This window comes from Salmo salar, chromosome 14 (genome assembly GCF_965601325.2).
Source record: "Salmo salar chromosome 14, fSalSal1, whole genome shotgun sequence".
Classification (NCBI taxonomy): domain Eukaryota; kingdom Metazoa; phylum Chordata; class Actinopteri; order Salmoniformes; family Salmonidae; genus Salmo; species Salmo salar.
Genome location: NC_138304.1, coordinates 11,859,952 through 11,973,064, shown reverse-complemented (window position 1 = coordinate 11,973,064; position 113,113 = coordinate 11,859,952). Strand labels below are relative to the sequence as shown.

At 42.7% G+C, this 113,113-nt stretch overlaps 3 protein-coding genes and 2 long non-coding RNA genes across 6 annotated transcripts; 2 read left to right on the top strand and 3 right to left on the bottom strand.

Annotated features, from left to right (window-relative positions):
• Positions 1-12,453: 12,453 nt before the first annotated feature.
• On the top strand, positions 12,454-22,022 carry LOC106568766 (angiomotin-like 2a). Its single transcript, XM_014139405.3, has 10 exons — positions 12,454-12,685; positions 13,364-14,167; positions 15,386-15,554; positions 17,822-17,966; positions 18,131-18,220; positions 18,868-19,339; positions 19,506-19,607; positions 19,777-19,937; positions 20,203-20,343; positions 20,714-22,022. The coding sequence occupies exons 2-10, from the start codon at positions 13,428-13,430 to the stop codon at positions 20,806-20,808; spliced, it is 2,115 nt and encodes a 704-aa protein (XP_013994880.1). The 5' UTR covers positions 12,454-12,685; positions 13,364-13,427; the 3' UTR covers positions 20,809-22,022.
• A 22,430-nt stretch (positions 22,023-44,452) lies between these two features.
• On the bottom strand, positions 44,453-75,243 carry myo7bb (myosin VIIBb). Its single transcript, XM_014139404.3, has 48 exons — positions 74,989-75,243; positions 74,493-74,529; positions 73,719-73,820; positions 72,897-73,049; positions 71,957-72,141; positions 71,615-71,736; positions 71,381-71,523; positions 70,905-71,018; positions 68,140-68,293; positions 67,802-67,878; positions 67,221-67,340; positions 66,797-66,939; positions 66,444-66,654; positions 66,219-66,354; positions 65,915-66,084; positions 65,616-65,759; positions 65,189-65,347; positions 64,937-65,029; positions 64,657-64,751; positions 64,307-64,391; positions 63,851-64,069; positions 63,532-63,741; positions 63,014-63,322; positions 62,613-62,756; positions 62,351-62,419; positions 62,120-62,244; positions 61,791-61,917; positions 61,386-61,505; positions 60,614-60,787; positions 59,394-59,621; positions 58,445-58,612; positions 58,079-58,196; positions 57,796-57,922; positions 54,415-54,587; positions 53,612-53,793; positions 52,910-53,022; positions 52,522-52,676; positions 50,941-51,094; positions 50,359-50,514; positions 50,021-50,126; positions 49,811-49,924; positions 49,573-49,684; positions 49,259-49,365; positions 48,957-49,142; positions 45,997-46,113; positions 45,490-45,573; positions 45,109-45,228; positions 44,453-44,875 (listed from the first exon to the last, which is right to left on the bottom strand). Exons 2-48 carry the CDS (start codon positions 74,508-74,510, stop codon positions 44,777-44,779), a joined length of 6,540 nt encoding a protein of 2,179 aa, XP_013994879.3. The 5' UTR covers positions 74,511-74,529; positions 74,989-75,243; the 3' UTR covers positions 44,453-44,776.
• Positions 75,244-82,912: 7,669 nt separating this feature from the next.
• On the bottom strand, positions 82,913-99,435 carry dis3l2 (DIS3 like 3'-5' exoribonuclease 2). 2 transcript variants are annotated; one of them, XM_014139403.3, is made up of 21 exons: positions 99,324-99,435; positions 96,978-97,783; positions 96,705-96,835; positions 96,437-96,490; positions 96,254-96,355; positions 95,059-95,233; positions 94,859-94,899; positions 94,382-94,611; positions 93,106-93,279; positions 92,794-92,873; positions 92,527-92,639; positions 92,273-92,380; positions 90,431-90,664; positions 90,063-90,142; positions 89,276-89,459; positions 88,928-89,014; positions 88,420-88,567; positions 87,921-88,051; positions 87,310-87,414; positions 86,436-86,540; positions 82,913-85,341 (listed from the first exon to the last, which is right to left on the bottom strand). In XM_014139403.3, the coding sequence occupies exons 2-21, from the start codon at positions 97,744-97,746 to the stop codon at positions 85,243-85,245; spliced, it is 3,150 nt and encodes a 1,049-aa protein (XP_013994878.3). In that variant the 5' UTR covers positions 97,747-97,783; positions 99,324-99,435; the 3' UTR covers positions 82,913-85,242. The 2 variants fall into 2 exon arrangements, with proteins under 2 accessions (XP_013994878.3, XP_045549810.2); XM_045693854.2 differs by having other exon boundaries at positions 99,102-99,335.
• A 37-nt stretch (positions 99,436-99,472) lies between these two features.
• Positions 99,473-100,988, top strand: LOC145860326 (uncharacterized). Its single transcript, XR_014380305.1, has 2 exons — positions 99,473-99,612; positions 100,127-100,988. It is a non-coding gene; the product is annotated as an uncharacterized LOC145860326 (long non-coding RNA).
• Positions 100,989-103,297: 2,309 nt separating this feature from the next.
• On the bottom strand, positions 103,298-105,281 carry LOC145860327 (uncharacterized). Its single transcript, XR_014380306.1, has 2 exons — positions 104,101-105,281; positions 103,298-103,968 (listed from the first exon to the last, which is right to left on the bottom strand). It is a non-coding gene; the product is annotated as an uncharacterized LOC145860327 (long non-coding RNA).
• Between the last annotated feature and the right edge of the window lie 7,832 nt (positions 105,282-113,113).

Genomic DNA, 113,113 nt, shown 5'->3' with positions numbered 1-113,113 from the left:
ATTTAGCAGACGCTCCTATTCAGATTGAGTGCATACATTTTCATACTTTTTTCATACTGACCAGAGATTGCAGAACGGAGTACTCGGGTTGGGTTGTAGCGTTTCACCATAGCCTGAAGGTAGGGAGGGGGAGTTACTCTTGCTGCTCTGTAGGCTAGTACCATGGTCTTGTAGTGGATGTGAGCTTCGACTAGAAGCCAGTGGAGTGTGCGGAGGAGCGGGGTGAAATGGGAGAACTTGGGAAGGTTGAGCGCCATGCGGGCAGCAGCTTTCTGGATAAGTTGCAAAGGTTTGGTGACACAAGCGGGGAGGCCGGGCAACAGTGAGTTGCAGTAATCCAGACAAGAGATGACAAGTGCCTTTATTAGGACCAGCACTGCTAACTGTGTGAGGTAGGGTCGTACTCTACGTATGTTGTAGAGCATGAACCTGCAGGAGCGCGTCACTGCTTTGATGTTTGCAGAGAATGACAGGGTGTTGTCCAGGGTCACAAGGTCCTTTACACTCTGGGAGGGGGACACCGTGGCGATGTTAACCGTGATGGGGAGATCTTGGAGCTTGCAGGCCTTCCCCGGGAGAAAGAGTAGCTCCGTCTTGTCGAGGTTGAACTTGAGGTGGTGGGCTGATATCCAAGCTGAGATATCTGCCAGGCACGCAGAAGGTGGGAGGAGAAAAGTAATTGAGTGTCAACCAGCTACAGCTGTAACTGGGAAAATATCGTAGCCAATACGTTGGAATAGTTCACAATGGCCTTGGACTATTATCTCAAGCTGTGTTTCAGTCAGAACTGTGCTTGGCACGCATAACCTTTAACTTTCAACCTTTCATGAACAAAGGTATGACACACTAGTTTTTCTAATTCCTGCTGAATATCTGCTTCAATTGGAACAAATTAAGGGCCATGTCACAGTTTCGTCAATAACCAACGCAGTGGCCTTGTGGTTAGAGTGTCTGCCGAAAGTTTGGGAGTTTGATCCCCAGCCGAGTCATACCAAAGACTGTAAAAATGGGACCCGATACATCTAAATAACATGAACAAAGTTATGACAAAAGGTATTCGATCCCCAGCTGAATCGTACCAAAGACTTTAAAAATGGGACTGATACGTCTCTGCTTGGAGCCACTACAGCATTAAAGAGATAGATTGGGGACAAGGCACAGACTAGCATCTTGTCCAGGGGGTGTAATTGTACATAAAGCTGACTCACGCTACAAAAACAGGTTTTAGGCTCCTGCTCCTATGAGCCATTCTGGCTCACACAAGCCAAGGCTTGTGCAAGGCTACTTACTTACACAGCTTAGTATGCCATGAACTTCTGGTGACTATTGATCTGAGGCATAAGGTAAAAGTGTACTTCCTGCACCCTAAGGGACCTATAAAATCCTCATTCAAATGAATAATTATTTGGTCAGTGGAGCTAAACACAGTAACAGACAGAATATACACCCTCCAAAAGAGATGAGTACAGCATCAAAAGCCCTGGAACTACCTAGCTGATTTACTGGTGGCTACTTGCAAAATGAACTAGTGGTCTTGGACCTGACCTGACACCCTGTATTCAAGTGTATGCTTTACATCAACCAATGTTGTATATCAACCAATGGCAGGCATGTTACAAAAACGTGAGGAGATGTACATAAGAGTAACTATAACATACATTATAACATCTAGCCTATTTGGGTATTTTGTAAGACGGCTGCCACAGCCCCCAGGAGCCAAAGCTATGGTGTCTCCATTTCACAATCTTTTTAGGGTACATGAATCTACCTCTGTGCCACATTTGGTGCAGTTATCTAAAGAAAAAGGCCTTCAGAACTGCAACATTGTATTACCAAAAGTGCCCATTGTGTAAGATGCCACAGCCCCCAGGGGCCAAATCTCTGGTGTCTTTTTCAGGGTCCATAAATCTAGCTCTGTGCTAAATTTGGAGCCTTTATCTTAAAATAGTCATTTTTTGTAAAATAATGGTACTCCTGTTGGCCATTTTCAAAGATGGCTGCCACGGCCCCAGGGGCCAAATGTGGTGTGTTTACCTCAAAATAGTTCTTCTGAATTGTAAAATTGTGTTACGTCACCTGCCACGCCCCCCAGGGGTGGCTCCATATCTAAATATTTTCAGGGTCCATAAATCCAATTTACTGCTTATATCACAAAATGCCCAATTGTTTTTGCTTAGCTGCTCCACTATAAGGGTAGGCAAAAAGTATGTTTCCACTCTCTCTCTCTGTCCTGCATTTTGTTTGTATTATTTTGATACAGTACGTAAAGATAAGGAAGGAATGTAAGATGTACTTTGTAAGACAACCAACAATATCACTGCAATATCGCCACTGTGAGTAAAACTAAGTTAATGTTCATTAGTTGGGTTGACAATGTCCTCAAACATACTTCAAAAAATGCAATGACAGAGGTGGCATACAACTAATGTGACAAAACCACCTAACAGCAGGCATGACAAGTATAGCCTTCTAGTGTGACATGTAACTATGCAACATAACAGAAGAGCCCAGATGCTTGTCTAGACATCTCCTCCTAATAGTGTTTACTGCGTCTAAAAGAGACTTGGTATGAGACACACGCATAGCTGTCTGTGGTTAAGTGTTCTCGGGCGTAAGATGGTCAGATAGAGAGACGTCCATGACATCCAATAAGACAGGAGAAAATGTACTCCAACTCCAAGTACTCCAACTCTCCCCCGAGCAAGGCCAAGATAATGACATGGTTGGAGGGAAATTGTAGGATAACATCGGCCTGGAACGGTAAACACCGACCCGTAGAATCCCATTTGGGCATTCCGGAATGGCCCTGGGATTCTTGGAAGCACTCCGTGTTTGCATTCTTCCCCCATAGAAGTGGAGTGTTGGTGCTAACAGTGCTTGCCTGTGATCACTGCCTTGTATTGAGTGAGAATTATAGATGAGGTTGGAAGTGGAGGCTTGCCGATGTTGTGCGTCTCTGTGAATTTGGACTAGGACATAGCTGGGCCAGGAGTTTTCCTGACCATGGGACTTGACTGGGATTAAACTCCAGATTATCAAGTTTGAGGTTTTACTCTAACTAGGGCCCACATTTTACTGTAACTAGGGCCCACATTTTACTGTAACTAGGGCCCACATTTTACTGTAACTAGGGCCCACATTTTACTCTAACTAGGGCCCACATTTTACTCTAACTAGGGCCCACATTTTACTGTAACTAGGGCCCACGTTTTACTGTATCTAGGGCCCACATTTTACTCTAACTAGGGCCCACATTTTACTCTAACTAGGGCCCACATTTTACTGTAACTAGGGCCCACATTTTACTGTAACTAGGGCCCACGTTTTACTGTAACTAGGGCCCATGTTTTATTCATGGTCAGATCAGGTGGTCAGGAAAAACTCCTGGCCTCAGCCCCATTTAAGGGCCAAACTTCTGGCCCTAGACATTGATGCTCTATGAATGTAGATGCACAGAATTCCTAGATGAAATATAACATAGTATATTAGATTGTGGCAGCTAGTTGGAGCGAGCTCAGAGTTCCCACAGTATGAAAGATAATATGATAAAACTTGACTGGCTGTTCAATAATAGAGTGAATCCAAGTGTTTTCAGTGGACTAGGACAACTGCATCGAATTCCTTTATAATGAATAAAGGTATTCCTTTACAAGGGATCTACTGTAACATGATAATAAAATGTGATTGACAGGAATTTAAGTTTTGTAACCGGCTGCATCAGGAGTGCACTGTTCTATTTGAACACAATGCGCTGTATACAATAGAAGTATTGAGTTAAAATTTCAACTCGAGTTCAACTTTAGCCGTTGGCCCACTCCATCCATCGTGGTTAATGAACAGTAGCACTGTTCATCTCCTCATCTTCAGAACTATTCGAATGTGTTTGTTCCACTGCGCGTCATACATCATTTAGATTTCATCCATCCCAAAATAGATGTTTTCCCCAATGTCTTAAAAATAGTCTGTCTCTGTCTGAAATAGACAATGCCCCTCTTTTTGCGCACCAAACAATACACTGTGCCTCATGTGAGACCAGCTGACGTGTTGAGCTATAAGTTACCTCTATTAACATGTTTCATGGCTGAATCATGTTCACACGTAGAGAGTCATAAGTCACTTTCAATTTATAGAGACACCAACTCTCAGTATGCCTGACTTAGAGGTTGTATCCTACATCAGTCCAAGTAAACGTTTCAACCATCGATGTTTCTTAGGGGCAAAACTACATTCACTTAATTTGATATCCATTATCCAATCAAATTCTAAGCATAATAATTATCAAAGAATCCGCAAAACACGTCTAAACTCCCCTCCAGGCCATGTATGTCAATGGAAAGTCCCTCAGCGGTTCCCAGCTCCAGTCATAAAGGGCTCTCTCTTTCCACCACGCTGCCGGTGGCCAACATGACTGATCTTCCGCTATGTGCCGGGTCAGCAATGGCAGAGGCAGCAGCGGCAGCAGATAGCTATGTACTGTGGGCACACATGCCGAGCGTGGCTAAATGATTGGCATTCCTGTGATCTCCCCCCCCCCCCCGGCTGGCTGGAGGACCGTTTTAGGAACAGATGTCATAGTTGGACACAGAACTGCTGTGTCATTTGTCTCTCACTTGGATGAGTGACTGCAAAGGAAAAGCCCCATGTGCACAAAAAAAGCACTATAAAGCACCATTTAGGTATTGTGTAGTACTAGGTGTTGCAATTCTGTTGAGTTGCTTTAATCTCGAGGTCTGTCTTAAAAAGTTGTGTGAGATTTTTTTTATATCATTGAGAGTTTTGTCTGTACGCTTTGAAACCATAGAGGCGGGACTGCCTGTGGCAACTAGAGGTTTTCTTTGGTCAAAAGTAGTGTAGGGATATCAAACAAACATCCGCAGGTGCAGGGAACAAGCACTGGGGAAAAATAAAGTAGTGTAGCACTCTAAGCCAGGGATGGGTAAGGTCCCCCTTTTGTAGGTCCTCGGATCAACTCCCCCTCCCCCCATTTTTGTTGTTGTTCATCAGCTGTTTTTTATCTTGTTACAGTATGTCAGTCACTGACAGTCAGTCAGTTCATTTAGATTGGTCAACTAGTCTAGCCAGCTATCTAAACTTGTCGTAATCATGGTGCAATTACCCACCGGGCCCCCCCATTGATTTCGTTAGTCACTCTCACTCCGATATTATATTAATAACGGCAAACGGTAGAATTGCAGGAAATTTGCCGTAAAACTGCATCAACTAAAAAAATCCACTCCATGGCAAAATGTGTAGAATTGCAGTAAACGTTTTTCTCTCCCCCGTTTGTCGCTAAAATGTTTTGCTCGCGAGTTGAAACCAAATTTCACGTAGGGACCCCAAAAGGCTAGGGCTGGCTCTGACCGCATGTATGGATATGGATGTGGGTACACAGAACCGTGAGCCACTTCAGCCGCTCATGGTGAGTTCAGATTCATCAAAGTTGCCCATCCCTGCTCCAAGCAAACCCTGGTTGAAAAGTTCATGAGCATTCAAACAGCATTCTTTCTCACCAGAGTTGTCATGTCTGTCTTAATGATTTGTTTCCTCCCCTCTTTAGAACTAAGCAACACTTAAAAAAAAGTGTTATCTTAAGAACTTAGGAACTTGTCATGTTCTTTTGTGTTCTGAGCTACTTAAAAACAGTGAAGGCAGGCCACATTTATGTGTTTGTGAGTGAAAGCGATCGAGAGAGAGAGAGAGAGAGAGGGGAACAGAGAGCATCATTACGGTGACACTCAACTATTTGCGATCAGAGGCGTGTGACTAATATGTGTGAGAGCAGACACCAACTTTTTAGAGTGTTTTCTAGCAAAGAGGAACAACCATCAAGTCCCCATGGCGATGTCATGACATTCTCTGTATTTTCAATATGGAGGAGAGGAATGGTGGCATAAGAGCTTAAGTACAATGCAAGAAGAGTCAAATGCTCCGAAAGAAAAGTGGGAAATGGCCTAGGACTTTTTCGCTGCATTCATTCCCACCAGCACTGACCCTCATCCTGCGTAAGCTAATGTGTTCATGAGAAGAGTGTCTCAGATATCAAGGCACAGGGAAAAAAATGTCACCAGTCCGGTTTGACACAGAAAGTCAGGCGATAGGGGGAATGCTGCTTACCGTGTGTTCAGAAACAGTACACGCAACATATAACAATACACAATCACACATTAGCTCAATTCTTTCAACAGGTTCTTGAATTCTTTTAACAGGTTCGATATTTGCTTTAAGCCTTCAAGTTGTTTCCAAGATGTAGGCCAGCCAAGGATTGTGTTGTTTTTACACACACCTGCAACAGCTGTGTGGCCTAGTCAAAGACTTCTGGGATTCCGGTCCTACGAGTCATTGTCTGATATGTGTCTGCCAGAAAATTTGCTGGCAATTCTCTGACCTTCAACTGGAGTGGATGGAGCAAACAGGAGATTGTTCGATAACTTGCTGTAGTAATAGCAGGAATAATTCTGCGTTTCCTCATGATGGTTCATCTCAGAAGTTAATAGTGAGGAATTTGAACCAAATAAACAACACTAGCCAGTCCTGATCTGAGACCACTTCCCAGAATCATTCAAATGCACATAAACAGTCAAAGTCAGCCGTTCTGTATTGAAATATGAATACTTGGGAATATCCAATGTCATTGGCGTAGCAGAACAAAATACCATCGCAACACATTCCATCTTATCCCTATCTATTGCTCTCTGTTTGAATGTGAATGCCCAGAGAAGGAATCCATCCCATCCCAATCCAACCCCACCTTATCGTAATACTCGGTATTCCATTCAGTCCAATTATTTCCCACACTATTTAACACCACACCATCCTATCCTGTTTTATCTCAACCCTTTAGAATTCTACTCTACCCGGTTCTGTCATGTCCAGTTTCATTCCCATTCTATTGTCCACTCCACTCTGAGCCTCTAGACACAAACCCAGTCATCAGTGAGCTGGCCTCTCTTCCTACTCTCTTTTAGAGGAAGTCATTCAGTCAAGTAACGCCAACCTGCTTAGTCTATCACAGTTCGATGAAAGCTCCTTCCTTCCAAAATGTCTTGTGTCAAATCAAAATCCATTGCATTTTGTGTTGCTCTTTTTTAGAAAGTAACTTATCATAGCATGCTGAACATGGACCAAAACACAGTCCCTCTTCAGGATGTCTTCCGTCCTATAACTGGTAGTGTGAATAATGTACACTGGACAGAAATATAAACGCAACATGAAAAGTGCTGGTCCTATGTTTCATGAGCTTAAATAAAAGATCCCAGAAATGTTCCATACGCACAAAAAGCTTATTTCTCTAAAATGTTGTGCACAAATTTGTTTACATCCCTGTTAGTGAGCATTTCTCCATTGCCAAGATTATCCATCCACCTGACAGGTGTGGCATACAACACAATGCCACAGATGTCTCAAGTTTTGAGGGAGCATACAATTGGCATTTTGATTGCAGGAATGTCCACCAGAGCTGTTGCCAGAGAATTGAATGTTAATTTCTTTACCATAAGCAGCCTCCAAAATTGTTTTCGAGAATTTGGCAGGAAGTCCAACCAGACTCGTAACCACGCCAGACCAGGACCACCACATCCGGCTTCTTCACCTGCAGGCTGCTGCAGCTGCCACTGGACAGCTGATGAAACTGTGGGTTGGGGCACAACCAAAGAATTTCTGCACAAACTGTCAGAAACCATCTCAGGGAAGCTCCTCTGCATGCTCGTCGTCCTCACCAGGGTCTTGACCTGACTGAAGTTCGACGTCATAGCTGACTTCAGTGGGAAAAGCTTCAACTTTGATGGCCACTGGCACGCTGGAGAAATGTGCTCCCGGTTTCAACTGTGCAGATGGCAGACAGCATGTATTGCGTCGTGTGGGCGAGCGGTTTGCTGATGTCAATGTTGTGAACAGAGTGCCCCATGGTGGCGGTAGGGTTATGGTATGGGCCGGCATAAGCTACAGACAACAAACACAGTTGCATTTTATCGATGGCAATTTGAATGCAGAGATGAGATCCTGAGGCCTATTGTCGTGCCACTTATCTGCCGCCATCACCTCATGTTTCAGCATGACAATACGGCCCAATGTCGCAAGGATCTGTACACAATTCCTAGAAGCTGAAAACGTCCTAGTTCTTCCATGGCCTGCATACTCACCAGACATGTCACCCATTGAGCATGTTTGGGATGCTCTGTATGGACGTGTACAACAGTGTGTTCCAGTTCCTGCCAATATCCAGAAACTTCGCACAGCCATTGAAGAGGAGTGGGACAACATTCCACAGGCCACAATCAACTCTATGCGAAGGAGATGTGTTGCGATGCATGAGGCAAATTGTGGTCATACCAAATTCTGACTGGTTTTCTGATCCACGCCCCTACCTTTTTTTAAGGTATCTGTGACCAACAGATGCACAACTGTATTCCCAGTCATGTGTAATCCATAGATTAGGGCCTAATGAATTTATTTAAATTGACTGATTTCTTTATATGAACTGTAACTTGTGTTCAGTGTAATATTGTGTTCATTTTGACCAAAAACCAAAATGGAATGATGTCATATTGTGACATAAAAACAACAACAACAGCAACAAAGAAAAACGGTTTGGTTTGGTGTTACAGCAAAGTATTGTGTCTTTGTCAAAAACAAAATTCTTTCAATCCCAATACCACAGACAGAGGCAGGAGGCAAACAGTCAGTTTATGGTTCTTTAATAATTGTATTTTCTCAGTACTAAAAAGGGGGTTACAGGATAAAAGCAACACAGAACACACAGGCCCAGGCACTCACACCACATACACGTTACAGTCCATAGTCGTTTGGCATAGAGCGTTCGCCGCCTCGTCATTGGCATCATGGGGTTCCGATGAGGCAGTCGTGGGCTCTGCAGTCTCCTCATAGCAGGCCACGTCTGGGGAGGGTGGAGAAAGCTTCATTAGTAACGTCATCATACTGGAAACCATTGGTATGCACTCACACGTCATTCGGCTCTTCATCCCGAGCAGGGTCGTTCCATTCGGCTCTTCATCCCGAGCAGGGTCGTTCCGTTCGGCTCTTCCCGATTAGGGTCACACTCATCTGGTTCCCCTCTCCCCCAGACGCGGCGGCGGTAGTGGTAGAGGTGTGGCTGAGCACAGCCTGTGGCACCTGTCCTCTCCTATTGCTGGCTAGAATCTGACAAACTTCTTCTGTAGGGTTTATCGGCGGTTGGCATCCAACGGTATGGTGCATTGCCGCCACCTACTGTACTGGAGTGTGAGCCAGAGACAGGCACAAACTAAATCCCACCTGCCAGCCACGTTTCTATTAAGAAATATAAAATATTTGAGACTGTATCTAATGATGTTCTACTCAGTATGCTCTATGAACTCAATTCCTGTATCCCCTTTTCCCTCATACTGGTTATCAGTCTCTCTCTTTCCCTCTGCATGTATTGATACTGCTCACACTGTATCAATACATGCTCCACTGTCTCGGTTTCCTGGCAGTAATCACACCTCCCTGTTGGATGCTTTCCTATCACATTTAACGTCGTATTCAACCGGCTGTATTCCACCCTTAGCCTTTTGAAGATGGCCTCCTCTCTTCTGTCTCTTCCTGCCGCCCTCCCCTCCCCGACTTTACTCTACTTGGAATAGACGCCTGCCCTTAGTGTCTCTGTTCCACTGCTCCTGCCAGCTCTGCACCACCATTTTCCATATCATTCTCTTAGGCATCTGACAAACTTTGACTGAGAGCTGCCTTTGTACAGGGGGGCCAGCTCATTAACCCCGACACTCCTCGGGGGTGGGGGCTTAGCTCAGGTCTCTAATTAACACACCCATTCCCCCATTGGGGGGATTCTGGGTGAAGCCGGTGAGGGAGGCACGCCCTGCTCAAATAAACAGTAATCTGTGCCGCTTGGTCATGTTGTCAACAAGGCAGCATGGTGCATTGTTCGGAAAAATAAGTCTCTTTTCCATGAAATAGATGTTTGAATTTTCAAACTAGTTTTAATTAGGAAGGCAGATAAAGCGTTTTTTTATTTTTATCAAAGGCATTAACTTTTGCATGTGAAAACACAGAATTCTACTCATTACTCCACGTGCTTAACATAAGTCACTTTTGTTTTGAGACAACCTAGCCGTCAGCCAGATCGGGGCACACGGCTCATACCCGGGAGGCAGTCCGGTTCCAACTCTGCCTACCCGGGCGCCCGGGTTAATCAAATGCCCTCATTCACACACCAAGACAAACACTCAAAAGGGGTTAACCAATTCCAAGGAAGTCACTCAAATAAGTAAATAAGAAGTAAACCAAAACACAGCACCTGATAGGAATAAATAAATATTAAAGCACTTCTAAGCAAATGAACTTAAAATAAATCAAACATGAGGGAATAAGAAAAAAGGACTAAATAGAACCATGTGACATCTTTCTTGCAGCATTGTTCTCACATATCGTGAATTCTTCCTCAATCCTCACATAAAGTATAACCTATAACCCATGGGGCTATAACTTTGGTCAACTGAAGCCCGCCTGAGTCTGCAGACAGCAGGAATTTTTATGGCCAGCGATTTTGAATGTCCACTAACACCAGGAATGGCTCCTTTCAATGTCCATGATTTCAAAGGGCCACTCCACTCAGCATTCCTTTGGAAGTTCACAGGAAGTCTGCCACAATGGGGGCAAATGGCTAGAGGCTGCGAGTTAACCAGCGGAGATGAAGGGGGGAGAGGGTCAGTGGGGTGGGGGTGGGGGGGTGGAAGAGGAAGTAGTGGGGAGGTGTTAAATGAAAAGCCACGCTTTTAAAGGGGGCTTCCACTATCCACCATGGTCAACATTCGATGGGAAACTCAAACACGCTTTTAATACCTGGCAAATGGTCGCTTAGACATTCAGACAACTTGGCTGCGTTAAAAAAAAAGTATGTTTAAGAATACTTACCACCAGTGGAGGCTGCTGAGGGGAGGACGGCTCATAATAATGGCTGGAAACGGAGCGAATGGAATGGCATCAAACCATGTTTAATGTATGTGATACCATGTATGTGATACCATTCCATACCATTCCATTACCATGAGCCTGTCCTCCCTAATTAAGGTGAAACCAACCTCCTGTGCTTACCACCACCCAAAACATGTGTGGAATGTGTGCTGTTACTCTCAATGATCGGCTATGAAAAGCCAACTGACATTTACTCTTGAGGTGCTGACTTGTTGCACCCTCGACAACTGTGATTATTATTATTTGACCATGCTGGTCATTTATGAACATTTGAACATCTTGGCCATGTTCTGTTATAATCTCCACCCGGCACAGCCAGAAGAGGACTGGCCACCCCTCATAGCCTGGTTCCTCTCTAGGTTTCTTCCTAGGTTTTGGCCTTTCTAGGGAGTTTTTCCTAGCCACCGTGCTTTTACACCTGCATTGCTTGCTGTTTGGGGTTTTAGGTTGGGTTTCTGTACAGCACTTTGAGATATCAGCTGATGTAAGAAGGGCTATATAAATACATTTGATTTGAATTTGATTTGTTAACTTCCAGTGAAAACCCTCCAAGATGGTGTTTTTTTTGTGCTTTTTTTGCCTTCATTGTGCATTTTGAAAGGTTTAGAAGCTTTGTAGCCTCACAAAATGCCACTAAAATTGTGTTCTTAGTTCATTGGGCTACGGAGGCAAATGATGTTAATTCATGAAGCATGCTAACCTCATGTCTCATTCCACAGACCTTATGCTCCTACATATTTGAGATTTGAACCCATAGTTCAGCAGGTGCTTCTGTTTGACATTCATCGACCACTCTGCATCATGTGGTGCTTTGGGCTCAACGCCTTTCTATGTCCTGGTCACAGGGAAAACTGAATCCACAGATTCCAATGGACAGCTGCCTATATACTCTGTCCTGTCCTGCTGAGACGCTCCTCTCACATACAAGCCAATGGCTACTTTCATCACTAGATAATTATAGTTTATAGTTTAGTAGTCCTGAATCTATAGGCATTTTTTTTAGCTGAATCCTAGAGCCATATTGACTGAAAACACTGGATAGTGGCAACAAAAAAAAAATCTATGTGCAATCATTGTTTTTTCCCCCCAGTGCAAACAGAGATAGGACAAGGTCACATGCACAGTTGCCCTTGAATGAAATGTCAAAACAGATCTATAGAGTTAGTCTATAGGCTATTCCTATCCGCTCAATCAGTATCTGCAAAATGCCAGTAGCAGACAGACACTCACAGAGGTAAGGAAAATGTAAATGTGGACTATCTACATTCAGGTTATTATCATCTTTATAACATGTTATTAGCATGATGTTAGGCCTATGTAACTCCTGCCTGCTGGTTTCCCTATAATTCATTCCCATTTGTCGTTTATTACCTGGAACACTATTGCTGTCCTCATGGTTGTGAGGAGAATTGCAGCTATTCAGTTTGGCCTCCTCTCTCATATTGGAACCGTGTGGGTTACGCTTTTGATCCCCGAGGGAACTCGCGCTCTCACATTCCTGGCATTCCGACCTCAGTCCCTCCGTCCCCAGTTACTTATTATTGCTCAGCTCTCGACAACCGTTTTCAGTGTTGAGCAAGTTCTGACCAGAGTAAACCACAAACTCGCGGTGGAAGGATGATAACTGTTTAAGCGAAAACATTGTGCATTACTTTTGACCTTATTTTTAAAGTTGAACGTTTTTAAAAACGTTTTGCTGGGATGACAGCGTGAACTGGTAAGAATGGTTTGTTTTCGGCTACTTTGTAACATTCGAGGCTTGAATTGTAAACAGTCGGTTTATCGTGCGTTAACACAAAACATATTATATTGTAGTTTATAATTGATTATTTAACTTAATTGTTCCATCGTTGGTTCTTAAAACTGTTTCTAGAATTATGCGCATGGCTCCTCGGTGAGAATGGAATTTCGACGCACATTTTAACAGCAGTAGTACTACGGAGCAACCACGTTTCCCTTCTGTCGCTATGTGGCTTGTATGAATGTTACTTTTCTCGACGTACAAACATTTGATCCATAATGTTGACAATTTAACTAATGTAAAATGGAACATGTTTAAGTAAAAATCACAGTGAAATTGCGATGGCATACTTATAAAATGAAGAGGGATAATTGGAATACCATCACTCAAAAGTAGGGCATACTTGATTTTTACTTCACTCTACCTGGACTAGAAAGGCCTTGAGTAATGTATGGGATATTCAACAAATCATGAATATTATGTTTTTTTTTTTGGTTGCAGTCTTTACAGTATTCTACAGTAGTGTTTTGGAGGAGTACACAACTTTCGCATGATCTTGTAAATGTTGTACATTAGCAATGATCAACTATACTGTTTTAGGTGTAGGACAACTTGTAAGTATGCTTATTAATTCATTTTTTTCTCCTCTTCCAGGTTCACAGCCATCTATAAAAATTCTGTCTCCACTTGATCACTAGCTTCAAACAACAGAACCATCATGTCATCCACAGAAGAGCCGTCTGGCACGGTCCTGCACCGCCTCATCCAGGAACAACTACGCTACGGCAACCCCACAGACGCACGCACCCTCCTGGCCATCCAGCAGCAGGCCCTGCGCGGAGGCAGCGGAGGGTCCCCTAGTGGAGGGCCTGGGAGTGGAGCAGGAGAGGGCCCCGGTGGAAGTCCTCGCTCCTCTCTGGAGAGTCTCACCCAGGAAGACTCCTCGTTCCTCCAACTGTCAGCCCGCCAGGAGCCCCAGGGCCAGGAACACCAGGGAGACTACCAGCACTCGGAGAGTAGCTACCAGCTTTACCAGCTCCACGGCGAGGAGCTGCCCACCTACGAGCAGGCCAAAGCCAACTCTCAGTACCTGGCTCAGCATTGGGCACCCGCCACAGGCGCCCACAAGCAGCTGCGCGAACGGGACTACCGTGCGGCGGATGAGGAGCTGATTGAGTTGAAGCGAGGGCATATGCGATCGCTGAGTGAGCATCTCCTGCAGCTGTCTCTGGAGAGGAATGGTGCCATGGCGAAGTCTGAGGCAGTCAAGAGCTCTTCACATAGCTACCCGGAGCTGGGTTACTACGCCCCCCCACAAGGCCTCCAGGACAAATGTAGCCCACACCCAGAGTACTCATCTGTTCCCATCATGTCCCAAGGATATATGCCCATCCACACCCAAGAGCCCCAGTGTGTGTACAGGGACATTCCCCAGCCAATCCAGACCCAGCAGCACAGGTACTAAGGCATTACGGCAAGCACAACCGTGTGTGTGGGTGTTGGCCGTACAGTGAGATCATGTAAAGGCGTTCTCGCTGTTTATGTGTTCCCAATGTCTTTGCCATGAATCAACAACGATCACACATTAAATAGTGTGCTAATTTCTGTGGCCGTAGCCGCTCGCATAATGGATTCCAAGCCTTGTCATTATGCGTCCTGCCTTCCTTACCTCCTAGCATGCATTGTGAATCATTACATGCGTAGGTTGGAATTTCGATCGCCTTTCTGAAACACTATATGTCAACCTACCTAGGGTGGAGTTTATGTGTTCATTATAGTATAAGATAGTTGTGATATCCGTGGATGCCAGACTCAGAGTGTCGCAATGTCGTTTTTCATCACAAAAGGGGCGGCTTCTTGTAATACGCTCCGGCATTCAGCGTACTTTTTTACTACCTGAAAATGATACACGGCGCAGAAGTCACAGCAGTGGGGGCAGTGTTGTCTCTTGGTTCTTTGATCTATATTCTCTATAGGCAATTCATCAAAGTAGCCAATTATGCATTGATCACCAAATATAATCTCAGCGACTGTTCAAACAGTAAATCAAATGACAAGAATCCACCCAAAAACTAGTAATTACAGGCTATTGTAATGGGTAGAACCTGCGGTAGCCAACTGGCTAGCCATGTGCTTTTTTCTCTGTGACCAAAACATGTCATTCTATTTTTAGCCGATATGGGAATGAATACAAAAGCAGCATATCAAACTGGGATAATGTTTTATAAGAATACTTGCCAGGGCATATTTATTTATATAGAGATGTGGGAAGCTGAAAAGGCTAGCTAGCTTGCTATTTTTTTGCCAGGCTAAAGCCAGCTAGCCAGGCTGCCAGGTATCTACTACTAGCAAGGGAAGGCGACTCTTCCTTGCTTTCACAAAATGAAAAGACAAAAATAAAAAACCGTTGAATCGCCCCCTTGTGAATGGGAGTGGGACTGGCAAGAATATCATGATAACAAAAGGTGTCAGCGACTCAAAAAAAATCCCACTCCACCCACATGCGCGGACATACGTAGATCAGCGGCGGGAAGCTTGTGGTAAACTTAACGAACAAAGGTTGCTCACGTAACATCAGTTCTATGAGCGAAGGTACTATTGCTAGCTAGTCACACTCATGGGAAGACGGTAGTGGCTAGTCACACTCAGTTCAACAACACACGTCCTTCTTCACAGGTATGTGGCCCCAGTTCTGCAGCAAACGGAGACCTGCTACAGCATGTTCACCAGTCGGCCCCCTGGTGTCGTGGAGGAGCCCAAGCAGATGGAACTGCTACTGCTGGAGAACGAGAGGCTGAGGCAGGAGCTGGTGGGCCACCGAGAGAAGGCATGCCGCATCCAGAAGGTGAGAATCACACATTTTAATTGAAGAGAATTATATTGTATCTATATGGTGGGAATATTCTCCTTTCAGTCCCTCTCTAAAATGGCGACATGCCATTGGATAAGTTTGTACTGTTATATGCATGAAAGAAGGATATTACATTGGAGAAACGAATCATGTTCAACTTTGGGCAAATCTCCCATTTGAAATCAATACACGATGAATGCACAACTTTGAGTTACACACAACACGTGTACCGTAATTTCCGGACTATTGAGCGCACCTAAAATATTATTTTGAACAAAAATAAACCGCACATGTCTATAAGCTGCAGGTGCCTACCGGTACATTGAAATAAATTAACTTTACACAGGCTTTAACGAAACACGGCTTGTAACAAAAATAAATAGGCTTTAACGAAACACGGCTTGTAACAAAAATAAATAGGCTTTAACGAAACACGGCTTGTAACAAAAAAATAATAATTTGCAGTAAACAGTAGCCTACCAAGAAAGTCATTGGTCACTATCTTCCTCCTCCTGTGCACTGAAACCACTGAAGTCTTCTCCTTTCAAAAAAAATTGAAAGCGGGAGAAATCCATATATTAGCCACGTCATTGTTTAAGCCGCGAGGTTCAAAGCGTGGGAAAAAAGTTGCGGCTTATAGTCCGGAAATTACGGTAACTTCTGAAGCAGGCATGCCCACACTGAATAGCAGAGGACTGTAGTCTGCAACATGTGTCCCTTAATGAAGGGAATGGAGGGAAACTCAAATAGCAGATAGCTTGTGTAGAGCCACCTCAGGCACGCTGCCCCATCTGTACAACTGCTGCTACCATTGGCTGCAAATAGAGAACATATAGAGGCCAGAGTCTGCTACTGTGTCCACACTTCCTGCATTGTGCTGCAGCCAGGGGGTTGTGAGCATGTGCCCTTTAGCCATAGATTTTTTTGGGTCCTATCCAGGGCATGTCAGACAGCAGTCGATAGGGTTGTGACCCCTGGCACAGATGACATGCTCAAGAGTGCCCAGAGAGAGAGAGAGATATTCTGTTAGCCATGGCAGGTGGCAGGGCTACTGTGTGTTGAAACTGAACCCCCCCTTGTGTATAGGGCTGGGAATGGCCAGGAACGTCACGATATTACCATGATACACAGGTGCCGATACGATATGTATTGCGATCCTCACGATTCTGTATGTATTGCGTTTCCATACTGTGATTCTACTGCGATTCGATGTGCCAAACATATTGCTAACTATATGTCTGCTGCAAAGAGACGAAAGAACATGAGAAAATACATTTTGATGAGTCAGGGAACTAAAAGTGCTGGAAACAAATTGGCTCCCTATTTTAAAAAGATCAAGATCAAGCAATAAAGGGAAAATACTGGAGTTGTGGTGCAGATACAGCCAACTAGCGCAAAAATAATATTGCGATATGTAACTATCTATTTTCCCCCCCCACATCACTACTTGAGTATGTTATTGCCTCTTATAAATCAAGATAGTGGCAACAGCATTAGCTGACAGACTTCACATATTTATCTTGGTAGATACCATAGAGGTAGATGGAGGACTAAAATAGGTTATATCCATCTTCCTATATCTTATGGTAAATGCATACTGTAGCAAGACTTTGCTGCTATCCTGTGGAGTTACATCACCCCACTTCTTGTGCTCCCTCAGCCTTAAAGAATGATAATTACTGGGTTGGAAAATTTCCCCTGACCATCGGGCCGCAGCCCTGAGTAAACATGCCTTAGTGGCTGCTGTAATGGTGGGCGTTTCTACTTCTTCACTTCTCTGCCTGTTTCTGTTTCCACAGCACAGGCGTGTTACACCTTCCCCGCTATGACAACCCGCCCATACCTCTCTCTCTCTCTCTCTCTCTCTCTCTGTATGTCTGTGCGTGTGCTCGTGAACTACCCACACCTAGAACCATGGCTGTTAGCTCCCAGGAATGCAGATATCAACCACTCACACACGGGTAGTGGTGTTAGCTCAAATTCCTCTGGATTATAGGCATGTAGTGTATGTACCGTATAAACACAGTATGAATGTGCCCACGTACGGAATGTGCTCCCAGGTATATTTATGTATATATGCCCATATGTATGTTTTATATACATGCCCACATGTTTATGTGCTGTACTGCACATACAGATGTACTAGGTCTGAACCAACATCCCCCCCATCTCTAGCACGCATAAAGATATTAAACACACAAACAAGATGGCTGACCAAGAATGTTTTTCTTTCCCCTCCTTGCTTCTCTCTGTCCATTCAGTTGGAGCAGGAGATCCAGAGGATCTCAGAAGCCTACGAGGCTCTGATGCAGGGCAGCAGTAAGAGGGAGAGCCTGGAGCAGACTCTGAGGAGCAGACTGGTGGCCGAGATCAGGAGGCTGCAGGACTTCAACAGGGACCTTAGAGGTAAGGACTACAAATACCAGAAAACCTCAGGTTGGTTAGCGCTTTAGTCCAGAGCCATTTTTTAAGATTATAATGGTTTATAAAGAGTGGGACTGGTTGCAGGGAAACTTTTTCCCAACTCAGTTTTAGTGTATAATGCTTAACTTTCAATATTTGCGTTACAGAAAGCCTGGAAAATGCCAGAACACAGGCCGCCAAAGAAGTGGAAGCTGCTGACCACAACCAGCACATCATGACCAAACTGCTCGAGCAAAGTAAGTGTCACCCATCCCGTCTCCTTTCCCACCACTCCAAGTCTTAGACCCACTTCAGCCATGTTGCGCATTCCTCACAGGATTGGAGCATAGCACAGGGCCACTCGGTAGCTAAGATACATCCTGTATGGAAGAATTTCCATTGCATAACCTCCGCTTATTTGGTGAGAACGCCTCAACAGTAAATGCAACCCAGCTACGAAGAAGAAGGAAGGAAAGGGAGCTATAAATGAGAACTGTTGAACTAACATCAGGTTCCTGGGGTTGTTGGTTTGATTTACGCTGTCTATTTAAGCAGTGGGCCTTTCCCAGGGCCAGATGAGAGATAGGGTTGGAGGTGTACGGCCCTGATTGGAGGAATGTTCCTTTTTGGAGGTATGTTCCTTGTTAAGTGGGTCAAAGGGATAGGAGCTTCCCCTCCTCTTTCTAACCCTCGACATTCCATGAATGCTTGAGCAAATGAAGACCGTCGGCCGTGATGGCTGAATACTGGGACGTATTAGCTGGGTTAGAGCGATGGTAGTGTGATGGCTTAAGACTTCGTCCAAGCTCTCATTTTCACCTTCGAAATAGCTTCATGTGGCCTTAGACTGGTTTTCATGCCTTGTTTCCCCCCTTCTCTTCTCCTCTTTCTTTCCCCCCATCAGGCGAGGAGCAGCAGTTTGAGCGTGAGCGTGCCGAGCGCGAACTCCAGAGGCTCCGCAACTTCGCAGAGGAGCAGGACCTGAGGGCGGAGCAGCTCGAGGAGGCCCTAGAGGCCCAGCGGTGCAGGGGCCGGCAGCTGGAAGAGGAACTGCGGCGGAAGCGGGCCTACGTGGAGAAGGTGGAGCGGCTGCAGAGCGCCCTGGCTCAGCTGCAGGCCACCTGCGAGAAGCGCGAGGGCCTGGAGATGAGGTTGCGGACACGCCTCGAGCATGAGCTGAAGAGCCTGAGGGCACAGCAGAAGCAGTCTCACCCGCCGGGCGTGACGGTGGGCTCGCTGCACGAGCGTCTGAGGGAAAGAGAGGAGCGTATCCTAGCCCTGGAGGCGGACATGATGCGCTGGGAGCAGAAGTACTTGGAGGAGAGCACCATGAGGCAGTTCGCCATGGACGTGGCCGCCACCGCCGCCGCTCAGAGGTGAGGGTCAGAGGTTAAACGTTAGTGGATAGATGGTTCAAGGGTTGTGTTCTGTATGCACATACGAGGGAAAACCTTTTCAAAACATCTAGGCTAAATACGTTTATTATACTTGACATTTTTACCTGCATCCAGTTCCTAAAGGAATATATTTTCTCCCTTCCAGAGACACAACCATCATCAACCATTCCCCCTGTCACTCTTCTAACAACAGCTTCAACGAGGACCTGCCTGTATCTGACTACCGAAACCAGGAGATGGAAAACCGGTATGAATATGGAACCTTTTTCCTAGAAATGATCCATCATTTATAGTATTGTTGCTGTCATGACACTTTGTATGCATTTAATATGTCTAATCTACTTTGTTGTATCAGATAGCAATGCTCAGAGAGCCACCATTTGTCTACTCTGACTCCATTTTTCTCCTGCATGTAGGATCCGTGCTCTCTACGCCCATATTCTGGAGAAAGATGCTGTCATTAAGGTATTCCACCAGCGTTTGCACCAGGACCAGGTCGAGAAGGGTGGGTTTTGTCTGCGCGCCGCCATGTCCACTTCTTCAATTAGCACGGCTAAGTGCGCCAGCATAAGCAAAGGTAAGGACGAGTCACGATAGGGTCAGAGATTAAAAACCTTTTAACACCTTTTTAACTATTACTTGAGGGGTCCCTCAGGGCTCTATTCAGGAGCCATTGTTGTTCGCTACATACATGCAATCTAATCGGAATATGAACTAGGGAGTTATTGTCAAAGATCATTTTGATGGACATTGAAGTGGATTTAGGGTAGAATTAGAGCATCTGTTTATCAATTAAATGTGTGCCAGACAGTGGTTGATATTTCACATGCTCTGTGTCGTAGGTAAGAATCTATCAGACGACCAGACTCCTGTCTCTCCTCTCCGGTGCTCCTCCCCAGCTCACCCCAGCCAGAGCCAGAGCTGTGGATCAGAGGATGGAGCTAAGGCCAAGGAGCCAACCACTGGTTCTAAACTCAGCATTGGTGAGTAGTCTGTCACACACGCACACACACACACACACACACACACACACACCCAAACCATTCTTTGTAATTGCATCACACTCTGTGTCAGAGCAGTCATTGATTTACCAACCATACCCCCGTAGAACCAGCCAATCGGCAATGGCCTTGTAGGTTGGAGGTCGTCTGTGGGCTGCCGGAATGTGCTATGTTGTCACACTTAGCCCTGATTATTGACTGCACTGATTTATCCGAATGGCTCATCCCAATGTGGAACAATCAGCATGTTTCTTTGGTTACAGATGGTGTACTGTAACAGTGGCGTATTTTTCCACTGTTTCCACTCTTCTCACACATTCCTCTAATCATTTGACCTCTCTCTGTTTTCCAGACAACACTGCTGCGCAACAACCGAAGTCCTCCTCCTTGAACACATTGAGAGGCCTGGATGACTTGGAGGCAGAAGCAGTGGAAATCTTCATTTGAGGAAGTCAGACTTTTGATCTTCGACAATAGATTCACTCGAGGGGGTGTGAGCTCTCGGGAAGCCGCGCAGAGTACTGACTACATCAGTGGTCAGAGTTCTGAAGAAAAATGTACAAAAGACAAGAATGTTGCAGAATGTGAGAGGAACGTATGGAAAAAGGACTTGTGCTTTCACATTTAGAGGGGAACTGTGTTCTTCCTCTATCTCTTTCTCTCTTAGCCAGGCGACTGCAGGCTAGCCATCTGGGTCTATGAGACAAAATGTGAAACATTCTAGGTACTTGGACAGTATTGCTGTTTTGTAACGGGCAACATACTACTGTCCTGTCAGTGTATGCCAACGTATTTATATTTGCTGCTTTTCACATATTTACAACACCTTTCTCATGTTCTGCCGTGTACAGTGATCCATGGAGTTCGGGAACTTCATATTCTCTTTTTAATGAATCAGATCTGTTTTTTTCTCGTTTCCAAACATTAACTGAAAGCCTCACGCTTTTCCAGATAACCTTGTCTGTCGAATTTATCTTTTGTGGACTTTTAACCCCCGTTCCCTTCCTGTGCAGAAATGTTGAGTGAATCTGGCCACGTTCCTGTGCCATGGAATTCTTCAGAGTTGAGCTAAACTCCCTCATCTCCATAATTTCATAAAAATGCCAAAAACTCTTAACGTTCATATTTTCACCGCCCATATTCCCTAAGCCTCAGTAGCCGGTTCTACAGGTTTAGAAATATAAGTTGTGATGGTTTATTTTTTTTCTTCTTCAGATTTCTAAATATGAGGTCAGGGAGACCTCATATACATATTCTTTTTTGCTTTTCACCAAGTTCTCCTTTTATTATTATTTTCCAAATGTTTCTTTGTGTGTATTTTCTGTGGTGAATCCGCTGGTCAGATTCACCATAGGGATTAAGCTGTAAACTACACCATTTGGTTTTTGTTTACCGTGAGCCTTTTTCTGAACTAACAGGTTAATATATTTTATACAGATGCTTGTATAATTATTTTAGATATGTAGTGCTATGAACAGGATGCCAAAGATGTTTGTGTGTTGTAAGTTATGTGCTGACAATCATGGTTATGTCCAGCTGTCCAACAACAGACAAAGCGTTGACCTCCAGCAAATACATTCTGTGAACTCCTAACAATATGAAGGTTGTGAATTTAAATTCAAACAACATTTCATAAAGCAATAAAATATTCTAATATATAACTCCTGTTACTTTGTGTCAATTTTTTCTTGGAAAAAAAACATTATCTTTCTGAGAAGAATTTTGATGTCGACGCAAAACTATTTTGGCAAGTTTTTTACTACTTCTTTTTTCTCTTTCCCTCACTCTACCTCTCATCTTCTCTTCACACGTTCCTTCCGGAGGAAGAGAGGGAATGAGGGCTCTCGTTAGTTAATGAAAGCCAGAGAAGTATTCTTCAGGCTCAACTTTCCCAAATGGCTAGCTCTGTTGTTATTCCTGTGCACCTTTTAAGAGCATGCTGACATGGATAGCATTCTTAAAGGGACATGGAACAATATAAATAACAAAAAAGAATTGCAACTGATCCTGGTTGAAGTTGCCACGCACAACAGAATTCAGACAACACCTATAGTAACTTTGAATGCTTTCCCACCCCTGTGTGTATATTTGTCCCATTCCTCCTGACAGAGCTGGTGTAACTGAGTCAGGTTTGTAGGCCTCCTTGCTCACACAAGCTTTTTCAGTTCTGCCAACAAATTTCTATGGGATTGAGGTCAGGGCTCTGTGATGGCCACTCCAATACCTTGACTTTGTTGTCCTTACGCCATTTTGCCACATTTTTGGATGTATGCTTGGGGTCATTGTCCATTTGGAAGACCCATTTGCAACTAAGCTTTAACATCCTGACTGATGTCGTGAGATGTTGCTTCAATATATCCACATACCTTTCCTACCTCATGATGCCATCTATTTTGTGAAGTGAACCAGTCCCTCCTGCAGCACCCTCCTGCACCCCCACAACATGATGCTGCCACCTCCGTGCTTCACGGTTGGGATGGTGTTCTTCGGCTTGCAAGCCTCCCCCTTTTTCCTCCAAATGCCAAACAGTTTGATTTTTGTTTCATCAGACCAGAGGACATTTCTCCAAAAAGTACAATCTTTGCCCCCATGTGCAGTTGCAAACCGTAGTCTGGCTTTTTTATGACGGTTTTGGAGCATTGGCTTCTCCTTGCTGAGCGGCCTTTCAGGTTATGTTGATATAGGACTCGTTTTACTGTGGATATAGATACTTGTGTACCTGTTTCCTCCAGCATCTTCACAAGGTCCATTGCTGTTGTTCTGGGATTGATTTGCACTTTGCACTGAAGTACGTTCATCTCTAGGAAACAGAACGCGTCTCCTTCCTGAGCGGTATGACGGCTGCATGGTCCCATGGTGTTTATACTTGCGTACTATATTTTGTACAGACGAACGTGGTACCTTCAGGCGTTTGGAAATTGCTGCCAAGAATGTACCAGACTTGTGGAGGTCTACAATTTTTTTTCTGAGGTCTTGGCTGATTTCTTTTGATTTTCCCATGATGTCAAGCAAAGAGGCACTGAGTTTGAAGGTAGGCCTTGAAATACACCTCCAATTGATTCAAACGATGTCAATTAGCCTATCAGAAGCTTCTAAAGCCATGATATCATTTTCTGGAATTTTCCAAGCTGTTTAAAGGCACAGTCAACTTAGTGTATGTAAACTTCTGACCCACTGGAATTGAGATACAGTGAATTATACGTGAAATAATCTGTCTGTAAACAATTGTTGGAAAAAATGACTTCCTAACCGACTTGCCAAAACTATAGTTTCTTAACAAGAAATTTGTGGAGTCGTTGAAAAACGAGTTTTAATGACTCCAACCTAAGCGTATGTAAACTTCCGACTTCAACTGTAGATCTGTAACAGTTTGGGTCTAGAGTGTCTCCCCCTCTGAAGAGGGGGATGACCACGGCAGCTTTCCAATCTTTGGGGATCTCAGACGATACGAATGAGAGGTTGAACAGCTGAGTAATAGTTAGCCAGGTGGAAAGCATGGCCAGCCGTAAAAAAATGCTTATTGAAATTCTCAATTATCGTGGATTTATCGGTGGTGACAGTGTTTCCTAGCCTCAGTGCAGTGGGCAGCTGGGAGCAGGGGCTTTTATTCTCCATGGACTTTACAGTGTACAAGAACTTTTTGGAGTTTGTGCTACAGCATGCAAATCTCTGTTTGAAATATGCTGGCCCATGTTGCTGGCCCATGTTGACTCAATTCGTTGGGGCGTGGATTCTACAAGGTGTCGAAAGCGTTCTACAGGAATGCTGGCCCATGTTGACTCCAACGCTTGCCACAGTTGTGTCAAGTTGGCTGGATGTCCTTTGGGTGGTGGACCATTCTTGATACACATGGGAAATTGTTGAGTGTGAAAAACCCAGCGTTGCAAATCTTGACACAAACCAGTGTGCCTGGGACCTACTACCATACCCCATTCAGGGCCCTTAAATATTTTGTCCTGCTCATTCACCCTTTGAATGGCACACAATACACAATCCGTATCCCAATTGTTTCAAGGCTTTAAAATCGTTCTTTAACCGGTCTCCTCCCTTTCCATCTACACTGATTTAAGAGGATTTAACATCTATAAGGGATCATAGGTTTCACCTAGATTCACCTGGTCAGTCTATGTCATGGAAAGAGAAGTTGTCTTTAATGTTTTGTGTATACTGTGTATATAAACAGACCTTTTTAGATGCTTTCTGTCATTTGATAGGGTGTTGCACTGGATTCAACTCTGTTTGAAAGGGAAGATTGCTCCACATTGGCCTGGATTGGCTTTACTGGGGTTGTGTTCAGTAGGGATTGGTTTTGCTCCATCAACGTCAGCAAAACCAACGTGCTGATCGTGGACTACAGGAAACGGGGGGTGGGCAACTGTCATCGACGGCGCTGCAGTGTAGAGTGTCAAAAGCTTCAAGTTCCTTGGCGTGCACATCACAGAGGACCTGACATGGTCCAATCACACCACTGTGGTGAAGACGCAACAATGCCTATTCAACCTCAGGTGACTGAAGAAATTCAGCATGGGCCCACGGATCCTCAAGAAGTTCTTCAGCTGCACAATCAAGAGCATCTTGACCGGCTGCGTCCTCTGCGTACAGAGGGTGGTGCGGATGGCCATTACATCACTGGGGGCGACCTCCCTGCCCTCCAGGATATCTACACCAGGCGGTGTCTGAGGAAGATCCAAAAGATCGTCAAGTACTCCAGTCACCTGAGCCACGGACTGTTCACTCTTTTGCCATCTGTCAAGCAGTATTGGAGCATCAGGTCTCGGATCAATAGCCTCCGAGACAGCTTCTACCACCAGGCCATCAGACTGCTGAACAGCTAACCCTAGCTGTCCCTGCACCTCCCTGCAATTTAGAGACTATCTGCACTTGAGATTATTTGCACTGACTACTTACACATCCAACCCTTACACACACACACACACACACACACACACACACACACACACACACACACACACACACACACACACACACACACACCACACACACACACACACACACACACACACACACACACACACACACACACACACACACACACACACACACACACACACACACACACACACCACAATACTGCTGTTCTATTACACTGCATGACCAAAAGTATGTGGACACCTGCATGTCAAACATCACATTCCAAAATCATGGGCATTAATATGGAGTTGGTCTCCCCTTTACTGCTATAACAGCCTCCACTCTTCTGGGAAGGCTTTACACTATATGTTGGAACACTGCTGCAGGGACTTGCTTCCACTCAGCCACAAGAGCATTAGTGAGGTTGGGCAATTAGGCCTGGCTCGCAGTCGGCGTTCCAATTCATCCCAAAGGTGTTCGATGGGGTTGAGGTCATGGTTCTGTGCAGGCCAGTCAAGTCCTTCCAAACCGATCTCGACAAACCATTTCCTGAAACAGGAAAGGGCCTTCCCGAAACTGTTGCCAAAAAGTTGGAAGCACAGAATAGTCTAGAATGTCGTTGTATCCTGTAGCGTTAAGATTTCCCTTCACTGGAACTAAGGGGCCTAGTCTGAACCATGAAAAACAACCCCAGACCATTATTGCTCCTACACCAAACTCTACAGTTGGCACTATGAATTGGTACAAGTAGCATTCTCCTGGCATCCGCCAAACCCAGATTTGTCCGTTGGACAACCAGATGGTGAAGCGTGATTCATCACTCCAGAGAATGCGTTTCCACTGCTCCAGTCCAATGGCAAGGAGCTTTACACCACTCCAGCCAACTCTTGGCATTGTGCATGCAGGGGCGGTTCTGTGGGGGGGGGGGGGGGGGGGGGTGCCCCTGTGACAACAATTTTGGACCCCCTTGTGGCCCCCATAAATGTGGAGTATGAATTAATTGTTACATAATTAATTTTTTGCTATCGTTCTTATTTTACATCTGTTATTAGACAGTGGCAACAATGATGATTATGAACATGGTCCTTTGCCTGCTAATGCCTGCAATGCAGTGAAGAAAACGATATGACAACAATAACGTCTAATGTAACTGGCCCCTCTAACAGTACAACTGGCCCCAGCTTGGCCTCCCAGTTGAAATGTTCTAGAACCGCCACTGTGCGCATGGTGATCTTCGGCTTGTGTGTGGCTACTTGGCCATGGAAATCCATTTCATAAAGTTCCCGACGAACAGTTCTTGTGCTGACGTTGCTTCCAGAGGCAGTTTGGAACACTGTAGTGAGTGTTGCAACTGATGACAGATGATTTTTTACGCGCTATGCACTTCAGCACTCGTCGGTCCCGTTTTGTGAGCTTGTGTGGCCTACCACTTCATGGCTCAGGCGTTATTGCTCGTAGATGTTTCCACTTCACAATAACAGCACTTAGGGTTGACCAGGTCAGCTCTAGCAGGGCAGAAATTTAACAAACTAATTTGTTGGGAAGGTGCCACGTTGAAAGTAACTGAGCTCATCAGTAAGGCCACTCTACGGCCAATGTTTGTGTGCTCGATTTTATACACCTGTCTGCAACAGGTGGTGCTGAAATATCCGAATCCACTATATTTGAAGGGGTGTCCACATACTTTTGTAGTTACAGTGGGGGAAAAAAGTATTTGATCCCCTGCTGATTTTGTACGTTTTCCCACTGATAAAGAAAGGATCAGACTATAATTTTAATGGTAGGTTTATTTGAACAGTGAGAGACAGAATAACAACAAAAATATCCAGAAAAACGCATGTCAAAAATGTTATAAATTGATTTGCATTTTAATGAGGGAAATAAGTATTTGACCCCCTCTCAATCAGAAAGATTTTTGGCTCCCAGGTGTCTTTTATACAGGTAACGAGCTGAGATTAGGAGCACACTGTTAAAGGGAGTGCTCCTCACCGCAGCTTGTTACCTGTAAAAAAGACACCTGTCCACAGAAGCAATCAATCAATCAGATTCCAAACTCTCCACCATGGCCAAGACCAAAGAGCTCTCCAAGGATATCAGGGACTAGATTGTAGACCTACACAAGGCTGGAATGGGCTACAAGACCATCGCCAAGCAGCTTGGTGAGAAGGTGACAACATTTGGTGCGATTATTCGCAAATGGATGAAACACAAAAGAACTGTCAATATCCCTCGGCCTGGGGCTCCATGCAAGATCTCACCTTGTGGAGTTGCAATGATCATGAGAACGGTGAGGAATCAGCCCAGAACTACACAGGAGGATCTTGTCAATGATCTCAAGGCAGCTGGGACCATAGTCACCAAGAAAACAATTGGTAACACACTACGCCGTGAAGGACTTAAATCCTGCAGCGCCCGCAAGGTCCCCCTGCTCAAGAATACATATACATGCCCGTCTGAAGTTTGCCAATGAACATCTGAAAGATTCAGAGGACAACTAGTGAAAGTGTTGTGGTCAGATGAGACCAAAATGGAGCTCTTTGGCATCAACTCAACTTGCCGTGTTTGGAGGAGGAGATATGCTGCCTATAACCCCAACAACACCATCTCCACCGTCAAACACGGAGGTGGAAACATTATGCTTTGGGGGTGTTTTTCTGCTAAGGGGACAGGACAACTTCACCGCATCATTTGACGGGGCCATGTACTGTCAAATCTTGGGTGAGAACCTCCTTCCCTCAGCCAGGGCATTGAAAATGGGTCGTGGATGGGTATTCCAGCATGACAATGACCCAAAACACACGGCCAAGGCAACAAAGGAGTGGCTCAAGAAGAAGCACATTAAGGTCCTGGAGTGGCCTAGCCAGTCTCCAGACCTTAATCCCATAGAAAATCTGTGGAGGGAGCTGAAGGTTCGAGTTGCCAAACGTCAGCCTCGAAACCTTAATGACTTGGAGAAGATCTGCAAAAGGAGTGGGACAAAATCCCTCCTGAGATGTGTGCAAACCTGGTGGCCAACTACAAGAAACGTCTGACCTCTGTGATTGACAACAAGGGTTTTGCCACCAAGTACTAAGTCATATTTTGCAGAAGGGTCAAATACTTATTTCCCTCATTAAAATGCAAATCCTTTTATAACATTTTTGACATGCATTTTCTGGATTTTTTGTTGTTATTCTGTCTCTCACTGTTCAAATAAACCTACCATTAAAATTATAGACTGATTATTTCTTTGTAAGTGGGCAAACGTACAAAATCAGCAGGGGATCAAATACTTTTTCCCCCCACTGTATAGTGTATACACTATTTATTCCACCAAGTCATTACTCACTTTATAGTTGTAAAAACAGTCCATTACTACAATGCATACTACCTCTTCTATTACTTGTTATTTTCACTTGACTGTTATTATTGTTATTGATTAATGTACTGCATTGTTGAGGGAGCTAGCGCAAAAGCATTTCACTGCACCTTTTATACCTGCCTTAAACAGTGTATGTGACCAATAACATTTTATTTTATTTGACAATGTTCTGAACCTGAGTGAAACGGGAAGGTACTACTTGAACTTGCCAATAAGAACTACGATCTTTGTTTTCCTTTGCGAAATGTTTTTCTACAGGGTTGCCCTACAGACCATGACCCAGCTTTCATAGCTCTCATCTGTACACCACAATAAGGTGTCTGAGTACAGGAGAATGACAGAGAATGTGCTGGGGTATGGTAGTACCAGAGGTTCACTCACGTGCCTCAATGTGCCCTGTGTGTGTGTGTGTGTGTGTGTGGTGTGTGTGTGTGTGTGTGTGTGTGTGTGTGTGTGTGTGTGTGTGTGTGTGTGTGTGTGTGTGTGTGTGTGTGTGTGTGTGTGTGTGTGTGTGCGTGCGTGCGTGTGTGTGAGAGGGTGTCATTATGAGCTCCCAGATAATAATGTGGAAAACAATCCAGACCCTTCTATAGTTTTGACTAACTCTAGTGAGCAAGGATGTCAAACAGTCAGATTGTATACTAGTATCAAGACTACACCTATCAGTATGCCAGCACTGTAATGTGTGCATGACTGCTGTATTGCTTGATAGCTGTGGCCATGACTTCATGTTGACCTCTATGTATCCTGAGTTGTTCAGTCAGTTCCATCTGATCCATAACCGATCCATAGTTTCGCAACCGACCGATAGATACAGAGCTCTCGACACTAATTTCAAGTCAAGTCAGAGCCCACTGTTCAAAAACGGATTGAATTAACATTGTTTCAATGTCATTTGTCAATGTATTGTGACATGGAATCTAGGTGGAAAATACATTGGATTTGAAAAAAAACATTTGTGTTTTAGGGTGAAATTTAAACCACACGATTATGTCATCATGGTAACCAAATTTCAACAGACAAACAGACAAACCTTTTACAAAATATGTTGAATTTGTATCTTTAAACGCCCACACCAGTAAAAATACACTTTTCGAGCTGAAAGATGATGGCCAGAGCTTACCCATGATGTTGCACCAAAGCAAAAACTGTTTTTAAAAGAAATGTTAGCAAAGTTACAAAAAAACCCATCACATTTACATAAGTATTCAGACACTTTACTCGGTATTTTGTTGAAGCACCTTTGGCAGTGATTACAGCCTCAAGTCTTCTTAGGTATGACTCTACAGGCTTGGCACACATGTATTTGGGGAGTATCGCCCATTCCTCTTTGCAGATCCTCTCAAGCTCTGTCAGGATGGGAAGCGTCAATGCACAGCTATTTTCATGTCTCTTCAGAGATGTTCGACCGGGCTCTGGCTGGGACACTCAAGGGCATACAGAGACTCTTTCCGAAGCCACTCCTGCGTTGTCTTGGCTGTGTGCTTAGGGTCATTGTCCTGTTGGAAGGTGAACCTTTGCCCCAATCTGAGGTCCTAAGCGCACTGGAGCAAGTTTTCAGGGATCTCTCTGTACTTTGCTCCATTCATCTTTCCCTCAATCCTGACTAGTCTCCCAGTCCCTGCCGCTGAAAAACATCCCCACAGCATGACGCTGCCACCACCATGCTTCACCGTAGGGATGGTATTGGCCAGGTGATGAGCGGTGCCTGGGTTCCTCCAGACGTGACGCTTGGCATTCAGGCCAAAGAGTTCAATCTTGAGAATTTTGTTTCTCATGGTCTGAGAGTCCTTTAGGTGCCTTTTGACAAACTCCAAGCGGGCTGTCATGTGCATTTTGCTGAGGAGTGGCTTCCGTCTGGCCACTCTACCATCAAGGCCTGATTGGTGGAGTGCTGCAGAGATGGTTGTCCTTCTGGAAGGTTCTCCCATCTCCACAGAGGAACTCTGGAGCTCTGTCAGTGACCATCGTTTTTTAGTCACCTCTCTGACCAAGGCCCTTCTCCCCCGATTACTCAGTTTGCCTGGGCGTCCAGCTCTAGGAAAAGTCTTGATGGTTGAATGATGGAAGCCACTATGTTCTTGGGGACCTTCAATGCTGCAGAGATTTTTTGGTACCCTTCCCCAGATCTGTGCCTCAACACAATCCTGTCTCGGAGCTCTACGGACAATTCCTTCAACCTCATGGCTTGGTTTTTACTCTGATATGCACTGTCAACTGTGGGACCTTAACTAGGCAGGTGTGTGCCTTTCCAGATCATGTCCAATCAATTGAATGAACCACAGGTGGACTCCAATCAAGTTGTAGAAACATCTCAAGGATGATTCATGGGAACAGGATGCAACTGAGCTCTATTTTGAGCTTCATGGCAAAGTGTCTGAATACTTATGTAAATAAGGTATTTCTGTTTTACATTTTTTATTATTTTTTGCTTTGTCATTATGCGGTATTTTGTGTAGATTGATGAGATGAAAAAATAAATGAATCCATTTTGGAACTGTAATGTAACAAAATGTGGAAAAAGTGAAGGGGTCTGAAAACTTTCCGAATGCACTGTAAGTCATCGTTTTAGTCAAAGTGTGATATATTTGGTGACAAATCCGAACTGCCTACTTCGTGCAAATCTGTATTAATGCTGTGTCTTTTCCTGTGATATGACATACAAATTATTTTATTTGAATGTTACCACCCACCAGCATGACATTGTTTATGAATCAGAAACAGCTGAAAAGCTATCTTTCAATAGTGATCCATATTACTGGAGCTTCCTTTTATTCTTTCTAACTATTTCTATGGCAGAATCACAGCGGAAATTTCTGGAGGATGCCTAAACTTGATGACAAATTCAGCTGCAGAACCAGCCATAGAGCCAGCTGGCTAATCTTTTGAATACAGTGTAGTTTAAAAAAAACAGCAACCGCAGATAACATTAGCTAGCTAGATAAGGTTAGCAAGATAGCTAGCTAGCTAGATAAGGTAGGCATGCTATCCCTATTTGTTGATGTTTATCAACTCCATGTGGAATTTCTCACACCCAATTCGTGAATATGTATAAGTAGATTTCATCATTCTTCAGAGGTGGAACCTAAACATGCATTTCCTCTCTAGGACAAATTTGGAGAAAAAAAAAGTGAAATATTGGCAGCAACTTGCTCTGGGGGGATCCTTTAAAACTTCAATGTTATATCTACTATCATAAAATAATAGTCTAGACAGCACCTCCTCCTGGAGAGTTTATCTGCTACCCTTTGGTCACTCATCCAGGGTCTTAACCAAGCCCAGCTTAACAATGATATTTGTCACTAAATATTACCAATGTGCTATCGTGAGAACAATTGTTGAGAAATCTCTACTTAAAAACTAAATAGATTCACTGTTGCTATCGAAATCATTCTAAATGGTAGGTTTAACAAGGTTTAACAGCGCAAATTAAATGTGACCATACTTTATCACTCATATATCATCAATGATGCTATTAGATTTTGCGAAGTCATCAACAGCTTCAATTGTTTCAATTCATTCCCAGATTCAACTACAAATAAATAATAGATTGGCCTAGGGTTTCGAGATCTGGTTGATTTGAAATGTAATGATATTTAGTGATATTGAATTGTGTTTGGTTGTCAACGCATCCCAGTGACTGTATATATGAATGGACAAAGCCATCAATAATGTGACACCATTCATTCCTACTATATGTCAAGACTCAGTAGCGCATTGAAGCCAAATTAAGTTGGTTAATAAGATGGCATCTCATGGAGACATAAGTTGCGCAGTTTGAGCTACTCCAGGAAGTGGCGTTGCAGGCTAGCTCAGTGCTGCCCCCTCTCATTGATTAACTCAAGGTGAAGGTTGACCAGGGTACTGCAGGCTGCCATGCGCAACTGTGATATTTTAAAATAATCGGTTCAAGGATATACTTCTGGTGTGTTAGAAGCAATTATTTACATGAAGATTGACCACGAAGATTGCCATTTTTCCATTAACTATGATGGGGATCCTGTTTTCTGCTTACAATGCCTGGCAGTACCATGGTCAGCCTTGAACTTCCGTGGCTCTCTGTAAGCGAGGGGGCAGTTGTTCTACCCTGATGCAACCATATATCAACATTTGAAGGAGATGTATCTTCTGCTTGGGAAGTTAGATCTGCGCCACTGACTTAGTCTGGCTTTAATTCCAGTGTGTCTGCAAATTAATAATTGATATGTTGGATTCACATCTCCATCTCAACCAAAAATCTAAGTCAAAGAATATGACTACATCAAATCAAAATGTATTTAAAGTTAGATTTGATTTAGTCCTATTTTACACCCCATTGAACTTTTTTTTCACATTTTGTTGCTTTACAAAGTGGCATTGAAATAGATTTAATTGTATTTTTTTGTCATTGGTTTACTCAAAATATTCCATAATGTCAAAGTGAAAAGAAAATTCGAAAATATAGTTGCTGCACAATTATTCACCTCCTGTGTTTAGGCAATTGTAAATTAGTTCAGCAGTAAAATTTGGCTTTACAAATCACATAATAAGTTATATGGACTTTTGAATGACTACCTCTTCCTCAGTCAAGTATTGAATTTCAAGCACCGATTCAACTTCAAAGACCATGGACATTTTCCTCTCATAAAGAAGGGCAGTAATAGGTAGATGGGTAACAATAACAAATAGCCTAGTGGTTAGAGCGTTAGGCCAGTAACCGAAAAGATGCTAGATCGAATCGCTGAGCTAAAAGGTAAAAAATCTGTAATTCCGCCCCTGAACAAGGCAGTTAACCCACTGCTCCTAGGCCGTCATTGTAAATAAGAATTTGTTTTTAACTGACTTACCTAATTAAATAAAGGTAAAGTAAAAAAATCTTTAAGCATGGTAAAGTTAATAATTATGCTGTGGATGATGTATTAAACCACCCAGACAGATCAAAGATACAGTCATCCTGCTGAACTGAGCAGCAGGACAGGAAGAAAACTGCTTAGAGACGTCACCATGAGGCCATGGGTGATTTAAAACAGCTATAAAATTCAATGGCTGTGATGGGAGAAAACTGAGGGCGGATCAACGACATTGTAGTGACTCCACACAACAATGACCTAAATAACAGAGTAAAAATAAGAATACAAATATACAGAATACAAAACATGCATATGTAATGCAACAAGCCACTAAAGTAACACTGCAAAAAAAAAAAAAAAACACTGCATAGGAATACACTTTTTGGCCTAAATGCAAAGCCTTATGTTTGGTGCAAATACAACACATCACTGAGCAACTGCCTCTTTATTTTCAATCATGGTGGTGGGTGCATCATGGTATGGGTATGCTTGACATCGACAAATACTGGGGACTTTTTCAGGATGAAAAGAAATGGGATGTAGCTAAGCACAGGCAAAATCCCAGAAGAAAACCTGCTTCAGTCTGCTTTACACCAGATGCTGAGAGAAATTCACTTTTAAGCACAACTAAAACCTAGCACATCAGGCCAAATCTACACTGGAGTTTCTAACCAAGAAGACAGTGAATGTTCCTGAGTGGCAAAGTTACAGTTTTGACTTAAATCCATGACAAGACTTGAAAATGGCTGTCTAGCCTTGATCCCCAACACCTTGACAGAGCTGGAAGAATTTTGTAAAGAATAATGGGTAAATATTGAACAATACAGGTGTGCAAAGCTCTTATGAGACTTACCCAAGACTCACAGCTGTAATCGCTGCCAAATGTGTTTCTAACATGTATTAGGCTCCTCAGAGGAGGAAGGGGAAGACCATCATCATCAGGGAATTTCATAAAAATAAACATAGTAAAACATTAAAAAAGTTATCATTTTTAGATACAACTATACTAAATATATTCACGTCAATAATAGATTAAGAAACACTGTTTTGCAATGAAGGTCTACAGTAGCCTCAACAGCACTCTGTAGGGTAGCACCATGGTGTAGCCGGAGGACAGCTAGCTTCCGTCCTCTTGGTACATTGACTTCAATACAAAACCTAGGATGCTCTTGGTTCTCACCCCCTTCCATAGACTTACACAGTAATTATGACAACTTCTGGAGGACATCCTCCAACCTATTAGAGCTCTCGCAGCATGAACTGACATTTTGTCCACCCAATCAAAGGATCAGAGAATTAATCTAATACTGAAAGCATAAGCTACAGCTAGCAAGCACTGCAGTGCATAAAATGTGATGAGTAGTTGACTCAAACAGAGAGACAGACAATAGTTGAAATTACTTTCTTCAAAAATGAAGGAGAAGCATGAGTTTTTCACTTTCGGTTTCACTTATTTAGCTAGCAAATGCAGCTAACTAGTTTAGCCTACTCAAACATCCGGCTCAAACAGAAGGATGCTATGTTCGCTGGCTGGCTATGACTATCCAACACAACATTGGAACCTTTCCAAGTTAAGGTAAGCTTGTAGTTGTATTAATTCATTGCCACCTGGGCCCGCCAGTGTAACTTCTAAACTGCTAACTGACTATACATTGTAACGTTACTGCATGATTGTAGCAGGTTTACTAACACATTAGTTCTATTAGCTATGTTAACTATGACGTTAATTTAGCTAATAGGGTGACAACGATGTAGACTGTGTGTAACGGTTATGATATGGTTTGGCTTGGAAAGATTTTATCGCCTGATCACATACAGCTAATGTGTTGTGCATTGAAGTCCACAAGCGAAGGGATTATGATTACACCCTACTGTAGGTCAGCTAGATGCAGGCAAGAGTATGCAAGGCTGGTATTGAATGTGTCACTGTCTGTCACCTCAACTTTTTCTCTCGACCTGTGTGCAGCTACATTGTAAACTTTGATTCATAGGTTAGGTTGTAGCAACCTCATAGTAGGCTAAACCTATTGATGTTACATTGAACTGGGTGAATGAAATATGAATGACAGCCATCCAATGGCGGTAATAGAAATAAGGCCATGTTCATGAAAAAAATCAATCGTCCTCCCTCATCATAAACGGCACTAACCGCCACTGGTATTGACTCAGGGGGCTGAAAAATTATTTTTTTAAATTACAATTAAATCAATTTAAATTCCGCTTGGTATCATATTCAAATGTGAAGTAATCCAGAGACTTTCTATAGGCACTGTACTTTTAATGTCACATCCTGACCAGTAAAGGGGTTATTTGTTATTGTAGTTTGGTCAGGACGTGGCAGGGGGTGTTTGTTTTATGTGTTTCGCGGTTTGGGGTTAATGTTCTATGTTAGTATATTTCTATGTTCGTTCTAGTCTTTCTATTTCTATGTGTAGTTTATTGGGTTGACCTTCAATTGGAGGCAGCTGTTCCTCGTTGCCTCTAATTGAAGGTCCTATTTAGTAGGGGTGTTTTTTCATGGGTTTTTGTGGGTAGTTGTTCCATGTGTAGCTGTATGTCTCACAGGACTGCTTTTTCGTCGTCGGTTTGATTAAGTGTTTTCTTTTCAATAAACAAGAAGATAAGCATACACATTCCCGCTGCGCCTTGGTCCCATCTTTACGACGAACGTGACATTTAATGTAATCTCGGCTGCAATCCAGGTTGGTTCCGCTATTAGATGAAGCACAGTGATAATACATTCATCTTGTATAAATAAACAAAATATCTGACATTGTATTCCCATTTCAACTTTGCTGTGCTTTTAAATGGTTGAATGCGCAGTGATAGACATTTGGGTGACAACTAAACCAAAAATCAGACATTGTTTTTCCATTGGAATTTGGTTGTGCTTTTAGATGGTTGAAAGCAGAGTAATGACACTTTGGAAATTCAACCTAACTTTTGGCTGTCTTTCTGAGTGGGTGAATATAGGTCTCAACCAAATATTGGCCAATTATATACGTTTAAATAAAGTGGTGTGCCCAGATTTTCACATACAAGCATCCAAGGCAGGCAACATTCCAACAGGCAGAGGTACTGTAGGTTGGATGATAGTTAGATAGAGGTTGGCACCTCAACAAGTATGAACTTGGCAGGGCCCTCCCTTGTATAAGCCAGGGAAATTAGATGGCAAGATATGGCTGATTTAATAGGAGCGGAAAAGCTTCTATGGGAACACAGGAACTGGAGGTATGCGCACGCCGCACAGCTATCAATCTCATTTATGAACTGAGTGTGTTTTCTTCCCCCTTTCACTGACAGTAGTTTGAGGAGCTGCCAACATTCTTTCTGATTCTCTTAAAGGCGGTTGACATGTTTCAACCAAGGTTCTCTTTCCCAGACTTTAAATGATGGATAGGAATGTTGACAGGGTAACAGGTGAAATTCCGCAGTGGGGCTAGCATGTCAGGAGAGAATACATTTTATTTTGTTGCTCAACCACTTGAAAGCTCTGCCTTGTCCTCCGTCAATTGTGATTAGAGGATCAAATCAGTTGATGTGTTACACACGGAAATGATTTATGTACACTGTTTTTGTAGCATTTGTGGCTTCTTGGGCCCTTTACGTTTTACAGCGTATGCCTAATAGTCTAGAAGAGGCGTTGTAGTATGTGAGCTTAGAACACTGATGGGAAAAAGTGATATCCGAGCAGTGGGTGTTGTGGGAGGAGCTTTGGAAGTCAAGAAAACACCCTTTTCACATTACAGCCAAACCAAGCTGAGCCAAGCCAAGCTGTGCTAGGCTGGCCTGGTTAGGCATCCACCATAGTTGCTGGAACCATGCTAGAAATGACAATGTGAAAAGAAAATCCCAGAGCCAGCACAGTATGTTTCGGGTTGGCATGATCGTGTGAATCAGGCAGTGGAGATTAGAGATCAGTCTTTATATTGAGCCTATCAACACATGGTATGGGTCGTAAGATGCACTTATGCAGAGCACTCCATTTCAGACTCACTTTGGCTTTGGCAGGAAGTGCTGTAAAAGTACAATCCTTGAAAGGGGAAAGTGATTCAAGAGAAAAACACATACTTAATTATTCATTTATTTTTATTCCAAACATTAAACATCACAAAGAAATACTCAACATTTCAGTCTACTGCCTTTGTCAAGGGATGGGCTCTCTGCTCTATGCTGGTAGGAATGCTGTGAAGCAATGTAATTTCCAGTCATCTGTGTTTGATGTTTGCGCAAACCAGTTTTGATCTTCCAAACTCGGATTGTGTCTAATTAAGTCCCCATGAAGCGCCCCACTGGGGCTGAGCTCATAGTATGTTGTTGTGACGCTTTCAGTGGTGAGATTGATTCACTTTTCCAAGGGCAGACCTTTCCACTATTGATTAATGGACACATGGAATAACGTTCAGAGCCCGGGTCTGCTCCAGTTTATTGGGATCTCTAAAACACCCAAAGGGGAAATGAATTGACTTAGCCGCACGACATTTGTTTTTCTTGTCATCAAACCAAAACATATTTTGGACCTTAGGTAATGCTTTAGATCCGCAGGGAGGTAACTGGCCCCACCCATTCGCCTACTAAAGCCAAAAGCTGTTAGTGGCACCACTAGCCCTTTTTTAATTTGCCCATTTGCTCACTCCCTCATTAGGATTGAAGCTGTTTTTTATGAGCATTTAGTTCTAATGTGATCGTACCATTTATTGACTGTGAACCAATTTAGAACTTGGGTAGACCTAATTAGGGAACTAAAAACGACACGTTAATCAATGTCTATTGATGATCACTAGGGGAAATGGCCATTTGGCATATACGGTTGATGATGAATGAACAGGAATTTTACAATTGAGCTTTCATATTTGGAATCCTTCAGCAAGGACAGGGGATGGCAAAAACATAGGCCTAAATTCCTCCAGAATGAGTTTTTCTTGACTTATTTTCCCCACTATACACCCACAATGTTAACACAAGCAAAGTGTTGTTTTACTTTGGGTCCAAATTCAGTTTTTTTTTACCGCCCGTCCTTCACACTCATCTGGGACCCACCTCTCACTGACATCATTTCCCTTCTCCACACAGTGAAACATTGTCCAAACATCCCTCAGTGAAGAGCGAGTGATGCTAAAGCTTGTGGGAAAGTATGTGTCATGTCTCTAAGCATTATCGGGTATGCGGTCCAGAATCAATGACCGCCAGTCTTTACAATGTAATGTTTTCAGGGAGCATTAAAAGGAAAAAGGGAGAAATCCACATTGTGTGACTGCTCCATTGTACACCAGTGTTTTTGCCTTTGACATGCAGTTATACTAAAACCAAATACTGCCTCCTAGTGGCTCTGACCAGCTTGGTTTATCAAATTCAATATGTCAATCAAATGTATTTTGTAAAGCTCTTTTTACATCAGCAGTTGTAGCAAAGTGCTTTACAAATACTCAGCCTAAAAACCTCAGAAGCGCATTGGTTAGGAAAAACTCCAAATGTTAGTAGTCAATAATAAACTCGTTCTTGCATTTCAATACACATGTTCTGTGCGGGTCTGGCTGTGGACCAGAATGACCACCCTAACTCTGAGGAAGATGGGCAGGGCTGCGTCTCACAAATGGCGAATAGGGTGCCATTTGAGATGCAGCCCAGGTCACGTATACTTCACACATCTGACAGTCAAGAAACAACTGGCATTTTGTCCTGGTAGAGGGTCTACCCTTTAGTCATTTGACACATTTCTCTTTTGTTGGCAATGAATACATTTTTGGCAAACAATTTCAGCATAAAAAGAGAGATCAGCTGAGTGTAAGTACATGTTTATGGAGTTGTGGTCCACCTCTCTTTCTCTCTGAGTGAGCCTCCTTCCATATTTCCTCTCTGTCATTCAAAAAGTTGCTTTGCTTTCTTTAAAGCGTTGTCCACATCCTGCCTTCTTATTCCCATCTTAGATAAAATGTACTTTTGTTCTTATCTTCTGTATTGTTTCTGTTTCTGTCCAATCCTCTTTCTTTGTGGATGTTATTAGCTGGTCGCTCTTCTGGGTCACTCTTCCACAGACATGTCATTTATCCCCTGCGTGAATCCGTATATGCCCTTTTGCGGAAAATGTTTGGTTAAGTTCTCATTGTCCTTGAAACTTTTTCCATAGTCACCACAGCTAAAGGGATTTCTCCCCTGTGTGAGTCGGTATATGAGCGGTTATGTACTTACAGTTGAAGTTGGAAGTTTACATACACCTTAGCCAAATACATTTAAACTCAGTTTTTCACAATTCCTAACATTTAATCAGGTCAGTTAGGATCGCCATTTTATTTTAAGAATGTGAAGTCAGAATTATAGTAGAGAGAATTATTTATTTCAGCTTTTATTTCTTTCATCACATTCCCAATGGGTCAGAAGTTTACATACACTCAATTAGTATTTTGTGGCATTGCCTTTAAATTGTTTAACTTAGGTCAAACGTTTCAGGTAGCCGTCCACAAGCTTCCCACAATAAGTTGGGTGAATTTTGGCCCATTCCTCCTGACAGAACTGGTGTAACTGAGTCAGGTTTGTAGGCCTCCTTGCTCGCACACACTTTTTCAGTTCTGCCCACAAATCTTCTATAGGATGTCAGGGCTTTGTGATGGCCACTCCAATACCTTGACTTTGTTGTCCTTAAGCCATTTTGCCACAACTTTGAAAGTATGTTTGGGGTCATTGTCCATTTGGAATACCCATTTGTGACCAAGCTTTAACTTCCTGACTGATGTCTTGAGATGTTGCTTCAATATATCCACATAATTTTCCTGCCTCATGATGCCATCTATTTTGTGAAGTGCACCAGTACCTCCTGCAGCGAAGCACCCCCACAACATGATGCTGCCACCCCCGTGCTTCACGGTTGGGATGGTGTTCTTCCGCTTGCAAGCCTCCCCCTTTTTCCTCCAAACATAATGATGGTTATTACGGCCATACAGTTCTATTTTGTTTCATCAGACTAGAGGACATTTTTCCAAAAAGTACGATCTTTGTCTCCATGTGCAGTTGCAAACCGTAGTTTGGCTTTTTTATGGCAGTTTTGGAGCAGTGGCTTCTTCCTTGCTAAGTGGCCTTTCAGGTTATGTCGATATAGGACTCTTTTTACTGTGGATATAGATACTTTTGTACCTGTTTCCTCCAGCATCTTTCTTTAGATTTTCCCATGATTTCAAGCAAAGAGGCACTGAGTTTGAAGGTAGGCCTTGAAATACATCCACAGGTACACCTCCAACTGATTCAAATGATGTCAATTAGCCTATCAGAAGCTTCTAAAGCCATGACATCATTTTCTGGAATTTTCCAAGCTGTTTAAAGGCACAGTCAACTTAGTGTATGAAAACGTCTGACCCACTGTAATTGTGATTCAGTGAATTATAAGTGAAATAATCTGTTTGTAAACAATTGTTGGAAAAATTACTTGTGTCATGCACAAAGTAGATGTCCTAACCGACTTGCCAAAACTATAGTTTATTAGCAAGACGTTTGTGGAGTGGTTGTAAAACTAGTTTTAATGACTCCAACCTAAGTGTATGTAAACTTCCGACTTCAACTGTATATGTGTTTTCAGGTTTTCCTTCTGATTGAAGCTTTTTCCACAGTAACCACAGCTTTCTTACATTTACATTTACATTTACGTCATTTAGCAGACGCTCTTATCCAGAGCGACTTACAAATTGGTGCATTCACCTTATGATATCCAGTGGAACAACTGGGGGGGGGGGGGGGGGTTAGAAGGATTACTTTATCCTATCCCAGGTATTCCTGATGAACGCAGCAGTGCCCTTGTTTGGGTGTAGGGCCTGATCAGAGCCTGAAGGTACGGAGGTGCCGTTCCCCTCACAGCTCCGTAGGCAAGCACCATGGTCTTGTAGCAGATGCGAGCTTCAACTGGAAGCCAGTGGAGTGTGCGGAGGAGCGGGGTGACGTGAGAGAACTTGGGAAGGTTGAACACCAGACGGGCTGCGGCGTTCTGGATGAGTTGTAGGGGTTTAATGGCACAGGCAGGGAGCCCCGCCACCTGTTTAGATCACTGCCCCTAATATTGAGTTGCACCCCCTTTTGCTCTCAGAACAGCCTCAATTCGTTGGAGCTTGGACTCTACAAGGTGTCGAAAGCGTTCTACAGGGATGTTGGTCCATGTTGACTCCAATGCTTCCCACAGTTGTTTCCAGTTGGCTGAATGTCCTTTGGGTGGTGGAACATTCTTGATACACATGGGAAACTGTTGAATGTGAAAAATCCAGCAGCACTGCAGTTCTTGACACAGTCAAACTGGTGCGCCTGGTACCTACTACCATAACCCGTTCGAAGGCACGTAAATATTTTAAATCTTGCCCATTCACCCGCTGAATGGCACACATACACAGTCCATGTCTCAATTGAATCAAGGCTTAAAAATCCTTCTTTACATTTAACTAGGCAAGCCAGCTAAGAACAAATTCTTATTTACAATGACTGCCTACACCAGCCAAACCCAGACTACGCTGGACCAATTGTGCACCGCCCTATGAGACTCCAAATCACAGCCGGTTGTGATACAGCCTTGATTCGAACCAGGATGTCTGTAGTGACGCCTCTAGCACTGAGATGCAGTGCCTTAGACCGCTGCGCCACTCTGCAACCTGTCTCCTCCCCCTTCATCGACACTGATTGAAATGGATTTAACAGGTGACATCAATAATAAGGTATCATAGCTTTCACCTGGATTCACCTGGTCAGACGATGTCATGGAAAAAGCAGGTTTTCCTAATGTTTCGTGCACTTAGTGTACGTGCGTTCAGGTTTTCCTTGCGATTGAAGCTTTTTCCACAGTCACCACAGCTAAATAGGTTGTCCCTTTTCGGGTTTGAAGGTCTTGCCACAAATGGGGCAGGGGTACGATTTCCCGCTGTGACAGAGTCAGACGTGGGTCTTTGGTTTACAGGTGGGTTTACTGGGTCACTGCTTATGACTAAGCTGTGGCTGCGAGCGTTGTTTTGGTTATCTGGAGGGTCACAGGGAAGGTCGAGACTATAGATGGATATCAAAAGGTTTGAGATCAACTGGTTTTAGAGTCACTCTCTTGGTTTTCCTCAGGCTGGGTGAATGAATAACTGAATAACTCAGCCTCCAGCCCTTGCTGCTCTTCCTCCTGACTGGTCCTGAGGTCCTACTGTTCCCCTGTAATCTGTGTGGGCTCTAGGTCCTCCTGCCCCACACTGCGGCTCCAATGCTGCTCACAGTGCTGCTGTCCAGGGGAAACCTCCTCTACAGAGACGGGAAGAGAGAGCTGCAGGGTGTCTGGAAGGAAGTAGAGAGGAACAGAGGCCTATCGAGTATGTTACAGCTTCAGACATTCCCTGGCCTAGTGCCTAGTGCTATGACATGCCATTTCAAAACGCTGTTTGTGATGCAGACAATTATCGCAGATAAAAATAATATTTCCTAAACACTTTGAGTAGAAATGTAGCTAGCTGCATTAGTAGATGACATAGGTAGCTGATCATTTTCCTCCTGGTACTCCTCTACTGCTTTCTCTAGTGCCCCAAAAATCTCAATGGCAGCTGCTGATAAATGCTAATTGACAAACACACGCAACGACTGTAATTTACAGATAGTGGACTGAGAGAGGTATTCAGTTGATATTTAATCTGGGTACCAGTCTGTTTAGCTATGACTCCATTCCTTGCCACTCCTTGTCATGTTTAGCAATGACATGGAGCACAAGGAGTGTAAATGTTAGCAAATCAGCTTCTATATTTCAGGCTAGCGTAGTCCACATGGGCCTTTTCTCAATTAGATTTGATCAACTTGCATCCTCTCTCCTCCGTCCTCTGGCCTCCTTTTGAAAAAGAAAATGTGCTTCCAATCGCACATCATCAGGCAAATTACATTTGCAAATAAATGTATAAAGTGATCAAAACAAATGTAGCTATTATTATAGATAAAAGGATAAGTAGCATATTGTTTGAACATGTTTGCACGCTTTTCTCCTTCAAGATACAATAGCTGATTCAAAGGGTGTGTGGCAGATTTCAGATCTCTGTGAGGGACTCGGATAGGATACACTTGTGCTTCCTTGCCAAAAGGAGGCTATCGAGGAGGGGAGGACCGTGGTCCGTTTGCCTACTAACGAATTAACACACTCCTTGACCACTTATCGGTTTCCAGGTCACGGAGGAGAAAGGACTGAGGTCGGACTTTGCCCAAACAAAAAAATCCCAAGGAATGTTAAAAGTCCTAACAAACTCGCCTCCAATCTACTTCTGTGTTCTTCTTCTTCTGTGGATTTTATTGGCAGTTGGCAATTTCAATGGTGAATTATCTACCGCCCACTACTGGACTGGAGTGTGGACCAGTGGCAGGGAAGAAACCTTGCCAATATGGTGTTAGAACTCTGCCCCCACCAACTCCCTAAGAAAACCACATTTAAATATAGAAATCACATATCCGGTGGTTTACTAAGCATCTCTTTCATATCTGCCTCCTGAATGCTGTTAAACTCACCAGGAAACTCTCCCTTTCCCTCCCAAATTGCTGACATGTTCCATTGTCTCCACCTCCTGGCCATAATCTCACCTCCTAATTGGGTGCTGCCTATGCTATTCAATGTAGTATGCTTTCAACCAAATATGACCCAGTCTTGGCCTAGAAATGATGGTCTCCCTTCTGTCTACTCTGTGTTGTTGTATGTGTCGAACTGCTCTGCTTTATCTTGGCCAGGTCGCAATTGTAAATGAGAACTTGTTCTCAACTTGCCTACCTGGTTAAATAAAGGAGAAATAAAAAAATAAAAAATGTCTGAGTACTATCTATCCTAAATGTAATGTCTATATATAAAAAACGATATATCTTTGTTATGTAACTACTGTGTATGAAAGTACCATGTATGTAAAATGTGTGTATGTAACACAAAAGCTGTAAAAACAAAAACATAACACAAGGTAACTTTTGTCCTCTGAAGAGTTGGTGGATGGGCCAATAAAAAAAGTACAACATTTGAATTAAAAAAACGTCCAATTGATGCACATACACAACGTGAGCTGCCATCTCATAATTCAAAAATGCTTTATTAATTTTGTTCTGTGAGGCAAGTCTTGTTTGTATATACACACGATTTGTCATTTTTTTCTAGTTCCACACTGTGGATACCGGTATTCAAAATTGTTATGAGAACCCTTTTACACACAACACAATACAAGGCACAGTGCCAATTCAATATGGCAACCATTACAAAGCTATGCAAAGGGGCTTAGACCAAATGAAAAGTAATCCCTCCATCAAATCACAAGTTGTATCCATTGGGTTTCCCTTCATGCTTGGTTTACTGTTTTATAAATTAATCTGCCTTGTCCTCCCTATTTCCCAGCAGGCATTAGGTAGGGAACATGGAGTTATTTCTGGGGCGCACAGCCTGCCTCTGCATCTCGTACATGTTCACATAAGATGATAGGAGGTCATCCATTTTGTAACCCTGAAGAGGAGACAAACACAGTTGTTGGGGTATGCACATTGAGGCAAAGTTAAGTCACATTCCCCAGTGAATAAGTCACTACAATACAAGTGTTTGTGAAGATAACTTAGTACGCCCTCAACAAACACTATCAGCACTTTGGATTCACACAAAATGTACACGTACTGGTTTATAGGAGGTAACATCTCTCATTTTGCCTCTCGTTTGAGAGCGAAGACATAATGGCCACTTACCAATGAGGTCTCACAAAGGAAAGTGCTCCCTTTGACCAGGTTGCCAATGGTCATGTGGAAGTAGGTGCTCCCGCTGGACCAATTGGTGATGCGGTTGAAAGGGTGCATGACCAGCAACTCCTGAGGTTTAGGGTAAAATCAAAAGGTCATGTTTGGTTAAACAGGGAAGGCCAATACTTTATAGTGCTGAAGGTGGCAGAAGTGGGATCCTAGCTTGGTGTTGTGGTGCAGCGTAAGCCTTTCAGATTTGTGGTTTTAAGGCAAGGTCAGCATAGTTACTGCGCATGATCATCTGGCAGTAAATGCCCTCTAGATGTAAGTCAAATGATCTGATAATGGTGATAAAATAGAAATAATCAAATAAAACTATTGTGCTTTTACCTTTGTTTTGGGGTCGATAAAGCTGACTCCTTGCTTGCTGATTGCAATCCAGACAATACTCGGGTAACTTGGTTCAGAGGTTTGCTGTGAAGCAAGAGCATACAGAAAATCAACACTGGCATGCAAAGTTTGGTGTGTCAACATGCATCATTTTCATATTTATATCAGACACTCTTATCCAGAGCCTCGTTATTCTTATTGTGTTACTTTTAATTATTACTTTTTATTTTTGTCTACTTGGTAACTATTTTCTTCTTCTTGAACTGCACTGTTGGTTAAGGGCTTGTAAGTAAGCATTTCACGGTAAAAGTCTACACTTGTTGTATTTGGCGCATGTGACAAATAAAGATTGATTTGATTTGACTTTTTTGATTTGACAAGGGTTAAGTGGCTTGCTGAAGTGCACATTGACAGATCTTTCACCTAGTCAGCTCAGGGACTTGAACCAGCAACGCCCAACAATCTTAACCACTAGGCTACCTTGACTTGAGCTGTCTCCTAACGTACCTTTACTTCAAAGAAAGCACAGCCGAACGTTGGCCAGTGGCAGATGCCTTTTAGAAAGGCCACTTTAGCCTCGTCCAAGGTGATCCCGGCCTGCTTGTTGTAGGAGGAGATGATGTGCTTTAAGGGAAGAAGAAAACAACAGAAAGATTCAGAAATACGAGTTTCAGTATTTCTTTACTACTATATGCTTTCAATCATTACCATATGTATGATATAAATCTGGGAAAAATGTGTCATAGGGATGAGCCATATACTTAGTAATGGCAGTGGTGTAAAGTACTTTAATAAAAATACTTCAAAGAACTACTTAAGTCGTTTTTTTGGGGTATCTGTACTTTACTGTTTATTTTTTGTGACAACTTTTACTTTCTACATTCCTACAGAAAATAATGTACTTTTTACTCCAAACATTTTCCCTGACACCCAAAAGTTCTCGTTACATTTTGAATGCTTAGCTGGACAGGAAAAGGGTCCAATTCAAGCACTTATCAAGAGAACATCCGTAATCGTCCCTACTGCCTCTGATCTGGCGGACTCACTAAACACACATGCATAATATGTAAACGATGTTTGAGTGTTGGCTATCTGTTAATGTTTAAAAAAAGAAAATGGTGGTGTCTGCTTTGCTTACTATAAGGAATTTGAAATATTTTATAATTTTACTTTTATTTTATTTAAGCAATTACATTTACTTTTGATACTTAAGTATATTTAGAACCAAATACTTTTAGACTTTTACTAAAGTAATATTTTACTGGGTGACTTTCACTTTTACTTTGAGTAACTTTTCATAAATGTAGCTATACTTTTACTCAAGTATCACAATTTGATACTTTTTCCACCACTTAGTAATGGAGAGAGTAAGAGAGGCATTCCAAATCTCATATAAAGCGAGATAACATGAGAAGGACTGACAGTGTAGCAGTGTACAATAGATAGAAATACAGTTGAAGTCGGAAGTTTACATACACCTTAGCCAAATACATTTAAACTTAGTTTTTCACAATTTCTGACATTTAATCCTAGTAAAAATTCCCTGTCTTAGGTCAGTTAGGATCACCACTTTATTTTAAGATTGTGAAATGTCAGAATAATAGTAGAGAGAATTATTTATTTCAGCTTTTATTTCTTTCATCACATTCCCAGTGGGTCAGAAGTTTACATACACTCAATTAGTATTTGGTAGCATTGCCTTTAAATTGTTTAACTTGGGTCAAACGTTTCTGGTAGCCTTCAACAAGCTTCCCACAATAAGTTGGGTGAATTTTGGCCCATTCCTCCTGACAGAGCTGGTGTAACTGTCAGGTTTGTAGGTCTCCTTGCTCACACACACTTTTTCAGTTCTGCCCACAAAGCTTCTATAGGATTAAGGCCAGGGCTTTGTGATGACCACTCCAATACCTTGACTTTGTTGTCCTTAAGCCATTTTGCCACAACTTTGGAAGTATGCTTGGGGTCATTGCCCATTTGGAAGACCCATTTGCGACCAAGCTGTAACTTCCTGACTGATGTCTTGAGATGTTGCTTCAATATATCCACATAATTTTCCTCCCTCATGATGCCATCTATTTTGTGAAGTGCACCAGTCCCTCCTGCAGCAAAGCACCCCCACAACATGATGAAACCACCACCGTGCTTCACGGCTTGCAAGCCTCCCCCTTTTTCCTCCAAACATAACAATGGTCATTATGGCCAAACAGTTCTATTTTAGTTTCATCAGACCAGAGGACACTTCTCCAAAATTCTTTATCCCCATGTGCAGTTGCAAATCGTAGTCTGGCTTTTTTATTGCGGTTTTGGAGCAGCAGCTTCTTCCTTGCTGAGCGGCCTTTCAGGTTATGTTGATATAGGACTCGTTTTACTGTGGATATAGATACTTTTGTACCTGTTTCCTCCAGCATTTTCACAAGGTTCTTTGCTGTTGTTCTGGGATTGATTTAAACATCAGCTATCTGAGCAGCTAACCGATCGCTGCAGCTGTACATAACCCATCTGTAAATAGCCCACCCAATCTACCTACCTTATCCCCATATTGTTTTTATTTACTTTTCTGCTCTTTTGCACACCAGCATTTCTACTTGCACATCACCATCCGCTCATCTATCACCCCAGTGTTAATTTGCTAAATTGTAATTACTTCGCTACTATGGCCTTTTTATTGCCTTACCTCCTCATGCTATTTGCACACACTGTACATAGACTTTCTTTTTTTTCTATTGTGTTATTGACTGTACGCTTGTTTATTCCATGTGTAACTCTGTGTTGTTGTTTGTGTCGCACTGCTTTGCTTTATCTTGGCCAAGTCGCAGTTGTAAATGAGAACTTGTTCTCAACTAGCTTACCTGGTTAAATAAAGGTGAAATATATATATTTTTTTAATTACACTTTTCGCACCAAAGAAAGTTCATCTCTAGGAGACAGAATGCATCTCCTTCCTGAGCGGTATGACAGCTGCGTGGTCCCATGGTGTTTATACTTGCGTACTATTGTTTGTACAGATGAACGTGGTACCTTCAGGCGTTTGGAAATTGTTCCCAAGGATGAACCAGACTTGTGGAGGTCCACAAATATTTTTCTGAGGTCTTGGCTGATTTCTTTTGATTTTCCCATGATGTTAAGCAAAGAGGCAATGAGTTTGAAGGTAGGCCTTGAAATACATTAACAGGTACACCTCCAATTGACTCAAATGATGTCAATTAGCCTATCAGAAGCTGGAATTGTGATACAGTGAATTATAAGTGAAATAATCTGTCTGTAAGCAATTGTTGGACAAATTACTTGTATCATGCACAAAGTAGATGTCCTAACCGACTTGCCAAAACTATAGTTTGTTAACAAGAAATTTGTGGAGTGGTTGAAAACTGAGTTTTAATGACTCCAACCTAAATGTATGTAAACTTCTGACTTCAACTGTAAAAGTCAAATTTGTGGCATCTTCCTCCTCTTCTCTCTCCTCCTACCTTCTTCCAGTCCTCTGGGGACATGGTTTTCATCTCATTAGCCGGCACCAGCTCCTTCAGCATCCTTGGAATCATGACAAACTGGGATCTGTCCGTGTCCACTTTGACCCTGAACAACAGGCCAGCCAGGCTGATCATCTCCTCCTTGGTACACTTGTGGTAGCCACGCAGGTACTTTGGCAACTCCTGAGGGGGAGAGGTTTGTGTATGAGTGGTGGTGAAGAACTGGGTGGATCGATGGGTGTGTGCGTGCGTGCGTGCGTGTGTGTGCACGTATGTGTATGTGTGTTTTTCTGCTCGACCTGTGGGAAGTGGAAAGTAAGGTCAGAGGTCAGGTCTCTTCCTGGGGTCACGTTGAACCACAGCTTCCTCATGAATATGACCAGGTAGGGCATGGTGGCTGGAGCTCCTGAAAAACAGTGACCCTCAGACCTTCTAGCAAAGCATAGCATAGCAGTTTCAATCCACTGACAACTTGGTGGGTGTAAGGGTTTACTTTGATCTTTTGCACACATTAAATTATGCTTTTGCCTGTTTGTTTTTTTTTGCGCTACCATCTTAAAGTACTGATGGCTACATGTTCATCGTATCTGTTCAATTCAATACTGTGCCTTACCCTCCGTTTTACCACCTTTTCTTGCCTCTCTAACTTTCTTTGTTTTCTTAGGTTGGTCTGTGGTCTGCCTCAAACTGTCAAAGAAGTAGTTTTGATCCTCCAAGCTCATCACCTGAAAGCAACAAAGCAAGAAAATCTTTACGTACACTCATTCGCACTACCAACACAAACTTAAGCAGTGGCTTGAAAATGTTAGTTTTTTTTCTCCAAAAAGTTGTGATAAGAACTTGAAATCAACCTTGTTTGGCGTTTTCATGGAGAGACCGTAACCGTCAGCTGAGGCCAGAATGAGCTTGTAGGCAATATTACGAACAAGGTCACGAATCCTAGTTGTTGAAGTCACCTCGAAGAGCTAAATGAAAGAGTAACACACGAGACAAGATACATTATATAGTGATAGACATAAGATAACTGTACTAAACAAGTACAATGGAAGCATGTGGCTCACCTCAGTTGACTCATTGGGGAAGTGGATTTTATGGAAGATCTGGTTGCTGTTCTGTTGAATGGCGTCCACCTCCACCTGATGAGGAGGCAGCTTCCTGGGCTCCATACTACAACCAGAGAATGGTAGCGTTCATTTCCCCCCCCACTCATTTTAGTACGTAATACCTCAATACCAGATATTGTAGCATCGTTAGCACAACACCAGAAACCTTGTCCAAGTGATTCAGATTGAGACCTCTTGGTAACTTGGCTTAGGTGTTGTATTCGCAGGGGCATTGGTTCGAGTCCCAGTCGCCCCCCCCCCCTCCAAATTCACTACAGTGTGTTTTGGAGCCGTACCTGAGCAGCATTTGGAGCCGTTGGAGGCAGTCTGCAGCCAGGGGCTCTCTGGGCCGTGACTCTAGGAAACGCTGGGTGTACCTCAGCAGGGACTGGCTTGGGGGGAAAAGGCCGGTGCACAGCCACATGAGCTGCCAACCATAGTCTACACTCATCCTGAGAGAGAGAGAGAGAGAGAGAGAGAGAGAGAGAGAGAGAGAGAGAGAGAGAGAGAGAGAGAGAGAGAGAGAGAGAGAGAGAGAGAGAGAGAGAGAGAGAGAGAGAGAGAGAGAGAGAGAGAGAGAGAGAGAGAGAGAGAGAGAGAGAGAGAGAGAGAGAGAGAGAGAGAGAGAGAGAGAGAGAGAGAGAGAGAGAGAGAGAGAGAGAGAGAGAGAGAGAGAGAGAGAGAGATAATGGAGGGGGGGTGAGAGAGAGAGGGAAGAGAGTAGAGAGAGAAGGGAAAGACAGCAATAGAGAGATAGAGAACATTTTTATCATAGAATAACAAATCGAGCACCATACATACATATATATGATTATTTCCTAGTAATACATGTGCAATAGCTGACATGACAGTTTATTGTTTCTCATTACCACACATACCTGCTGCTGTTACTGGTCATCTGCCTCATGATCTGGCAGTAGACCTCGTCCTGTAAAGGTACATGCTGAGTGGCCGGACCAAAAATCTGGTCAGTCAGCTCTATGGGCTGGCGCATCTGTTTGATAGGGTAATCTCCCATGTACTTTAGGATAGGTGAGGGAAAGGTTAAGGACAACAGGAAAACTCCACTTGGAGAGACATTTTTGTAGGGTAATTCGGTAAATGCTACTCCATTGAATTATTTTTATTTTTATTCACTTTTAGAGGTCTTCAGTTCTAATAAACACAGGTATAATCAGTCCCTAGTGTCTTCTTCAGCAACTAAAATATCTCCAGTGTTAGCCTCAATATCAACATGAACATCAACAAATGGCTCTAAATTAAAGGGGAAGTTCAGGATTTTACAACTTGAGATTAGATGGTTTTTCACCCTGAAAGTAATCTATGGGCCAGGAAAAACTGTAATCCGTGGTTCGGTATTCTCTAAACAGCCACTACAAATTTCAGATGAGTTTAGCCACAGCTAGCTAAAAAATATATGGTAGAGATAGGGGAATGTGTGCAATTAGGCAACATTTCATGGCCAAATCAACTCCATATTTTGTTTGATGTTACTCAAAAGGTGGAATCCACAGAAGGGGGAAACAGCGCCATTGTCAGCCCCACGGCCATTGTTATTTTTTTTGGTTTTGTTGATGAAGCAGAGCTGGGGAGAATCGTGCATCAAGGTAAAAAAAAAAGTACATAGAACAGCCGCATATCGCATGTGCAATGATTTCCGAGTGGGAAACAGTGTTTGTGGTTTGCAGTAACTTCTTTGTTGTTGTAATATCGCAAAGGGACATGGTAGTTTTACCATTAAGGATTCCAGATTTAAAGGTCCAATGCAGACGCTTTTTTCCCAATATCAAATCATTTCTGGGTAACAATTAAGTACCTAACTGTGATTGTTTTCAATTAAAATGGGCAAAAAGAAACAAAAATTGTTTTTTGCAAAAAGCCATTTCTCAAGCAAGAATTTTGCTAGGGTTGTCTGGGAGTGGTTTGAGTGAGGGGTCTAATTGGACGAGCCTAATAGGAAGGATATGAAACCTGAAAACTAGCTGTTATTGGCAGAGAGGTTTGAAACTCTCTTTGTTATTGGTCTGTTAATTTATACCGCCTGGTGATGTCACCATGCAGCACAAAACTCCATCCCACCAAAACAGGATGACATTTCAGGTGGTCCTTTTAAACAGCTCTTGCATAATTTTCACAATTTCACAGTATTATTCCAACCTCATATGTGGAAATATATATAAAATACAGGATAACCACATTTTTGACTGCACTGGGCCTTTAGAGGTGATTTGGCCATTTAAAAAATTACATGAACACAAAAACCTATCATTTCAATTGATTGGTAGCTAGTGGTGGCTAAAGTTAGCTTAAGTTTGTAGTGGCTGTTTAAAGAAAAACTGTAATCCATGGTTCAGTTATCATGGCCTATAGACTACTTTCAGGGTGAGGAACCATCTAACATCATGTTGCAAAATCCTGACCTTCCCCTTTAACAAATAAAGTATTTCAGTAAAGGATATCAGTGAAGGAGATGCAGGCCAGATGGCTAAGGTCGGTGTTGCCCGCCAGACTCTTCAGTAGGGGTTGTTTGATGGGTTCTTTGGAGGCAGCCCACAGTTTCTCCCTGCCTGCCCCTCTGGCCTGCGCCCCACGGCCGCCCTCTTTACCAGGCTGCCTGGAGAAACAAAAAAAAACAAAGTTAAGTTGCTGCCTTGAGAATAAAGTGCAACTGTAAAATAGACTGTAAACCATGCAAAATGTAGTAGTGAGACAATTGGTCAGGTAACTGCAACATTGGAATCATAAAAAAAACATCATGGTAATTATTACATTTGAAATGGTTAGTCAGTGGTTGCATCTGTAATTGAAATTAAAGTGAGAGTGGATTTATTGAAGGGTTTTCTCTACCTAAAGTACTCAAGGGCAAACTCTTTCAGTGAGACGGGGGAGATGGCTTCTTCCCTTTCGTGGGCGTTCTGAGCCACTGTCTTCTTCTGGTCTGGGCTCAGATTCAGCAGACTCTGATGGTTCAACCAAACAAAAACACAACTTTAGTACGACCACAAGAGGGTAGTCTTCCCCTGCCACAATCCTCCTAAGAATGGCGACTGGACATGATGTGGACTTGCCCCACCGTAAGCGTAACAATGCTCACAAGTTCGCCCATCCCTATGGGCAGCATTCCAACTAGGTATAGGTGTGCCCCACCAAGATTCCATTATATTGTTTTCCCTATCTCATCTCTACAGGGGAATGACAGACAGCAGTTCAAAGGACAACTATCTGGAATGAAATTCAGCCATGTGCCATTATTATCTTACATATGACAATCTTATCATTCACCCTTGCACATCCACATTGGCACTATGTTCGTATGTCAATATAGTCCCATCCCTATTTTTTATCACCCTCTTCTGTGTTTGTACAATGTGAGCACTGTTTATTTTAGCCTGGTCCCAGATCTGTTTGTGTTGTCTTGACAACTTCTATGGTGTTGTAAAGACAGCACAAATAGATCTGACACCAGGTTACTGTTCCACGACCTATTCTTCTAACCATACGAATAAGTGTTTGAACTAAGTCTTCTGTTTGAGTCAAGAACCTTCTTACCAGTGTGGTATCGCTGGGCTTTTCAAGGGTTGGCAGAACCAGGACAGTGTCCATGGAGATGGCGCCGGTGTTCCCAGTCCGCTCGTTAGTGCCTTTGATCCATCCCCGGTCGGGGGAGTACTCTCCGTCCTTCACGATGACCAGCACGTCCCCTCTCTTGTAGCTCAGCAACGTGGGGTCGTCTGGTGTGTGTGTGAGTGAGTGAGTGAGTGAGTGAGTGAGTGAGTGAGTGAGTGAGTGAGTGAGAGAGTGAGAGTGAGAGTGAGAGTGAGTGAGAGAGAGAGAGAGAGAGAGAGAGAGAGAGAGAGAGAGAGAGAGAGAGAGAGAGAGAGAGAGAGAGAGAGAGAGAGATAAGTAACTCACCCACGTACATAAGACGAACCATGCTGGTCATGCATGATCCCCAGCCAAAACACCTACTGTATATGAATGGTCCTTTTTGGATATACTTGTTTTATTAAACACTGACTACCTACTAACTGTGTTGTCTGAAAGGGACAAACAAATTGTTTTACAGTACAATTTACAGCATTAGGATTCTATGGAATACATCCAGATACACAACCGTCTTAAGCAGTGTTATACAGCATGGCCTTTGCCTATCTCATCCAAATAGATGAACCACGAGTTGTCATACTCATACACTGTCTGTTGATATACTATGATTCTGCCAAATGCATCAATCTAGCTAACCCTTTTGTAGCTCACAGATACACAGCTTAACCCAAGCCAAGCCTATCCAAAAATCAGTCAAGTCTAAGCTGTGAGGTGAGTGATCAAGTGATTCATTGTCATACTCCTACCCTGTTTGTTGACGTCCTGCAGGGCCACTGCGTAGACGGAGCGCTCCCTCAGGCCCTCCAGGTACCACTGGATCAGGTCAGCCATCTCCCCTGCCTCCACAGACTGCAGTAGGAACTGCCCTCTCAGTGTGGCCAGGCTCACAGACTGACCGCTGTCGATCCTGCCGTCATCACTGAGGAGCATATGAAACATTTACATTTACATTACATTTACATTTAAGTCATTTAGCAGACGCTCTTATCCAGAGCGACTTACAATACAAAGATATGACATGCTATTCTATAAAATCCTTTCTCTGTAATTAATATTACCTGATTAAGCTAATCATGTAAATGTAATTAACTACAAAGTCGGGACACCACGGAAGAGTGTATATAGAGCCGTTATCTTCCGAATAAACTCTTAACCTGTTATGGCTCGGGGGCAGTATTTTCACAGCCGGATAAAAAAACGTACCCGATTTAATCTGATTATTACTCCTCCCAGAAACTAGAATATGCATATAATTATTAGCTTTGGATAGAAAACACTCCAAAGTTTCTAAAACTGTTTGAATGGTGTCTGTGAGTATAACAGAACTCATTTGGCAGGCCAAAACCTGAGAAGATTCCATGCAGGAAGTGCCCTGTCTGACAATTTCTTGCCCTTCTTGATTATCTCTATCCATTACAGAGGATCTCTGCTGTTACGTGACACTTCCTACGGCTCCCATGGGCTCTCAGAAGGCGGCAAAAAGCTGAATCGTGGCTTTGCATGCTCTGGCTGAAAAAAAGTAGCGTGTTTGGGTAGTGGCTGGTTACAGTACTGTGAGACTCAGGCTCGTGCCCGCGTCGACCCCATGCTTTGTTTTCTTTCGTCTGTTTACCTAAACGCAGATTCCCGGTCGGAATATTATCGCTTTTTTACGAGTAAAATGGCATAAAAATTGATTTTAAACAGCGGTTGACATGCTTCGAAGTACGGTAATGGAATATTTAGAAATCTTTTGTCACGAAATGCGCCATGCTCGTGACCCTTATTTACACTTCGGATAGTGTCTTGAACGCACAAACAAAACGCCGCTGTTTGGATATAACTATGGATTATTTTGAACCAAACCAACATTTGTTATTGAATTAGAAGTCCTGGGAGTGCATTCTGACGAAGAACACCAAAGGTAATCAAACTTTTCTAATAGTAAATCTGACTTTGGTCAGGGCTAAACTTGGTCGGTGTCTAAATGGCTAGCCGTGATGGCTGGGCTATCTACTGAGAATATTGCAAAATGTGCTTTCACCGAAAAGCTATTTTAAAATCGGACATATCGAGTGCATAGAGGAGTTCTGTATGTATAATTCTTAAAATAATTGTTATGTTTTTTGTGAACGTTTATCGTGAGTAATTTAGTAAATTCACCGGATGTTTGCGGGGGGTATGCTAGTTCTGAACGTCACATGCTAATGTAAAAAAGCTGGTTTTTGATATAAATATGAACTTGATTGAACAAAACATGCATGCATTTTATAACATAATGTCCTAGGGTTGTCATCTGATGAAGATCATCAAAGGTTAGTGCTGCATTTAGCTGTGGTTTTGTTTTTTGTGACATTATATGCTAGCTTGAAAAATGGGTGTCTGATTATTTCTGGCTGGGTACTCTGCTGACATAATCTAATGTTTTGCTTTCGCTCGAAAACTTTTTTGAAATCGGACAGTGTGGTTAGATTAACGAGAGTCTTGTCTTTAAAATGCTGTAAAATAGTCATATGTTTGAAAAATGGAAGTTTTCGGATTTTAGAGGAGTTTGTATTTCGCGCCACGCCCATAATTGGATATTGGAGCAGGTGTTCCGCTAGCGGAACGTCTAGATGTAAGAGGTTAAAACCTGTTGGGGATAGGGGGCATTATTTGCACGACCGGATAAAAAACGTACCCGTTAGTCAACGTTACATAGCATCTCAACGTATTCCAAATAGCTTTATCCTTATTAATACATTTTTTTGATGCAACGTTACGCGCCGATGTAAAATGCTGTTTTTATATATAAGTATGAACTTTATCGAACAAAAGAATGCATGTATTGTGTAACATGATGTCCTAGGTGTGTCATCTGATGAAGATTGTTAAAGGTTAGTGCTGCATTTAGCTGTTTTTTGGTTATTTGTGATGCATGTGGTTGGTCGGAAAATGGCTATGTGGCTACTTTTACGATATACTCCTCTAACATAATCTAATGTTTTGCTTTTGCTGTAAAGCCTTTTTGAAATCGGACAATGTGGTTCGATTCAGGAGAGGTGTATCTATAAAACGATATAACATAGTCCTATATTTGAAAAAAACAATTTTTTAATTTTGTTATGCTAATGGCGATAGGATTTTTCGCTGGATGTCTGTCCCGCATACGGGACGGAGCCCGACCAGGGGTTAAAATAGAAAAGTCATTACGTAAAATACAGGCGAGGTATGGCCTCCATTTTGACATTTGAAGTGTGTGGTGGATGTACAAAATGGGCCAGGTCCAACTCACAGGTCCAACAAACGTATGTGAAGTGTATGTGAAACATCTGAAGTGTATGTGAAACGTGTGAAATGTATGTGAAACGTGTGAAGTGTATGCGAAACATATGTGAAATATATGTGATAACTTCATGGTGGATCGGGTGTCGGTATGAGGGAGTATGTAAACGGTGACGACCACCACTACTTGACAACTGAATAATAAACTGCCACTGTAGAAAACTAGGTTGGATTGTGTATTCTGGGCCCTGTTTGAAAACTTAACAAATGCATCCTTTCTTGTTTCCTTGAGTTAAGTACAGATCTATAAGTGATTGTATAGGTGAAAGTACGTTTATCCCTCTATTGCTTCCACAAATCCAACCAACTCAGATCAGTGATCACTTGAAGGAAGGAAGTGTTGGGTTCTGAGAATATGAAATGCACTTATTCATGTCTAACGTTTACATTATGTCAGGATATGTTATTGTTAGGGATCCTATGGGAGGGATCCTCTGGGAGGAGAAGAGACACTGTCTGGTACTAGTCACCATGACAGCCGTGAGCTGGGGAGGAGTGAGCACTTTGGGGCAGAGGTCAGGTCAGATGAAGTGCGGAAGAACAGATATCACTAAGGTTCTGTCTAGCAACAGAGATGCATTGGCTGTTCAGATGTGTAGGAGGAGACTCGGCATAGTTAAATATCTGCGCTGTGTGAAAATGTGTTTGTCTAATGCAGCTGTATTGATACTCTGGGAAGAATAAACTTGGTTAAGCTTTCATAATGTCTGTTGAGTTTTTTACACTGAGAATTAGAACCTAACAGAAGGACAGAAGGAAAGAAGGAAGGAAGGAAAGAAACAAGGACGCATTTCTGATATATTTGAACAGGGCCTTGTCCATACCTGGACTTGTTCACCCCAGTCACCTCTGGGTAGGACAGCTCAAGGAGCTTCTTCTCTTTCTCATCCTGGAAGGAGATCCCATTCCAGTTGATGGCCGCAATAAAATTGCTTTTGGGTAGAGGAGGCCCTGTGGATATGTAAATACCTTAGTAATAAAATCATCTTTAACAAAGAACATTTCTATTTTGCCTGATGTAAACCAGCTACTGTAAAAGGTTCATCATGTGAAATGAAACCAACCTCACCTGGTACATTATCGCAGACATATTCCTGTTAGACTTACCGGACATTTGCGTAACCTCGTAGAACTTTGAGAAGTAAATGGGCCATTTCTGACGAGCATAGTCAACCACGTCCCCCTTCACGCTGTCTGTGCTCCTTCTGCTGTTTATGTAAGGACCCTGTAAGAATGATTAGGATGATTATTTGTTGATACATTTTGTCTGGCATCAACTTTATTCTACTCTACATAACTTAACAGTAACTTAACTTAACCTAACTTTTTACTTTACTTTGCTTTACATTACTTAACTTCACCATACTTGATTGGGATAACATACACTAATTCAAATTTAATTGCAGGATTTTTTTAAAAATATAATACAAATTGTCTGGCCATTACTTATTGCACCAGTGAGTAGCAGTTTACCTGTGTATGTGCTGCGTTGACTAGCTGAATCAATTTTCCTTGTGACTTGGTCTCAATAAGTTCAGTAGTGATGCATTCCTCCACCACCTTCTTGGCATTCTCTCCACTGATGGCAGACCCAAACGTCACATAGTAGTACATTGCTGCGAGCTGCACAAAGTCATCCTCCTGGATGACAAAAAATAAAACAAAACATCTGTTTAGGTCCAATAATAAAGAAAGACAGTCTTGTTTAGTTAATAGATTTTCCACTTCAGGCCTCCCGAGTGGCGCAGCGGTCTAAGGCACTGCATCGCAGTGCTTGAGGCGTCACTACAGCCCCGGGTTCAATCCCAGGCTGTGTCACAGCCGGCCGTGACCGGGAGACCCATGAGGCGGTGCACAATTGGCCCAGCGTCGTCTGGATTAGGGGATGGTTTGGCCGGCCAGGGATTTCTTTGACCCATTGCGCTCTAGCGACTCCTTGTGGCGGGCCGGGTGCCTGCAAGCTGACTACGGTCACCAGCTTGACGGTGTTTCCTCCGACACATTGCTGCGGCTGGCTTCCCGGGTTAAGCGAGCAGCGTGTCAAGAAGCTTGGCAGGGTAGTGTTTCGAGGACGCATGGCTTTTGACCTTCACCTCTCCCGAGTCGCAGCGATGGGACAAGACCCGAACTACCAATTGGATATCATGAAAAGGGGGTAAAACATTTTTATAATCCACTTCAAACAGTCTTTATATCTTTACGTTTTTCAACAATAGTGGTAATTGTTTTTCTTTCATGACTTTTCACATAGAGTTCAGTGAGACAATGTGACTCCTAAGATCCACGCTTGGTTCATAGTCAATCTACCTCGAGAGAGACATGGAGGTCACATTCACAATTACACCATTGCTGTATCAGTGATATAATATCCACATCGTCTGGGTGGGCTCTTAGGCGTGTGCACTGTCAAAAAACGGCTCACCTTCTCAGAATGGTACTCCCCAGACTTGAGGCCTCTGATGACCTGTCTGTAGATGAGATCCGTGCTGACTGCATCTATCGAGGAATCATGCCAGGGTGTGAACAGCTCCTTGCGGAAGTAGAGTCTCCAGGGGGCGTGCTGCTCCTCCTCGCCCTTCCGTCTCACTTCCTGCTCGCACTGCGAGATGGCGTCCATCACATGCCTCCCGCCACTGCCCAGGGACCACACCTGGAAAACGCACAGTGACAAAACATGTCACAGGGATAGTCAAAACATGTTACGGGGCTAGTCAATGCAAGTTCTGAAAGCTAGCGAATATGCTAATAAATGGTAGTCATCTGATGTCAAGATTAATTTCAAAATCCTTTTTAAATGTTCCTTCTTAATATTCAACTGACACAATAAAATGTCTCAATCCAGAAGGCACAATGCCCAGAACCAGGATACCACAGTAATGTATCCCCTAGCCATGCGACTAAGAAGAGAACCTATTGATACCGCTGTATTCATTATGTCTCTTCTTTGTTAATGTGTACTTCTTTTAGTTGCATGGCTAGGTGTGCCCAAAACCCTTGGGGGTTTCCTCGCCTACATCTTTTTAATAATCTATGCATAGTCACTTTAACTCTACCTACATGTACATATTACCTTGGCTAACCGGTGCCCCCGCACATTGACTGTACCGGTACCCCCTCTATATAGCCTCAACATTGACTCTGTACCGGTACCCCCTGTATATAGCCTCCACATTGACTCTGTACCGGTACCCCCTGTATATAGCCTCAACATTGACTCTGTACCGGTACCCCCTGTATATAGCCTCCACATTGACTCTGTACCGGTACCCCCTGTATATAGCCTCAACATTGACTCTGTACCGGTACCCCCTGTATATAGCCTCCATATTGACTCTGTACCGGTACCCCCTGTATATAGCCTCCACATTGACTCTGTACCGGTACCCCCTGTATATAGCCTCCACATTGACTCTGTACCGGTACCCCCTGTATATAGCCTCCACATTGACTCTGTACCGGTACCCCCTGTATATAGCGTCGCTATTGTTATTTTACTGCTGCTGTTTAATTATTATCATTTATTTCTTAACTTCTTAAAGCATCGTTGGTTAAGGGCTTGTAAGTAAGCATTTCACTGTAAGGTCTACACCCGTTGTATTCGGCGCAAGGGACAAACACAATTTGATTTGATTTGATTTGCACCTTCTCATAGAAGCCGATGTAGAGAGAGAATCCGTAGATGTCCTTGATGTTGACTTTCTTGGCCAGAGCCTGGCACACCTCGGCGGAGGTACAGGCTGAGTCTACAGGTAGGCTGACGCTAAGGCCGTCCATCAAGGCCACAGACACTTGCGTGGTCTTCTTGGTCTTGACGGCCTACACATGAGAAGATGGAGGCGTTGTAAGAAGTAGTCCTTGTAGCATGATGTACTACTACAGTACCCATGATGCTCTGTATATATACTGTATATGTCTCCTTACCAATAAGGTCACTGTCATAAGATTAAGACTAAGATCGCTTTACTTGCCAATTGCACACAAGACTGAACCCGCCGCCATAAAGGTATGTCGGCAGAGCAAAAACAGAGAACGGATCCGTTTTACAGGTCAGACGTTAACAATGGTTAATATAGCTGTAGTTCAGCAACTTTCACCCAGATAACTCTGATGCAACCTCTCATGGTCTAGTGTGGGTGCCGGTATGTTTCTGTTTCTTTGTCGTCTTACCAAACCCGAGTCAAGAATACTGACCTGTAATGCTGACGCAGCAGCAGTAGTCCACACCTAGCAACATTGTCAAGAGATGTAAGCTTCTTTGGCTACGGTGTTGGACTGACAGTCGAAAGGACCCGGGATTTGAGTCCTGACAGGATTACCCCCCCCCCCCCCCCCTCCCCGCCAATTCTGTTGCATTGTGTCAGAAGGGAGATGGCACGCAGATGAGTACCTCTATGTCTTGGATGTTGTGTCTTACCTGGAGCTCTATCCAACAGGGTGGTTCACCTCGCTCCCCATTGGCCACGATGCGACGCAGACGCTCAGCACAGTATGGACCATAGCTACTTGGTCCTCTGCCCAGGAATCTCTCCAGGTACTGTGGAATAGAATCAAACAGAATAGAATCGAACAGAATAGAATCATACAGAATAGTATCAAACAGAATAGAATTGAACAGAATAGAATCAAACAGAATAGAATTGAACACAATATAATTACAATGTATGTAATTGATTGATTATGCATAAACTGATGATTATGGATGATTATGCATAAAATGATTATGATTATGCATAAAATGATTATGATTATGCATAAAAACACAGCGCCTTAAGACATACAGAATAGCCATAAGTAAAAAAAATGACAACTTTAGACTGACCCGCATAAGGAGTTCTGTTGGGGGGAAGATACCCAAACAGATAGAGAGGAGGACCCAGCCTCTGAGAGAACTCTTCTGGCTCTTATTGTTCACCAGCTGTTTAATGATCTGACAATAGATCTCATCCCTACACGGACAAACAAGGGCAGACAGGGCTCAAGTAGATATCTATCAGTTTAGATGGATCCAATTCATTTGCATTGCAACTGTAATCTACTATCAGTTCTGAATTGAACAGTCTTGGTATTAAAGCAAATCACCTTTCTAGACATTGATAACTGGGACATTTCTGGGTAACATTGTTAAGATGTTGTAATTCGGTTTGGTACCTTATATCTCGTCTGGATAGGGCGTATCCAACAATAATATGCAGTTTTTCAAGGTCGGATATTGGCCGATCCAAGGTGCGCCCCTCTCCAATCAGAATGTCTTTCTCCTCCATCATAGTCTCTGACTGGAGTAGGTGAGAAGCACAAAGAGACAATTATCCTGTGTTGTTGCATCATGGATATTCCGCTTAATTTGAGTTCTTAGGACAAAATAATATGTATGTAACATACCTCCTCTATAATGGTCGAACCTTTTCTATTCCCCGTTCCTTGTTTCTTTCTATTTTTCCTTAGTATTTTCTGATAGATAAATGGATACGACATCTATTACATTTAGACATCTGACAAACTGTTATAGTGTGTCAATTCAGTCAGCAAAAACTCAGTAACAACAGTAACCTATTGGAAGCATGTAAAATGACAATCAGGGACGAATAAAGTCATATTGAACGAAATTGAATTGAATTTGAGGCTTAGTCCTAATGTACAGTACCTGATCCAGGCCCACCAGGTTGCTGAGCCTCCTGTTCTGCCTTTGGCCCAGGTTATTCTGGATGGAGGGCTCCTGGTTGATCAGTTTTGGCTCAGCTATGTCCCCCATGAACCTCAGTATGATCCACCACACTGTCAGACAGGCCTGGAGAGGAGAGGAGCAGAGGAGAACGTGGGGAATGGAAGAAAAAAGAAAGGGAGGGAAAAAAGGGTGAGGAACAAAAATAAAATAAAAAATAGGAAGGAAAGCAGAGGAAAGGGAATAAGGAGAGGAGAAAGTAGGGTACACAAAGAGAAAAGATAAGAGGAGAATATGGAATATGTTATTGAGGAAGAAAAATGTCATACTTGCTTTGGATTCTTCTGAGATTACCACACTGAAGCCTGATATTGAGTACTCACCAGTGCGTCTCCCTCATCCTCGTGGTAGAGCAAGGGCTGCCGCAGCCTCTGGGTGATGTGACTGTGGGTAGCAGAGCCCTGGAAGTGCAGAGCACTGAACTTGGTGAAGGAGAGCTCCTCATTCTCATCATCGTAGTCCACCACTGGTAGCTCCTCTGGTACTGCGATTGGTACTGGTTCTGGAGCTGGTACAGTCCGAGCTAGTGGTGGTACTGGTACTTGTATAACTACCGGAGCTGGGCTTTCTACTGGACTCTCCTCTCGACTCTCCTCAATCACCTCTAGGACGGTCAGCCTTCTCTCCAAGTCCTGAGGATGGGTAGGGAGAGTGCAGTTGGATACTCAGTTCATTTTTTTATTTTTATTTTAAGTGGTAGAGAATAGTAAAATAGTATAATGCTTCTTCAATGAGAAGAAACGATTCGGTGAATTTGGTCATTCTATTAGCATTGTTAATCATTGAGCAAGAAGCCTATGTTGATATACTGTGGAGATCCACCATTGGTTGTGAGCCTAACCTCAAAGCCCTCGGGAGCTAGTCCCTCCCGTCCTCCTACTGCCACTTTGTTGGGCAGGAAGCCAAACATGGTTTCCACCATTTCCTGCTCACTGACTGGCTCCGGCTTGGCAGCAGCCTCTTGTGATTGGCTGAGAACGTCCTCTAGCCTCTGCTGGAGCTCCGCGGCCTCCTGCTCCCTCGCCTCCCGCTCCTGGGCAGATAGGAAGACCTAACACACACACACACACACAAACACACAAACACACACATATATATTGAACTCACACAGTTGCACACACAGGTGCACAAACACATTTTTCTCAAATGTCAGAACTCACATCTGTCTTCATCTTGTTGGTGGTCTTCCTAGCCAGCATGCCTCTGGTGTGGGCCTGGAGGACTGTCACAGCTTCTCTCTTGCTCTTATAACTCTTCCTGGCTAGGTACCCGCGCACCTGGGACTGCATTGTGACGGCCGCCGCCAGCTCCTTCAGGTAATGCCCTCGGGCCAGACGGGCACGGATCTTAGACTGCAGACGCTCAAAGCCAAGCTGGAGCTGATTGAATGAGACAGAGAGGAGTAGAAATGATTCCAGAAGCAGCAGGTAAATGTGATCTAGTCTATAAAAAAGTAAACATGAGCAAATCTCCATCAGCTCAATACTGTGCACTCCTAGAGCTACGGCAATGAATCAATATCATCTCAGTTTGTCTTCAGAAGTGTATCTGAAGTTGACTCCTTACCGTGCTCATGTTGACATGATATTAGTAGACCTTGACTGCCAGTGACTTACTTTTCTGTATTCTTTTTTCTCTCTATAACCTCTCCATCGCTTCTGTATAACCACGGCAGCTCTCCTTTTCTTCACAAAGCTCTTCCTACAAGAGGAATACATTTAAACAAAACTGGAATATCACTGACTGTTAGCAACTACTGTATTACAATAGGAACAACTGAAGTAACTGGGGTAAAACTTTAGATTGGGGTGTTAGAGAATAACAGATAACACCATGTCAGTGAACACTGCCAGTGTGCTATGTCAGGTCCCACAACATCCCAAACCTGTGTCAGGTATGACACGTCGCCCGTCATTCTCTATCCTGTGTTCTGCCCAAATTGTGTGTCTCAGTGTTCATCCCTCACCTGTCTCTTTGGCCAAGCAAGACCCTCTGGATGATGAGGGCTTTCCTGTTGAGCTCTCGCTCTCTCTCCCGCTCTAGTAGGGAGTCATGGGCATCCTGAGTGGGAAGAAAGCGAAAACCGGTTACAGAGGGTGAATATGGACCTTTTTTGGGGGGGAGGGTTACCGACATCCTTCCAGCATCTTTGAATTGCTACTTGTGACAGCCATTGGGGATTCCATCACTACTGTTACAACATGCCAATGTTTGTGGTTGTCTAGTCCACACAGATATAACTGTACCTTCAGAAAAATCTTAGTCTTGCCGATCTTCCAGCCATCCTGTCCTGTGATCACGGCCTTGCAGATGGCATTGCAGCAGGCTGCTGCTGACTCCTGAGTTAGGACAAGGAGGAGGATATTGGGAACCATAACCACCCCACGAAAAGCAATTGTAACCGTGGAGCTTTTTTGTGCTAACAAATATCATCATCATTGTTGTCATCTTCATCATCATCATCATCATATTCAAAACAATGAAGGTATATGTCTCACAGTTTTGGGGTCACAGACGGTTGTATTCAGAAGCACTCTGTACCGCTGCAGAAACTGCTTGAACGTGTGGCGGATCGGAAATCCCAGTTTCCGGATTTTGATGGTATCAATCATTCCAGAATACCGCAGCTGACGTATGCACAGGTTTCTGTCAAAAACCTGAAGACAGAGACATTCCTAAGCTTGACTAGTAGAGTGGAGTGCACTATAGTATGGACAAATTGGACTTTCGTGGAATTATCCCATTTTCATTCTGTATAACGGCCTATATTGTTTCTGTTTTGTGTGAGTTTGACCTCTACCGATTGTGACATTGCACCGTAAAAACAACGAATCATGTCTTCCTGTATCTGGCCAAGTGCTACAAAACAATGAATCATGTCTTCCTGTATCTGGCCCAGTGCTACAAAATGGCTGCCTTATTCACCATGGACTTCTTATCGTCGTTGGGTTTGAAGCAGCGGATGAAATGGGGCTGGCATTTGGACAGGGCATTCATGAGGGAGTCCAGGGACTGACGGAACTGACCGCTCAGCGTGGACACCTGCCTCCTGCCATCCGTCTGGGCCACCTGCAGGGAGAAAAATCACAATGTCAACTGCGTGGATTTTTGGACCGTTGTCAGTGACTATCTCTGCAGGAAAGCTATGTGAAGAAACTGGTGGATATAGCTAATGGGAGTTGGCGTGAGAGTCAGAATCTTTAATAGTAACAACAGCCACAAACCCGTAGAGAGCTCTTGGGTGTCAAAACGATCCTGTTGTTGCTTGCAAGGTTCTTCACCACATTGGCAGAGAGCTCCTTCTCAAAGAGCTGTGGCAGCAGCTTGTTGGTGGATGCGCCAATCAACTTGAGGATGTCTGAGTTAAGAGCATCTCTGTTCTTCTCCAGGAATCCTGAAGGAAAAACATACAGGATCAAATGGTGCCCCCCCTCCCAAAAAAACGTGACAATATCCAATTGATCATACTCCTATGTTTGAGCGAATCGACTACTGTTGTATAGGTGTGATCCCTTTTTTTCTGTTTACCTTTTGAGTCGTAGTGAACAACCCCAGCAAAATGGCAAATCCCAAACTCCATGTCGTGGGTGTTCTTGGATGGAATGTACTTGTTGCACTTCGCATGAGCCTGGTTCATCTTGTTCAGCATGGTGACATCTGTGCCCTGGAAGAAACATTCAAGGTTGTCACAAACCTCACCAATTCAGACTGCCACCACAACATGGTTGACTAGAGGAATTTGAGATTGTTTACCTTGGGAAAGTGGCTCTCCTCGTCGATCAGGGCCAACACGTTGAGGGGCTTCACAGCGAGGAGATCAAGGGTGTCCGTGTTGTCGCTAAAGGTGATGTTCTTCCAAACAATGTCCTCCTTGGTGTACTCCTCCTGCTCCAGCTTGAACACATGACGCACAAAAAACTGCTGCAGCTGCTCATTGGCAAAGTTGATGCATAGCTGTTCAAAGCTGCGAAAAAGCATGGGGAAAAGGTTTGTGTTATTGACTGGTTGGTTATATACCATCAGGGAGAGAGGATGAAGGACATACAAGGAGTATATTGCACACACAAACAACAAGGGAAATTAGTATTTGACATTGACTGGCATACCTGTTTGAGTCGAAGTTCTCAAAACCAAAGATGTCCAGCAATCCGATGGAGTTACGGACGTATTTGGGACCGTTGGTGGGAGTCTTATGGATGGCACTGTTGATTCTCCCAACGATCCAGATGAAGAGTTTGCCATATATTGCCTGAAGAAATCATGAGACAAACAACACACATTCTGTACACTTGAGTAGAATATGGACCAAATCCTAACTTGAAATGTGCATGTTTAACTCAACAATCAAATAAATCATGTATTGATGTCAATGGAAGACTTGAGTTAAGTCCATTCGCCCACGGATCTCAAGTTAGGATTCGGGCCTATGTGCCTTTGTGAATATTTATGTTTATGCCTCATCTCTTGTTACAGGCGAAAGCCTATTGTCTATCTTGCCTTGGTACCTTCAAACAGGAGCGGCCTCATTACCTTGACGAAGGCGTCCCTGGAGTCGGCTGCCTGTTCAGAGTTGAGGGGTTTGGACACTCGCTCTCTGTTGGTCATGAAGGAGCGGTAGGTCAGGCTCGCAGCCAGAGCCGCAGGCTGCACCTGTAGGAAACAGACAAAGACTATGTATATAGTAGGCCTTCATTGTAAATAAGAATTTGTTCTTAACTGACTTGCCTAGTTAAATAAAGCTTAATTAAAAAAATGTCAAATATAAACTACTGTATATTCAAGCAATAAGGCACGAGGGGGTATGGTATATGGCCAATATACCACGGCTAAGGGCTGTTCTTATGCATGACGCAACGTGGAGTGTTAGGACACAGCCCTTAGCCGTGGTATATTGGCCATATGTCACAAACCCTCGAGGTGCCTTATTGCTATTATAAACTGGCTACCAACGTAATTAGAGCAGTAAAAATACATGTTTTGTCATACCCATGGTATATGGTCTGATATGCCACGGCTTTCAGCCAATCAGCATTCAGGGCTCGAACCTCCCAGTTTATAAGTTATTACAGAACATACCAGCAAAGAATGAAAACGCCAATAAACATACATACCTCCAGCAATTTGGCAGCAAGGGTGAAGTAATCAGACAAACTGACATCAGAGCTCTCCATGTTATTCAAGATGGCGGCTGCAAGGCAAATAACAAAAGAAAACTTGGTCAATCACAGCTTTCACATAGAAAAAACAACAACATAAACATTTCAGTTGTACAACTGACTAGGTATCCATCCCCCTTTCCTTTCAACATTCAAGTATTTCAGGGTCTCAATACATTTGGCCATCGGGGTTGGGGGGGGATGACAAGGCGCAGGTCATATTCCCTAAGAACTCCGGTCATAGATCATACACTCAGACATTAACTGAGTCATACACCCAGAGAGGACCCCACCTTCGAAGCTGACATTGCCCAGGTGGAGGAGTGCAGCAAGCAGCTTGAGGATCTCCCAGCATTGGGTCTCAGTGAAAGTGAGGATCTTCAGGGCCGTGCGGATACGGGTATAGTCCTTAGCATCGTCACGTCCATCGCAGACAATACAGTCACCCTATAGAACACAGGGTCAGAGGTTATACTGTCGGTTGTAGCTATTACCCCATCTCTCTACTTAATTACAGCTACTATCGACAAGGGCTGTGGCGGTCACGACAGCCGGTGATTGTCAAGCAAATAATTATCGGTCTCACGGTAATTACCGTTAATTAACATAAACACATTTAGCATCTCCTGGCTTCCACACAAGCCACTGATGCGGACCTTTGGAACGTCTACATTTTAAAAAGTCTAATAAATCCATAGCCTACACCTTCACAATAAATCCATAATTTATTTTAGACAGGTCTAAAGAATTTCAGAAGAACAGAATAGCATACTCTGAGTTGTCCTTATGTTAGGCCTTGATCTGGCTATGCCATATGGCTGTGGGCTACACTAGTTCATTAAGCAGACATAATTTGCTTAGAATTCCGTGGCATTATTTTATATAATTTTATAGTATGAAGAATAAAATTGAACAAAGCTGAATAAAATATAAATATTTTCTCCAAACGATTTGAGGGAGTGCGCACATGCGTCTATTCTGTGTTGATCGGTTAACAAAGAAACAGGTATTCCTATTTGCTTCATTTAGAGTTATTAATGTAACTTTAGTTGTTCTACAAACTTAGGGCTATATGTTTTGATTTTTAATACATTATAAGGCTGCATGATGCGACTCTAATGATGATTAGAAAAAAGTCGCTTGAAAGACATGAGCTCTGCTTTGTTTTTTTGCGCAGGCTGTCCACACTTTGTCAGTCTCTCATTCAAAATTTGAGAAGCACTTGATAATGCCGTGAATTGTCTGGTAGCATCCCCTTTGTGTGGCCATAATGCACCCGAAAAAAAATCCAGGCTTGGCTCTCCATCAAGTGACTGGGTCTTTCTCACAGGCTACAAGTGAAGACAGACACATTGGGGACGCAACTGCGCGCGTCCTTATCCAGTTCCAAGGTGCATATTGAAGATATTGGAAGAACTGTCCACATTTACTTTTCATCAGCCAACAAGATGAGTAGGCCTAACGAACAGCAAAAGTACAAGCCTATGTCAATCTACTATCCCTCATAGTACAACGTTGACTTATTCTATTCTGTGCGAGAAATAAATATTCCAAACATAGTCTGGGACAGTTGTGGGATGCGATAAATCCCAAATGAATACAACCACTAGCATCAAAAAACCTTTTTTATGCAATGAGACAGACGCAAGAGATCAGAACGTTTATAGCTTAAAATGTTGATAAACTATTAGGCTATTTCTTCAAATAATAAGTGCAGCAATGTGCACATGGCAGTAGGTTATAAGTGTGAATGTTCCATTAGCTGGAAAACACCATTATCAAAAGTGACCACAAATGCAATTATGCATGTAATGCTTATATTATAAAGTTGCATTTTTATGGTGAAAATGATCTTCCTCAAACTTGAAACTCACGCGCTGCTTATGTATGACAGTTAGGCTCTACACCCCTTGTAAAAGCGGATTAATGTGCTTAATTTTAATAAGTTATTTGACCACTTTAGCTGTGATACAAACCTTATCAAAACATGTAGGTCTATGGGCTAGGCTACATGATTCGAAAAAGTTTTTTTTTAAAGTTGTATTGTTTTTTGCCTTAAGCTGGTCGACATTCACAAGTGATAATATATCATTCACAAGTAATAGGCTAATATTGTCACCCATCAGACTATTCTTGATTTAATCTTGTCTTTACATGTACTAAATAATATATGTGTGAAATTTATTTTGATTTAGAATGGACCATTATCATGCACCTGTCTCGAAACAGGGGCAGGGGGAAAAATACATGTCATCTATGCACTTAAATAGCGAATGAAGGACGCTTTTCATGTGGTTCATTTTAATTTTCACGGTAGGCTATACTCCTGTTGTAAAGAGAAGCAATGTGCTTAATATTAGGAAAGTTGAGAAATAAATATAGTAGGCCTAGCCTATAGAGAACTGATGGGATCCTCCTCTTTTTAATAGAGGCCATCACTCTGTTTTCTCACGCAATTGCATAGCCTATATAAAATGTTGTGCAACATTAGCGCATGGGCTCTCATGAAGTGTTTGATTAGATTTTCGATTACATTTGAATTGATGCCAGAGTGATTAGAGGGACAATAGAGTGCTGAGTACGAGGCAGTTGGCAAGGTTTGTAGGCTACTAATGACCATCAGCAGCATCAGAGCTTGGAGAAGCCTAATTACTGTGACTAAATGGTCATGTGGAATTTGACTGCCTTCATGACTGTGACTGCAGGTGTGGCGGTAATACGGTCACCACAACAGCCCTACTATCGACCCATCTCTTTTTTCCATGGTGATCCTAAAGCAAATCATATTTGTTAGGGGCTACAGCGTTCTACAAAATTACAGCTACTATTACCCAATCTATCTTCAAATGGTGATACTAAAGCAAATCATAAATCATACATGAGTTTGTTTTTCCAGCTCTGGGGCAGTTTCCTAGAAGCATTGTAAAGAGGGCGTCAGTAAAGAGGACGTCAGTAAAACTTAGTTGTACTCAGTAAAAATGTCCTTAATGAGGAAGATGTATGACTGTAAGTGGTAAAACCTGTAAGTGAGGATGTTTTAGTAGTGCGTTGCTATTACCCTCTTGAGGTAGCTGAATTCAGCAGCATTTCCCAAACACAGTGTTTTCTTCTGTTCTGCCGTCATCCCCGCTAACATGCAGTAGAATATGTGGTAGTTCCGCTCCTCCATGGCCTACGGTTAATTAGTCAAAAGGAACAGTAGTGTTACAACTAACTGTAAGTCGCTCTGGATAAGAGTGTCTGCTAAATGACTAAAATGTAAATGAGTATGAGAGACAACATCTCTAGACATTACACCATTTTGCCTGGTTACTGGACAATCCAACAATGGATTTGGTCCTCTTCCAAGTACGAACAAAGCATGTCAATGAGACTTAAATTAGATAAAACTGTTGTTTATGAGAGATAGTTTTGAAAGCAATTCACTTTGAGGCAATTAGCTATGAGATTTCTACATTTCATTCAAATATAAGGACAACAGCAAAACATCCTGGTTCACCAATTGTTTTGATTTTACAGCTTATGCTTCCACACCTGATGGCAGACACGAGACTTCTCCAGTAAGTACTCTTCCATGCGAGCGCCTTCGATGGCGCCATCTTTGTTGAAGAAGATTTCCACGTATTTCCCAAAGCGGCTGGAGTTATTGTTGCGAATTGTTTTGGCATTCCCAAATGCTGGGGGAACACAGAAATGGGAAGTGTGTCATGGGTAGCAACAGTTGTGATAATGCGGGAGAGAGAGATTTTAATAGTAAAGAGATCCTACCTTCCAGTATAGGGTTAGCCTCCAGTATCTGCTGCTCTATCCAGGAGTGCTGTCCACTTACTGCAGCAAGGAACTGAAGGACCAGCTTGGTGCTCTCTGTCTTCCCTGCACCTGACTCTCCACTAACAGGAAGAAAGAGATAGTGGGTCATATTCTTGGATTTCAGTTTAATTCCAGTGTAAATCTCAATATAAAAAGTATAACTGAACCACTTAAAAGAGCATCTTCCAAAACATTTGAATATGTGACTGTTCTGCCTTGGTTTCCTTTTGTCCAACCGAATGACTTGGGTGTCAAAAGCAGAACATTGCCCATCTGGGATAGATGTACTTTTGGCCTCACCTAATGATGCAGCACTGGTCTCGGTTTTGGCGGCGCATGTTGAAGTAGCAGGTATCTGCGATGGCAAAGACGTGCGGGGGCAGCTCACCCAGCCTACGCCCGCGGTACAGCCTCACTTGGTCGGCTGTATAGAGAGGAAGCTCTTGGTAGGGGTTGACTGCCACCAGCACAGAGCCTGTGTAGGTCTGGACACAGCACAGTAACAGCGATTTAGGCTTGTGCCGCCAAATTTTTTTTTGGAGCACCCTGTAACAGCGACTAATGTTATAACACTAGTTAATGTAATAACCTTTGTATTTGTAATACATTTTCTATTTTTTAAGTAGTAAAACCAGTTAATCTAATAACTTGCTGGGTAACGTAATAAAATGTTGATTGGTTAATGTAATAACTTTACCAGCTAAATGTAATGTTATTACATTAACCGGTGGTTATTACATTAACTGGTGAGTAACAACTTTTTTGATGAATAGTGTAATAACTTCAACCAGTCAGGTAATAGTTTTTATGTAGTGCACATACCACCACCTACTGCCAATTACAACACAAACAAACTCATGCACATCATACATGAATGCTCATACATAGAGACACTCACAAGCACACATTGAAATGTACACCCTTACATAAAAACCACATGATTTCACACAAAATTTCACGTGAAACCATGTGAAAAATCGTGTTTTTGGAACACTTCACATGTGATCATGTTTTCACAGTATGCTACAATCCGCAAAAACACTACATTAATTACTATAGTATATACTACAGTTTTCTTTTACTACAGTATTATACTATAGGTAACTGTTAATACTACAGTATACTACAATATTCAACATAGTGTTTTTGCTGTCAGTGAATACAATAATATTCATACCATAGTGCACTATAGTATTTTGTCATGTGGGTGTAGTACATCATTATCCATTAGGGGACTCACATAGATGATGCCCTGCCTGTGTCGGACCAGCAGGTTCCTGAGGAGCCCGGCCTCGTTGAGGTCCCCCAGGCGGATCATGTCGTCCACCCCCTCCACTGAGGTGGGGTGCATCACCCTGATGGAGCCCTCCTCCTTCTGGGAGAGCTTGTGTTCCTGGAATGACATAGGACAATTCAGGAAGTTATATGGCTGTGCGATGTGAACTTTCGCGCAAATCTTCCATTGACATCAATGTAGGATTTGTTAGAAATCTTTGGTTACATATAACGTAACTTTGTTGAGGCCTGAAGGTCTGAAAACTTAGGATTTGGTTTAATACCATCCATTTAAGTTTGTGGGTTTGGCATTATATTGTTGTATGACTGACCAAAGCAGAATGCAAGATCATTGTCTATGGAAGTACAGTAGAAAGACATGATGTCAACATTCTAGAGTGCCCAACCTCTATAGTAAATGAGATATAGTAGTTTAATAGATTATTCCCTACAGATAATGACTTAAATCTTGAGCTCATTTGGAGCTCCCTAGTGGCGAAGCGGTCTAAGTCACTGCATCTTAGTGCAAGAGGCGTCACTACAGTCCCTGGTTCGATCCAGGCTGTATCACATTCGGCCTTGATTGGGAGTCCCATAGGGCAATTGGCCCAGCGTCGTCCAGGTTTGACTGGGGTAGGACGTCATTGTAAATAAGAATTTGTTCTTCACTGACTTGCCATAGTTAAATAAAGGTTACACGCATTTACATTTGAGACCAACAGTACATTCAAACACAGTAGACACACAATTCAACACAATACATGTAATAAAGAAATGCCATGGTCACCTTTCCTTCATCATCCACCAGTAGCTGGTGTCCAGTATCGGTCAATTTGACCCGGGCCCCGATGGGCACCCCGATACCAGGGTCCACCCACACCCACTCACCCTGAAAGCAAGGAGCACAGTGGGTCATGGTCAGAGTCATACATTGAAAGAATGCAGCTTTTACCCTTAATTTAATTCAATTGAAGAAAGTAGTGTGCCTGCAATAAAGATAAATAAAAGAGCCTTTCGTGAACTAACACGAGCACTTGACTTCTTTCCCTCTTACTAGCTCTGACTGCTGATAGCTACTTTATTGAGGAGAAATGTACTTACTATGACTGAGATAGGTGGTTGTCCCATCTAGCCACTGTATCTTACGATGAATGAACTAACTGTAAGTCACTCTGGGTAAGAGTGTCTGCTAAATGACTCAAATGTAAACGAATATGAGAGCCACTAAATCATTTGTGGAGCATCAAGATTGCAAGTGTGCTAAAGATCATTGTTTGTGCTGTCCTATTGGCCATAGGAGTTGGTTATATGTACGGCGCAAACAGATATGGGAAAAGACTAAGGATTTCCCATTTCAAGCCATTTCCTGAAATGAATGGCAATGGCATTGACTCCAAACCCTAGACGATCACATCCAGACACAATTGGCAGAGATTCTCCATAGAATGACTAGGCAATGGAAGTGTTGATTACATTACATTTCAAAAACCGTTATAATCAAAGCATGGCATTCAGGTTACATTGATCAAATAGTCAACAAAGATTATGTTGAGGATCTTACCTTTCTCAACAACACCATAATATAACCCTCCTTTTCCCTAAATTCAAGAAACAAGAAAGACAAAAGTCATGCATTTTCAAAACATTATCTGTGGACTACATAAGTCTGGACATAGTGTGATCTCAGTGTGTGTCTTCTCAATGTTGTATGAAAGACTTCGCTGTCATTCCATTTTTAAGATCCAATGGTGATTATATGGTGACAATGGTGCGCAATAACTACAATCATCCATACAAACAACATACATGGCAAACAATACAGAACTTAATTTAATAATTCTGCTACCTTTCTCTATAAGCATGACTGAAATGACTACACATCGTTACCCTACACCATTCAGCCTAACGACTCTATAAGGGTGACTGAAATGACTGCACATCGTTACTCTACACCATTCAGCCTAACAATTCTATAAGGGTGACTGAAATGACTGCACATCGTTACTCTACACCAAAACAACCACACAAAAAAAAAACATATCAGCCATCTTACTTACAGCAACTCAAGTGATGGTCCTCATTGAAATCCCAGTCCTTTAGTAAGTCCTGTGCAGTTGTTGTGGAGCTCAAATGTTTGTTAGCTGATGTTCACTCCAACCCACCTGGATACCACAAGGAACAAGGAAATGGGTGGCACCCTTGACACATCTCCTTTATGGCACTTTGACTTTGATCTGTCATGCTGCAGACTCACAGCTCAAGAAGACAGGAGCAAAGTCAACTCCTACCCACTCACTCTCCTAATGTGTTTGGCTCAATTTGCCCTTCAATTCTGGGCCTTCTTCTAACCATAAATAGTGGAAAGACCATAATAATATATTTAAAAATCTACAACTTCAACTACAGTACGTGTTAAGATAGAGTTTGTGAGTTAGGACCACTTATGGGAGTGCCCTTTGGACCTATGGGTTGAAGTCAGATGTCACTGGTCTAAGTATTACAACATGAATGAGGTAGTAAATCACTGAGATAGTTAGCCATCTAATACAGTACTAGGAGGGAGACCGGTCCCCATACCTGCCTGTGTCACTCTGATAACAATTAGTTGAGGAATTCCCTCCAGATAATAAGACTTGTGCGTCACCACACACACACTGACAGTCATTGGCTGTACAATAATAAGACATTTATTTCCTACAGTAAGCACTGTGTCCCGTTCAAAGAGCACATCTCACCGAGCAACAGCAAACTACTCCAGACTGACATCTAAACTCTGTGGTGCCCTCAATCTGTGGTGCCCATTGTCCATGATTGTAAAATAGTAATTGTTTCTTCACTGAACACAAATGATATGAAACGAATGGGGTCCAGATTGAGGGCAGATTTCCTTGTGGAATTAGAAAACAAAACAGGTGATATACACTTGATGAGGCGCCACACGAGTCATATTACATACAAATGAGGGAAGTTGATGTAACCCGTTCTGATAAGGATATCATAAAGGTATGTCAATATCCTGGATTGCTTATTGGAAGGAAATTAAAGTAGGAAATGAAATGAACAACTCCCTGTGACTCTAGTCACTGCCCTGACCTTATTAGCTTTGTAAGAGGTCAAGAACAGATTTTTTTTACATGGGTTGAAGAAGGGTCAGGGTAAGCTAATGTGTTTACTGTAAGTAAGCTATGATATCAGCTGTTTTTCTTTTTACCGCTGAAATCCTGATACACAAAATGATGCAGTGTTTTCAACTATGTAAGTACACAGTTGCGGTCTAATATGGCACAATCACACATTTCTTAAATAATTCCCAATTCTTTGGTCAAATAAGTTGAAATTGAAGAAATTTGTCAGCGATGAGTCCAGATTTGAATCCCATCAAAAACCTAAGGAGAGGTCTTAAAAGGCAGTTTGCCACTAAAGAGTGGGCCAAATTGCCGGTAGAAAGGTGGAGCAAGCTCTAGGATGGCTACAAGAAATGTTTGTAGGCAGTTATCTTTGCCAAAGGCTGTGCCAAGCACTAGCTCCTAGGTGCCAATCATTTTGTCAATGCCATTTGTTTTCACTTTCTAAATTAAAAAAGCTGAGGGTTGTGGCTGGTGAAATGTAACCACTCTCAAATTCATAAACAGAGTTATGTATGCAAGAACTGATAATCAATGATATCAAAATTATAGTTTTAACCATGTTTGGAGATACAGTGTACGATGGTTGAACTGAGCATTTGTAAGTTATATTCTTCAAAAATCAATGGTTACGTATTATTCATGTATCAGTCCAAAAATGGATGACTGCTGATTTCCCCTTTAAGTCACCCCCCAACGACAAAAAATATGCTCTGCAATGTTCCAAATCCAACAACAAGGTGTGAAGACCCCCCCCCCCCAAAAAAAAAAAAATTGTGAAGACTGCAAGACGCCAATATAGCCGCAACGTTAAGATCGAGTCCACTTTAATTTTGCCTATGGGTTCATCCAGTGCACTGTTGCCATTGACCTCACCTTGATATACAGTCAGTGGCTACAATCCAAAGAATCTTATCAGGCTCATATTGCACTTATCTCCAGTTTATATAGTCATCTTTGCATGGAGTTTCTAGGAGCGGTACACAGTGGATATGGTCAGTAAATGAGTGCGGTGAGCAATGGGGCAGAGTAAAGATACAGATAGGCCTGGGCGTATACATGGGAGTTGCTACATACAATCTTTCATTTATTAACGTACAATTGATAGTCTCCTCCTCCATGATGTCATGGAACCCTGTTGGCTCATGATTCATGAGGGTGAAACCTTGACAATGTTCCATATATATATATATATATATATATATGACAGGTTGTTTTGTCAGGGGTTTCGTAGACAACGGGTCTTTTTAGGAGATAGAATTGTGTTGTACAGAACTTCCATGACTCTGAGATCTTTATATTTGACTCTGACATGATTGTGTCAGGTGACAAAACAAATTTGGCAATCTGCCATCTTAATAAATTGTTTATACAATTCAGTATCGTTTTACTGAGCTGTGTATCCATAGGGTAATAAATCCTTTCTAGAGATTGCTACGGTTGTCATATTAACCCTTGTGTAATCTTAACATTATGTATACTCCCCTTTGTCATAAGGGTCAAAAATGACCCGCCTTCACTAAACTAAGCTTAATTGAATTTTAAACCCCAAATCTATTTTGCATGAAGAAACAACCTGTCATTCATCACAAACTTTGTGAATATCAGGGTTTTCCCTCTTCACAATTCAGAAAGAATGCATTTAATCAGTGGACACCACATGTTTTTATTACAACACACCTGTCATAATTGTTTTCTTTACTAAAGTAGAGATTAATTATCATTATTATTATTGCTAAAGGTACTGTAGAGGTGTAAACATACAAGTGCTATCTCTTGCTAAAAAGTGTATAGCCTAAGCAAGTAGCAGAAATGTGCAGAAAATTGTTTTGAATGCATTTTATTGAAGGGAAACAATAATAGTTTGAACTTTTTTGGCAACATAGTGATATATTCTTATATACTGTACAATGAGGAATTCAACTACAAAATACTAGTCTTCTCCCATTTTTTTAACCATTGCCCCACCCACAAGGTGTATAAACAACACCAATAAATAAGAATAAAATAAGATAATAGATACAAAACAAAAATGTGAAAAACATAAATCAATCAACTCTAATTACCACATGTAGGACAGTATGCATGTGTGTGTGCATGGACTTTGCAGATGTATTTCTCACATGTGCAGCACATAGTATTTGTTTTACAGTCCTTCTTTGGGGAGCAGAATTGGCATCTCCACCTCTTGCCTGCCCCAGCTGCAGCCTCAGGTGGATCAGGACAAGATTCAGCCCCCTGAACAGCTTTCACAAGCGCTGCAGAGGCTGCTGTGCGGGGAGGCGCTCCCTTCTTTGAATGTGTGGGGTTACAAGTGCCTTTCCCAGCTCCTCCAGGAACACCCTCCTCTTGTTCCGCTTACCAGGCATCCAGGTAGGGTTGATCTTGTTTCATATCACAAAGGTATTGTATGAGGACACATAAATGATGTTATGGAAGATGACCAGGGGCCAGCGGGCAGTCATCCTCCTGCAGCTGTAAGTTCCAATCACCTTGTCCAGGTTGGCCACACCTTTGTTGTGGTTGTAGTCCAGGATTATGGCTGGCTTCCTGTCCTCACAATCACTGATCTCAGCCGTTTTGTGCAATGTGCTCAGGAGGACCACATTCTTGTTCATCTTTGGAGGTAAGAAGCTAGAGTGGTGGTGGGGTGAAGGCAAACTTTGATGAGAAGGCCCCTCTCCCCCTTGTTGCGAGGAGTGCAGAGGGGAGCTCAGGCGTGTCCTTTCTAACTCTGCCAACCATGGTGATCTTCCTCTTCAGGAGCTGCTGGCTGAGTTCATAAGAGGTGAAGAAATTGGCACACGTGACATTGTGCCCCCTCAGTCCATCTGTCACATCAAGCACAACCCGCATGCCCTGGTTCTTCTCCGGGCCTCCACTGGTCGGCTTCCCTGTGTAGACTTGTATCTTCCAAGCGTAGCTGGATTGTGCGTTACAGGCCAACCATATCTTGATACCATACTTTGCTGGCTTGCTGGGCATATACTGCCGGAAAGGACAGCGACCTTTTGACAGAGGAGATCACTATCAGTAATTAGTATCAGTGTCACAGAAAACAATCACATAAATCAATGATATGACAGCAATACATAATAAAATTAACAGTGAAAATCACTTACATTACAGATATGAAAATTAAAATGTACCTCTGAATGGAACCAGTTTCTCATCCACTGTTACTTCAGGCCCAGGGTTGTAGAGGTATGGCAGACGCTCCACCCACTTCTCCTAGACCTCTCTTATGGCCGCCAGTTTGTCTCTCACACGTCTTGCAGGTCTTGACTCACGGTAATCAAATCGTAGCATTCTTGCGAAAGTGTGAAAGACTTTCAGTGGCATCGTGGTACGGAAAATCACCCTTCCACTCTCTGCATCCCAGAGACTACATGTAGCCTCCCAGAGACTACATGTAGCCTCGCCTCGGGACCTATACACACCCGCTAAGATTAGCAGCCCTATGTAGGCATGCAGGTCAATCTCATCCATCCTTTTCCATTTGTCTCCATATTTACGGAAACCCTCCTAATGTGTCATCTCCAGGATGATTTCTTCGATGGCTGGTGTGATGAACATGTAGAATGTTGAGGCGATGTCCTGGGCATGGGCAACTGCATGTCTTGTGGGCCCTGGAGTCATCCTTATGAAAGTTTGTGCTGCCATCCTGCCCTGGTTGCCATATGGTGACAAGGACCATGCTATTTTGCTGTTCTTTGACAAAAATGTCTCTCTTTCAGCTTGGGGGATTTCTTCTTCATCTGAAGATGATGTATTGTGCTCTGGGTTGTATTATTCCCCATCTTCTTCAGATACCTCCTCCTCTTCTAAATAATTGTTCTCTTGTTTCTCCTGGACATCTGAAAAGAAATCAGATCTATGACCTGTTGGGCCCTGAAACGTGCACTCATGGCTTCAGCAAAGAGAGAACTGGGGGGACTGTCATCTGCAGCACCTTTATAGACTCAGACTGCATTCCCCATTAGTAAACAATGCTTTCAAGAAATGTTTATTTTCTCTGAAATTGTTTTTATTTTGTCTGTGAACTTGAGTCATGTGTGGGGTCGTGGAGGTGTAACAGTGTAGGTTCCGTCCCTCTCTTCGCCCCAACCTGGGCACGAACCAGGGACCCTTGCACACATCAACAACTGACACCCCACGAAGCATCGTTACCCATCACGCCACAAAAGCCACGGCCCTTGCAACGCAAGGGGAAACCCTACTTCAAGTCTCAGAGCGAGTGACGTCACTGATTGAAATGCTATTAGCGTGCACCACCGCTAACTAACTAGCCATTTCACATCGGTTACAGAGGGGAGATGCTGCACGTGCACAAGGAAGTTTTAGTTTTGTCTGAGTTCAATCAGCAGCACACAATCTCAATTTCTCATTGTGTGTGTGTGTGTGTGTGTGTGTGTGTGTGTGTGTGTGTGTGGTGTGTGTGTGTGTGTGTGTGTGTGTGTGTGTGTGTCTCTTTGTGGTTTTTGTGGTGTGTAAATTATTTTATAACTGCCAGGTCAAAAATGGCCCTAAGATAATCTTTGTACCCTGGTGGTGTACAACTTTCATGGAAATATGAACAAAGGCGATGTTTCACCTTTTCTAATGTTGGGGTCACTCTAGGAAAAGTCAATTTTCAAGGTGAAAAAATATCATTTAGGGGGTTTTCTCTGCTGTTAAACATAGTGGCGGGTCATTTTTGACCCTTATTAAGACACACAAGGGTTAATACTTAGTGAAAGTCTACAGACCCCTTGCAGTCTTCACATTTTGCTGCCTAAATATTACATCTAAAAAGGGATTCAATTGTATTTTTTTCCTACGGATCTACACAACCTATTCCACATTTTCAAAGTTAATTAAATATATCAAACATTTTCCAAATGAATAATGGTCTTGATTGTGTACATCTTCACAACCCAAAGTTAATACTTGGTGGAAGCACCTTTGGCAGTCATCACAGCTGGGAATCATTGAGTAATATTCTACCAATGTTGTGCAAACATACTGTAACCATTGTTTTTGACAAATTTGCTCAAGCTCAATAAATTTGGTTGGGCATCACTGATGGACAGCAATATTCAAACCATGTCTCTGATTTTCAAGCAAATTTAAGTCAGGACTCAGGACTAAGACTAGACCACAACACCTCTTGGAAAGTCATTCTGGTGTGTCTGACAAACATTTGTGTAATCATATAATGCTGTGTTCTGCATCATCTGATGCAAAATGTATCATACAGGGATGATTTCAGTATTTTGAAAGTTACATATTTTGAAAACTTGAGTACTGACAAGCAAAACATTTTTGGGAATATGTCAACAATGGACTAATGAAACAAATACCAAAATATAGGTTTTTGAGTGGAATGTTCTATAAATTTGCGACAAGGTTTGAATATTGCTGTCCATCAATGATCCCCAACCAAATTGACTGAGGTTGTGCAATTTTGACAAAGAACAATTTATATAGGTTGCCCTAAGCGTTGTGTAAGGTTGGTACAATGTTATTCAAATGCTTCCCACAGTTGTGTCAAATTGGCTGGATGTCCTTTAGGTGATAGACCATTCTTGATACACACAGGAAACTATTGAGAGTGAAAAACCCAGCAGCGTTGCAGTTCTTGACACAAACCAGTGCGCCTGGCTCCTACTACCATACCCAGTTCAAAGGCACTTCCATTTGTCGTCTTGCCCATTCACCCTCTGAATGAAACACATACACAACACGTCTCAAGGCTTAAAAAAAATATATATATTCTCCTCTTCATCTACTCCGATTGAAGTAGATTTAACAAGTGACATCAATAAGGGATCATAGCTTTCACCTGGATTCACCTGGATAGTCATGGAGAGCAGGTGTTCTTAATGTTTTGTATACATTTCCACACTAGGAGGTTGGAATAATACTGTGAAATTGCATAAATTATGATAATGCCATTATAGTGTAAGAGGTGTTTGGTGGGATGGAGTTTTGGACTGCCTGGTGACCAGGCGGTAAATTAGTTTAAAGCCCAATAAGGGAGTTCCAAACCTTTCTGCCAATAAAAGCTAGTTGTTCAGTTTTCCCCTCCCCACTCAGACCACTCCCAGACAGTCCTAGCTAAAGTATTGGTGCAGAAATTGCTCTTTGCTGAGAAGCCGTTTTTCTTTTTGACCATTTTAATTGAAAACAATCACATTAAGGTACTTAATTGTAACCCAGACATTATTTGATATTGAGATAAAAATGGCTGCACTGGACCTACGCAATAAACATTCTCATTTTGTATTTCTTAGTAATTTGGACAATATGAAAAAATGTATCACTTTGAAACCGTGGAGTAGGTTGTGTAGATCAATAAGAAAACATTTAGAATTTTAAGGCAGCAAAATGTGAGGACTGTGGAAAGGGTTTGTAGACTCCCACTAGCAACGATAGCATGCCAGCATACCGCTAATCTCAAAACACACATTTTTGTGTCAGTTTTCTATAATGACATTGTCATTTAGCAGATATTCTTATCCCAAGCAATTTAGTGCATTCAACTAAGGTAGCCTAGGTAAGAGAACCATAATGGGTCATTGTCTCTATTAACCTCAATAGTCACTACCCTTTGAGCACAGTCAGTCCTTCGCAGTAATTAAAAACGTTCCTTCCTTGTCATGATGATTAGGAGGGTGTGGGGATTGCTGTGAAGTCGAATGACAAATACCAATGCTTTACCATTTCAACTTTGACACACTCATTTCTCCATCTTTATTGCACAAGAGCCCTCTAATAACTGATTTGGTAAGAATTCACATAGGTACGCCCTTTATTAAATGTTTTTTTTTATTTTTTTATTCAGTACGGTACAAAACGGACAGTACTAGAATAATTTAGTGAAGCCGATGTTTATTTGGTTCACAGGGGCCAGCCACATCAAGTACACTTTTACACTAATTCCTATGTGATCACTGCTAATACATTAATATTGTGTGTCCAGTTGGATAGTATAACATGTTAACACAGCACAGTCCTCCCACTCCCCAAGCCACAGGACAACACCTGGGTCATGTTCAGTAGAGCACAACTACGCAAATGTTTTGCAAAGGTAAACAAAAATGTTCTTATTGGACAAGTTCTTGTGGTATATATATATAATGTTTCACTGTTTTATTACGTTTTCTTCCTATTGAACATAACCCTGTTATCGTGGACTCTTAATACAGGTTTGAGACATTGAGAACCACTGCAGTTTATACATTGGCATCTCCATGAGCAGGCAATGCAAATACACCTACATTACTAACGTCACACAAATGGAACGGGGAGCACAGTAAAAAAAAAATATATATATTAAAAGATGCTTGAATCCTAAATCTTACATCTGAAACAGAAAAGGCATTACCCTTTTAAAGCCTGACTTATTTTCATGTAAGGCATAGATTACGTGGGCAAAATGAATGGAATATATTACGTAAAACAAGCGCAAAGGAAAGAAGGTATTGTGTGGACTGACCACCAAGCTCTCCCTTTCCTGTTAAAGGCCCACTACTCAATTCCTCTCGGTGACCCGATTATGAAAGACAATCACAAGCTTTTAAAATCGCACCAACAAAAACAGACCCCTCTAAATAGAAAGCTCTGGAAATGGGTTGTTTTTGCTAATATTTAATTGACTCAAATTGTAATTACTTAGTAAAAAGGCAAAAAGGTTTAATAGTTATTGAAGAAAAAAAAAACGTTTTTTTTTTTTTTTTAAAACCCAGATTGTAATTCCTATCTTGTCACAAAGACAAAACAGAAATTGAGGAGTGAGTTACAGCTTACTAGTTAGACATATACTTCTTTATCAACATCTGATTTGTTAGTTTGAACATGGTATCGAGAGTTTAAAGGAGTTCCTTGCTACTGGCACCTTACAATTTGCAGAACATTTATGGGTCTTAATACATATTTGCTTAACTGCATTTACAATGTAAACCAAAGCAGATTGTTTTACTCTCGAAATAAAAGCAATGTTACGGAAAAAGGCACACCTGCTTATGGAGCAAGACCACTAAGATGGCTGCCCTCCAAAACAATACAGGATTTATAAATCATTACTGTCATGTACAATACTGAGATCTTGAGATGAAAGACAGAAAAAAAAAAAAAAAGTGTCAGTATTGTTTTGGACATGCATGCCATTAGAAGGATTTTTATGGTAGACAAAATGGTCAAGGCCTCACATTCACAAGGTAGTTCACAGCAGCATTGTACGCCATTATTTTTGAGTCACTGCCAAAACTGTCACGATACAAGTCAAGTCACACGCTTGACAACTTTGAGACACAATGGATTAGCATGCTTAAAATCTGCGCTGTAAATACCAGCATGCACTGCCATAAAAATATAAACAGCAGTATTAGTGGATAGGGTAGGTTCATCTTTTTACTAAGGAACAGTTCTGTCAACAAGGATTTCAGGTCTCACTTTAAAACAACTACACAAGACATTCTAGATGCTTCAGAAACAATTTATAAGCAAACATCTTGCTATATAAACGGGTGGCAAAGCATTTGGCAAAAAGTCAGACGTTATTCATTGTGTGAATTCACTTTTAAAATAACTGAAGCCTCTACAAAGTTCTTATGAAAGGTTTATGAACGCTTTGTCGAGCCTTTAAAGTAGATACATGTGGGGACGAGTGTCATACTATGAAATGAAGTGGAAAAGCATACAAGCTCTTGCTAGGTTACAACTACAAATAAACAACGACAATTGCATTGCGACTGAAATGACCAGTTACAGTACACTTGCCATTAATAGAACAGCTTCAATAAAACTTTTAAACCCAAAAATAGTTTAAGCCATCTTCACACATTGACTGTGTATATAATTATAATATCTAAAAATGACCTCATAAAAGGTAAAAACTGCAAAATAAAAAGTTCATTGCACAGTCTTGGAGCTTTCACAGTTAAGCAGCCAGGCCCTACAACAATACCACTGCTTCAGTGGTATGGTCCAGCCTCGGCTCCTCAATGGTAATTGAACTGTAAAGTTAAAACTACAAAAAAAGTTGCTTTTCTAATACATATAAAAACAACAAAAAAAACGTGCTTGTTTGTGTAGTCAACGTCAAAATACTGCCAAAGCTTCTTCGGCAGTGCTGTGTGTGTTTGTCAGAGAATGTGTGATATGGTGTGTGTGTGTGTTATTCGGGGCACATGAGAGTATTCATTACGCCGTCTCATTAGGCCTCTTGATGACAGCGCTGTATTTCATAGGCGCTCCGTCTGCCCTGAGCTGCACATCCACCAGACTAAAGATGGAGATCTCCTAGAAGGAGAGACCGGAACAGGACAACCCTCTGTTAGTGACAGAGGACACTCAAAATAATAACATTCTGTTGGCATTCAGCGTCTGGTTTAATATGTGGTTGGGCTTCAATGCTCTACTGTTTAAGAGAACCTGTTTAAAAAAATGCGGTCTAGCGCCTTCAAAACAATCCAACCAAAACACTGTTCAGCTGAGCTCTTGGATTTGTATAGAGAGAACTGTTATTGTAGCAAATATGCTTAATCATTCAATGTATCATGGTTGGGGCCTCTGGGAACAGTAGTTGGAATGTAGCTCATCTAGAGTTTTGCTTGTGAATCCCTTTTTTTATATCCCCCCCCCTTTTTTCAATTTTGTCTCATCGCTGTAACTCCCCAACGGGCTCGGGAGAGGCGAAGTCACGCGTCCCACGAAACATGACCCCGCCTAATCGCGCTCAACACCTGCCAGCTTAACACGGCGCGCCACAAGTAGCCAAGTAAGGTGCCCTCCGGACAAACCCTCCCCTAATTCGGGCGACACGGGCCAAATTGTGCACCGCCCTATGGGACTCCTGACCACGGCCGGTTGTGGCACAGCCCGGGAAATAACCCAGGTCTGTAGTAACGCCTCTAGCAGTGCGATGCAGTCCCTTAAACCGCTGCGCCACTCGGGAGGCTAGATCCCTTTCTAGAAGCAGTAATTTCCGTAAGCCTAATGGGAGCTTGGGTGAGGCGATCTTGCGTTGAGGGAGCAGTCGGATAGAAATTTAGTGAGACGTACCAGAGGGAAAAGAGAATGGAGGGAGAAGACCTGGGATCACTTGGCTAGGTTTCTTTTTTGCAATGAGTCACTAATGCAAGGTACACTTAACGGTTGTCTTCGGGACAAAATTTCACCTGCCCGGTCGGGCGGCTACAAAGCAGATTGAAGATGCCTAAGCCTACTGTACGACTGAGGTAGAACTTCATTGCCCCTTAGCAGACATACCACACAATAGGATTTCACTTGGACTTTTATGAAATGTTCTAATCATTTTATAGGAAAACTATTAGATGCCGGTTAAAAAAAATACAAAAATAGAAAAGTCATTTGGCACGATCCCTAGGTCTTACCTGCCGTACGCTAGGCTTCCCGGGTTCCTCTGCGGCCCACACCAGAGTCAACTCCCCCCTTTTCCCCACTTTGTGGAAGTGGAACGTCTCCAGGCCATGTAGACCCTGAAGAACATGACAACACAACTTAACACATCTCCAACTACACACCTCCGCATTCATTCTGTTCATCCAAAACAGGAGAATAATTTACTCCATCATAGCTCAGGGTTGTGTTCATCAGGGCACGTAACATAAAAATAAATGTTTTGCAACAGAAAACAAATTAGTCCAGGTAGTCCCTCCCCGTTTCAGTCCATTTTCTACCGTTTGATGTCTATTGAATATGAACCTGATTTCATTCAACTTAGTATCCGTAAATGTCATTCAAATTTGACTAAAGCTTATTTTTTGTAGTTGTGTAGTGCAATAGTTGACAAATGGATGCGATCATGCAGTGTCAGCCAAGGTCTTGGGGTGTAAAGTTATGAAATGACGACAAAATGTTTACGTAACAATTCTTCTCTCTCTAGACCATTGTCGGACCTTATCATGTATATCATAGTACACGATAAAGACTATAGTTTGGACCATAAAGCTTGATGTGGTATCTGATGGAAAGATTAGTCACTTATGAATGGTAACCTGGGTCGTGTTCACACGGCACAAAATTGAAGACAACTGTCAGAAATGGCCCGAAATAGAGAGGTTCTTTCTGAACTTTTCCAATAAAAAAAAGAAACATTTGAAAAGTTGATACGGTGTGCCCCAAATCAGCAGCCGTCGTGTTTGGCACTACACGGACCCAAGCAGTAAATAAGACAACAAATCTCAAATCAGATAATCTGGTACCGTCACACAAAACTAATACTGCAGTGGTTTGAGTGGCACTCACTTTGCAGTAGATGCGTTTCTGCACCCCGTAGCGCAGCACGAGGACGTCGAAGGCCTGGTCCAGAATTCCCATCACCATGGCCTCAGAGTCCAGAGGACCACTCTCCTGCAAGGGGGGGGGGGGACACGACAAATAACATTCTGCACATTGCCACGCTTGGGTTGCCCTGAATGCAACACCAGGGTCCGAATCCTAACTGGAGATGTGAGTAACGGCCCTGGGTTCAAATAGTATTTGTTCTCTTTCAAATAGTTCAGATGCACTCGATTAAGGTTGCCTGGTACAATGGAACCAATAGACCAGTCCCAAAAGTACACCACCCATCTAAGACTAAGCAGGCTCAATTAAATGCTCATAGTATTTGAAATAAAACAAATAGTATTTCAAACCATATCTGGTATAGGGCCCTCAAATGTAACTCCGGACGTCAACGCCGGTTGCACTGGATTTTCATTGTTCCTCTCTAATCAGGGACCGATTTAAACCTGGGACACCAGGTGGGTGCAATTAATGATCAGGTAGAAGAGAAAACCAACAGGCTCCGGGCCTGATAAGGTAGGAGTTCAACACCCCTGCTCTAGTGGGAACATTATGCAGTGTCTTGGGTGTACCTTGACGAACACACTGAAGAACAGCTCTGAGCTGAGCTCCTGGACTCTCTTAGAGGCCGTCTTCTTGTCGTTGCAGTGGGACGCCTGCTTCTGCACCTCCTCCCCTTTCAACTCCAGGTGAGGACCACAGCCTACACAAACCAGAAATAGGCAAAGAATGTATTTTAAAGACAAGACAGGCAAAACGACACACACTGGAGTCAACTTCAACTACTTCTCTCTTATAGAGATGGCAGCACAACACCGTCAATAAGTAGTGAATCTCAGACAGACACCGGGACAAAAATAAATACATCTGCTCAGATTCAGGGTGTTTTGGAATCTAAGGGACGCGTTTGTCTTTTACCACATTGCTATTCCACCACCAGAGCCACATTTTCTCTGGGTGCTACCCCACAGCTGAGACACCCCCTGCCCTCGGTCCACCCCTCTTAACACAACGAAGCCATTGTCCTCTAAGGGGTAAAACGCACACACAGCACAGTGTCTCGCCACCCACCCAGAGAGGCGGCCAGCAGCCTGTGGACGATGACGTCAGCGTAGCGCCGTATGGGCGAGGTGAAGTGGGTGTAGAAGGGTACGTTGAGGGCGTAGTGACGGAACAGGAGTTCCTCCTTCAACACCCCCGTACAGAAGTACATAGCCATCTGGGGAGAGAAGCATTCACATATCATTGGTCACAGTGACATTTCTAAAGTTGGCTCAAAAGCAAAATAGGTTAGAGAGAGTAGAAGGTAGCCTACAACAAGACCCCATTGACATTAACCAGTATAATACAAATACATTTGCTAAATGTTTTGGACATGTTGTTTGGCTAGCTGGGGGCAGCCCAAGAGGAAAACACATGGGGACAATCCAGATATACATAGAGCTAGGGCCCCAGTAGACTAGCGGTGGACTGATACAACCGATACAGGAAGCCAATGGAGGGACACAAGAAAGAGATACCAGCGATAGGACTGCTAAGGAAGCAGTATAGAGAGACGACGGTAGTGGCACACACTAACCTGCATTGGTCTGGAGCACATGTGGGTCAGGACCTCTTTCCTGGCGCTGGTGTACTCGTCATCACCAAGAGTCTCATTCAAACTTTTCTATTGGGGGGGGGGAGAATGCATTCCGGCTAAATTTATGTGCTTCAGAGAATGAGTGTGTACATTGTATATTAATATATGAGCAGCGATGTGGGGGAGATGGTAAGGACAAGGGACAAGTTAAAAAAAGAAACAAACCCACTTAAAACATACGTGAACATTTGTTTTAAAGTTGTATTCTGCATTTCTGTTATTTTTGAGTAGGCCTCCCATTGACAGACTTGTGTTTTAGAGTGCATGCTGGGAGTTGGAGATACCCACATGGAGCGTCCCGGCCGTGGAGAAGTCGATGTTGAGGCCCATCTGGTCGCAGAACTCCTGCAGGTCGTCCACCATCTTGGTCTGGGGCGGGGGGTGGCGTCGCAGCAGGGCCTTGTTGGGGAAGGAGCGGTAGATCTGGTGGGCCGTGGCCATGTTGGCCAGCAACATGAACTCCTCTACCAACCTGGGGAGAGAAGACAGAGAAAAAAAGCATTAAAAGAAAACTTGACAGGCAAGACATTCTATAGAATCGGATAGTATCTCCATCTGAGAGCACCGTCACCGTTAAGCTCACTTTAATTCCGTTAGCTTGCTTAGGGAGCTGACTCTTTGGGTATGTATGCACGTACACCTAGTGTATAAAACATTAGGAACACCTTCCTAATATTGAGTTGCACACCCTTTTGGCCTCAGAACAGCCTCAATTCGTCAGGTCATGAACTCTCCAAGGTGTTGAAAGCTTTCCACAGGGATGCTGGCCAATGTTGACTCCAATGCTTCCCACAGTTGTGTCAAGTTGGCTGGATGTCCTTTGCGTGGGGGACCATTCTTGATACACATTGGAAACTATTAAGAGTTAAATACCCAGTAGCGCTGCAGTTCTTGATTCAAACCGGTGCGCCGTCTCCTCCCCTTCATCTACACTGATTGACGTGGATTTAACAAGTGACATCAATAAGGGATCACGGCTTTTACATGGATTCGCCTGGTCAGTCTGTCATGGAAGGAGCAGGTGTTCCTAATGTTTCGTACACTCGGTGTATGTGTATTGGTGGGGTTGACTTACTTGTTGCTGTCCCTGTACTGGTAGACATAGCATCCTTGGGGCATACTGGTCTCTCTGTCTAGAGTGAAAGACAGCTTCAACTGCAAAAACAAAGGAGATTATAGTCATCATTCTGAGATTTCTCTCAGCCCTTTCACTACAATTCTCACTACTCATTCCACATAGTAAAAATAGACAAATGTTTTGTAAATCTTTAAATTCAAAAAGTGTCTCAGGGTCGCAGTGCAGATCTAGGATCAGGTCCCCTGTTCATTCATTGTGATCTACAAGGCTAAACTGATCCAATATCAGCACTCCTATTCTGAGACCTGACTACAGCACAAAAATGGCATGACACAGCTGTCCTATACTATGCAGTGCCCTCTGACCTGGTCAAGGCGGAGGGCGCCGCCCTGGAAGCGCTGGGCACGGAGCCTCTTGGCGATGGAGTGCAGGTTGAGCACAGCCTGGTGGATCTCGTCCACGGGGTGCTCGGCGGCACAGGGGGGCAGCTCATCTGCCTGGAACAGCTTGTCGGGGGCCTCGATCATGCTCTGGGCGTGGTCGTAGCTCAGCTTAATGCACGAGCGGATCACCGAGCGACCGAACCACTCACTCAGGATCTAGAGGGGTAGAAATGGAGTGTGGTGAACGTGGCACACACCTGCATACAGTGCATTTGGAAAGTATTCAGACCCCTCGACTTTTTCCACATTTTATTACAGCCTTATTCTAAAAATGTATTAAATAGTTGTTTTTAAATCAATCTACACACAATACCCCATTACGACAAAGCAAATTCAGGTTTCTAGATTTTTTTTAAAATATGTAAATGTGATATTTCAGTTTATACAAGTATTCAGACCCTTTACTCAGTACTTTGTTGAAGCACCTTTTGGCAGTGATTACAGCTTAGAGTCTTTTTGGGTATGAAGCTACAAGTTTGGCACACCTGTATTTGGGAGTTTCTCCCATTCTTCTCAAGCTCTGTGAGGTTGGACGGGGAGCGTTACTGCACAGCTATTTTCAGGTCTCTCCAGAGATGTTCGATCGGGTTCAAGTCCGGGCCACTCAAGGACATTCAGAGACTTGTCCCGAAGCCACTCCTGCGTTGTCTTGGCTGTGTGCTTAGGGTCGTTGTCCTGTTGGCAGGTAACTTTCTCCCCAGCCAGAAGTCCTGAGTGCTCTGGAGCAGGTTTTCATCAAGGATCTCTGTACTTTTCTGTTCATCTTTCCCTCGATCCTGACTAGTCTCCCAAACCCTGCAGCTAAAAAACATCCCCACAGCATGCTGCTGCCACCATCATCATCATCATGCTTCACCGTAGGGATGGTGCCAGGTTTCCTCCAGAATGTTCTCCCATCTCCACAGCAGAACCATAGGGTTCTTGGTCACCTCCCTGACCAAGGCCCTTCTCCCCCGATTTCTCAGTTGGGCCGGGCAGCCAGCTCTAGGAAGAATCTTGGTAGTTCCAAACTTTCTCCATTTAAGAATGATGGAGGCCACTGTGTTCTTGGGGACCTTCAATGCTGCAGACATTTTTTGGTACCCTTCCCCAGATCTGTGCATCGACAGAATCCTGTCTCGCAGCTCTATGGACAATTCCTTCAACATCATGGCTTGGTTTTTGCTCTGACGTGCACTGTCAACTGTGGGACCTTATTTATAAATAGACACGTCTTTCCAAATCACGTTCAATCAATTGAATTTACCACAGGTGGACTCCAATCAACTTGTAGAAACAGTTCAAGGATGATCAATGGAAACAGGATGCACCTGAGCTCAATTTAGTCTCATAGCAAAGGGTCTGAATACTTAAGTAAATGCGGTGTTTTTTTATTTTGTATAAATTAGCAAACATTTCTAAAAATCTGTTTTCGCTTTGTCATTATGGGGTATTTTGTGTAGATTGAGGATTTTATTTATTTTTTAATCCATTTTAGAGTAAGACTAACGTAACGAAATGTGGAAGACGGGAAAGGGTCTGAATACACACACACATACATACATACATACATACATACATACATACATACATACATACATACATACATACATACATACATACATACATACATACATACATACATACATACATACATACATACATACATACATACATATAAATTCCATGCAATACAATTACACAATGCAGCCATCTGATAGAAACAGTGCCACACCTTCCTGTTTCTATGGCCACACTAGCATACTTAGTATGAAGGTGTTGTACCTTGCCCTCAGGGGTGATCTTCCAGATGACTGAGAAGGTGAGTCTGTCAGTCAGGGGGTTTAGACTGCACAGCTCCTCACACAGCAGACGAGGCAACATGGGGATCACCTGGGAGTGCCACAGGCCAACGTCAACAGTTAACTTAATTACCAGCTGGGCATACAGTATCTAATAGTCAGAATTTACCTGCTCCAATTATACATTCATTATCAATTGACTAATACATGAATAATTTAGTAATAACAAACGAAGACCTTTTGAACCATGTAGACACTGGTGGCTCGCCGACTGGCGATGAAGTCCAGCGCATTGCCTTCTTCCACGAAATAACTCACGTCAGCAATGTGGACACCCAGCTCAAAGTTGCCTAACAAAGAGAGAACATTACAGGAGAACTTTGTCATTGATGATTTCCACAAGTAAATACAAACATGAGTAAATTCAAAACACGTCTGCATTAATAAACCATCAAAATTGCATTCCCTATGCTTTATTTCCAAAAGGAACACAAAATGGCTTACCGTCGGGCAGTGGTTTGCAAGACAACGCATCGTCCAGGTCTCTGGCGGTAGCTGGGTCAATTGTGAATATGCATTCTTTCCTGAATAGAAAACAATAACTCAGTGTATGAGTGTTGTCTTCACTTGTTCAGTTGTGTCAAATTAGTACTTACAAAAAGGCAAAGACAACGGCGCAATACATATGTACATTGAGTGGCTCCATCGGAATTGGGCATGCGAGAGCCTTTGTGTATGGCGTCAATGACAACTGACGGCGTTGTGTCTGAGAACTTTCTGATATGGATGCGGTATTTGTGAGCGTCCTCTACTCACCTCAGGTCTCTCCTGTTGCCGAACTCCTCAGGGGGGATGGTCCAGGGCAGCTTCTGGGGCAGGCAGCCCAGCACCTCGACAGAGAACTCAGAGAAGTCCACGTCGTACTCTATCAAGATGCCCTCGGTCTCCGGCTCAATCTCCCCGGCCTGGCCCAGAGTCTTAGCAAGTCGACTTGGGGGGGGGGGGGGAAGAGATAAGGAGGACTGTCGGCATCCGATAGATATGTGCAAGATGTGTGCTTCGATGTAACTTTATATAAGTGTATTATATAGCTAATGAGTGTTGTAGAGCTGATCCTCTAGAAGCACAAGTGCATCATCCCCTACTAGAATTCACAGACAAGCACTAACACTCAGTGGGCAGGTACACCACACTGTTCACCAAAAAGGTTAGCTCCCACAGACAGTGAGTAGTGTGGCCGTGGTTTGCAATATAAAGCTGACAGACAGAGGCATTCAGTTACATTTCCATTGAAAGTTACAATGGGCGAAACGAGTGACCTAAGAGACGGAGCGTGGTAGGATCGTCTGTGCCAGGCGCGCCGGTTCCGGTACCTCAAAAACGTCCGGCCTCATGGGACTTTCACTAGGGCTGTCCATGCCAAAATTAAAACCTTGGGGTCGACAGCTCGTCATCTGCTCTTTTCACCAATCGATTGTATTTTTTCAGCTTGTCGGATGCTTTAAGCGCACTGTTTGATGAAATAATTAGGACAGACAAATTACTTTAGAGGGAGTCCAACCACAATTGACTTCATTGTGCCGGGCTCAGACATTCCTGCAATGTTAAAAAAATCGATCAACTAAAAACAAGAAGCGGCTCCAGGGGGCACGCGATCACCAACACTTTACAAGTGAGGAGTGGAAAAACATTACTTGGTCCAATGAATCTCCGTTCATGTTGCGTCATGCTGATGGCAGAACCAGGATTTGGCCTAAGCAGCATGAGTCCATGGCTCCATCCCGCCTGGTGTCAACAGTACAGGCTGGTGGCGGTGGTGTTATGGCGTGGGGAATGTTTTCCATGGTACTTGTTTGGTCCCTTGATACCAACATTTCCATGCCCTGAAGAATTCAGGTTGGTTTAGAGGCAAGCCGGGGGGGGGGGGTCCGACCCTGTACCAGATGGGTGTACCTAATAAACTCTAGAATTATTTTACGAGCCATGAAGTCAAACACTTACGAGTGAGGGGAAGTATAAACGAACGAGACACAATGCTACGGGGTAGGGATACAGACAATTCCCTAGAGTGAGGCAGTGACTCGTTACATACCCCTCGGCAAAGTTACTGTCGTCTGGCCAGCTGGTGATGCGGACGATGAACAGGATGTTGGCGTAGTCTCCCGGGCGGGAGCAAAAGTCGTGGGGGCAATCTGGCAGGGGAACATTTACCCGTGGCACGCGGTGGTCGACAGGAGAGAACATGGCAAAGGGCTTGTCCGGGAGGAACTTGAGGAAGCCTGTGGCGGCCCGCGAGTGCTTCTGCTCCACTATGTACACCACCTAGGAGAGAGAAGGCGCAGATGAAGAGGACACAAGGACATCGATTTTGACTAATGGAAAAAAACTAAAAAACAAAGAGAAGTGAACCCTTTGACAGAAGGATAGGTCTTAATGCAATTGTTTCTATAGCGCGAGATGTTTGTTGGAAATCAATACGTTTTCTTTTAAAATGTTTGACTAGAAGTAGGTCTTTTCATGCAATAGCACAGCAGCCATAAGGATTCATTTTCAAAATAAAAATGCTTACCTTAGCAGTCCTTTGGAGTATCTCTTTTTTAGTTCCATCTTCTGCAGAGGCAGAACAGCAAAATTAATTGGGGAAAGTGCTGGAAGATATCAGTGTCCACTTCCTATTTCTGTCAAATGGATTTGCTCTACACAGTTTAGAGAACTTTTGCCATAAAGGTGTGTGGTTTCATTAAACCTGCTGAGGGGAAATCCCTGTACCTGTGGCGTTGAGGCTGATGTTCTCCACCCTCTTTGCCAGTTGTTCCTCAGCTTCAGTCTCGGCTTCCACAATGACATCAGGACTGGGGGGGCGTTTGGTCTTCTTTCCTGGTGTCTGGCTCCTCCCAGACTGGGTCTCTGGTTCGCTCACGCCTTCGCTGTCTGACTTCACAACCTGTACACGCACAACCACTTAGTTCTGTTTTTAGGATAGCCACTGTGCATCAGCAGTGTTGGAGACGATCTGACTTGAGCCAGTTTCGGTCTGTTTGTAACAGTATAATTAACCTGGCAGTAGTGATCGTCGGGTTAGATGGAATGGTCTATGTGCATTGTATTTGAGCAGAAGGAGTACAAAGGGGGCCTCAGTCAGAAAATATATGTGCTTGTGTGACGTGTAGGGGGTCTTTTGCCGGTGCAACATCCAGTGAGGTGAATAAATCTAGCTTGAACCTAACAGCGGGTAAATGGTGTATATTATGAAGAGCATGACAAGTTATTGCTTCAGTGGATATAAACGAGTGGTTCACAAACTTAAGTGCCATAAGCAGAAGTCGTTGGTCATAACCATTGACAGTTGGTCGTAACCCACCTAAATCCACTTGAATGTAGGGTAAACACTGATACTCCTATTACATAGCAGTGTATATGATATAGCTGCTCTACAACGAGTGTACAAAACACCTGCCCTTTCCATGACAGACGGACAAGGTGAAAGCTATGATCCCTGATTGATGGGACTTGCTAAATCCGCTTCAACCGACGTAGATGAAGGAGAGGAGACACACTAAAGGACTTAAGCTTTGAGACATGGATTGTGTGTGTGCCATTCCTAGGGTGAACGGGCAAGACAAAATATTTAAGTGCCGTTGAACGGGGTATGGTAATAGGTGCACCGCTGTGTGTCAAGAACTGCAACGCTGCTGGGGATTTCATGCTCAACAGTTTTCCGTATGTATCAAGAATGGTCCACCACCCAAAGGACATCCAGCCAAATGTACAAAACTGTGGGAATTACTGGAGTCGACACGGGCCAGCATCCCTGTGGAACGCTTTAGACACCTTGTAGAGTCCATGCCCGAACGAAATGAGGCTGTTCTGAGGGCAAGAGGGGGGATGCGACTCAGTACTAGGAAGGTGTTCTTAACATTGTTCTTAACATTGCTGAGGTGGAATCTTCCTCCATGGAGCTCACCTTCCACTGCTCCTGAGGGAGAACTTGCACCACTACTACATCCCCGTTCAGGGCCCTGTTGCGGGCTGCGGTTCCATCCAGGAAGATATCCCGCTTGCCATCCTGCAGAGATGCACAGTCCCATTAGACAAATATTACTGCCAACACCTATAAACTACTGTATATTTCTATTGAAACACTCACCGGTGCTGCAATGAAAGCCTCGTGGTACTTTTTGGGGTTGATTCTTATGGATCCCTGAAAAAAAAATGGAAATGTTTCTATTAGTAGGCTTAACTTGTCACGCCATCGTGTTGGATAATCTTTGACCGATAAAGCCTTAGGTAAGAATTTTCTGATCTTTGGTAAACAAGTAACCATTTAATTAGTGTGGTTATTTGGTTTGATACAATAATTCACACCAATCTTTTTTTTTTATATGAAGGTCTAGTCTTAGAATGTCTAGTTTCACCTGAATGAGCTCTCCTCTCTTTAGGCCGTGGGAAACGTCCTCTGTGGTCATGTACGCTTCAAACACTTGCTTCTTTGATCCTCCCTGGCTTCCTCTAGTCTTCTTACCCTTGTCAGAAGGCGTAGTAACACCTGAAGATGAAAATAGAAGTCGGATTACAATCCAACACCTACATCTTCAACTGCAAATGCTCGCAAAAGCTTGATCACATATGACAACTTTGAGATCAAGGTAATTCAAAAAGTATATTCACTTAATCAAGACCATTTTTACCTTGTGGTTGCATGTTTTTGGATTTGTTAAGGGGGGATGTTGACATGTCTGCATCGAAGTCAGGATACATGGGCCCACCTCTCTTGTTATCTGCGTTGGTCTTTGGCACATTCTTCTTCTTGGACTTCTTCTTCTCTTGCGCCTGAGCTGGGAAAGATGAGAAGGCGTTCGGCAGGGATGCCCCATAACTCATGTCCTTGTTCCCTTGGTTACTTGTGGGCACTTTGTAAGCATGGTCTTTGTAGTCTTTATTTCTTATCTGTTGTTGCTGCTGGGAGTCCCTCTGTTTGAGGGAGGCAAACTCCTCACCGGACTCCACATCTCCATCCTGACTGGTGTTGGTGTCCCTCCTCTCCCCGCGTCGCTGCTTGTCGGAAACCCCCTGCCTCCTCTCCGGCTCCTGCAGGGCTCCCCGACTATTCAGCTTGTCCATGTACAAGGACAGAGAGCTCTCTTCACCTCCCTTACCTTTCATAGGCGAAGGCGAGAAGTCACTCGAGTCAGAGCACTCGATAAACGCCTGGTCCCTTTTTCTCTGCGGTATGTCTTGTTTTTCGCTGTATGCTAAACCCTGCCTCTGTTCGCTCGGCCCCCTCTCTTCCCCCTGTTGTTGGACATACTGGTCCAGGTAGGATCTGAACTTGCTGCTATGATGCTGGCTGAGGAGTCTGGCATAGGCATCTTTCTGATGAGGGACAGTGGACTGGCTTGGTCCACGTTTGCCATCACGAGGCCTGTTGCCTCCCTTGGATTGATGAGGAGGATCCATTTGCCTAAGATACGTCCTTGTTCTGTGAGAGTACTGCCTAGAAGTAAAAACAGACAACTTTACCGGTGTAACGAGTTTGCTAACGCATTCATTCTATCAATGTAATACATTATTCTGGTGAGCACTGCTTTATTAGTCTTCCAGGGCAACAAGTTAGGACAGGCCTAGATGCAGCTTCCCTTCTAACTATAGTTAAACAAATGGCCTACCGAATGTAAGAAATAAGCAAAAACAAATTACATTTGGGGTGAAAGTAGCCTAAGCCAGTAGACTACATGGTCCAGTACGGAGTATCAGCTAAATAAATATTTAGGTGGATCGAACTGAGCAGGTAGCCTACTTTTTGTAGTACATCACATGATAGGTGAAACAGCCTGTGCAGACCACGAAAAACAAGACGTTTACATGCCATAGTATACCATCTAAGAACAACATATCCCAGGCATCTTATCTGAGTTTCTCATAACCTTTTTCGGGATATTGTAAACAGTATATGATGTTTATTAAATGTGTCAACTCAAACACAGAATACTTGAGTATCCTGAATAAAAACAGGATATTTGTATGTAAACGTGGTCATTTAGTAGATGATCTTATCCAAAGCCACTTTGATCTTAAGATAGTTAGCTGAGACAACCACATATTGTCAAATACAGTATACGAACATTCCATCCCACCTAAACAATTGATAGCATTTTGCAACACCCCCCCCCCCATTTTAATACACAGCTAAAACCTATTAATTAAAAATGTGAAAACAATATTTTAGACATGAAGGTACCCATAAGCAAACATTTCAGTGGAAAAAACAATGTGAAAATTCGTGGATATAACAGCGTTCCCAGAAATAAACTCATGTATACAATTATACAGATACGTAGACTAGTTAGTTGCCACTTAGACCAATCTGTTAAACTGAAAGGCTGCTTTGTCTAGCTAGTTTACGTTACCTCCAAGGTTATTTGGCTCCATCCCTCTATCCACACTGATGCAAGGCTCTCCAACCCTGTTCCTGGAGAACTACCGAATCCTAATCTAGCGCACCTGATTCTAATAACTAGCTGGTTGATAAACTGAATCAGGTTAGTTAAAACGACGGTTGGATTGAAAATCTACAGGTTAATGTTAGCTCTCCGGGAACATGGTTGAGAGTCCTGCACTGACGTGTGGTCAGAGATTGTGGCCAAGTTGACACAGCTGTAAACACTAATTTGATTTAGCCATGCATGACATTAAGTTATTTGCTAACTAAGATCATGTAACTTAGCTAGTTAACTAACTAGACTCACTACCTAACGTAAGTCATACTAGAAACACAAGCAACCTCATACACCTCCGTTTTTATTTTCACTCACCAATTATAGGTGTCGATTATCAATTTTCCTGAGTCATGTCATGAGGCTGAACTAAATATCCAGTTAGCAATAGTAGCTATTATAACTCGCCAATATTGCTTCTGTTCAGCGCTAGCTATTAAGTTAGTCGATATAACCAAACTTGAACTTTGTATAACAAGTCAGCTGTAAATGATAGTTGGTCATACGAAAAGTAGATAGCTATAAACAAGACGACATTACCTGAATGCTGTCCTGCTGTTGTTCGCTTCGTGAAATCGATTAGGTAGCTTTTGCTAGCTAGTTAAATTACTAGCAAACATCAAACTATTTCCGGGGGTTGGGTCAAAGTGCATGCTGGGAAAGAAAGTTTACAACGCCGTTCGCGAAATGGTCCATGCTATTCGGGATCCTTGGGACGACCCTACTGCATTGAAGTTGACATGTACAATTTAAGGTGGTTGAGTATTGTGATCTATTGGATGACTTCCATGTTATCTTATTTTTGGATATTCAGAAAGCATTTGATACCGTAAGTCACAGTTTTATCTTTGATTGTCTTAAGCATTGGAAGTTTGGTAATTGTTGTTGTTGATGCTATTAGAACGCTGCATAATGGTGCCAATAGGTGTATCAAACTCTGTCATGGAACATCCTCAATGTTTAACATTTACAAAGGAATACAACAAAATTGTCCAATCTCACCTTTTTTATTTTTGTTAGTATCTCAAACCTTATGCTCATTAGTTTATCAAAGTCAATCTGAAGGCATTACATTCCAGGCCAGAGCACTCAAGATATTCTAACTGACAGATGACACATGACTTTTTTGAAAAATGTGTCACAGACTAGATTGGCATTGGATATTGTTAAGCAGTTCTCCAAAATCTCAGGTTTGGTATTAAATCTTTCCAAATGTGAGATGTTGGTTCTTAAAGGAGCTGTCAATCCAGCAGGTTGTAACATCTCTGAAAATCATTTTTTAAATGTAACCTTTACTTAACTAGGCAAGTCAGTTAAGAACAAATTCTTATTTACAATGACAGCCTACACCAGCCAAACCTGGATGATGCTGGGCGCCGCCCTATGGGACTCCCAATCACGGCCGGTTGTGATACAGCCTGGATTCGAACCAGGCTGGATTCGAACCATCTGTCTGTAGTGACACCTCAAGCACTGAGATGCAGTGCCAAAGACCGCTGTGCCACTCGGGAGCTCGATACTGTAACCTACAGTGCCTTCGGAAAGTATTCAGACCCCTTGACTTTTTCCACATTTTGTTAGGTTACAGTCTGTGAGAGAATAATCACTATTTACCTGATTTGTTTCATATTCATACTTAACAATTCAATATGCTTAACAAATAGTAAAGACATTTCTTCAGTGTCAGTGCTGTGCTTCTGAGAAAGGATGGTTCTTCTCTTCCACGTTCACTCCCCGCAGCTGGTCTGGGCGTGTAGTCAAGGACATGAGATAGAGATAAGCTCGAGGAACAGGTAGACCTGTATTGTTTCAATGTCTCTTTGCTTCTGAGTAACCTGGTCAGAAGAGACAACAGTTCTTTAGCCCATCCTGTTCTTTAACTATCTTCCAAGGGCACAGCTGTGGGGAGATAGAAGAGAACGGAGGCTAGCTTGGTGGAGAAGGGAGTAAACGGAACTGCTATTATCACTTGTTTGTCCGTTCTGACCCGATACACCTGGCCACAAGAAGAAAGCAAGGAAGCTTATGATGCCTTGATCTGCTGGGAGGGGTGGAACCAATCATGAATAAGCAGTTCTTGGGTTTCTATATAAACACCTTGCGTCTCTGTATTATTTGAGCACTCAATCGATTCACCTTGTATGTGTGTGTTGTATTGACCTGCTCCCTTATTAATAAGTGAATAAAGATTTAGTTTAAGTATAACTCTGACTTGTGTGATAAGTTTGTCTCTCCTCATTTGATAATACAGAAATAACCACTAAAAGCCTTATTATAAAATGTATGAAATAGTTTTTTTCCCTCAATTTTCACACAATACCCCATAATGACAAAGCAAAAATAGGTTTTTAGGAATGTTTGCTAATTTATTAAAAAAATAAAAAAATAATGAAATATACCATTTACATAAGTATTCAGACCCTTTACTCAATACTTTGTTGAAGCACATTTGGCAGCGATTACAGCCTCGATCCTTCTTGGGTATGACACTACAAGTGTGGCACACGTATTTGGGGAGTTTCTCCCATTCTTCTCTACAGATCTTCTCAAGCTCTGTCAGGTTGGATGGGGAGCGTTGATGCACAGCTATTTTCAGATCTCTCCAGATGTTCGATCGGGTTTAAGTCCCTGCTCTGGCTGGGCCACTCAAGGACATTCAGAGACTTGTCCCAAAGCCACTCCTGCATTGTCTGGCTGTGAGCTTAGGGTCATTGTCCTGTTGGAAGGTGAACCTTCTCCCCAGTCTGAGGTCCTCAGCGCTCTGGAGCAGGTTTTCATCAAGGATCTCTCTGTACTTTGCTCCGTTCATCTTTGCCTCGATCCTGACTAGTCTCCCAGTCCCTGCAGCTGAAAAACATCCGCACAGCATGATGCTGCCACCACCATGCTTCACCATAGAGATGGTGCCAGGTTTCCTCCCGATGTCATGCTTGGCATTCAGGCCAAAGAGTTCAATCTTGGTTTCATCAGACCGGAGAATCTTGTTTCTCATAGTCTGAGAGTCTTTAGGTGCCTTTTGGCAAACTCCAAGCGGGCTGTCATGTGCCTTTTACTGAGGAGTGGCTTCCATCTGGCCACTCTTCCATAAAGGCCTGATTGGTGGAGTGCTGCAGAGATGGTTGTCCTTCTGGAAGGTTCTCCCATCTCCACAGAGAGTAACATAACAATGTAACATAACAAAATGTGGAAAAAGTCAGGGGATCTGAATACATTCCGAAGGCACTGTACCTCAATGTAGATATCACCAAAAAACCTTAAGCCTGTGAATGATCTTAATTTGAATCCTGTAACTGAATCTATCAAAAATGTATTAACCTCATGCTTAGGGAGGGATTTAAGTCTTCAAGGGAGGGTTCTTTTATCCAAAGCTGAGGGGCAATCTCGTGCATCCTATCTTTTTTCATCTATTAACATTTCCAAATCCACTTGCTGTTTCTTCGATAGGCTATTTGTCAAGAGGTGAGTGTAGCTGGTGCATCGAAGTCAGGAGCAGGAGAGCAGAGATGAGTGAACAAAGCATTTTACTAAGGAAATCATTTGCACAGAACGCAACTGCGTCACAAAACAAATGCCCAACGAACCAGTGAGGCAGCACAAAGTACAAAAGCACAAGTACAAAGTACAGGCTGCCACAAAGCACGGGTAAATAAAATAAACCCGGCGCAAACCAGCCGGAAGCGTGCCAACCTCAACAATAAACAATCTCACACACAGACATGGGGGGAACAGAGGGTTAAATACACGACAAGTAAAGAGGGAAAGGACCAGGTGTGTGGGAAAACAAGACAAAACAAATGGAAAATGAAAAGTGGATCGGCGATGGCTAGAAGACCGGTGACGTCGACCGCCAAACGCCACCCGAACAAGGAGAGGATGCGACTTCGGCAGAAGTCGTGACACTATTGAACAACTTCATTTTGGAATATTGTACCTCATTTTGTTTTTCTGGAGCTCGGAGGGCTTCATTTTTACAACAATGTCTATTATATTCTGGGTGAAATTCCTGTGAAATTGGTGGCTTTTCACAAGCAGGCTTTAATGTGCTGGGCTTTGCTGTATAAACACAACTTTTCACCTCATGAATGTTTTATATGGAACAATGGGTCGATATTTCATAGAAACAAGATGTTATTTTACTGTAATTGGTTCTCGAAAAACATTATCCTTGTCAGCCAATTAGTTAGTATTAGTGGGAATCTATTTATGCGGAGATAATTTATGGAAAGATACAACTTTGAGGTTCCAAGCAAGGAATATGACACTGTTATAAAAGTTATACCTAGTTAGCTATTAATGATAAAGGGAGTCAAAATCACACATCAATGTAGCCTGGTCTGATGGTGTGGTCATGAGGTGTATAACCAGGAGTCCCCAAAGCAGTGCTTGCAGTTGAAAATAATCATGTTTTATTCCCAATTCTTTACAATTCTAAACTTTGGTGAAAGTGTGAAGTGGAGCAATAATCAAAACACAATTTGCCTTGAATATCACCTATATGAATGAAATGCTTTGAATTAATTAATGAATACAATTTTATTTTCGTGTCAAATTGCCAACCCATCCCTTATGGGATTAATTGACACATACACAAACATTACAATAATTCACTGTGGTAATTAAAGAACAATTCTTCTTCCGGTATTCTCTGCATTGCGCATCGCACAAAGAGTGAAAAAAAATGTAAGGTAAAAATCAATACATAATAGTAAAGAAGGTTGTCCAAACAATAATTATATCCCTAGAGCAGTAAAATAATATACATACATACACAATATATATATGTCACATATGTAGATGTCACATATGTATGTGTATGTGTGTATGTGTGTATGTGTATATATATATATATACACATACATACATATGTGACATCTTCCTCTACCAAATCCTACTTCTGCCTCTGAATCCTCACCATGTTCTCCTCTACGGACTCCTTTACTATATAAACGTAAGGATGACAATGACCCTCTTCTGGCCGAAGTGGTTACAGCGGTCCTCTGTTGCTAAGTTCCAGGCTGGGTCCATGAGGAAGATGACAGGCAGCTGTGAGGTTGACTTTAGGCCTACCAGTCCAGTTTTGAATGATAGCTGCTTGTTCAATGGGCTGACGGGTGCGTTGCTCTGGATCTCCTTTCTCTTCTTTTTTACAGTGCCGTCCAGACGTACAAACTTGAAAGCCTCCTCCCTGGAGACCAACCAAACAGACACAGAGAGGGAGAGATTTACAGAAAGAGGAAGAGAGAGAGTAAGAGATCAAGAAAAAAAGATAAGAGAGGTCCATATACAATATTTGACATTTGTTTTATGTGTATATTACCTGAGTGGGCCCTAAGGAAGAGTCAGAAAGCGTGTGAACTGAGAGACACCCAGACTTGATGGTCCCATCCTCACGGCATAGTCTGAGTCCCATTTGGCTCAGTTGGTAGAGCGTTGCATGTGTAACAAGGATTGTGGTTTTGATTCCTACGAGGGACCAGTATGAAAATGTATGCACTCACTACTGTAAGTCGTTCTGGATAGTGTGTCTGCTAAGTTACTTAAATGTTAAATGAGCAGGCTAGACATTAGTCAACAGTGAACTGAACCAAATAAGCAACAATTGTCTTTGTAAACATTTATTCAAGTGTCCAAATTGTGAAAGTGTAAATAGGTTGTGAGTCACGTCATTGACTGACAGAATTCTATAAATTATTATGTGGTTAGCTGAAAGAAAAATAGCTATCCAGGCATTGTAGGAGCTAGTAGGCGTCAGCAAAGCCTGAGGAACGTGTCCCTAGTAATGATAGTCTAGGCTTCAGGTAACTGACTAAACTCAATTCCATGATTTATGATCGAGTTGAGCAGCAACTACTGTGTGCAGACTGGAGCTGATGTCCCACAATAATACAATGTCTTGTGTAACGGCATGCTATTCTTTTTGGGTGCTTGAATTGATTGTTTTTAGTTTGTTTTTTTAAACACACAGTCGCTGCTCAACAATAAACCCCCACTCCTTGCTCGAAATCATAGCTAATGTTCATATTTGATTATTTGATGTGGCGCAATTAATGTGTTTTTGTACTTTTTACCACTATGCTGCACAACATTCAATCTTGTGTGACTCCGTGTGTGCCCACACACACATGCATAGTCTCTTGGTTTGTATCTAGAGGGCTGGCAGAGGCAGCAGTGATATATATATATATATATATATATATATATAACTTGCACTTCGTGCACGAGGCTACATTTATACAGTACGGCCATCAGCATCTTTTCTCACAGTGGTATGCTGTCAAACACAAACATAAGTGTCAAATACTTTAGTAAATTAGCTAGCTACTGTAGTTAGCTAGATGAGTTGATTACCAGGGGAGAACATAGAATAAGGACCACCTGTTTAGCAAAAAACGAAATGTTATGTTACCTGTTTTGCATGTTATTTTGGCATTAATATGCATCACACATCAGTTTGCAAACAATGTAAAAAAATAATGTTTTGGACTTAATAAAGCTGAATACAAAAATTGTCTCTTTTTTGCTTTCTTGAGTAAGGCAGCTCCAAAATGCAAGTGTTTCAGCCTAGCTCAGTGCTTTCTGTGGTGGTGGGGCCAGCAGAAAATACGGAGCATAGGGGTTGGTAATGTTCTCTAGTTGCGCCGTGATTGGCTCAGTGTTTTGTCACTAATGGGGACACTAAGTCACCTCAAAATCTATGGGTAGAACTAGAAAAGTCAAGCCCGTTGGGTGCTGCCATCGATTTACATTAGAACTGCCCATCCAAGAAGGCTCAAGGTCATTGGCCACAGATAAAATGACGTCAAATCACGTTATAGTTACTGTAGCTTTGATTGGACTGATCATGTCAAGATCATACTTTCAAAACCTTAGCTAGCAAGCTAGACAAGCGGTCATCATCATGAATCAAGTCGGCAATCTACTGGCAAATTCTTTTCAATCCTTGTCATATTATAGATAAAATGTATCGGTGCTCATCGGCCATTGGACATTGGACATAAACATTACACAACATGTTGGAAATCGCAAATTCAACATTGAGTGTTTTTGAAGGAATTTGTGGCTAACTGCAAGCATTGCAAGGCAGTCATTAGCCTGCTATTCAGTGGAGTGGGTGTGTGGTCCAAGTCTGGGTTTAAGGGTCTGTTTTCAAAGCTTAAAAGGATAAAAATGTGCATGCAACACCATGGGCCAGAACATTTTGAATACATTTGCCATGCTGTCAATCCAGCATGACTTCTGCCTTGTTCAAAACAACTGGAAACTCAGAACTGGGAAATCTCAGACTTGGGAAAATACGTTTTGAATGGTCATCCAACTCGGAAATCCAAGTCGGGAACTCAGACCTCTTTCTAGAGCTCCGACTTGAAGATCACTGACGTCATGATTCAACATTGTTCCCAGTTGTCCCAGTTGTCTTGAAAGCACCATAAATCCAGAGAACGTCAGACTTTGATGACAAAGTTTGATGACAAAATTTGCCCACAAGAAGGACTGTCGCGCCACCGTCCTGTTCAAGTGAGCACAGCACAACAAGGTGAGTCCAAAAATGTATTTTATGCTGCTCCATAAAGGATGTAATATGCCAGGGAGATAGTATTACTTTCCTAGCTACACAATACATAAGTGTATGTTGTGTAGTAAGCTGTTAGTAGCCCATGCGCCTCACCCTAATAATTTGGTCCCTTTCCACCTCATAACTTAGCCTTCTGTTCTGACATGGTGGTGCACTTGTAGCCTATAGCCTGTTTTAGTGAAATGTCATCTTAGAATATTATAAGAGCTTTCATTGTCTGCTTATATGTCCACTTTATTTATCCTACAGTTCTGACGTGGTGTACAGGGAGAATACTGTAAGAACGGCCCGTGTTCTGAATTCTGTCACTGTACATTTCAAAAGTGCTGAACAAATAGTTATATTGACTACATCCGTCTTAGCTCGCTCATTAATGTCTTAATCAAAATTATGGATTGCCTCTTATCCGCTCAACGTTTCCATTTGCCATAGTTTGTACATCTCAATTGTCAGTAGAAACCACATTTGTTTAAGCAAGTCAGCCATATCAGCTATGTTTTAAAAAAAGACAGTAAAAGAGGTTGAATGAACGGTTTCGCTGCCAGACAAGGCTCCGCTGATAGCCAGGTGTAGCAGTGGTAAGGATTCACTCCATGGTGCTGAAAACAGAACTCTGCTGTTGGGACAGCTTTATGAAAGCCCTAACAGTTTGTGGGCACCATTTGTCAATGTTATAGTGCAATTAATGTATTGTTTAGTGTTGTGATGTTTAGTGGCATTGCTGGCATGCATCCCCCCAAAAATTGGGGAGTGTGCCCCACCAAGATTTACATTCTAAAATCGCCACTGTATACAGCTAACAGAACAGTAACATTAACTTCACCTAAACACGTTTATTTTATACATCATTAAAACCCTAGTAGCTAGCTACATCTATAACGAATGTAGATCCTGGTAGGTAGCTAACGTTATACCAAATAGAGCACTCTAAGTGAATAGCCAAATGTTACGTTAGCTGAAATTCCTACAGCCACCTGTGCCGAAGAGCACGCACTGAAAGTTTGAAACACAACCGCCAAAGCAGCCCCCAAAACGGTTTTGAGTGGCAACAAATCAGCTCAATTGGCACTGCTTCTTCTTCTTCTATAGTATATTGCCGATCACACAATTTAATGTGCATCCCGCCACCTACTATGCGGCATGGAAACAGGATTCCCCCCAAAAACTGAACAAACGACCAAAAAACAACAAAATAATAAATAAATAAAATAATAAAAACAACTTTTCTGTTAAAAAATAAAACAGTTCTGATCCCTATACAGGCTCAAGGGAAACCTGGAAGGTTGGGTCTTCCGGCGCCAGTACCCCTTGCAAATCATCAGATGTAAAGACCCAAAAACCACAGCCACAATAATGTCCAATTTCTTAGACTTCCTTGAGACTTGTGCTGTACAGTTTATGACTGTGGCAATGAACGCAACGAAATCCACCTTTTTAACACACAAGGTATATTTTGTCTGGCAGCAAACATTTTAAATCAAATTTTATTGGTCACATTCACATGGTTAGCAGATGTTAATGCGAGTGTAGCAAAATGCTTGTGCTTCTAGTTCTGACAGTGCATTAATATCTAACATGTAATCTAACAATTCCCCAACAACTACCTAATACACACAAATCTAAAGGGGTGAATGAGAATATGTACATATAAGTATATGGATGAGCGATGGCCGAGCGGCATAGGCAAGGTGCAATAGATGATATAAAATACAGTATATACAGTGGCAAGAAAAAGTATGTGAACCCTTTGGAATTACCTGGACTTCTGTATAAATTATTTTCTTCTGTTGAAGCCATTCTATTGTTGATTTACTTCTGTGTTTTGTGTTGTTGTCCTGTTGCATCACCCAACTGCTGTTGAGCTTCAATTGGCGGACAGATAGCCTTACATTCTCCTGCAAAATGTTTTGATAAACTTGGGAATTTATTTTTCCGTCGATGATAGCAAGCTGCCCAGGCCCTGAGGCAGCAAAGCAACACCAAGCCATGATGCTCCCTTCACCATACTTTACAGTTGGGATAAGGTTTTGATGTTGGTGTGCTGTGCCTTTTTTCTCCACACATAGTGTTGTGTTCCTTCCACACAACTAAACTTTAGTTTCATCTGTCCACAGAATATTTTGCCAGTAGCACTGTGGAACATCCAGATGCTCTTTTGCGAACTTCAGACGTGCAGCAAGGTTTTTTTTGGACAGCAGTGGGTTCTTCCGTGGTGTCCTCCAATGAACATCATTCTTGTTTAGTGTTTTTTACGTATCGTAGACTCGTCAACTGAGATGTTAGCATGTTCCAGAGATTTATTTAAGTCTTTAGCTGACACTCAAGGATTCTTCTTAACCTCATTGAGCATTCTGCGCTGTGCTCTTGCAGTCATCTTTGCAGGACGGCCACTCCTAGGGAGAGTAGCAACAGTACTGAACGTTCTCCATTTATAGACAATTTGTTTTACCGTGGACTGATGAACATCAAGGCTTTTAGAGATACTTTTGTAACCCTTTCCAGATTTATACAAGTCAACAATTCTTAATCTTGGGTCTTCTGACATCTCTTTTGTTCAAGGCATGGTTCACATCAGGCAATGCTTCTTGTGAATAGCAAACTCAAAATTTGTGAGTGTTTTTTATAGGGCAAGGCAGCTCTAACCAACATCTCCAATCTCATCTCATTGATTGGACTCCAGGTTAGCTGACTCCAATTAGCTTTTGGAGAAATCATTAGCCTAGGGGTTCACATACTTTTTACAACCTACACTGTGAATGTTTAAATGATGTATTCAATATAGACAAGAAAAATACAATAATTTATGTGTTATTAGTTTAAGCAGACTGTGTTTGTCTGTTGTTGTGACTTAGGTGAAGATCAGATCTAATTTTATGACCAGATAATTACAGAGGGTTCACATACTTAATCTTGCCACTGTACATGTGATATGGGTAATGTAAGATATGTAAACATTATTAAAGTGGCATTGTTTAAAGTGACTAGTGATCAGTTTGTTAAAGTGGCCAGTGATTGGGTCTTCATGTAGGCAGCAGCCTCTCTGGGTAAGTAATTGCTGTTTAGCAGTCTGATGGGCTTGAGATAGAAGCTGTTTTTCAATCTCTCGGTACCATCTTTGTCCTTGATGATCTTTTTGACCTTCCTGTGACATCGCGTGCTATAGGTGTCATGGAGGGCAGGTAGTTTGCCCCCGGTAATGCTTTGTGCAGACCGCGCCACCCTCTGGAAAGCCTTGCGGTTGAGGGCATTGCAGTTGCCGTACCAGGCTGTGATACAGCCCAACAGCATGCTCTTGATTGTGTATCTGTAAAAGTTTATAAGGGTTTTGGGTGACAAGCCAAATTTCTTCAGCCTCCGGAGGTTGAAGAGGCGCTGTTGCGCCTTGTTCACCACACTGTCTGTGTGGGTGGACCATTTCAGTTTGTCTGTGATGTGTATGCCGAGGAACTTAAAACATTCCACCTTCTCCGCTGCTGTCCCTTCGATGTGAATAGGGGGGTGCTCCCTCTGCTGTTTCCTGAAGTCCCCATCATCTCCTTTGTTTTGTTGACGTTGAGTGAGAGGTTGTTTTCCTGACACCACACTCCGAGTGCCCTCACCTCCTCCCTGTAGACTGTCTCGTCGTTGTTGATAATCAAGGCCACTACTGTTGTGTCGTCTGCAAACTTGATGACTGAGTTGGAGGTGAGCATGGCCACACAGTCATGGGTGAATAGGGAGTACAGGAGAGGGCTGATCACGCATCCTTGTGGGGCCCCAGTGTTGAGGGTCAGCGAAGTGTAGATGTTGTTTCCTACCTTCACCACCTGGGGGCGGCCCGTCAGAAAGTCCAGGACCCAATTCACAGGGCAGGGTTGAGACCCAGTGCCTCCAGCTTGATGATGAACTTGGAGGGTACTATGATGTTGAATGCTGAGCTGTAGTCAATGAACAGCATTCTTACATAGGTATTATTTTTGTCCAGATGGGATAGGGCAGTGTGCAGTGTGATGGCGATAGCGTCATCTGTGGACCTGTTGGTGTGGTATGCAAACTGAAGTGGGTAAGGTGAAGGTGATATGATCCTTGACTAGCCTCTCAAAGCACTTCATGATGACAGAAGTGAGTGCTACGGGTCGGTAGTCATTTAGTTCAGTTATCTTTGCCTTCTTGGGTACAGGAACAATGGTAGCCATATTGAAGCATGTGGGGACAACAGACTGGGATAGGGAGCGATTGAATATGTCCGTAAACACACCAGCCAGCTGGTCTGCGTATGCTTTGAGGAAAATCCTTGTTTGCGAGCCGCGACGGTGGCACTGTATTATCCTCAAAGCGGGCAAAGAAGGTGTTTAGTTTGTCTGGAAGCATGACGTCGGTGTCCGTGACGTGGCTGTTTTCTTTTTGTAGTCCGTGATTTCCTGTAGAACCTGCCACATACGTCTCATGTCTGAGCCGTTGAATTGCGACTCCACCTTGTCCCTGTACCGGCATTTTGCTTGTTTGATTGCTTTGTGGAGTGAATAACCACACTACTGCTGTGGTTTATCCACTACCATATTTTCACTATCGTCACTCGTTTTCTCAATTATTTTAATTCGATTGACCACTCTTACTTTTGCCACCTGAATCTCCTTCACCGTTACAGGGCACTCCAGGAATTCAAGATCATGATCCACACCAAAACTGCAACACCGTCGTCCTTCTACACCGTTCTTCAGTATATTCTGTTTGTCTGCACACACTCGAAACATGGCCAAATCCTTCACAATTCTTACACTGCAGTGGTTTGGGAACGAAAGCTCTTATGGCGTATATCTTAGATAACCAATCTTCACATGCGTAGGTATTTGCCCTTTTAAAAAAACAACAGGACCGACAGACTTTCTTCTTTTTCTCAATTCACCCAGTGGGTCAGACGACGGGCACCAACCACACTAGGAATTATCTTCAGGTATTCAACTTGAACGTCCGTCGTCACCCCTGAGATTACTCACACAAATCTTCTGTTGTCCGGATTCTTTTGAGGCCCACTGCAATCTTCCTTTGCTCTTCAGAAATTCAATTAATCGAAATAAGACCACTCCACTTTCCCAAGTGCATACTTCACCATTTTATACACCTCAAACGGGTTTCCCACATATGCATCCTTACTCAACAAACACATCCCAGCAATAAACGATTCATTATCATTCACACACGTATTCTTCACTCCAATTTTAGTCCATTTCCTTTTTGTTCCAGTTTTCGATAATACTGTTGTCCATTCAGAACATTCGTCTTCATCAAATTTGCTCGACGCGCTGCTTGATTCGAACTCAGTATCCACTTCCCCCATCTTCCGAGCCACCGCCTTGTTTCTCTCGAAATCCATTGTATCTCTGCTAACTCCCGCCGCCATCCGCTTGGAAGGCCAGAATGCAATTGGCACTGCCCTTGATCCTCCCATTTGTTAAACCCATTGCTCCCCATCCTCCCACTTCTATTGACATGTCCATTATAAGAGTCACTCGAGAGATGCAGCTACCTACAACTCAAATTGTCCGCCGAGTTGGGCATCTCTTTCTCTTCCTCTCTGCCTATGTCACGTCCTGACCAGTAAAGGGGTTATTTGTTATATTAGTTTGGTCAGGACGTGGCAGGGGGTATTTGTTTAGAGTGTTTCGGGGTTTGTTGGGCTATGTGTTTTGTAGAGGGGTGTTTGATTAGAGTGTTGAGGGGTTTTGGTTTATGTTCTATGTTAGTATATTTCTATGTTCTAGTCTAGTCTTTCTAGTTCTATATTTAGTTTATTGATTTGGCCTTCAATTGGAGGCAGCTGTTCCTCGTTGCCTCTGATTGAAGGTCCTATGTATAGGGGTGTTTTGGTAATGGGAATTGTGGGTAGTTATTTCCTGTTTAGTGTATGTAGCACCTGACGGGACTGTTTAGTGCCGTTCGTGTTTGTATACGTGTTTCTTTTGGTTTTTCCTTCTTTTATAATAAATAAGAAGATGAGTATACATTTTCCCGCTGCACCTTGGTCTACTTCATACGACGGCCGTTACAGCCTAACCTTAACACTTACCTTAACCATTTTTGTATTTATTTATTTGCATATGTTTTAATGATTGTAAATAATTTTCCAAATCAGTTTAAAAAAAAGAGTCATTTTCTGTATAAATTGATTTGTGCATGAAAAATGTTCCTAATAAAATAGAAATTTATGACATGCTGACATTCAGTTGTGGAATCAGTGAAGTAAAATATTATGTCAAAGTTAGATATTTAAATGGTTGAGTGCATTTTGTTACCAAGATAAAGTTTCACATCAGTCCAAAACACCTCACTATGTAAACAATGACAAAATAAGTGTTCATTAGATTAAGTTTCTAGTTCACAAACCTGCATTCACTGGTAACATCAGGTACACTGCCGTTCAAAAGTTTGGGGTCACTTAGAAATGTCCTTGTTTTTGAAAGAAAAGCGAATTTTTTTGTCCATTAAAATAACATCAAATTGATCAGAAATACAGTGTAGACATTGTTAATGTTGTAAATGACTAGTATAGCTGGAAAAGTCTGATTTTTAATGGAATATCTACATAGGCGTACAGAGGTCCGTTATCAGCAACCATCACTCCTGTGTTCCAATGGCACGTTGTGTTAGCTAAGCCAAGTTTATAATTTTAAAAGGCTAATTGATCATTAGAAACCCCTTTTGCAATTATGTTAGCACAGCTGAAAACTGTTCTGATTAAAGAAGCAATAAAACTGGCCTTCTTTAGACTAGTTGAGTA

Coding starts and splice junctions, on each gene's coding strand:
- LOC106568766 (XM_014139405.3), top strand. CDS start 13,428: ATGTCATCCACAGAAGAGCCGTCTGGCACGGTCCTGCACCGCCTCATC. Junction 18,221..18,867: donor GACCAAACTGCTCGAGCAAA/GTAAGTGTCACC, acceptor TCCCCCCATCAG/GCGAGGAGCAGCAGTTTGAG. Junction 19,608..19,776: donor AACCAGGAGATGGAAAACCG/GTATGAATATGG, acceptor TCCTGCATGTAG/GATCCGTGCTCTCTACGCCC.
- dis3l2 (XM_014139403.3), bottom strand. CDS start 97,746: ATGGATCCTCCTCATCAATCCAAGGGAGGCAACAGGCCTCGTGATGGC. Junction 92,381..92,526: donor GTGTCTACATGGTTCAAAAG/GTCTTCGTTTGT, acceptor TGGCACTCCCAG/GTGATCCCCATGTTGCCTCG. Junction 88,568..88,927: donor TGTGCTCCAGACCAATGCAG/GTTAGTGTGTGC, acceptor TTCTCTCCCCAG/ATGGCTATGTACTTCTGTAC.
- myo7bb (XM_014139404.3), bottom strand. Junction 71,524..71,614: donor GGCTAACCCTATACTGGAAG/GTAGGATCTCTT, acceptor GTGTTCCCCCAG/CATTTGGGAATGCCAAAACA. Junction 62,245..62,350: donor GTTCGACCATTATAGAGGAG/GTATGTTACATA, acceptor CACCTACTCCAG/TCAGAGACTATGATGGAGGA.